At 46.1% G+C, this 140,183-nt stretch overlaps 9 protein-coding genes across 14 annotated transcripts in view; 6 read left to right on the top strand and 3 right to left on the bottom strand.

Annotated features, from left to right (window-relative positions):
- The first annotated feature begins 953 nt into the window (after window positions 1–953).
- lman2 (lectin, mannose-binding 2) lies at window positions 954–6,312 on the top strand. 2 transcript variants are annotated; one of them, XM_037461915.2, is made up of 8 exons: window positions 954–1,187; window positions 1,815–1,933; window positions 2,096–2,213; window positions 3,034–3,113; window positions 3,614–3,775; window positions 3,951–4,065; window positions 4,208–4,327; window positions 4,547–6,312. In XM_037461915.2, exons 1-8 carry the CDS (start codon window positions 1,052–1,054, stop codon window positions 4,705–4,707), a joined length of 1,011 nt encoding a protein of 336 aa, XP_037317812.1. In that variant the 5' UTR covers window positions 954–1,051; the 3' UTR covers window positions 4,708–6,312. The 2 variants fall into 2 exon arrangements, with proteins under 2 accessions (XP_037317812.1, XP_037317811.1); XM_037461914.2 differs by lacking the exon at window positions 3,034–3,113 and adding an exon at window positions 2,895–2,977 and having other exon boundaries at window positions 955–1,187; window positions 4,547–6,307.
- A 14,314-nt stretch (window positions 6,313–20,626) lies between these two features.
- fat2 (FAT atypical cadherin 2) lies at window positions 20,627–77,100 on the top strand. 2 transcript variants are annotated; one of them, XM_037459866.2, is made up of 29 exons: window positions 20,627–20,909; window positions 34,495–37,761; window positions 38,946–39,257; window positions 43,373–43,431; window positions 43,914–44,228; window positions 45,458–45,665; window positions 47,874–48,013; window positions 48,289–48,351; window positions 48,885–49,097; window positions 49,512–49,722; window positions 50,493–54,163; window positions 54,310–54,703; window positions 55,609–55,808; window positions 56,676–56,829; window positions 57,180–57,413; window positions 61,267–61,656; window positions 63,029–63,240; window positions 63,923–64,060; window positions 64,151–64,294; window positions 65,683–65,880; window positions 66,381–66,981; window positions 67,107–67,310; window positions 68,572–68,729; window positions 70,124–70,568; window positions 71,430–71,574; window positions 72,568–72,664; window positions 72,770–72,915; window positions 73,369–73,613; window positions 75,488–77,100. In XM_037459866.2, the coding sequence occupies exons 2-29, from the start codon at window positions 34,509–34,511 to the stop codon at window positions 76,021–76,023; spliced, it is 13,086 nt and encodes a 4,361-aa protein (XP_037315763.2). In that variant the 5' UTR covers window positions 20,627–20,909; window positions 34,495–34,508; the 3' UTR covers window positions 76,024–77,100. The 2 variants fall into 2 exon arrangements, with proteins under 2 accessions (XP_037315763.2, XP_037315761.2); XM_037459864.2 differs by having other exon boundaries at window positions 73,345–73,613.
- On the bottom strand, window positions 28,595–32,427 carry LOC119218387 (uncharacterized). Its single transcript, XM_062558672.1, has 4 exons — window positions 32,251–32,427; window positions 29,274–32,165; window positions 28,651–29,207; window positions 28,595–28,601 (listed from the first exon to the last, which is right to left on the bottom strand). The coding sequence occupies exons 2-4, from the start codon at window positions 31,920–31,922 to the stop codon at window positions 28,595–28,597; spliced, it is 3,213 nt and encodes a 1,070-aa protein (XP_062414656.1). The 5' UTR covers window positions 31,923–32,165; window positions 32,251–32,427.
- Window positions 77,101–80,748: 3,648 nt separating the features above from the next.
- On the top strand, window positions 80,749–90,844 carry mtnr1al (melatonin receptor type 1A like). The gene is made up of 2 exons (XM_037460528.2): window positions 80,749–81,057; window positions 87,998–90,844. Exons 1-2 carry the CDS (start codon window positions 80,769–80,771, stop codon window positions 88,765–88,767), a joined length of 1,059 nt encoding a protein of 352 aa, XP_037316425.2. The 5' UTR covers window positions 80,749–80,768; the 3' UTR covers window positions 88,768–90,844.
- Window positions 90,845–91,243: 399 nt separating this feature from the next.
- On the bottom strand, window positions 91,244–106,793 carry slc36a1 (solute carrier family 36 member 1). Of its 2 annotated transcripts, none has more exons than XM_037460525.2 (12): window positions 106,617–106,793; window positions 104,497–104,618; window positions 102,992–103,106; window positions 102,824–102,914; window positions 102,089–102,177; window positions 101,859–101,948; window positions 101,482–101,566; window positions 100,750–100,977; window positions 100,211–100,309; window positions 99,919–100,085; window positions 98,215–98,384; window positions 91,244–93,202 (listed from the first exon to the last, which is right to left on the bottom strand). In XM_037460525.2, exons 2-12 carry the CDS (start codon window positions 104,531–104,533, stop codon window positions 92,925–92,927), a joined length of 1,449 nt encoding a protein of 482 aa, XP_037316422.1. In that variant the 5' UTR covers window positions 104,534–104,618; window positions 106,617–106,793; the 3' UTR covers window positions 91,244–92,924. The 2 variants fall into 2 exon arrangements, with proteins under 2 accessions (XP_037316422.1, XP_037316423.1); XM_037460526.2 differs by having other exon boundaries at window positions 102,992–103,046.
- Window positions 106,794–107,309: 516 nt separating this feature from the next.
- atox1 (antioxidant 1 copper chaperone) lies at window positions 107,310–109,678 on the top strand. 2 transcript variants are annotated; one of them, XM_037460530.2, is made up of 4 exons: window positions 107,310–107,469; window positions 107,862–107,937; window positions 108,831–108,993; window positions 109,156–109,678. In XM_037460530.2, the coding sequence occupies exons 1-3, from the start codon at window positions 107,464–107,466 to the stop codon at window positions 108,953–108,955; spliced, it is 207 nt and encodes a 68-aa protein (XP_037316427.1). In that variant the 5' UTR covers window positions 107,310–107,463; the 3' UTR covers window positions 108,956–108,993; window positions 109,156–109,678. The 2 variants fall into 2 exon arrangements, with proteins under 2 accessions (XP_037316427.1, XP_037316426.1); XM_037460529.2 differs by having other exon boundaries at window positions 107,311–107,469; window positions 108,831–108,981.
- A 6,910-nt stretch (window positions 109,679–116,588) lies between these two features.
- On the top strand, window positions 116,589–127,271 carry sparc (secreted protein, acidic, cysteine-rich (osteonectin)). Of its 2 annotated transcripts, XM_037462205.2 has the most exons (11): window positions 116,589–116,700; window positions 121,387–121,452; window positions 121,764–121,817; window positions 122,104–122,206; window positions 123,281–123,402; window positions 123,482–123,602; window positions 125,039–125,172; window positions 125,672–125,820; window positions 126,238–126,386; window positions 126,654–126,720; window positions 127,190–127,271. In XM_037462205.2, exons 2-10 carry the CDS (start codon window positions 121,396–121,398, stop codon window positions 126,680–126,682), a joined length of 918 nt encoding a protein of 305 aa, XP_037318102.1. In that variant the 5' UTR covers window positions 116,589–116,700; window positions 121,387–121,395; the 3' UTR covers window positions 126,683–126,720; window positions 127,190–127,271. The 2 variants fall into 2 exon arrangements, with proteins under 2 accessions (XP_037318102.1, XP_037318101.1); XM_037462204.2 differs by having other exon boundaries at window positions 126,654–127,271.
- A 2,031-nt stretch (window positions 127,272–129,302) lies between these two features.
- Window positions 129,303–135,158, top strand: g3bp1 (GTPase activating protein (SH3 domain) binding protein 1). Its single transcript, XM_037462051.2, has 12 exons — window positions 129,303–129,499; window positions 131,703–131,819; window positions 131,913–131,994; window positions 132,090–132,263; window positions 132,354–132,444; window positions 132,599–132,692; window positions 132,812–133,049; window positions 133,145–133,249; window positions 133,387–133,504; window positions 133,590–133,715; window positions 133,802–133,911; window positions 134,024–135,158. The coding sequence occupies exons 2-12, from the start codon at window positions 131,725–131,727 to the stop codon at window positions 134,282–134,284; spliced, it is 1,494 nt and encodes a 497-aa protein (XP_037317948.2). The 5' UTR covers window positions 129,303–129,499; window positions 131,703–131,724; the 3' UTR covers window positions 134,285–135,158.
- Window positions 135,159–137,475: 2,317 nt separating this feature from the next.
- glra1 (glycine receptor, alpha 1) overlaps window positions 137,476–140,183 on the bottom strand; it is a 65,566-nt gene continuing 62,858 nt past the window's right edge. Inside the window, exon 11 of the mRNA XM_062558671.1 lies at window positions 137,476–137,489. Coding sequence (XP_062414655.1) covers window positions 137,476–137,489 — 14 coding nt within the window. The remainder of the gene's footprint in view (window positions 137,490–140,183) is intronic.

Raw genomic sequence — 140,183 nt, 5'->3', positions numbered from 1 at the left:
GACTACATGGACCTTTTTGAATTGTCTGTACAATGCAAGAAATAACACCCGACGTAGTTGATCGATGGTTTCTATGTGTTGTCATGTGTGGTTGTTGATTCCCTTTGATATCATCATGTGCTTCTTGCAGGTCTGCTGAGACTCTCAGCTGCTTTGATTTAAAACTTCACTTCTGTTTGCTGTTGCTTTTATAAAATCAGATTCGAGGAGGGAGTGGATGCTCTTTAGTGTTTATTTCATATACTGCACCGCAATCCCTATTCTTGTTAATTGTTTTAATGTTGGTTCTAATGTCATTGTTTTTAAAGCTGCTTATCTTTTGCCTGATGTTTTAATGGTTTTATGGGGAAAACCTTGAATTGCTTTGTTGTTGAAATCCAGGACCTCAATTTGAATAGTTTTATTAAGTTTTCTGTGAAATTAACACCTTTTTTAAATAAAAAGCTAAACAATATGTCAACTCCATCACAGCCTCCTTTAAGCGAAATCAGTTTGAAGACTAAAGTGTCTTAAGCATTACATAATTTTCCCCCAATATAACAAACTCTTTTGGTGTGTATGAGAAGTATTTATAGATTACTATACGTGTGGTTTAGTTTATTTTAGACTTCCCTTTTAAACCAGAGAAACTACAGAAACCTCTATATGCTTTTATTGCCTGACTTCTGCCGTCACCTAGTGGCAAACCATTGGACAACAATTGCCTCCTGATTGGCTCAATTTGCGATGTGCTTTTCTCTGATTGGCTGGTAGAATTATTGCCGCCTGCTAAGATCTTCCGTGCGGAAACACATGCAGCTTGAAGTTTCCAACATATTATTTCACTTATAATACAACATAAAACCTAACTTCTTTCACTGGTAAAAAATACTTATTTATTGGATAAATATTTAAGGAATACACAGGCGAACGATTTGATCCTCCACTTAAATAAAGTTCGGACTTTTGTTGTCTCTCTCCGGAAGATAATAGAGAAGGACCTGCTCGGTTTATGGAGTTTCGAGGAGGATATTTGTTTTGAGAGTTCCTCTCGGAGGCTGTTTGAATCAAAATGGGAAACTTTAGAGCATTTGGGAACACACAACTGGTCTTGCTGGTTTCCAGATTGTTCCTGGTGTCTTGTGACATAACGGACGGGAACACGGAGCATCTGAAGCGGGAGCACTCGTTGATGAAGCCGTACCAAGGTAACGCGGCTCAGCTAGCTTGTTAGCTAACGAAAGATTCAAAGACGCTACCGCGACGCCCCTCAGTTCTTTTATCATCTAATACACATTCACAGTCTGGGTTAGATATTAGAAATGTATTTAAAAGAGTTGCGTCAACTCCACACAGAATACACATAACAATCTAGTTGGTAGAAATTCCATTGAGCGGCATTAATAATAGCATTGAGCATTTTAGTTCTTTGGATGATGAAGCCTTTTGTGAAAGAAATATCTAAAATGATTTAGCATGATGGAAATTCACAAATGATTTGCACGTTAAACGTACTTTATACTTATATATACGTATATTTTCTTATAAGCAACGCGTAAGGTTTCTGTGCATATCCTGCTTGGTCACTGGGGGGAAACGGACAACGTTTGAAGGTTTCCCTTCCGAAAAGAAAGCGTATCCCCCACTGAAGCGACTCCGTTCTTGAACAAAAGCCAAATGAATCATTGTGTCGTTGTAAATGAGGCGCTGATGTGCACATAAACCTGTTGGGTGGCATATTGCTCAGTATCCGGGACAGTCACGGCGTCCATGTTTTACGAGGCGCCAGTAGACTGAAGACAGAAATGTGTCCGATTGTGTCTCGTCCCCCTCAGGTGTGGGCAACAGCCCGAGTAGTCAGTGGGACTTCTGGGGCAGCACGTTGGTGACGAGCTCGTACGTCCGACTCACTCCGGATGAGGGAAGCAAGCAGGGATCCATCTGGAACACTGTGGTGAGGAAAGACCCCGAGGAGATGGAATATATGCAAAACAGTACCTTTCCCCCCCCTCCCACATTTAGACAGTGGCCTGTAAAACTCGACGGTTGTGAGGAACAAAGTTCTTCTGTTCTCCTTCACCGTGTCGATATTTACTTCTGTTGTTGTGGTCTGCAGCCGTGTTACCTGAAGGACTGGGAGATGCATGTGCAGTTTAAAGTTCACGGGGCAGGAAAGAAGGGTCTCCATGGCGACGGCATTGCTCTCTGGTACACAAAGGACAAACTGCACCCAGGTAATGTTGTCTTTTCCCTTTCCAGCCTGGTGGGTCTTTCCCGTCGAGTTAAACTCATCCAGCTTGATCTCCGTTGGGCAAAGTTGTGATTTACCCAAAATGCAATGTTACCCTGTCACCTGCACCGCCTCACCTCATCAGTTCCATTTGACTTAAGATAAAGACTAATAAAGCAAATGAAAGTGTGTCAATAGAACAGAAAGCTGCTGTCCATGAGATCAATAAGAGAACAGCAAAAACATCTATTTGGAATCATTTTCTAACCATGTATTACATATTCAGCAAACGGACCCAGCAAACCACGGCACTCATTTAATAAATTATGTTGTTTTTATTCACAGCACTTTTAAAGTTTTCTTCACTTTAGTAAATCCTATAACATACAATAAACTTATTTTAGTTGCCTTTTCAAAGTATTTTTTTCCTCCGCTGGTTTCCTGCATGCACACAACATGCAGGAAACAAGCATGTCGCACATTGTTTTAAAACAAATAAAAAAATCAACCCAACTGCACTCCCATTGTCCTGCTTGGTCTGCCTTGGGTGTAGATGAGTGCTCTGCTCGAGCGTTTTTCTTTTATTCTTCCATTGCCACAATCGCGTCCAGATGTTTGTGTCCTCCCCCTCGGCGTCGCCGCCGAACGCCGCTCACATCTCGCCTCATCTCTGCCTCCATCCTAGGCCCTGTGTTTGGAAACCAAGATCAGTTTCATGGCCTGGCTTTGTTTTTGGATACCTTCCGCAATGACCTCCATGGGATGGATGTAAGTGGAGTGTGTGTGTGTGTGTGCTCGGGATTGACCGGCTTGTTTCTTTGCAGGGCCTGTGTTTTCCAACAATGCCCTCTTCCAGGGGCTGGCTGTGTTTATAGATACTTACTCTAACGACGATGCCACGGATGTGAGTGGTTTACTCATCAGCATGCGTGTGGTTTCTCTTCGCTTTGATTTGGCACGTTTTGTCGGAGCCCTTTAAGCATGTCGATATTGGCGAAGCCCCCACAAGCTTTTTCCGTATTTTGCCGTGTTTGAACTTAAGTTCCACAAGTTGTTGAGCATGAAAGCTTCCTGTTTAAACTGTCTTTAAAAGACAGAACGTGTTATGCTACTTCCACATTGCAGCTGAAAGTGTCTCTGGTGATTTCTTATCAGTCATGAGAGCCATGTGCTCAGATTAATACTCTACATGCAAACCGGTTCCTCGAGCAGAGGACTTTGTCAGATAAGAAACGGTAAGACTTAATATGTAACAAAAGGAAGAAATGCCTGCAGTGTGAAGGTAGTGTGTGTGTGTTCTCTTGTCTTTAGTTTTCTGTTTGAAGCATTATCTTTTATGCCTCATTTGTTTTGTGTGTGTGTGTGTGTGTGTGCGTTTGTTGGTTCCTTCCTCCCTGTGGCCAGCGCTCCTTCCCCTACATTTCGGCGATGGTGAACAACGGCTCGGTGAACTACGACCACGGCAAAGACGGCCGCTCCTCTGAGCTGGGGGGCTGCTCGGCGGAGATCAGGAACCGGGAGCACGACACGTACCTCGCCATTCGCTACTCCAGAGGACGACTCACCGTAAGTGGAGAGTGAGGAACCCCACGGGGCGTCTTCAGGCTCCATTAGCCAGAGAATGTTTGATGGAGAAGTAGGACACCAGTTAAACTAAATGTATTTTCTCCCAACACATCGTGTTTAAACACACAGTAGTTTATTATTATTGGATTATTCTGATCAGCTTAATGCCCTGCAGGTGATGATTGACGTGGAGGACAAGAACGAATGGAAGGAGTGCATCGACATTGGGGGGGTCCGTCTTCCTACTGGGTATTTCTTTGGGGCCTCAGCAGCTACGGGAGATCTGTCTGGTGAGGTTACCAAAGCAAAGAAACGTATTCCCCTTTTTCTGTGTTTCTTTGGCATGACGTTGGACCCTTTTAGTGCGAGTTGTACGGCACTAGCGGTTGTTTGGCTAAACACAATCTAATACAACAGATGTTGTTTTCCCAGATAACCATGACATCATCTCAATGAAGCTCTACCAGCTGATGGTAGAACACACTCCCGAGGAGGACAACCTGGACTGGACCAAGATCGAGCCCAGCGTCAGCCTCCTCAAGTCCCCTAAAGGTAGAACGTGCCCCCCCCCCCTCTCCCCCAGGACAGCATCCTTTTAGCATCCTAGATGTAGCACACTCCATGCTGGTGCTCCTGGGTGTGGAAAGTCCTGCACCCCCCCCTTTAAAAGCTGGAGATACTAAATGTCTGTTTTGAGCTCATCGGTTTGTGCCAATCTACCATGCAGCACTTCTCAGGGAACATTTCTTTTATTCGTCCCTTCCTCCACAGACAACATCGACGATCCCACCGGAAACTTCCGAGGCACGGCGCTCACCGGCTGGAAGGTCTTCCTGCTCCTGCTGTGCGCTCTGCTGGGAATCGTGGTGTGCGCCGTGGTGGGAGCCGTGGTCTTCCAGAAGAGACAGGAGAGGAACAAGAGGTTCTACTGAGGAGGGGCCGAGGCCAGAGGGGATAACCTTGTTGTTTGTGGAAGGACCTGCTTCCAGATGACGGCTCGTTCAATGTGAATTCTTTTTAAAGATTGTACAGATGTTTATATCCTTTTTGAAGCACTGCGTTGGGAGCGAGGTGAGGAGACCTGTCGGTAGGCAGCTGCAGAGAGCTGCCGACCGGCCCACATCTCAATCCTTCTCCGGGTTCTCGTTACCTTCAGATGTGCTGCCGTTTACACACTATAAACTACAACTGATGATAGATGACAGAGCGTTTTCCATCCCAAACAAGATACCAACGTTGTCGATGCTGACCTAGCTGCTGTTTCCACAGCAGCACCCGATTTCATGGAAACGGAGTACAGCGCTATTTGCTTATTTCTCTCTGTGTGTTTTCATCTAAAACCTCTAGTTAGCGCTTTTGAAACGACAGAATGAATAGAAATAAACTTGCTGCTCACGTTGATGTTCTAATGAGAACAGAATGCTCTGGTTATGTCGACTTTTAAATACTATTGAAGGTGTCTTCATCCGAAACCACCGTGCGTACCTGCAGCTAGTTTCAGATTGAACCGCCCCGTCCCTCGTTTCCTACACAGACCACTAGTTCTGCAACCGTTTAATCAGTCTGGCTTCTCAATTCAGGATGTAATCCAAAACATCCAAAGATATATATACACACACAGTGTGAAATAATTATCACAATTCCACTAATGCTTGTTTTGTAGAGATTTTGTTGAATCTGGGATAAGAAATTCTCATTCAATCAGCTGGAGGATTTTTTCTTTATGTATGCTGAACGATTGTATGATTTATCATTAATTTAGTCTTGATGTGCTTTTACAAAGTGAAACGTTCAGGGGGAAAGAGAAGGCGCTGTATCACAGATACCTTCCTATTGACTGGTTCCCTCAATGCATTGATCTGGATCAGGCCCTTCTAAAAGAAGATGCATCTTGAAACCTGAACAACCCCAAACATGTTACGCTTTTTGTTTTAATCCAGAATATGCCTTTGTTGTTGTCCTAAGTGTGTTTAGGTTATTAATGGAAATTCCAATATTTAACTGCTTTGTAGAAGCGGTGACTAATGAAGCGCTGTTGGTGCTGATGAAGCTTCAGGAAAGCCAACGAGTTATTGCTCAGAAACATTTACATTTGAGTTTCTTTCACTGACCGGTTGGTTCCGACTCTTTAATCACTCCGGAGGTGCGGCCAACTGTTTGGGCCGCAGTCACGTTTCCTGTGTCCTTCTTCCCTATTTGTTTGTTTCCTCCGCGATGGGACGTCAAGTATCTCGTCTCTGCAGAAATAAAGTGTTAAATTACAAGAAGAATCCCTTTGAATGTGAATTGTGGTGTTTATTTAACAGGGACAATGACACATGTTTTGTAAACCACCTGATCTCCTTAACTGCTTTGTGCTTTAACATTGTGAAATAGATTAATTGGTTTTTAACAGATTATGGAACTATTAACTTCAAATACAATTCAGTGAAGAAGCAGAAGCCGCTAAAGAATGAAATTCAGCATCGTGCATTGTTGTTATTTTGATTGTGCGCAGTGGTAGAAAGATATTTATGTGCATAACTTTTGTTTACTTTTAGTACAGTTTTCTCACAATATCCCATCACGTCTCTGTGTGAATGTGCAGCACGAGTCGAGGTTGCAGACGGTTTTTGGTCTTTTCCAACCACAAGATGGGGACAGATTCTAGATTTTCATTCTCAGGCAGACTGTGGTGCAACAAGTGTGTTTGTTCCTACTCAAAGCTTTGCTCACAATATCAGTCTAGAAATCAGTTCCTCGTTGGCAACATGTTCGAGCCAAAGTGATTTATTCATAAATTCCATTTGCCATTAATAACCAACATGGCTGGTAAAGGCAGACATTTTTTCCTTATTCATTATTAAAGGGAAGCTCAAGGTTGAGAATGAGTTATAGTTCAAAGCATATCTTTGTGCGTCAATGGTCTTAACTTAAGTTCACCCTCTACTTCTGCTCTCTCTCTCACTCACACACACACACACACACACACACACACACACACCCTCTCGGATGCTGCTATGGCGTGTGTGGAAGATGTCACAGCTGAGAAACGACAAGGTTTCAAATGATCTGCATTAAATCCCAGCCAGGGGGTGAGGTGTGTGTGTGTGTGTGTGTGTGTGTGTGTGTGTGTGTGTGTGTGTGTGTGTGTGTGTGTGTGTGTGTGTGTGTGTGTGTGTGTGTGTGTGTGTATAAATAGCCCAGGTGTTCATACCTCCACCTGGTAACTGATTGACTGGAGACCCGTCTGACGGGGCGAGCGGTGGCCTCAGGGTCGACGGCCTTCGTCTCGCGGATCCTCCCCACCTGGGACTGAAGGACGAGTCGCTGGAAGCCTGGATCGGAGGATTATTCTATTCATTAATTATCATTTTATATTTCAGATAGATAGTTCTGATCTTGACATCTTCACAGTGGAGATTTTGGAACGTAACGCGTAACTTTAAATCGGTTAACTTTTTCATCACCCTGGGCTTTCTGAAGTTGCGTTGGACATATTGTAGCAATTTATAAAGGAGTAACCAAAGAATGACAATGAGAAGAAACTTGTCACGGCAGACTTTAACAATTAACAAGCCTGTTATTTTCCGCCCATTCATTCTCTGACGACCGGGCCCTTAATTGACTCATTATTTATCACATGCTACATTTAGCTCGCTCTTCTTTTCCCGTTTGTCTTGTATTCTCGAGCTAAACGATATTAGAAGTTTCCTCTCCGTCGGGGAGAGGCACATTCAAATATCGAATTCATTTTGCGTCCTCGGTGCAGTGGGGGGGAAGCATCGCCGCTTTGTTAGCAACCGCTTTTCTGCCGTGTCGACTTGCAGAGCGGATTTCATTCAATCTAAAAAATTGCAATCTATAAAAAAAAAGCGGCAGGGCAGAAGTTGAAGGATTGCATGTTTCCTCCGTGAGTTCTGGAAACTCACCGTCTCTTTTCAGAACTCAGAAGGACAAAGTGACTACATTAGACAAGGAGTCCCACCCCCAAAGGTCAAGATTACGGCTTAAGCAGGACGGCCCAAAAGCACTCGGGAATCAACTTGTCGTGTTTGTGTCGGCCTCCAGGCTGCTGTCAGTCAGGGCGACGAGCGTCTCGGCAGACGCGATGTCCAGGTCGGGGCCGCAGCTTGTTCCGCGATTGGTCGACTTGGTTCACATTTCTCAGGAAAATTCCCTCCTGGCCTGTTGGGTTCAACCCAGAGGAGCGGGACGTCAGGAAGGGTCGTGGATGCCGAGTGTCTTGGCTGCAGGTAGCTCGAGACAGTTGTTCGTATTTGCAAAAGAAGAATAATGCAAAGTTGTGTTTTGTAGTTAAATGCATGACTGGATGGGTCATTACATTTTGTCCAATCACCAGCCAACTCGGAAGCTGCAGCTCCACTTTGCTGTTCCAATAAGTCTTCAGTTTCAGGACTTTACTTCAGGTAGAAATATCTTCTAGACGAATAAAATCCTGTTTATTTTGTCCCATCTTGCTGATGCTGCAGGGTTCCAGTTATTGGGCATGAATGGTGTTTGTGTACACATGAAATCACCACTTCACCGTACAGCGCCAGGCTTTCTACCCTTTGTGATGCAGGGCCACGTCTCTTACAGCGATGCTTCCTCCTTATGCACGTTATTAGTCATGTGGAAATGAGCAAACACTGCTGATGGTTAACATCCCTCGTTCACCCTTCCTGTTGCCTCTCCATACTCGTGCAGCACATCATCAGGACACTGTGTACTCGTACCAACTTGTTGCCCCATGTTTGCGTGTTGCAACCTCGCTCTCATGAAGTTGTCTGTTTTTTTTCGTCTTTCAGAGAGTTTCCTCAGGCGGCCTGTGGTTTGCTTTCATGGAGCCGTCAGTGAAACAAGCTGCTTTTTTGCAGGGCACATCGTTACTTTCTCCTCTAGAAGAAGTGGTTTTTAACTTAAGAAATATAATTTGTGGCTGCCAATCTTTACTACATATTCTTTAGTCCATAAAAAGGCAAGCACCAAATAATGCCTGTAAGTGTGTGTGTGTGTGTTGTGAATTTCAGATTCAATTGTTTCAGATTGTTTCATTCGAGGACGTCTGTGTCTGCTCCCGTTGTCTTTCTCTTCTCGGCTCGTTTCGTTGTTCATGAGTTCACAGAGACGATATTCTACGGCACACGGTGCACGATCCCTTTAGCACCTGTGGGTTCATCAGCAAGTCAAGAAGCTGGCTCCTTTATGGCAGGATTGGATTTTTAAAAAGGTATTACATCATAATATATAGTGTCTCACTAAAACGGTTCAGACCTCTGGATACAAGGACGTAACATCCTTAAGTACCAGCTTGGATACTTAAAGATTGAATTAATAAAGTGGGACTGATTCTCGGTTCATCCTTTGTCCTGTCCCTCGTTGACCCCGCGGTGACCTTAAATGTCTCTCAGCGTTTTCTTTAAAGTCTGAGCTGTGACCGCTGGCGTCCTCAAAGCGGGGTGAACGGCACGTTGAACAACTGGCAGGTGAATCCACCATCTCTCGCTTTCTTTCTTCACTTCTACAGTTTAATTGAATTTTTCAGTGCAAATGTGTTTGAGTAAAAAAAGGCTGTAGAATAAGCTTCCTCTGATCAAAAACAAGGTGACAAATAGATTCGTTAAACAGTGGTATGTTGTTTTAGGTCCTTAAAAGTAGGTAGTAGGTCAGTCAGTGAGGCAATATTCGTACAGACACACGATCCCCCCCCCCCCCCGCAGTATTAATCCTGGGATAGAGAAAAGAGGAGGTTGTTCCTCGGTCTCAGGTGAGTCTCACAGGTCTTTGTGTGTTGACGCTTGGCAGCTTCTCGTCACCCACCGACGGATTGGAAGGCAGGAAAAGTGGTCTGAAATCCTCCCGGTGTGCTTTTGCATGGAACACGCGGCGCACAAAGATCACATTGTGCTTCGGGATCGTCCCCGGGGTCAAAGTGTACGACCGGCTGAGCGCCAAGGAGGGCCTGACACAACAAAGAAGAAAAAACCCATTCAATCTTGTGCACGTGGCGTGATTTATGTTGGGGAGGGAAGTCACGTCGAGACTCGACTGATGTCAAGGGGTGAAGGTTGATGTGTGTTTATATGTCGGCCACGGGCCGAGGGGCACCACGGAGACGAGCTTTTTGTTTTCACGCTACATTCATTCATATTTGATGATGATCATGTTTCATCGCTCTTGTAGATCAGCGGAAACCAGCCTGGTCCCAACGCGAAGGCCTGTTCCCATGAAATGATCTGTTGAGACTATTATGAACCATCCAGATCTGAACCGTTTGAAACAATGTACACTTCCTTCAGATTCAGGACGAAACAGCGTCTCTTGTAGCTCAAATGTCTCAAACTTGTCTAACCAACATGTTGCTGTAGCCTTCAACTTCCATTCTCCCTCCTTTTATCAATTCTTTATTCAGCATCCTTCATGCTTCTCCTCCACCTTACTTACTCCTCCTTTTTCCTCTTCTTTCTCCTATTGTGTTTCTAATTGTCCTCTCCCTCTCTTGTCTCTCGCCTTCCCCCTTGACCACATCTCCTTCTCCCTCCTCTCATCCTTTCTTCACACACGCACACACTGCCCTGCATGATTGACTGTGGAGTCGAGCGTGGGATTGACAGATAACAGATGTCGACACAAGGTCTGCGTGGACAAACGGATCTGACCAATCACAAGGCCCGGTTTGTGGCAACACATGGACCTCCTCTTCCCGATCAGCCTTTGGAGGCTAGGCCTGATCTCGCCATGCTGTGCTCACACCCCGTCTGCAGGTCATTGAGGAGAAGCGGTCTGTGATCACCTACAGAGACCAGGGGGAGATCTCGGGATTAATGCGTCTGTTTAAATCACAGGCTCATGGTCTCCACGGTAACGTCAGCACATCTTAAGCCGAAGCTCAGTCCGAGCTTCATTAGAACATTTTAAAACGTACAAATCTTACAAATATTGACATGTGATTTACACTGTTGGCCTGTTTGGACACATGCTGACTGGTTGCCTGCCTTGTGTGGTGTGGAATTAAGAACAATAATTAGTACACTGAGTAGAGCAGCAGGTGCTGTATTGTTCACTAATGATAGCGCAGCGTGTAGTGTGACTTAAGCTCTGGCTTCACTGCAGGTGGATATTTCATTTCACTGAGGTGGAAGAAAGCATAACTCATGCATTCTGAGGTTTAAGTTCATCTTCAGCACAGAAACGCATCCCTCAGGTTGCCCAGTTTCCATCGGAAGGTCGGTGTAAACTTGACAAAAGCACGAGTTCCACGTTGAGGCGTCTTCCAGAGTTGTGGCCTCACAGGCTTTCTGCGGTCTGTGTGTTCTCCCTGTGTGTGTGTGTGTGTGTGTGCGTGTGTGCGTGGGGGGTCTCTCCGGGTACTCCCCCCTTCCCCCCACAGCCCAAACACATGCTCTGGGGATTAGGTTAGTCAGGGACTCCAAATTGCCCGTAGGTGTGTGGATGTGAGTGTGAACGGTCGTGTGTCAGCCCCTGTATGTGTCTGTGTGTGTGTGACTTCAAAGGGGGGGGGGGGGGGTGGATGTGCGTTCTTGCCGATAGAATAGAGGCAGTGGGTGAATGGGTTAGTGAGGGATAAAATGAAAGCGGGAGTAGAATGAGTGTTTTGAATACTGCTGACTGAAGCACACACTCGCACACACACAGTCAAACCTGTTTACGGAGGGCCTTCGTTTGGCGCCTTGCCTCCGTCAGCTGCCATTATACCGCATCCAAACCTCAGGTGAGGACGGACATTGAGTGTGCGAACCCTTTGTTGTTCATGCCAGAGTAGAGGAGTGTAACTCTGGAGTCTTTGAGTTTGAGACCGTGGGCCCAACACAGGACCCTGGGGCGCTCCGACCATCTGCAGGTAGTTACGTTCGGACGGGGAGGGGTTTAAGATGGCGCAGCTTCGGGATTATTCGGAGTCAGCATCTTCTTTGCCCGTCTTAGCAGGCGGGTGAGAGGAGGAATTTGTGGGATGGTTTATGCTTGCTGTTTTCCGAGTGGAAGATATTGTGGTTTTCCGGTAGGATTTACAGAAGCGTGAATGGGAAGAAGGGAAAATGGTGACCTCACAACCATAAAGATTTATAAAGATACAAATGCTAACAATAACAGTTGCATTTGAAATGATCTTTTAGGTGTGATCAGAGAGAGAGAGAGAAAGAGAGAGAGAGATATAGAGAGAGGGAGATTGTCAATGGGCCGTCCAAAAGAAATAGAAAAGGGCAGATTTGTGCCGCTACAGTCAGATAGAAACATGAGGAAATGGACTAAGAGGAGATCAAGGAAACAAGTGCTAAATCAGCTTCGAACAGACAGCTCCCATAACTTTAACAAGTCTGAACAAACCCGTTACACCTGAGGAGGCACAGTTGTAAAAATACTTACTCTCCGTATTGTCTCTGTCTCTGGGGATCAGAGTCAACTTGTCCGCATCCACCCAATTCACCGCAGCATCAACGAGGAACAATGAAACTCAGTTAGAAAAAAAAGGTCATTATTCATCTCTGGCAAAGGCTGTGTTTAAGGTTTGAAAGATGCAATCCCAAAGTTCAGCTTTCTCGTGTGAAATTACACCCTAAAATTCCAACAAGCGTTTGGTGTCCATCTAAGTTACAAGAGGTTCAAGCCGCTAGCTTTGTTACTTTGTGTAACTCCTGTGTATGTTTCCCTACTGGGGATTAATGGATCTTCCTAATTTAATTAGATTGCTAATATTTCCGCCCACATTGCCCTCTTTAGACTGTAGAGTCAGACCATGCGCTCTGTGTTTAGTGGAGTCTATATGTTGCCATGCAACTGTGGCCTCACCTTCAGGGATAATGGAATATTAAAACAGGAGGGTTTGAATTGTAGAGGCTTAGAGATGAAGTGGAGTTGACTGATGGCATCAAAGGGTTCTGTGGATGATCTGGAGATTCCCACAAAGAGACGCTGGTTTAACACCAACACACAATTTGGCAATAAAAGCCTGTAAATGAAAGAACAACATGATAAAGCTTTGAGGGTCTTTGCCTCCGACTCGACTCATCAATAGATGTGTTAATATATCACGTAATGATTGTGGAACGTTCTACTCGGGCTGTGGACCGATCTCGTCGGCCCTTCTGTTGTTTTGGGTTCAGCAAATCAGAGCTGAACCTTTTTAAATAATTAATCCTCTTGTTTTTTAGGGTGGGGATGAAGACAGACAAAAGACAGAGAATCTCACTCCAAACTGTGCATTTTTCCTATTTTATACACGTCTCCAACCCCCCTCCCAGTACCCCCACCTCTGCAGTCTGTTTTTCTACTTGTAGTGTCTACCAACGAGAAAGAAAGCGGGTAGTTGATGAAATACTAGAAGGAAAGTCTGTGGAGGGCAGAGAGTTCAGGGCCCTCGTGAAAGGCCACACTTGCGTTAAAGAGCCGGTTTGTGTCCTCCGACGCCGCCGCGGAAATTTGACCTGCTTTTATTTCATATTTAAGCTTCCATCTGACGGGGGAGTCAGAAGATATGAGCCAACATCCTGAACGCATACGACTAAGCGCCCAATAAAACTGTCAAGAGGTGTGTGTGTGTGTGTGTGTGTGTGTGTGTGTGTGTGTGTGTGTGTGTGTGTGTGAGAGACGGAAAGGAACGGCCGTGACGTGACGAAGGGCTCACGGAGGGAAAGTGATTTCCCAAAAAAAAACTGCAAAAAACAAACAAATCTGAGGGCAAATATTTCAGTTGAATGAATCTCACTGGAGTTTTGTGGCCATCCCTGATTTAAGTGTTGCTACATTTTCACGACTGTATAAAACTGCCCGTTTTGGGCCAGTTTGACACCATCGGGTCTCTTGAAAGGACTCAAAGTCAGGAAGCCGGAGATTTGAGCTCTCTGAGGATGTGCTGCAGCACCGAGTTGCTTTCACGCATTAATTGGGAAAAAATACAAATTTTTACACCAAAAAAGAACTAAAAGTATGTGTGAAAAACTCCTAAAATAAAGGATTAAAATGAGGCAGATGGTGCTGAGGCAGGAGGTCAAAGACCGCCCGTGTGTGTGTGTGTGTGTGTGTGTGTGTGTGTGTGTGTGTGTTTCTCCCCAGCAGGTCCCAGGAAGCAGAAGCAAATTCCCAGCAGAGATCTGCTGGTCAGACCCAGCGATGCTTCACCAATCTGCACAACACACACCGTCCCTCTGTCCACTCGTCCGTCTGTCTCAGTCTTTCCTGCCCCGTGTGACTGTCTGCACAATACTATCGGTATGTCTCAGGGGGCGTGAAATAAAAAACAAAACCATTCAACATAAAGCTTTGAAATTAATTGAATGAGCGGAAATTTGGAGAAAAAAAAGATTATGTTGTGCAAATTCAGCTATTTGAAATATTTTTTCTTAATGTATTTTCACGTTTCTTAATATTCTCGGTATCAGTTTGATAGCTACGGTCTTGTGAGCTCTTGCCTTCTGGTAAAGGGCGAGTTTATTTACATGTTAGAGCTGCAGAATATAACGATATACATTTATCATCCAAACACTGCAAAAAAGTTTATTTTTCTCCATCGTTTCAATCGAAATGCCCAAACTGCAACGGGACCAACGGCCCGCTCTGGGGTTGGCGGCGCTATCTGAGGCGAGCAGACAGGCTGAACAACGCGATGATGGCTGTCACACATGAAGGGGAAGGAGCGGCTAAATCGAGCGCATTGTTGTGTTCTAACTGTTCAAACCGTGCAGAGCAATTATCTTTATCAGCTCTGTGACAATAAAGCAAAAACCGTAGCGAGCAGACGATGAAATAAACACACGGCCTTTGTTTTATTGTTTCTGCGTTCAGCTCCTATCGCGAGGAGGGGAGGGGGGGGGGGGGGTGAGGAAATGCAGAAAGTTCTGCTATCTGGTGCCACAGTGGCCCGGTTGTTTTGGAGCCACAAAGCATCTGTTCATATCGCACGCAGCCAGAGCCTTAAAACATTGTAGCTGTGCTACAAAGTTTCACTCGAATAGAGTGGAACTTATCGCCGTGACAGACAGACACACACCGACGGATCACAGCGGGTTTCAGTCCGCGCTTTTCCTCCTGCCATCACCTCTGTGATCTTAAAACAAATTCTGATTTAATGCTTCTCCGTTAGCCACGGTCATCATCCAATATGCTCAGACTTTGACGCATGGGGTGTTTTCACGTGTGAGGATTGTTACGAATCCCTTTTCACTTTTGAGGAGACGCTCAAACCTTCCTGACGGGAAACTAATCCCGTTCCTTCTCAAAGCACGTCAGCCGTCAAAGAGCAGCCCGTAGACCCTGCGCAGGGCGATGTGTCCACTAGACACCAGTTGGCCATCTTCTTCGCCGAAGTCAGTGTCCGGGAGGCTGAGGCGCGGGTCGGCGCGCCGATAAGCGTCCCGCGAGGACACGACAACGCCTGAAAGAGAGTCTTTGTTTGACACTGGAACAGACGGCATGAGCCACGCCCCCCACCCCCCCACACACACACACACCCACAGGGCACCTCAGATTCTAACTTTCTGCGCGTGCAGGTGGAAGCAGCTGTCCTGCACAAACGCGTATCTCGGCCTGCGACCTTTCCTCTACTTTACAGTCCCAGCGCTCCTCTTCCTAGGAAACCAGCTCGCGATCTGTCCCAGCATGCCACGCTCTGTCCATTAACCCCCCTCCCACCCACCCACATGTTTTGTCCTGACTCATTCCCTCAGTTTCTCAACATTCAGGTTCACATCCAGATGAGATAGATTCCGTTTTCTCCTCATGGGAACCAATGGTTTTGTTGAGTTTTGGTCTTTTTGGAACCCTGTGAAGTCTCGGAGTGAAAAGTCAGTCTGAGGTTTCTTTATCATTCAAGCTGCTCGTCGTCCTTCGGTTCTTCTTACTCCGCTTGTTCCATCCTTTCCTAGTAGTGTGCAACCACTGAACGTTAGATAAGACACATTATCAGGCCCTTGATAACAGGCGATCTACAAACTTGCAATGTTCACTGAGGTTTAAATCAGTTTAAAAACTGAGCCAAAGGCACTTTTCACATTTCCCATGCCTTGCAGATAGCCTCCTCCACATGTTGGTGGAACCAGAACACGTCGGCCTGCTGCTGCCTGTGGGATCCTTATCAGTCGGCCGTGGCAGGCGCTAAGTGAAGTGGGGACGAGTGCTGTAAATCAAACCCTGACCCGATGGGGGTTATTTACCTCACAGCCCTCAGGGAGTCACACAAATGAAGAAACTGAGACACTGCTTGGGGAATTCACCCTGTCATTTGTGCTCCAACCTTAAGCGGCTTTCGCTCAACTATTCTCGCCTCAGATCAGTCGGTTGCACATCCGGTTTTGATCTTCTGATCAAAGTTTATTGGCACACAGCGTTTCAAATGTACTGAGCTCACGCATATCGTGACATGCTTTTGTTTGGAGGTATTTATGTTGGCGCCGGCCTGATCTGCCCGGCCTGCATTGGGGTGTGTGGAGTCATATATACATGCTCTGCACCCAGCTCTGCTTTAGCTCAGAAAGGAAAGTGGAACTATGGGTTTAAGGCTGCGTGATCCGTATTAGATCATTCTACGATTATTCAGCACTGTGCCAGTTTAAAGGCATGAAAAGGTCCAAATTATCGTAGACGTTTTATCCTTGTCCTGCATTTCTATTGCCTTTCCTCTTTTTTTGGTAGAGAAAAGTTCAGACTTTATATTCATGTCCTCTCCACGGAGCCCCAGATTCCTCGTCACTTTTGTGTGGAGATAGCAAAGAAGTGGATGTTGATGGACACCTTGACTTTTCAAGGGCCCTGCGGCCTCGGCCCCTTACTGCACCAGCAAACCCACTTGGCGTCGATCAGAGGGGGGGGGGATGTAGCTGGACAGGTGAACTCGAGCAGCCCGGAGGATGTCTGGGGCTCTTCACGTATCCAGTTGCATTCTTTGCAGATTGTCTTTCATTCCTGTCGATCTCCAGCGGTGTGCTTTACCGCTCTTCGGTCACCCTGACACGACATCATTTAACTAATAGCCACAGGTAGTTGTTAAGTTGTTAATTGCCTCATTTTGCTTAGCCGTAGGAGACAGACAAGGAGCACGAGTGAGTCCATCTCGGATGGACACGTCAGGACTTTTGGGCGACTCCTGACATCAAGCCGTGATCTTTCCTTTTTCACTGCGTTTTGAGATTATTCTTTTTTTTATTCCTGCTCCAAACAATCAGCAGAAATGACGTGCCCGTCATGCTGAATACCCTTTTTGATGACACAGAAGCTTGTGGTTGCAAGGAGCAGTTCAAGATTTTCATGTAAGACAAGAATTCTGCTCATTTAAGAATAGTTTCCGTCAATTTGAACTGACACAAACGTGCTGATCTCATCCACGCACACATCTTCTGAAAAAAGGTTTCACTGGTTTCTTTCATGGAAAATGGGGGATTTTTGGGGTTAGTAAGCATTTTTAAAGGATAATGTGGAATGGTAAAGTTAGAAAGAGTGACAGTGTCAGTCTTTATATTGCAAATCATTCAACAAAATAATCCTCATTTGTTTATGTCAGCAGCTGCTTGTATTTAGTAACCTTCCTCCCGTTTCATCTGGTTTACATCACTCAATAAAATCTAAAGGAAATCAACTCACTTTCTCAACAAACTCAAAACAAATCACGGTCTTTGGTTGACAAATATACGACACTTGTACCCACTCAAGTCTCTACATGTTTAAGATATCAAATGGTGGATAGCTTTCTTCAAGTAAACTGATATTAGAGTTTAAGTGGGACCAGAAGATTTTTCTAAAGCTTTGTTTAACCCTCAGTGTGTGTGTATTTGCAGTTTCTAAATGAAGGGCTTCAGTCAGTTGCTAGTTAATGAAGTTCAAATGCATATGTTTCCTATGAACCAGCAGGGTTAAAGAATTCCAGATGTCTGTTAAATGAATTAAATAACCCAGAAACAGTAGTAATGCCCATGTCAGATCTGACTATATTCAAATGTGTTGCGTCTTGTTTACATGAGTTTTCTTGGATGTGCGCTGTGTGGGTTCTCGGGATGATCCGGCTGTGGCTTTGCCTCTTTAATTGCAGTTGTATCCTGAGGCTTTCAAACCTCTCCTTTTAGTTTCCGCATAAACCTGCTTGTTAGAACAGGTTAAAACAGCTCAGTTAGTTATGACAATATTTATAAACAAAGACAATGAACATTTAAGTGTGTTGCATTCATGAACCAACATTTAAAAGGTAGAACTTCTTTATTATATTATTAAAAGGACGGGTAACTGAAGCCAAAGCATCACGTGTTAGAGCTGCATTCTATCTAGTGACCACCAGGGGCGGCTCCTCGTGTCCTATAGGAGTCTATGAGAAAATGGCTCTACTTTTCTCTTGATTTGTTCTCTCGGCGAACATTGTAAACATGAGCTTATGTTCTCAATCTCTAGTTTCAACTTGCTCCATGGTGTTCACGTAGTAAACGATGGTCCATTTAGAGTCAGACAGACCATAAAGCAGGGGATGCTTTAGGGCGGGGCTAACCGCTGATTGACGGCTCTGTAACTTCTGTTGCATAAAATCAAAGCCGAAATCGCAGAAGTCCAAACATCATGTGATGCAGGAACATCCACAATCAGACCGGCCTTCCTTTTTCGCCCGAGTGCACATATAATTATATTCTGCGTGGGTGGCCCCGGCTGGGTCCAGGATCCGCCATCTAACCTCGGACAGGTGGATGAGCGGTCACCTCTGCTGATGATGTCGTTCATAAAAAAAAAAACAACAGCAGAAGTGCGAGCATTCAGAAAGGACTCCCCGTCTCCTCCTCCCTGACGGACGTACCTCACGCAACACGAGGCTCACGTAAGATGGATTAGAGCTGCTCATCTCCTCCAGGCTCTGGCGCTCGATGCTCAGGTTCACCTGCTGCCGGTGGCTCGGTGCCCACCTTCTGTTGGTGTTTATTTCTACACCACCACCTCACCCCCCCCCACCCCCTCCCTTTCTCTCTCCCACTCCCCCTCATCCCCCCTCTCTTTTTATAGACCTCTTTTCCATCCTACAAAGCCCTTTTTTCTGTTTCCTTTCTGTCCCTCCTCCACTTCCTGTCTTCTGGGTTCACCTGGTCCTTCTTCTATACTACGCCCACCCACCTCCTCACATTCCTCAAAGTCTTTCTCTCCTTAATTTTTTTCTGCATTGTATTTTCCCGTTGATTTTAACCTCTCTTTTCTTACGCCGTCACCTCTCCTCTTCCTCCTCCACCTCCTCTCTCTCCCCACAGGTCCATGTGTTCTCTCTCTCTCTCTCCTCTGTATCATCACGTCTCTCTACTTTGGCCTGGAAACACTGGACCTCAGGGAAGCTTCTGCTCACCTTCTGTTGCAGCTTTGAAGGAACCACGCGACGCTCGATGCACGTAGAGAGATAAATGTCAAAGTGTATTTTAATACAGCACATTACAGCAACAAGGACATTCCGAGCGCTTTACATAAATCATCAGTGACCCCAAAGAGAAAGGGCTTAAGCAAACGCATATTAAAAAATCATATTTCATAAATTAAGAATGAAGAATGGAGTAGAAAATGAAAGGCTGCAGTGTAAGAAATAATTTAATACAGCTGAAAGTCAGGACTGCTTTTCCATTTTAAGCTGTGACTAAATGAAAAGAGTATTAATATAATTATTATTCCGTTCTTTTGTTCTTTGTTTCGGAGAGTGTGATGTCTCAGTCATCAGCTGACCTTCACATTACTTTACTCATTTGTTACTAATATGTTACCGGGAGCCGGGCCTCAGGCCTCAGGCGATAGATTTGATCCCTAAATCTTAGTAAGAGAGAGAAATTACCTAAAAGCACTTCTCACCACATTCGTGGCCCGGGGCCCTCGGGGTTAGAGAGCTGCATGTGTTGGATTTATTCTGGTTGTTTTCACAACATGGCGGCTATATACTTCTCTATATCAGGCGGAGATGGTTTGTTTCATGATGTCATGTCAACGCATGTGGCACAGCTATGTGACATTTTAAATGTGTTTAGAGGTAAGTTGTCATTTTCTGGTTCCAGCTGATCAAAGGCTTTGCTATTCTGAATGAGGTATTTTTCAAAAATAAACATGAAATTGACCACTTTACCGCTATATAATGATGTGAAAGCACATTTCAAACACAGTATGTGTTGCATAAACATTTGTCCACTGTTTGTTCTGCAATATGAAATCAGTTTTAGTCTCAATGTTTGTTTAGTTTTGATTGACAGGTGTAATATACAGTATGTGTGAATCATTTCCAGGTCGTTATGGACTTATATAATAGTGCATGCTTAATTTCATGTTTTCTTCCATATTTATTTTCTAAAAAATATTTTTTGTTGTTTTTAAATCAACTTTGGCTGCGGTTACCATGGAGACGTCGATGCATCTCTGAGTCTTAGTAAAGAAAAGACAACATATCACAAGGCATGTTCAACTCAACATGAATAAGTGTTTGTATCTTTGTGTGAAGTCATTGTGAATATATGTTTCATGGCTGTAGTGCTCCCCGGGCAAAATGTTGGTTAAAAACGTGGGTTAAAGGTGCAATGTAAATCCATTCTGGGGGGGTTTATGTGGTTTGCTTTGATCTTATACAATTACTTCTAAAAAAAATGTTGTTGCAGGATGGCGATGTACTAAATGTAATGTAACGTGTTGAAGAGATATGTACATTATCAACACACACACACACACACAGACAGATGAACACACCCTGGAAGCACAGCGCTGGCTGAGGCCCAAAGGCCTGAGCCTACAGGCAGGATGGGGGCAGGGTTGGGGGGGGGGGGGCACAGCCCACAATCTGGGCGAATTGAAGGTGTTTTTTGTGTGTGTGTGTGTGTGTGTGTGTGTGTGTGTGTGTGTGTGTGTGTGTGTGTGTGTGTGTGACAGAGAGGAGGGACAGTGAGAGAAGTGGGTGGAGATGGGATCCTGAGGGAGTGGTGAGGTGTCACAGCAGCACTCTGGTTCAGAGCCTTTTGACGGCGCTGAAGTTAGTGGCAGTTGAACAGAGCTGTTACGTCTGTGTGTGCGTGTGTGTGTGCGTTTCTCTCCACGACTTCTCCCTTTCTGCTCGCCAACTTTGCACCGGAGCACTATGGGAGTACAGCGGTTGTCGGCGTCCTTTCGGAGGACTTCTAAAGTTCCTGAAGTGTGAGGATATTACTGGAGGAGTGAGGTAAGTGATCCGAGAGGTCCACTTCACACTAAAACTACACTAACAACACCATGTAACATGAATATTGCCCGTCGCGCAGAAACCAAAGGTGTGTTTTCTTCAAGTGAAGTTTTCTAGCAACACATAGATCACAAAGCTTCTTGCATGGTAGTTCTGATCCTGGGATGTATTCTTACCTTGAGCTCCTGCTGTTTCCAAAAGAGGGGATCATTGAGGCAATTTAATGTATTTCACAGAGAGAGAGGAACGAGCGGTTATGGCTCTCTCTCTCTCTCTCTCTCTCTCTTTGCTCCCATTTCTGAAGGTTTTCAGGGTATTTGCTCAGCAGCAGCGGAGGCACATGTCAAAGCATGCGGCGCAGCTGCTTCGGTCAAAGCGACCCTCCCACAGGCATGAACGACGTCTCTGTTGCTCTCAAAGCGAGCCCAGGGTTTTCTTGCCTGACACGCAATTGACACTGAGAGATGTTGGCCCTGATCGATGACCTCGGAGGACTGACCCGCTCGTTCCTCCGCCTGACACCGGCTTTCCGTGATGGAAGACGGGGCCGTCTTGTGGCAACACGTGGTTGTTTTGTAAACGGGGTGAAAGGAAAACCACCACCTCATTCTCCCTAAACCCATCTGAGCTGGGAGCTGCCTGGGGGCATTGTGGGGTTTGATTTCGAGGCGTGAGGGTGGTTTGGAGCCCCTCTTATCAGAGAGTGTGGGCTTTTCTTTAGTCGGCTTTTTGTTCCCATCTTGTTAAAGTTCATGCGGAAATAGCACAGTTGAGCGTGTGGTTTTTTGAAAGAATGATCTACTGGCAAAAAGCGCAATGAGGACGGATAAAACGGCCCGGATGGATCTATGTCACTCTCGTGCCTCCTAAGCCGACTGGTTAAGTGGAAGTAATGAACTTAGCAGAGGAACCACTGGGACAGAGGGATGATATGAGGGATGAATTAAGTTTAAGGCAGCCTAATCTCAACACACACACACACACACACACTGATGCACCCTCTTTTTAAAGACCCACACACCTATCTACCCACTTCATCAACCGATTATCCCACTCAGTTGGGTTCAAACTATCAGGGTAAAACGTGCCGGGGCATTTCTGTCCCTCCCTGTAATTATAGTGTTTGCTCTGAGGCCTGAGTGACCCTTTGGGTGTGGTGTGTGTGTGGGGGGGGGGGTGGTAGGGGGCAGTTTAACTTGAAAAGAACACCCCACTTCCCTATTCACAAACCTCTCATTTCGTGACCCAGCCCAGAAGGAGAGGCCGTAGAGAATACAGCCGAAATGGGCTGGCGTGTGCGGACTCCATGGCGACGCCGCTTCCACAGGTTGACGCCGTGGTGGCGGGGGGCGGGGCTTATTGGAGAATCAGATGTCTGTCTATTTTTCTTGTGATTTTTATTAAAGTCAGTGTTAGATGATGCCATGATGGTAAGAGTTTCTGGAGGAGCTTCTTCACTGAGACAGAATCTTGTTGGTGTGTTTTTATAGTGTTGTTGCACTCACACACACACTTAGTTGTATTAAGCAAGAGCTTAAGTTCTAAGTAAACAAAGTGTAGAGTGAAGCAGTGTGATTTGACAGCGTAGCATCGGAGACCACAACATGATGCACTGTGTCAGCAGCTTATGCGTGGAACGAGGTGCTGTGTTAGGTTTTACAACCATACCAGTTATTTAAGTGGCTTGTTCAGACTAAGACAGACTTCCACCTCTTCCATCTTAAGTACCTCCGGCCCAAAAGCAGCTCAGGGCTGTTGGACCACCCCAATATAACCACTCAGCTCTGGTTGAAGGCCTCCGTGCTGCGGGGGGGGGATGGTGTTGAGAGAGGTCGGTTTGGAGGGCCCTCCAGCAACCCTTAAACCTCTCCAGTCTGGGGGGTTAGCATCATAACAACCCCCCCCCCCTACCCCCCCCTCCCCGACACTCCGCCCCCTCAGGTCATCCAGGCGGTCTGATCTGAAGCGGCGCTCCTGCTGAGGTGGTATCTGCCGATGGTTGTTTTGAGTATATGAATCTGATGCTTTCATGCTGAACCCAGCAAACGCAAACCCCTGATCGCATTATTCTCCCTTTGAAGTAATGTGTAATCATACTTTTATGAGTCTGACCCATTCCACTCAAACCTGCGAGTCTGACGCTAACGGCGGAATAACACCCCCGAATAATTACGCCGATGCGTGAATCAGGAGAGGAAAGCGGGCTGGACGCAGATGAGCAGAGGTCAAGGGTCAGAGTCATTAAGCACCAGATACCAGCCATGCAGGGGAAAGTAATAAAGTGAGAGCAGCGCGCCGGGGGGCAGGTTCCATAAAGCAGAATAAGTTGTTGAAGGGATCGTTGGGTTGAAGGAGGTCCTGTGACATGTGTTGGTGGGGGAGGGGGGAAGCGGGGGGGGGGGGGGGTTGGTGGTTGTGTCGGGCCAAAAATGAACGCGAGATTGTTTTTTTCTATTCCTGTTTGAATGTCCTTCCTTTCGTAACTGTTCCATAGAGAAGGGACTCCTGTGATTAGGATGAATTTTGTGCCAGTACAAACCCCATTTGATGAACACATCGGCAGGGATACGTTCTCCGGCACAAGCGCCTGAAATAGTAGGAAGGATTAGAAATCTTTGAGAATCTCGATCCAGAGGAGTTTCTCTTCTGAATGCTGGCGAGCCTCGACAATTGAGTCGGAAGCGGCTAAAATGAGCCAAACAGCTGCAGGTAGCTGCAGAGTGGGTGACAGCTATCAGGTAGAAAGAACACCTCCCACACAGACACGAGGCCGAGCAGTTGCTCAACAGGGCCCACTTTTGATACCTGTGTGATAGCGCCGGCAGTTCAAACCGTCATGAAACCAAGGCGCCATTGTTCGCCCACAGAGGAGGTTTCCCAGACTCCAACAGAACAGAAAGGAATCCCATCCTGAAAACCTTTAGCAGAACGTGATCTGCTGCAGCGGCTCGTCTGCCAATCCCCTGATTTATAGACTTTAACCAAGCGATGTGTCGAGGGTCACGCCAGATGTTTTACAGCTCGAATAACGCCCGGCCGTTTTACACAAAGCTGTGTAGGCGTCGTCTTTAACTGACGAATGTCTCGAATGGTTTGGTGTTAGATTGAAATGTCAAATGTAAAATGTAATGAACACTGGGAAAACCTCATTTGTCTGCTAGTTCACTTTTTGTTTCTGATTGTTGTTGCTCAACACCTTGTCAGCACCTTCCCCAGAACTCAGAGAACCTTTATCTCTAAACAATTAATTAAAAATAGATAAATAAACAAGGGCAAGAGCTGCACGACAGGACCTTTATTCTGAAAGGAGGAGCAAAACAAAGTCTGCCTTTTTTTCCGTTGCTTTATTTCCACGGCGATACAAGTGCAAGAGTTTAATGGAGTGACAGCGAGTGAAGCCCATCCATCCATCACGGCTCAACAGCACAGACCCATCACGGCAGGAGATTGTATTGAGGCAGACAAAGGATGTAAAGGGGGGATTTTTTTTTGGGGGGGGGGGGAGGTTACGGGGAGGGAATTGAACTCTGCAATTATGCAAATGATCGTCTGAAAGTAAGTCTGGTTGCAACACGCAACCAGACTTGTTTGGTGACATGAAAAGTCCTACAAGGACGATTGAAACACTCGCTATTTTTACACATCATGTATAGTGGTAGTTTCAGAATTATTTTTTCAGCATTCAGTTGAGAAACCAATTAGTTATAAACAATAAATCTATCATTAATAATGAAATGATACCATTCTGTTTTATATGCATAATATATATATATATATATATATATATATATATATATATATATATATATATATATATGATATAATGATATATCATTATCAGATTACAACTGTGTAAGAAAGTGTCATCGTTGCTCCACTGCAGTCTCTTATAAATCAATAATTCATATTTAATAGGCCGCTCATGACTAAACGGAGCGGGTCAGTGGGGGTGACCCGAGGTGGACGGACACCATAAAGACGCATGACCTTCAACGGTTAAATAAAGTCGTCTTTCTTTGTACGTTGGGCCGTCTGTGTTTTAAATGACTCCCTTTGAAACACCCACGTCCCAGAGCCTGCTCCTCGGATATTACATTTCCACTGAGTCCCAGCAGCTCGCCTTTTCTTCCTTTTCTTCTGGGGGTGTAATTACCTCACAAAAAAATCCCAGGAAGCAGGTAACTGGGATGAATGCAGTCGGAGAAGGAAGAGGAGGGGGAAATAATGCCGCAGAGTTTTCAGAAAGAAAAAAACTAAAGTTGGGAGACATCTTAAAAAGCAACTTAATTCCCTTTAGAAGACCGCTTTCTTAATGTTTTACCACCATTTTGTTGAACAGCTTCTGTACAAACACGCTGAGACGCTAACTACCCGCTGTGTGCCATCGGATCAAAACCGTTGATGTGTTCAGTGGTACCAGCGTAACAATGCTATGCTACGCTAGCTACTGAAGCTATTTTAATGACAGTGAGTGAAGACCTCACTTTGTCCTCATCAACCCTTACATTTATTAAAGACCTTTCTCAGTGATTAAAGTTAGTGACAGCGCGGGCTCCGTGGTCGCCAATGACAACAGCAGGAGGGGGCGGGGCTAAGCGATGGATCGGTTGTCTCCGTTGGAGTCCGCGATTAAAGCATTTGGACAGGTGAACTCACCTTGAGGGAAAGAGAAGTTTGTTGTCTCACTGATTAGCGACAGGGAGATGAACAGTGTTTACATTTGGTTGTCTATTTCTGGTAATGAAATATGTCTTTCTGAGCTGATCGGGTTTTTTGGACATGTTTCACGACACCAAACCTCTTCTTGTGACATCGGACGATGAGCTGTAGTTTGGTACATATGGAAAACCTTCCTTTGACCTCATGCTCCAGGTATAAATCCACCTTCGACAGGGAAGATAAGAGACTGTAAATCATCATGAATAATGGCAGCAAACGAATAGAAAAACAGTTTGAGGTGAATAGGGTGAAATATTTAACTGATATATGTCATCATGAAATGTACCTAAACTCCATTGATTGAGTCAGATAATGGATGGTTTTATACATAATATTTATTATTAATATTTAAAAATGATGAGTCTTAACCAGTTAAGCATGGATGGTGCTTAACATGGATCTTGGATGTCTTCAGTTTGTTGTGGGGGTAAAAAAAAGTTCAAAGCCACAAAAACCGTCTTTCTTATGCTGTTATACCCACAATAGACCGCTCATTAGCGTTGATAACATTCTTCTACTGACATCTCGCTCCGCTGCAAGCGATGAGCAGCACTGATTGTGTGGAGAAACAGAAGAAAAACAAACTTCCCCGTCTGGTGATAAGAGTCGTGTGAAAAAATTCCCAGGGTCAGTCAGCGCTGACGGACGGAGGTGGTGGAGGTGGTGATGGAGATCTGCAGATCCCTCTCGGGCTGTACAGGGACCCATGGGGGCAATGGGGAAATGTGATCTGGGAAGCCGAAGCTCGACATGTGGCTGCAGGTTGCTACCTGGAACACGCACGCACACACACACTGAGCAGGAGGCTTTTGTGGTGTGTGTATGTGTGTGTGTGTGTGTGTGTGTGTGTGTGTGTGTGTGTGACCGAGGTGTTGCGTAACCTGCTTCTGCAGCAATGGCCCGAGCTTCCTTCCCTGCAGGAGAGTCCTCAGACCCTCAGACCCCGACCGTTTCACAAACTCAGGCTCCTCTTTTTAACAGCAGTTTTACATGAGGGAATGTATTGTTGGTTTCATAATTAAAGTCAAACGAGGCGAGTGATTCTGATTTGTGGGATTCATTAGATGTCCGTCAGTGTTCGTCAGATACAAATAGAAGGAATCATATTTCTGCACTGGAGTATTCAATCAGAGCTCCTCTGGTTGGTTGCACCACATGAAGCAAATGTTTGTTTACTCATTTCTCCTTTTGAGTTTTGGAGTTCTTCCCCTTCCAAGGTCATTTATAGTTTTTTTTCAATCAGACCACAGTTTTCTAGATTTCAGCTGCAGAAAATGTTATATATATATCACATATTCATCAAGTCTTAGTTTTAAAGTTATATCAAATAAACTGCTGTACACGCTGGAGCTGAAGACGTTTTGTTTAAAATCTCTTCAACATTCTGGGTCAAACCCCAATCAGAGATGTTTGTTCTGTACATAGGGATAAGCATTCAGGATTGCTTTATTATATATTTTTCCAGCTCAAGATCAATTTGCGCTCAACCTAAATAAATATTCCTCTTATTATTTATTCATGCATTGACAGCTGTAATCTGTTTTGACATTTGGGTCGAATGATGAAAAAACCCAAGCATCTATTTTAATACAATACATTACAATTAAATGAGTAGGTGTTGTGGCAATCCACGGGTGTGGGCAAAAAGAATCTGCTGGGAGTCACGAGTGGTTGCACAAAAAAGGTTTGATTTATTTCTAAACGTCCAAACAAAAAGAAAAAAAAGCCAAAGTAAGTTCTTCCTCTTTGGAGGGTTTGGGTCCCTCGGTCCCGCTCGACGGTCCAGCACTTGGTCTCCTCACTGCAGGGAAAACAGAAGAAAAGTCCTTAGGGGTTAACGCATATGTGTTAGCGCAGGCCTCGGCCTGACGTCACCTCCTACTCACGTCTAGTTCTCCCTGGCTGTTGGAACGGTTGGTCCTTTATAGTGGGGCCCACCTTCATCAGCCTCATGAGCCGCAGCTGTGCCGCTCGTTGTCTCCCGGGGGGGGGCGGGGCGTATCCCCTTTTAGTCACCTGACCTTGGTGCTGATTGGTGCTCCTAGGGACCTGCACCCGTGGGTTGCCACAACTCCCCCACCCCAGCAGAAAGCCGGGACCCCGCCGTCCCGCCCACATACAAACGTCCCGCCGGGACAGTGCATCCGCGTTAGCATGTTCCTTCCCTGGTCGGTGCTCCACCGTGAATTTATAGTCCTGGAGGGTCAGGAACCAGCGGGTGACCCTGGCGTTGGAGTCCTTTGCCTGCGCCATCCATTTCAGGGGGGCATGGTCGGTCACCAGGGTGAAACTCCGCCCCAGGAGGTAGTAGCGAAGCTTGTCCAGTGCCCATTTTATGGCGAGCGCCTCCTTCTCCACAGTAGAGTAAGCGCGTTCGTTTGGCAGAAACTTTCGGCTGATATACATCACCGGGTGCTCCTCTCCGTCTCGTACCTGAGATAGTACTGCGCCCAGTCCCACTTCCGACGCATCTGTGTGGACTAGGAATGGGAGATAGAAGGCAGGCGTTACTAGCACCGGTTTGGTGCACAAAGCCTGTCGTAGGCACTCAAAGGCCCCGTTAGCTTCGGTGTTCCATTTGACCTTGTCCGGCCCCCGTTTTCTCGTCAGGTCATGCAAGGGGGCTGCCATAGTTGCGTAGCGGGGAATGAACCTCTGGTAATACCCCACCAAACCTAGGAATGATTTGACCTGGCGCTTGGTCTTGGGTCTTGGCCAGCTGAGAATGGCCTCTACCTTGGCATCCTGGGGTCGCACGTTGCCCCGTCCTATGCGGTAGCCCAGGTAAGAAGCTTCCTCTAGGCCCAGCCGGCACTTCTTTGGGTTTGCCGTGAGGCCTGCCCCGCGAAGGGCCCCCAGAACAGCTCTCAGTCGGCTCAGGTGAGTCTCCCAGTCGTCGCTGTGAATTACAATGTCATCGATATAGGCTGCGGCATACCCTTGGTGCGGCCGGAGAATCTTGTCCATTAACCGCTGGAATGTGGCGGGGGCTCCATGGACACCAAAGGGCAACACGGTGTACTGATATAGGCCTTCGGGTGTGGCGAAGGCCGTCTTCTCTCTGGCCCGAGTTGTCAGCGGCACCTGCCAGTAGCCTTTGGTGAGGTCCAAGGTGGAGATGAAACGGGCCGTTCCCAGCCGGTCTATCAGTTCATCCACCCTGGGCATAGGATAGGCATCGAACTGGGAGGCGTCATTGAGTCTACGAAAGTCATTGCAAAAACGGTAAGAGCCATCTGGCTTGGGCACCAGTACCACTGGGCTGGACCAGGCACTGTGGGACTCCTCAATGACCCCCAGCTGGAGCATTCTACTCACCTCCTGCCTGATGGCCTCTCTCCTCGCCTCGGGGACACGATACGGCTTCACCCGAACCGTTACTCCTGGCTCGGTCCTTATGTCATGGGTGGCCACGGCGGTCCTGCCCGGCAGGTCGGAGAAGACATCCAGGTGCTGCCACACTACCTCACGTATGTCTTGCAGCTGACTCGGGCTGAGATGGTCTCCCATGGGCACATTCGGTAACGGGATCCGAGCGGTAAGGGCCGGGGTGGGTTGCGCCGGCGGTCCTGGAAGACTCTGCCATTTTTTAAGAAGGTTAACATGGTAGAGTTGTAGGGGCCTGCGCCGGCCAGGCTGACGTACCTGATAGTTGGCTTCATTGACCCGTGTCACCACCTCATAGGGTCCCTGCCACTTAGCCAGGAACTTGCAGTCTGCGCTGGGGACCAACACAAGAACACGTTCTCCTGGTTGGAAGGCACGTACCTGGGCACCCCGATTGTACACTCTGGCTTGGGCCTGCTGTGCCTGTTGCAGGTGTTCCCTCACTACTGGCCAGACTTGGGCCATCCGGGTCCTCATTTGGTCCACATGCTCGATGATGGTGCGATGGGGTGAAGGCTGACTCTCCCAGGCTTCCTTAGCGATGTCTAAAAGTCCGCGGGGTCTTCTCCCGTACAGCAGCTCGAACGGGGAGAACCCTGTGGACGCCTGAGGCACTTCTCTTACCCCAAACAGAACGTAGGGTAGCAATTGGTCCCAGTTCTTCCCATCGGCCTCCATTACCTTCTTAAGCATCCGTTTTAGCGTCTGGTTGAACCGTTCTACCAGGCCGTCCGTTTGGGGGTGATAAACTGATGTTCGTAGTTGCTTCACCTGTAGCAGTCTTAACATTTCTTTTAAAACCCTTGACATGAAACAAGTGCCCTGGTCAGTGAGGATTTCCTTTGCTATTCCTACCCTACTGAACAATAAGAACAATTCTTTACCCACCGCTTTGGCGGTGGCAGCTCGCAGTGGTAGAGCTTCCGGGTATCTGGTTGCATAGTCTATGATCACTAGGATGTATCGATGACCCCTACTAGTTTTGGGCAGTGGACCTACAATGTCCATGGCAAGTCGCTCGAATGGTTCTTCGATAATTGGCAGGGGGATTAGCGGGTGCCTCACTGAGGGCCGGGGGGCCACTAGTTGGCACTCTGGGCAGCCGGCGCAATAATCCACGACTGCCCTTTTCATGCCGGGCCAGTAAAACCGGGTTTCTATCCTCTCCCGTGTCTTATCCATCCCTAGGTGAGCGCCCATAAGGTGGGAGTGGGCCAGATACAATACCTTACTGGTGTAGGGGCGAGGGACTACTAACTGTTCGACTGTCTGCCCTCCTTTCTGGCACATCCTATACAGCAATGAATTTTTTGTAACAAAGAAGGGGTAAGACAAGGCACTCACCGGGTCGATGGGCTGTCCGTCGTGGGCGAGCACCCGAGCCCAGGCGTGTTTCAGGGTGTCGTCTTCTTTCTGGGCTGTAGCAAACTGGCCCTCTCTGTTCCCCATCCCGTCCGCGACTAAGGGGAATTCTGAGAACTCCGTAAGGCTCCCGCCCTCCCCCCCTCTGGGGATTTGGGATCCCTCCGTAGCGGTGTCCGTATCGGGGGTTCGGCCCACCGCCCGGTTGGAGCCTCCTGGTGCAGTCGAAGGCGAGGGGGGAAGGGGTCTTGCCTCTTCCGGGGGGCCCTCGTCGGACGAACCGGACGGAGCGTGGGCCGCACAGGCAGCCCTGGGTCTCCCGCGTCGGATGGGTCTTGGCTGGGAGGCCCTATCGTGCCCTCCCCTCGGTCGCAGACCCCAAAATCTCTCAAAAATGGGGCAGTCGCGTCCAATGATCATGGGGACCGGGAGGTCGGGAACCAGCCCAGCCCGTATGGAAAAAGATCCCCGGGGGGTACACACCTGGATCCATCTCGTTGGATATGCCTTGAGGTCCCCATGGACGCAGGTCACCTCGATGCGTGGCCCCTCTTCTCCTTCCGCCCACTCAGGGCGGATCAGGGTAACCACACTACCCGAATCTATCAGGGCTGAGGTGTCCTGGTTCCCCACCCGAACCGGCACAGTTGCGGCGCCGGGTATCGGGGGGGTCCAACAGGTAGTCATGAGGCACCTCCCTGGGCGGTGCTGTTCCTCCGTGCTGGCGGAGGGCATGGGCACATCGCCCGCAGGGCACTGCCGGGCAATATGTCCTAACTGGCCGCACGAAAAACATCTCCACTCAGACCTGTCGGGTGTTGGGCGCGGAGCGGTTCTCGGAGCCGGGCGAAGAAGGGTTGCTGATGGCCGGATCGGAGCCCGTCCCTCAAGGCCTCGGGGAGCAGGGCATGTCCCCGCCGTCATCTGCTGGCTGACCCGATGGTTCTCCAGTAGGTTAATCAGCTCGTCCACCGACGCGGGGTGGTTCTGGGCTGCCCATCGCTTGGCGTCGAGAGGCAGGGCCCGGATGCAGCGGTCCATAACGACGCGGTCGATGGCAGCTGGACCCTCCCCGGTCACCAACCAGCTACGGGTAAGCCTCCCCAGGCGCACCACCTGGCTCCGCACGGGACCCTGGGGGTCGTACACCCAATCGTGGACCCGCTGGGCGCGGCCGGCTAAATTGTGCCCATAGTGGGCCAGGATGGCCCCCTTCAGCGTTGGGTAGTCTGTAGCCTCCCTGGTCCCGAGGTCTTGGTACGCCCTCTGGGCGTCCCCTGTCAGAAAAGGCGCCAGAATGTGTGCCCACCTGTCTTCCGGCCAGCCTTCACGTTCTGCCGTTCGTTCGAAGACCTCAAGGAAGGCCTCCACATCGTCTCCGGGGGTCTGCTTTGTGAGTAGAGCTGTTGGGGACGCGTGAGGGGCCCTTGGGGTTAAGTTCTCAGCCAGCCGGTCGAATGTCCCCTGAAGGGCTGCCATGCTCTGCACCTGCTGCGCCTGGGCTTGGAGAAGCCTGGCCATCGCGGCCTCCATTGCTTCTCCCATAGTCTCCTGCTTTCGGGGTTACGGCGGTGGAACTAAAGAATTGCCCGCATCCTCCACCATATGTGGCAATCCACGGGTGTGGGCAAAAAGAATCTGCTGGGAGTCACGAGTGGTTGCACAAAAAAGGTTTGATTTATTTCTAAACGTCCAAACAAAAAGAAAAAAAAGCCAAAGTAAGTTCTTCCTCTTTGGAGGGTTTGGGTCCCTCGGTCCCGCTCGACGGTCCAGCACTTGGTCTCCTCACTGCAGGGAAAACAGAAGAAAAGTCCTTAGGGGTTAACGCATATGTGTTAGCGCAGGCCTCGGCCTGACGTCACCTCCTACTCACGTCTAGTTCTCCCTGGCTGTTGGAACGGTTGGTCCTTTATAGTGGGGCCCACCTTCATCAGCCTCATGAGCCGCAGCTGTGCCGCTCGTTGTCTCCCGGGGGGGGGCGGGGCGTATCCCCTTTTAGTCACCTGACCTTGGTGCTGATTGGTGCTCCTAGGGACCTGCACCCGTGGGTTGCCACAGTGTCCAAACATGACCGGGACTGTATATAGTAAACAAAATTAAATATCTGTGAGCCTGACCAGAGTGATCTGACTATCACCAAGGGCCCTGCTGATTGGAGATAAAAACCCACATACCTGTCACCCTCCACTGGAACCCCGAGCGCCAGTCTACCTGGAGTCCACACACACACACACACACACACACACACACACACACACACACACACAGACACACACAGACACACACGCACGCACACGTGTCGGTACATCAAGCATTTTTTATTTACCCACATAAAACCCGAGAATATGTACGCTACTAGTATCCGTAGCTTCACAATATGGAGCCAATGATTCCAAGGGCACATCTATATATTATATATATCATGATATCTTTTTCACGGCTGAATTTGGGGAATGTTGCTGATGGTTCCGTGCAGATTGCTCCGCTCCTGTCAGAGTGGCTGTGAGGTCTTCTGCCCTGGGCTTCTCCCTGCTGTCAGACCTCGGCGTGGTGGAACGCAATCTGGCTTGGTGTTGTCCTGCGTCCCCCCCGGCTAACATCTTTTTCATCCATTTCTGTGTTTCTTCTGCACGTTTTCACAACAGAGCATAGAATCAACACGCAAAGCATGTGCACCCTGTAGCATGTTACAAATCCAACCCGGCTGCAGGATGAAATGCTGAGGGTTATGTGAGTTTCAGGAAATCTAGAATTATAACTTTTTTGAACAAAAATTAATTTTGTATATTATATCTATATATACGTTTTTATTATTGTAACTGCTTGTCTTTTTTGCCATATCAAATTTTTATTCCTAATTACGTATAAGTTTCAATGACAAATCTACTACTTTAAGTTAATTTTAGTCAAAGATTAAAGTTTGTTACGTGCGTTACTCACAGAGGTCCCGCCTACCTGAACATTTCTTTAATTCTTCAAAAAAGAGATGTGTTTCTCTTATAATTAAGTTGCTTTTTAAGATGTCTCCCCAGATTTGTGAATGGTGTTGACAACGGTGCCAAAACTCTTAATTCTTCCCTTAATTAATTCTTCTCTCATGTGTCCCACTTCCGTTCCTTTTGCTTTCAGTCTGAGTGTTGACAAACTGTACCTGCACACAAGTTAACAGTTAGTATGAATAACACGAATTACAATACAGATAAGATTAATATGCTCTCTGTTGTTTCTTCTCCAAAGGAAACTGAAAATGAGAATAAACCAGAGAAATATCTTTAAATAAAACTTTGCGAGTGCTTTTAAATAGCATATTTAGTACACAGTAAACCCCGAAATAGACTTTAATAATGCATCAGTCGCCACCCTTTCAGAACTTATTTTATGCATGTGTGGAAAAACCCTTAAAAACAAACTTTAAAGAAAGAACTTGCCATTTAATTAAATGCAGCATTCTGTTAATGTTTTACAAGCGATGCAAATGTTTTACATCATCTGACGCTTCCACTTTATTTCAGTCAGTAGTCTAAAGTAATCTGAGTCCTCCCTCGTAACGGAGACATTGAAATGCCACTAGTGTGGGATGTTGATCCTTTGTTGATTATAAAAGCAGCGGTTTGGTGGCTCAGACATACAGAATACATGCAGACGTTTACACTCGGATCAGCATGAACCTCGCACCGTCATCTGTACGACACTGAGTCATCAAACTCGCCAAATCCCCCCTCAGAGCCCAAGGATGACAAAGGCTAACAAGGAGTAATTATGACGAGTACTTTTTGCCAATATTTACCCACCAAAAGAATAATTATGGGGAAGGTTTTGAGCTACCACCTGCTTGTAAGGGCTCAGAGAAAACTCCTTCCCTTTTTTTGTGTTCAGGCAAGTTGAGACAGGAGCTGGATACCTCGCCACAGGCAGGCCTCCCCTTTGCTGCTGTCATTGTTCATTCATTTTGGAGCTTGGGGCAATGATGGGTTTCTGTAGAGAAAATAGAGAATTAAGTTTGTATAACATGTTTTTTCTACATATGCAGTGAACTATCTTAAGAGAGGTATTTTTAAGTCTTCACGTTATATTCACATGGAATTTAATTAACTCATTTTTTCTTCCCTTTCTCCAGGTCTGAGGATCTCCATGAAGGTATCAAAGATGGCGGCTTTGGGAACAGTTCTTGTCACTTTCGCATCAGTCCTCCTGCATGTGGCGAGATGTCAAGGGAGCACAGTGAAAGGAAAGGACATCTCGCCGCTGAGGTTCACGCATAATCTCTACAACGCCACCATCAATGAGAACTCCGCCCCGCGGACCTTCGTGGAGACCCCGGTAAAGATGGGTATCGAGGTGACGGATCTCTTCTCGGAAATCAAATACGACGTGGTCTCCGGTGACGACGACGGCCTTTTCCAAGCAGAGGCGGTGAAAGTTGGAGATTTCTGCTTCCTCAGGATCAAAACCCGCAGCAGTAACTCGGCGCAACTCAACAGGGAAGTCCGAGACACTTACACTCTAACCGTGGCGGCAGCTGAAAAAACTTTTGACTTCCAGGCAAAGACGAAGGTGTTTGTCCAAGTGCTTGATACCAACGACCTAAAGCCTCTTTTCTATCCTGCCTCGTACAACAAGGCCATAAAAGAGGACACTCCAGTTAAGTCAAGTGTCGTCACAGTGAGCGCCACAGATGCCGACATTGGGAGCAACGCTCAGTTTTATTACTTGTTCACCAGCAGAGCTCACCCTTTTGTCGTTGACCCTTTCACCGGCACAATCGTCCTGGTCAAGAAGCTCAACCACACCCGCACAGAGAAGTACGACCTCACGGTTTTAGCTGAGGACCGGACGAAGAAGATATCCGGTATTCAAAAATTCGGTAATGTTGCCAAAGTTACAATAAATGTTAAAAAGACGGCCACGGGGTCTCCCGTTATCAAACCTCTGCTCAGACCGAGGGTATCTACAGATGGCAGAATAACTATCGATGTCCACGTGGAGGCAGGAGTTAAGCCTGTGGAATCCCTAAATATTGTCGGAGGTGATCCACACAAGTGTTTTGAAATAATCCCTTTCGGTGTGCAGGGCAGTGAATTCCAAGTCATCTCTACAAAGAGGATTATGTGGTCTCAGACTCCTTTTGGGTTGAATCTGTCTCTTCAGGCTAAAGACAGGAGCTCTCCGAGTTTACTCTCGGCAATTAAGCAAATCCACGTTCCAGCCTATAATTACAGCCCTTTGGCGTTTTTAGAGGACACCTACATTGTCACCCTGAGTGAGTTTTCACCCCTGAAAACACATGTTGTTAAGCTTTCGGCCACCTCTGTACCTTACAATGTCACCTTCAGCATCAAAAATAACCTGGACAGCACTAAATTCAAAATAGATCCCAAAACTGGAATTATCACAACAACAGGGAAATTTGACTTTGAGAAAAAAGATCAATACGAGTTTGATGTAGTGGCCAATTATGGTGATGCTGAGACCCACGTAGTGATTGAGATAACAGATGAAAACGACAACAGCCCACAATTCGCACAAACCTCCTATCAGGCCACGCTGGACGAAAACTCCCCCGTTGGCAGCAGTGTTTTGAAAGTCTCGGCCACTGACGGAGACAAAGGAAAAAATGGCTTTGTGACCTTTGCTATTGCAAACGCGGGGCCTATACCTTTTGTAATAGACCCATTCACAGGTGTCATCTCTACCTCGGAGCACTTGGACTACGAGCTGATGAAGCGGAAATACCACCTGAGAGTTTGGGCCTCAGACAGCGGCAGCCCCTTCAGTCAGGTCAGCGAATGCCCTGTGACGATTACCCTGAACAACCTCAACGATAACCTCCCTCTCTTTGAGAGGGTGGGCTGCAACACCACCGTACCTCAAGATTTACCCGTGGGACACACAATCGCTGAGCTGTCAGCCATCGACCTGGATGAGCTGCAGCAGTTGACGTATACCTTTGAGTCGGGGAATGAGCTCCAGGTGTTTGCCATTGACTCTGTGTCGGGAGCCGTCACCCTTAAGCAGCCGATTCCCCTGCAACAGGGATCTTTCAATTTGAGAGTCGTAGCCACTGACGGACAATATTTCTCAGATGCTTCGCTTGTTAGAGTAACCGTCACTAACAGAGGCGATGATGCAACGCTCCGCTGCCATGAAACTGGCATATTCAAACAGCTGACCAATAAACTGATTGAGTCAATTAAACCCATTTTATCCAGTCAGGAGGAAGACACGTTCTCCGATGTTCACATCATCAACCGGCATTCTCCCAGGTTTGACAACAACATTGCGAGTTCAATCGACCTTGTTGAGGACCATCCGCTGAATTCCACCATAATTCAGTTTAAGGCAACAGACGCGGACACCGGTTTCAACGGTAAGCTGGTGTACGCCATATCAGGTGGGAATGAGGACGGATGTTTCTCTATTGACATTTTCTCCGGTGACCTTCAGTTGGTTTGCCCATTAGATAGAGAGAATAAAGAGTTCTACATCCTGAACATCACTGTTTACGATTTGGGAACGCCGCAGACGTCCGTATGGAAGTTTGTTGCCGTGAACGTCGTGGATGTCAACGACAATCCTCCCGCCTTTGATCAGCCCAGGTATGTGATACGTGTTCCAGAAAACACAGAGGTGGACTCCATCATTTTTACGGCTTCGGCGATAGATCCCGACGCTGATACGAGCGGAGGAGTTCGGTACTCCCTGCTGACGTCTACCGACATGTTCAGAATCGACGAAGTTACCGGTGAGGTGATTGTGACGAGCGCTTTGGATCGAGAATCCTCACCCAGGCACGACCTCAAGATAGAAGCCAGAGACCAAGCCAAACCCGGACCTCAGTTGTTTTCCATGGTCGACCTTGTGGTGGTTTTGCAAGACATTAACGACAACTCACCCAAGTTTGTACCCAAAGTTTACAAAGTAAAGGTTCCAGAGGACTTACCTGTGGGCACCCTCCTCGTGTGGGTCGAGAGTGTTGATTTGGATCTTGGAAGTGGAGGACTAGTTACATACAACCTCAAGAATACAGAAGGCGGAATCTTTCACATCGACTCCTCCTCAGGTGCCCTCATCCTGGAGAGGGAGCTGGACTTTGAGAGGCGGCCAGTTTACAACCTGACGGTTCGCGCCGTCGACCACGGCCTCCCTCGCTCTCTCTCCTCCTCCTGCTTTGTAGAGATTCAGGTCCTGGATGTCAATGAGAACCTCCACAGACCCGTGTTCTCAGAGTTTGTGTATCAAGCGGTAGTGATGGAGGATGCAGCAGTGGGGACATCAGTGGTCACGCTTACAGCGTCAGACAAGGACATGGGCAGAGATGGAGTGGTCAGGTACCACATCAATGAAGGCTCAGGTCTTGGAGTGTTCGCCGTTGATGAGGAAACAGGTAAAAACACTGGTTTTACTTGTTTATAGTCGATGGTTGTGTGATCGGAATTACGGCAAATGGGGAAATTATTATTTGACTCAATACACACACAGGTTAAAAGAAAGAATATCAAGTTTGAGCGGCGAAAAGCACTGAAAAAGAATGTAAAATCATTTTGCAGCGGAAACTCTGCTGGTTAACTGGCGTAGTTTGAGTCATATGTGGTGTCCTAGTTTGCTTTGTGAGCCACAAAGCTAATAAATATGGAAATATAACAATTAGCTTGGTTGATTTGTTGCTGCTTAGTTGTTGTATTTTAAAAGTCTAAAAACAGCCTAAATTTGGCCTTTTGCAAGCAGAGATTTCCAGACTTCTCTTGTACAAGAGACATAAAGCTGTAATTAAAGAGCTCAACATTACATCAAGTTTACATTTTTTGATTTTACAGATTTCTCATCCATGTCATAATGTTTAAGAGTTTAGCTCATGGAAACAGCAAGTACTCAGATAAATTAATATAGGTAACACAGACATTTCCATGACAACGGGTCAACATCTATCGATAAAGATTATGTGCTTTGACCGAAAGCACAAGAAGCTGCTGCTAATAGACTTTTTGGTGAGGTTATTTAAACTCCAGTTGTTTCCAAGGTCAAGAATTTTGCACTTTTCCCCTCTGAGTCTGCATTTATACACCACGGAGACATGACCACACAGCACCAATGTGTCAAACATGGCATTTCTTTTGGGATGCTAAAGGCATTTTATCTGGTTTACAATCAGTGGCCTATCAACATCTCCCAAGTTCAAACTGCTTCTGAAAAAAAACGTTTGCCCAGAAGTCGACTTCCTTCGTGCTTAGACCCACGGTACACAACGACTACCCTTTAGCATTCCACTAAACAACAACTGATGGAAGTTATTTGCAAAAATGTTTGCTTTTGGCAACACTGAATTGTAATGCTGTTGAGTCTTTGCGCCTTAATCCAGAAAGAGAAAAATGCAAATGGTCACAATAAGCTAGAAGAACGTTACTGTGGTTGCCATTTCCACAGTTATTAAATGAAAAATGGATTTAAGAAAGATAAGTGATCGATCCCTGAGGCACAGCAGCTTGAAACAAGTAAATACTGGTGTGCTCTTCCAGAGTGTAATTGAGTTATCAGAGCAGTTAACCCTTGTCCCTCCGACCCGTGTCTCAGGTGTGATTCGTACAACAATGGCGTTGGACCGCGAGGCGGCACCTCACTACTGGCTCTCTGTGTACGTCACCGATCTGGGGGCGCAGCCTCTGATCTCCTGGACTCACGTCTTCCTGGAGGTCCTGGACGTTAACGATAACGCTCCGGAGCTTTCCCAGCCGGTGTACTTCGCGTCCGTGAAGGAGAACTTGGACGCTGCCGTGTCCATCCTCCAGGTGTTGGCCACAGACGTGGACACGTCCTCTGAAGGGAAGCTGTCCTTCCTGATGGCGGAATCACATCGGACGTTTTTTGACGTGGATCCACAAACAGGTGATTAAAAGTGAATGAGCAGTTCTACACTAAAAACACACATTTATAATGCATAACAGAAAACAGTAATCATTTTTACTGGTTTCAAGTGGTAATATTAGAAGATTGCTGACAGGTGATACACCACGCCTTTATTCAAAACACATTCTTTATTCTCTAAATTACTTTACTTTATGCTTTCTTTGTAAAGTGCATCACAACTCAGTTATAAACATTGTGAGCTTCAGCCACTTTGTAGACATTCTGCACGGCCATTAAACATGTAATTGAAGCTTTTCTGTGCAGGCTGATGTATATTGTTACACTGGGATGTAGGATGCAATTAGATCAGTCGCGAACGTGCCCTCCTGCCTTTTAATACACAGTTTGGACAGAAATATAGGCGACTGGCTGCATTGTGATTGATTTACACTTTACACGCTCCGTGTAAATATGACACATCTTGAGGACGTCTGTTCTCTCTCTCGCTAATTGTTTCCACATACACGCGCACGCCGGCGTGTCCCCACGGCAGATCTACAGACTGATTTAGGTGATTTGCCGCAGCTGTAAAACCTCCCAATTGGTTATTTAGCGAGGGAAAGGGGGGGGGGGGGTGTCGCTCATATGTCTAAATCGACTGTTGCAAGTCTGAGCAGAGAATGCCAAGAAGAACCATGCAACTTCATAATGATAAACCCCTTCAGAAGTCACTCACAGACTCACTCATCTGTGGCCTCAAAGGACTTATGGAGCAGGAAACTAAAATAGCAGAAGTATCTGCGTGTTCATCTCTGACAGTTGCAACTGAGTCATCTGCTCCGGACTTTGGCATTCAGGGAAATTGGCGTGGCATTAGCGCCAACGTACAAGCAGCTACAAGCCCTGTCTTCTTTATGTAATCTCTAGGTAGCTCTGGTTATTCGTCCACACCCCTAAGGCCAATATACCCAGGGATTACTGACACTGGGCGAGCTCTGCTTGACGGAGCGGCGTCACACAAAGGCCGGGAGGACAGGAGGTGTTGAAACAGCCACATTAGAACAGCCCTTTCTTTTTTCTTGTAAAGGCAGCTGTATTTGGTGTTCATGGAGTTGTGCATAAAAGCACATGAAGAATGTGTTTGGTTGAAAAGGTGGATTGTGTCATTGCGTGTGTGAGCTTTTGACACTCAAGATATCTTTGATGTCGAGTCTGTAGAATAGGGTATTTCGAATGTTGCAAAAATTGTCATGGAGAAAGGTAAGAATGAATGAAAATGCAATCTTCGGTCAGATCACAGCAGTATTTCTATTAACAAGCAAGCTATGGCCTGCATGTTCACAACCCACTATTTCTAATGCACAGGGGACTGGTGTTGAAACGTCTCGTGCCTCGACAGGATGAATTGACTCATGGCCGTGGACAGGTCTCTGACTCAGCTCGTGCCCTTCTGAACGTGCAGATACTTACATGCTGCAGCCTCGTGTTTCTGATTATGCTTTGAAGAAGTTTATTTAGTTTCAGCAGGGTAGGTTGTGTGCTGGGCAACATAAAAAACACTAATTAAATCCACAGCAATCTGCCTTAAGTGAGCGCGGTTGCGTCAAACAAGTTGCTGAATGAATTTGACCACAGGCTGGTGCGGGGAACAAAAAAGCGCCCAATTACCAAAATATGCTGTGAGCAGGTTATGTCTTCACTGCAGGGCACATTGTGAGCAAGGCCAGTGCAGACAGGAATCTGTCTAATTCATTATTTTACAAAAGCCAATTCCTGCAAAGAATATCATGTTATCCAAAAACTACTGAAGACTATTTCGATTGCCTCTAAAAGGCTTTGAGCTTACAATGCTAACGGCGCTATGTGTGCAAACTGTTTAGCCGAGGCAGAACCGAAGGACGGGTGCTACGCTTTCGTGAGCTAACCAGTGGGGCGCGCTCACGTGCATGAGCATGACATGCACTAAAAGCAAGTGTTGACGGACTGGCTTTGTCAACGGACTCAAAAAACGCTGAACGGCGTCCCCAACAAATATGCTATTTCCTTTTTTGTTTGATTAAAAACCACAGAACTTTATATTTATAAAACCCAAAACAAGAGTCCCTTGACTATCTCTGGCCTCTTTGCTACACTTCGTAGGTTCATAAGTTTGGGATAACTAACAATATTCTCACTTCTTCGTCTCGGTAGATTTGATTCAAAGGGTTCGTTCCCGCAATTAGTGATGAATCGGCCACTCTTTAGTTTGCTCTTCATCGTTATTATAAAAGTGACTTTGGACTGCTGCCTCTCGGTTTTTGACACATTCGACTGACACACTTCCTGGTTGGAGTGCTTCATTGTTTTAAGAGAAAATATGGAGATGCGAGGCAGCAGGTGTAGAGAAAAGCCAACGGAACGTGAAATTCGAGGGGAGAAAGAAAGGGAAACCAACGAACATGGCGGAGCTCGGTGTTTATGTTCACGTGGTCCCGGAGCGACTTTCCCGCTGATTCCCACGTTGGCACTGATGACAAAAGCACGCTTTCCAATGTTCTCCACCTGTCCCGACCATGTGCTCCCTGCAGGGCTCGTTTGCTCCGTCGTGAAATAAGAGGCCCAGAGGACCCTCAGCAGGGGGCGGGGGGGGGGGGGGTTCCCCTGCCCCCTTCCCCCCTCCACACACCCACCTCCTCCTGTCTGCCTCCTTCACTCTGTCCTAACGGATGTCTGTTTATGGGGCACGTTTAAAAAACATGAGAAGTTTTACAAAATAAAAACACAGACATCAAGTGAATTGACATGAATCTATCCTACAAGGAGACTAAAATCGCCTGAGTAAAGGAAAGGTGGAGGAGAGTAACCCTGTTGACACAATGTGCATTCTTAGAAATTAGATGAGATGATGTTAAAAGGCTGATTGGGAAATTAATTGAACAAAGTGAAGTCTATTTAACAAGTTAAACAAATAAAACCCTTCCTCTGCTCATTTGTCAAAGACAAAACTTTTGAATTTCTTTCCATTCAACAATTACTCAAACTAACCGACTAACGTTAAAATGTGAATCTGAGTGAAAATGCCTTGTGGCATACATGCTGCATAACCACACGCTTTATTCCTCAGATGTCTGCAAGTCACAAACACGGACTCACCAAACTTGTTTCATAGCTTTCAACTAAAATCACAGGTTGAGCCAGAAATAATCAAATGAAATCCAGATTGTGTTGATAGCAGTGAGAGCGGGCTCTCCGATTGCCTGCCCATTTTGCCAGGTAAGGGATTCAATGCAGTGATTCTCAAAGACGAGGTCTGTGAAGTCATCTTATTATTATGGCCTGAGCCGGGTGAAAGTCGAGCGAAACCCTATTGTGTTTCTAAGAATTATTATTACATTATATATTTATTTTTATTCCATTTTAAATATCATGATACAACATACATATAGTTTAGTTTATCAAATGATAATAATTGTTCATGGTTCTTTTAGAATGAATATATAAAATAAATAACTTTGACCAATACTGTTAAAAGTAAAAACTGACTGTCATAAAAAAAAGTTCTTGTCATTTATGCTGAAAAATAATTGAGATTCTAACGAATGCAAATAATGCTGGTAATTTGACATTGATTTTGTCAAGTACTTCTTTACAATTCCAGTTTGTTCTGTATTAATCTGTTATGTGTTTTCGTTAAGTTTTTTTTTTAATAACGTTTAAAATCTTTAATTGGATAGTAGACTCCAACAAAATGTAAACAAACTTAAAATGTGCTTTTACTGTCACAGATATATGTCCTAGTAAACATTCAAATTTGTTTTATCTCTTTTATTGAATGTCTTCCTTGGTGAAAAATACAATTTCTGATGCGATTCTGATGTGCAACAATGGTCCAAAGAGAGTGAAACAAATAGATGCACACATAATATAACTTTCAGTTAGAAATACACACAGACACACAATTTAACTAAAACAACAACAGCAGAAACAACATCCATAAAAAAAACATGTGTTCGCTGTGTGAGACGCACACCTACAACAACAACACACTCCCACTCCTCCTGTTTGTTTAGCTGTAATTAGAACTCTCCCTTCCCAGGGACTCGTACACATACCAATGATATTGATTCTAGTCTGTGTGTGTGTGTGTGTGCGTGTGTGTGTGTGTGTGTGTGCAGGTGTTATCAGCACTCTCTCTGCGTTGGATCGGGAGGATAAGTCGGAGCACAGCATCGAGGTGAGTCTCTCGTTTCAGACACACTCTCTTCCTTTCGGAGGGGTTGATGCTGGAGACGAAAACAAACCCAGCTGTTGTGCAGTCAATAACTGCGTTGAAGTGTAATACGTTGATACCACTGATTTGAAACACACACACACACACGCTTAAATGAGGACAGTTTGTGCTGAATGTCTGGATTTAGCCAGGATTTAGACGGAAGGAGTCTCTTTAAAGGAACTTTTCTTGCGGCTACAAGAAAAGTTTGGTGCAAAACTTTCTGAAATTGATGCTCTTACATTCCATGTCCGCGCATAAATGTTTACACCTTTCAGAATTTACAAAAACTAGACTTTTTCTAAAAGCATAAATTATACTATGAAAATAAAGCCACTCCAAATATCAAATAATATTACCGGTAAATTCTTGACCACGGAAACCAAACCGAACAAAATGTTAATTCAAATGCTACTTATGACGTTATCAATCCTCTCGGTTCTCAGGTGATCGTGTCCGATAACGGATCACCGTGCCTCCGCTCCAGCGCCACCGTTGTGATCCGAGTCCTCGACGTCAACGACAACCAACCCAAGTTCACCGACAAGCTCTTTCACGTCAAGCTGCCCGGGCTCCACCGGGGGAGGGGCGGCCAGCGGGAGGTGTGCAGGATGGTTGCCCGCGACGACGACGAGGGCCCCAACGCCGCCGTGACCTACGAGCTGCAGGACGACAAGGACGAGGCCTTCCACATCGACCCGGTGACCGGCGAGGTGACGGCGCTCAGAGACTTCTGGCCCGGCAACTACAGCATCCTGACGGTGAGTGCACAGGGAACTGCTGATTCAACAGTTGTGATGGTTTGTGGCGAGGAGGTAACCTGTGACCTCTGAAAGCAGGCGAGGGGCCCGTCCTCGTCATCACCGGTGCATTGTGGGAGCGCGGGAGGTTAATCAGCAGCTGGACGGCGCTCTATCAGAGTCTGCTGTTGAGCAGCTCGACGGGGACCCTGGAGGAGGCTGCTATAATGGTTAAACATTCTAACAAAGAGCTAAACCAACAAGTTGTCACTCTTCCCCTTTTATTTAAGCCTCTCTTCCTTCTCGGTCTGAAGCACATCATTAGTTCCTAGTGGAGCTAGTTACAACTTTGAAGATGTAAAGGGCTCATTTTCTAAAAACAACTGGTCATTGTAAATTTCATCAAGCAGGAGGACAAAACTAAATTGATACACTTTTCTTCTCCATCTTGTGGTAAATGTAATAATTAGGGCTGTCAACATAAATGCGATTAATGTGGCCGAGATTAATGCGAAAAAATGTTTTAATCTAGTTAACGTACGTTTGTTTACTTCCGGGTGAAAACCGGAAGTTGATCGTGGAAACAAAACGACCGCTAGCTAACTGCGGTCAGTTCGGAGAAGGCAAGACGTTAGCTCAAGATGGAAAAGGCTTTTTGCATTGGAAGTAAAACACACAGCGGCGCGACATACAACGGAGAACTGTGCAGAGGAATTCCTCCACGTGTCAAACAGAAGAGTGGTGAGTGGCAACACGGACCACTTAAAGCACCTCTATGCTAAGCTAGCTGCTAGGCTAAGCTAGCTGGAAGAGTTGCTGGTTCAACAAGCCTCCAAGATGATCCAATGTGTCTTTAAAACAACATTAACAATAAACAACCGTGTCTAAAATACAGGTTCTGTTAAGTGATTACTTAACTTACTTAAGATTTAGTCTTTAGAAGAAAAACAAACATTTATTAAAAACAACATAACGAAAATTTATTAATTACCATTAATCAGGATTAATACATTTCAAAAAGTACGATTATTCAGTTATTTAAAAAAATCAATTTACAGCCCTAATCGTGTGTAGTAACATCTAAAAACCAGCTTATGCAGAGCAGACTTTAAACTGACTATTCATATATCAATGGCCCTCATCAAGAGTAAACTCTTAGGACATTGAGGTGAAGATGTGTCTGTGGTGTCCGCTCACATGTTCTTATTTCATATTTTCACTCTTTTAAATGTCCTTTTCTTGACTTCCAGATTAAAGCCACTGACCAGGGCAGCCCGCCGCGCTCATCAAAGGCCCGACTGGATATCGAGTGGATCGCCCCCCCGCCGCCCTCTGCCGAGCCCATCACGTTCGACGAGCCCCCCTTCACATTCGCCGTCATGGAAACGGAGCCTGTCACTCACATGGTGGGCATCATCATGACGGAGACGCACCGGCAGAGGTGGTTTGATATCATAGGTGAGGTGGGGCGAGTGAACACACACACACACACAGGAGCTTGATTAAGTTAATAAATGATATCTGACATTCACCATATTGCAAAACAGGTTCCTTATTAATATCTGTTTAGAGGTTACATTGATCTAAATGTGACCTTTTATGAGAAAAAGTCAGCATTCGTTAAAAGAAAAGCTCCATCAAGAGTTACATTTACACAGAAGGATTAAGCTTTCACAGGATTTGTTATAGACCTGGTTCAGTCATCAAACATTTATCTTTTGCTTGTTGATGCCGTTCTAATTATTTTACATTGATCAATAAAACATCCACAGAAGCTCATGAGCTGAATAGAGTGCAAAAAGGAGGAGGGGATGGAAAAAAAGGTCTTGTGTCAGCCCGTTTCTCCTCTCATCACCTGCCAGATCCCCAAAGGAGGGACGAGCTGGCCATTCCTCCTCCTTCTCTTCCTCCTCCTTCTCTTCCTCCTCCTCCTCCTCCTCCTATCAGACCCGGACCCCTCTGAGGAGGACCGTCACATCAAGGTCTTTATGAAAAGGCGTGACAATATTTTGGGCTGAAATTAAAATCATCCCCCCGGGACTCCGGACACGCTGGTGCATCGTTGCCTTTAGAGCAACGAGTCACCAGCAGAGAAAGAACAGAGTTCCTCCTGTTCACTTCGCTGTGCCAAGTTTCATCAATGGAAAGAAGTCTAATGCATTTACTATATATTGATTTGTCATACTGATTAATCTATGGCGACAAGAGCCAACGTACTTTAATAAAAGGGCTGAGAGGCCAAGTCATTTTCAGAGAAAAGCATCTGCCACCAATGTGATAACTATTCACAGCAAAGAAATCCTGCAAAAAAATGCATATAATTTAATCAGTTGAGTGAACAAGTTCAGATCCACAGTTGCTGCTTTTTCCATACATTTATATCATACTTTTTGTTTTTGGCTGGATATTTGCTGCCCCTTCGGCTTTGCTGGACTGATCCGCGTGCTGAAGCAGGTCCCAGCTTGGTGCGATGTGGTTCGGGTGGAGCATCGCCACCTGCAGGTCTGACGCAGGAAGGCGGGGGGGGGGGGGGGGGGTGACGGGAGAAGTAGACACAATGAGGAGGAAAATCCGTGGCTCTCATAAAGCGGTCGGATTGCTGTTCAGAGAAATATTTAACTTGTTTAACTGCTCTGCACGGCCAGAGTGAAGAGAGAGAAAGAGAATCTATTGATTCCCGACCGTCACCCTCTGTCTCAACCACACAGCACGACCGTTCCAACTTGCCCCAAAGCCGTTAAACCTAAAAGGCTAATTAAGGGGCGGCGCAGCTAGAAGAGAAAAGTGCAAAGCGTTTGAGTGTTTATTCTCCCCGAAAAAGCCAGGAAACGTGTGAAAGAAATTATATCGACTCCACGTTGACCTTCAGTTACCCGCGTAAGGTTCAATGTGACGCCTCATAAGAGTGATAACTGGGGGGGGCCTACCTGCTTTTCTTGTTGCTCCTGACCAGATGAACACCCACAAGATGAATGGATTGATAGACTGTGTCGTGGAGGATACTTTGTTTTTATCTTCCAGTGTCGTGAGTAAAACCTATTTTTGGCGTGGCGTGACCGGGAGATGAGGGTCTTCACAGTACACCTTCCATCTTGTGTTGAGATGATGGATGGCGCCGATTATTGTTGCGTCCGATTCAATCTTCTTTTTTTTCCACAAAGGCCTTGGTGGCCAAATGCACATTTTCAGCTTGTTCATTATGCCGGAACGGACGGATAATTGGGTCGTCCAAAATTTGGTTTATATTTGAGTGCCGAGTAAGGAAAGGTAAAGAATGGGAGAAATGTTTCTGTGCTTCACATAAATGCATAATTTAGATTAAAATAGATGTCACACCAACATGTAGAAAATGTGTGTCCTCCGCTCGTTGCACGTCTTCATAAACACCATCTGGTTACCGGGCAACCTGCTGAGGGAAGGGATGAAGTCATGAGGGCGCAGGAAGCAAGGAGGTAGGAGGAGAGGAAAAAAGAGATGGAGAGGCAAAGAGGACACAAACGGTGAGACGGGCTTGTCAGCGGCATCATCTTCAGCTGATTCCATCAGCCTGGAGGACGATGCCGAGCTGTATTGTTCCCGCCAAAAGTGACGCGGCATCCATAAGGTCCGATGTGACAGCCGGACTCCGAGGACGGAATAAACCGTCTCTCTCGCTCTCTCCCTCAGGTGGCGATGAAGAAAAGGACTTTGACATCCAGAGGAACACGGGGACCATCTCCATCGCCCGCCGGCTCGACGCCGCTCGGCGCTCCAACTACAACGTGACGGTGCGGGTCACCGATGGCAACCACAGCGCCACCACACAGGTGAGGAATGTAAAAACATGCCTCGCGTTTGTAAAAAGTAGAAAAGGTAAGCTCCAAGGAAGGAAAGGAGAAAGTGAAGAATGGTCTGATTTTCCCTTTTTTTTGTAGGAGTAAAAAATTTAATTGTAGAAAATAAACAGAATTCAAAGAAATCAAACTAATTTGAATATGAGTCTTTTTGTAGTTTTTCGCATCTTTAGAAAAGTAAACAACGGATTTTGTCCTCGCTTTAATGTTTAATTGAATTGAACCTGTGTTCCACCTCCAAACGGCAGGCCTACATCCGAGTGCTGGACATGAACGAGCATCGCCCCGTCTTCCTGAAGCCGCTCTACCAGGTGAGAGCCCATCCGGTTGGTTTCCATTTGATGATCAGAGCTGGCAGGAGACGTACCCTGCCCTGGAGGACATTCTTTACCGATTATTCTGGGCGTGTCACAGATGCAACCAGGTGCAGAAAGCAGCCCACTGTAATCACAAGAATAAAAGTCCTGAAGGGATGGTTTATCACATTATGCATTAAGTAGGTATTATGTAGTATGCCGGCAGAGCTTCACTAATTTTGACGTGGTAATAACACTGAAGCTTTTCGAAGTTTAAAGGATTATCATCAACTTCTGCGGGAATGCTTTACTGTATTTATGAGGCGGTCCAACTTGCTGGTACAAGGCTGCCCTTCTTTTCATAATCACAGTCATCAACACCTCTCAAATTGTTGCTTTGACAGAACGTTTTAAAATCTTTTCTGCTGCTCTGCCTGAAAACTGGTGCTATAAAACTCAAGGTATTCTGTTTCCAAGCCAATTTTTATTCTTTCCCTTTCAACTCTAACAACACCCCCCTTCCCGCGTGCCTCCCTGTGCGCTTAAAGGTGAGGGTTCCCGAGGACACGTCCCCGTGGAAGGACATCCTGCAGATCAGCGCGCAGGACGCTGACATCAACAGCAAGCTGGTGTTCTCCATCCACAGCGGCCTCCACCCACTCAGCACCAAGCTCTTCCACCTGGACCCCAAGAGCGGAGTACTGGTCCTGACGGAAGAGCTCGACTATGAGACGATCTCCGTTCACACGCTCATTGTCATGGTAACGACTCAGCTATCTCAGTGGAATCTCGTGAGGGTGTCTGTGATGTGTTCTCAAGTCATATGACATTGTTCCAACTAGGGACACTTGATGAAGGAAGTTGCAGCTTAAAGTTCTCTGCATGTTTGTTTTGCTCTTTGAGAACAGCAGATAAAACCACGAATCTGAAGAGCAAACATTTTATTAATGCTTAAGAATTCACATTTCTAGTTAAAATCCATGCCTGGTAAATGTCTCTGAACAATGCGTTTAAATGTGTTTCAATTTTTATTTTTTTTATATATATGTTGCATTTGAATTTTACGTCTCGGTAAGCCATCCTGGGTCATATATTAAAAACATTTTCTTAAAGATGTTTCCGCAGCAGCCTCAGAAGTCTCTCACCATCGTAACATCTTCTTTGCTCCTCTTCAGGTGCGTGACCAGGAGATCCCGGTGAAGAGGAACTTTGTGAAGGTGTTGGTTCACGTTGAGGACTGTAACGACCACTCGCCGGCCTTCCTCAGCCCCCGCTACGAGGCCAGCATCTCCACCTCGGCCCCGATAGGCTCTGAGGTGGTCCGGGTCAAGGCCCTCGACAAGGACATGGGCAGCAACGCCGACATCAGCTACTCCCTCAACTCCGGTGAGCTTTTAAAGATAGAAAAAGGACAAATATTCAAGGGTTTAAGGTCACAGCGACGATGAAAACCGAAAACACAAGACACACCTGTTTAGACTCTACCTTGACTAAAGCACTAACAAACCGTAGCACTAACAAATCGTAGCACTGAAATTGTACTTATAATGGTACATTTCTATAACATGTTTTGAAACTGCTTATTTGATGAAAATTGTACTTTCTTGTTACTTGTTCTTCTGAGTTTGTATCTCTATGTGGAAATGCACTTATTGTAAGTCGCTTTGGATAAAAGTCAGCTAAATGACATGTAATGTAATGATGCCTTCGCTTTAACTGATTCCGGTGCAGTTTCGCTAGTCGATATAAAATGGGTACTTTGGAAGAGGAAAGTATTCTCCTCACTCCAGCAGAACCGAAAAAACTTTTTTGAAAGCTAAGCTGAGAGAATTCATCACAAACCAGTATCTGATTTTTTTATTGCATTGATATATAATCAGTTTATTCTGCTGTATCTTTTTGAGAAAACCACATTTTAGGAAGGAATAAATGCGTGACCTGTAAAATATTTTGAAAAATGGACACACTTGTTAATGCAAGGTGATGAAATAAAGGTAAAGTAGAGTCCTCATATAAGGTCAAAAGAAAGAAGCAGCAACGTTTCACATTTCACATAAAACATGGCGCACAAGGATAGAAATAATTGAAGATTGATCAGCATTTGTTTCTGAGTAGCTCATTTCTCTAACGCAAATTTCCCCTTTTTCTCCCTGCAGGGAACATCGACCACGTCTTCTCCATTGACCCGCAGCTGGGCTCCATCCACGTGGTCAAACCTTTGGACCTTCAGCCTCAGAACCGGTTCCACTTGACGGTGAAGGCCACGGATCAGGGCTTCCCTCAGCGCAGTGACCTCTGCACCGTCCACGTCCTCCTCCGCGTCTCTGACCACACCCCTCCCGTCTTCTCCTCCGATGAATACCTCGCAGAGATCAGTGAACTGAGCACCCGTGGGACGCCGGTGGTCACCGTCTCAGCCGCCAGCCCCGCCGCCGCCGTGCATTATGGGATAGAGGGTGGCAACCTCAATGGAACGTTCCACATCAACCCGCTCACTGGGGTGATTTCGACCCGGGAGCCCCTCGATTTTGAGAACTGTGCCTCCTACAAGCTCAAAGTCGCCGCCTCCACCACGGCCGGGGCCTCGTCCAGGGCCGTCGTGTACATCTACGTGATCGACGAGAATGACAACGCTCCGGCGTTTCAGCGCCAGGTGTACCTGGGGCAGGTCAGCGAGTCGGCTCACGTGAACAGCATGGTGATGGGGGAGAGAAACACCCCTCTGGTCATCCAGGCCTCGGACGCAGACAAAGATTCTAACTCCGTGCTGGCGTACCAGATCCTCGAGCCGGATGCCCTCAACGTCTTCCGGGTAGACTCAAGCATGGGCACCATCTCTTTAATCTCCCCCGTTGACTTCGAAGGCAAGGCCGAGTACCGCTTCACCGTGCAGGTAAAGGACTCCGGGGAGCCGCCGCTGTACGCGGCTGAGCCCGCCACGGTCACTGTTCGCGTCCTGGACCTGAATGACTGCCCGCCACAGTTTGACGCCCCCGCGTACGAGCCATCCATCATCTTCCCGGCCGTCAGAGACACGGAGGTGGTGCGCGTCGCCGCCCGCGACCCAGACTCGGCGGTTGCGTACAGCATCGCCGAGGGGAATCTGAACGACGCCTTCTCAATTCATCCCGACACCGGAGTCATCACCGTGAGCAATGTGTTAGAATTCCGGCCTTTTTACGAGCTGGTAGTCAAAGCGTCCGACGGGCTCTACAAAGACTCGGCTACCGTCAAAGTGAATGTGACGAACCTCACGGCGAGCGATCTTGGATTTGAGCAGACAGTATATTCAGCGAATGTTTCTGAAAACCTAAAGACAGTCAGAACTTTGGCAGTAATCAAGGCTAAGGGTTGTTTTTTAAATGAGCCTCTTACATATTCTATAATGAACCCGGTGGGGAAGTTCGTAATCTGCCCGACATCCGGGGTTCTTGAAACAACAGGTATCCCCTTTGACCGAGAGGAACGGGTGGTTTATGACGTCCTGGTGAAGGTAGAAGACACAAGGACACCGCCTAGGACGGCAATCACCCAGGTCAAGGTCTTCATCGATGACGTCAATGACAACGCTCCACAGTTTCTGAACTTGCCTTTTTCAATGATGATTTCCGAGAGCTCTGAACCAGGGGACGTCTTATATCAAGCAACTGCCATCGACGGAGATCTGGGAGAAAACGGGGCCATCGTGTACTCACTGGAGGAGGACTACGACCTCTTCAGGATAGATCCCGACATCGGCGACGTGTCCTTCAACAGGCCTCTGGACTTTGAAGCTCTTAGCAAGTACGTGCTGACGGTCGTCGCCACAGACGACGGCGAGCCCGGCCACAGCGCAGCGGCACAGCTCAGCGTTCAAGTGAGGAACCAAACCAACCCGGTTTTCCAGACCGTTCTGTACCCGCTGAAAGTCCCTGAAAGCGTCCCCCCGTTCACCACCATCTTACACGTGCAGGCCAGGAACCCGGAGCGCTATCGGCTCATCTACAACCTCGAAGAGGAAAACGCTTCTTTGCACTTTCACATTGATTTCAACACCGGTGCGTTGACTGTCACGGACCCGCTCGACTACGAGAGCCAAACCACGCACGCGCTGACTGTTCGCGCTACCGACTCTGTGACCGGAGCTTTCTCGGAGGCCTCCGTCGAAGTGGAAGTGGAGGACGTGAACGACAACGCGCCAGTTTTCTCTAAGCTAACGTACACTGTGACCGTTGAGGAGGGTCTTCCAATCGACACATCCGTGATACAACTCTTTGCCTCCGATCGGGACTCTGGCAGAAATAAAGATCTAACCTTCCAAATTGTGAAAGCCGAGGCTAACGAGACAGACTTCTTTGCGATAGACCCGGTCAGCGGCTTGATTGTCACAAAACAAGTGCTGGACCATGAAAACACCAAACACTTTCATTTTAAAGTTAAAGCCACTGACAATGGAAGCGTTCCTCTCAGTAGCGAAGCCCAAGTCTTCATAAATGTCACCGACGTCAACGACAACCCACCAGACTTTGTGAGCTCCCAGTACGACGTCTCTCTGGACGAATTGGCAAAGTGTGGCCACGTAGTCATCAAGATCCAAGCCTCGGATCCGGACTCCGTGGACCTGGAACACCTCAAGTATAAAATCCTCTCAGGGAACGAAGGCCGCTACTTCAACATCAACGAGTCTTCGGGGATCCTCTCCTTTTCCAATGTCTGCAAGAGGAATCTGGATCCTTACTACAACCTGACTGTGGCCGTGTCGGACGGAGTGTTTCGGCAAACGGCCCTGGTGAATATTGACATGATAAACAGCAACAGGCACAGTCCGCACTTCAAGCAGAGCGTCTACGAAGCCGAGCTGGCTGAAAACGCAGAGTCGGGGACTCGGGTGATCCGGCTAGCCGCCATTGACCCCGACGACGGGCCTTACGGCAGTGTCGACTACACCATCATAAACAAACTCGCGGATGAGACATTTTCCATCGACCTTGATGGGCAGATCGTTACAACGCAACCGTTGGACCGAGAGAACCCGGCCCAGAGGGTCATAGCCATCAAGGTCATGGCTAAAGATGGCGGCGGGAGGGTGGCCTTTTGCACAGTGAAGATTATTCTCACGGACGAGAACGACAACGCTCCTCAGTTCAAATCGTTGCAGTACCAGGTCTCCATTCAGTCGACCGTAAATATTGGCTCCCCGGTGATCCAAATCCTGGCTTATGATGCGGACGATGGGAAAAACGCCGACGTCACCTACACAGTGGATGAAGCCGACGAGGTGGCAGAGGACGTCATTGAGATCCACCCTTTCACCGGGGTCGTGAGTGTCAAAGAGAGCCTCGTCGGCATGGAGAATAAGATCTTCAACTTCCAGGTCAAAGCTCGCGACGGCGGCCTTCCTTTCTACAACTCCACGGTGCCCATCCAACTCCGAGTGCTTCCCCCTGAGGTCCCTCTGCCGAAGTTCTCGGAGCCCCTCTACTCCTTCTCTGCCGCGGAGGACATCCCCATTGGGACAGAAGTGGGCTCGGTGAGGGCGGACTCTGACATGCCCCTCATTTACAGCCTGGTGAACGGGAACACAGTGGAAAGCAACAAAGACCGAGTGTTCGGTTTGGACAAAGAGAGTGGAACTCTGCTCTTGCAGAATCCCATCGACCACGAAAAGACGAAATGGTATCAGATCGACGTGATCGCCCAAGGGAGCCACAACGGGACCGACGTTGCGTCGTTGGTGTCGGTCAGCATTGAGGTCCAAGATGTGAACGACAACCCGCCGATGTTTGAGGCGAACCCATACAGGGCCTACCTGGCTGAGAACATGCCGGCCGGAACCACTGTCATTCAGGTGGGAACGTTTTACCTTAGTATTGCTGGAACCAGGTGAAAAATCCAATCAGCTAACTCAGGGACACCAAACTAGCAATGAGGATTCATGGGTTTTAACCCCAAAATGGTCATTTGATAAAGAGAACTGCTCGCTTTGACCCACAGGTGACCGCCAACGACCCGGACACGGACACCAACGGCCGCGTGACCTACAGCCTGGAGCCTCTGCCCGCGGCGGCCGCGGACGCCACCGCCGTCTTCTCCATCGACGGAGACAGCGGCTGGATCACCGCCGTGCAGCAGACAGACTGCGAGGCCGCCAGGTTCTACCGGTTCAACGTGGTCGCCACAGACCACGGCGGGGACGTGGCGCTCTCCTCCAGCGTCCAGGTGGAGGTGACGGTGACCGACGAGAACGACAACCCGCCCGAGTTCTCTGACGACGTGTACCGCGGCTCCGTGGTGGAGAACAGCAGCCCCGGCCAGGTGATCGTCTCCATGACGACCACGGACGCCGACGTGTCGCTGGAGAACCGCCTGGTGACGTGTTACATCACAGGTGCGTACGTCCGAAGGGGCATTAGTGTGTGTGTGTGTGTGTGTGAGAGTTTGAGTTTGAGTGTTCATCTTTTATTTGTTCGCCCACAACTGAGTCATGAAAGTAAATTATACAGCCACAGATTAATCACAAAGAGGAGAAGGTTGGACAGCCGACATGACGGGATTACCAACCGAAACCCTGCAGCTAAAACAAAAAGTGCAAATCCCTTTCATGTTTCGTCAGACTAAAGCCGGATCATTCTTAAGCAGCCCGCTGTCATAACAGAAGAGCATGTGCTTTGGGTTTATACATAAATTGTAGGGGGTTTTCTAGCTTTGACAATAAACAAAAAAGCGATAATAATGAAGGGATTATTCAAACAGAGGAGAAATATGTGTTTTCAATGAGCTTGGGATCTTAAGAAAATGTGACTCCACAGATCATTTCCTCGCTTTGCTGCAGGTTGTTCATGTAGTTTGTACGTGCAGACCTTCACACAGCTTTAAAGAACTCAAACAGTTTCCTTCCGGGGGGGTTGAAGCTCCGTCAGCCTACACAGGTGGTTCCCTAACTGCTGCAGCACACCAACTGATGACAGATTTCATCTCAAAGGATAGAAGCTTGTAAGAAAACAATTAAATAAAATGTATGCGGATCAGTCCGACCAATAATGAAATTCACCAAGAACACAGAAATTCTTCATTGGGAAAAACATGTCATCTGAACCCGATATCAAAGTTTCTGTTTGAATGAAACAGGAAACCTGTAAATTCAACATATTGATATTTATCAGAGCAACAGAGAGACACAACAATGAGTGCAAAAGCAACACAAATCACCCATGACCTCTGAATCCTGCTCACATGACATCGGTCCCCACAAAGAGCAACGAGTAACGCTGGGCTCTCCATCTGGTCCTGCAGACGGAGACCCGCTGGGCCAGTTCGCCATCATCCAGGAGGACGAGGGCAAGTGGGGTTTGATCTCCAAAGAAGCCCTGGACCGAGAGACCAGAGTCCGATACGCGCTCAAGGTCACGGCCACCGACGGGAGGTCGGAGGCTCGGGCGGTCGTGGAGGTCCACGTCCTCGACCTCAACGACAACAGCCCGCAGTGTGACCAGGTGAGGGGACGATACGCCTGCTGAGTGGCAAAAAGGTTTACCTTCCTGCAGTAAGTTGATACTGGATATAGTAATGAGGAGAGGATTCCTCCCCAGCTATAAACCCCTCATGTGCTCTCGTATATTGTGTGGCGCACCATCCATAACAGAACTGGGCGCAGTGCACTCGATTCTGCAGCGTCGGCACTCAGACCCTCTTCATTCATATTTAAAAAAAAATTCAATATCAGTTCTGAGAGGAGCCTCCACGCTCCGAGTGAGAAATGTGGCCTGTTGTGATTTTGGGAAGCGTAAACAGAGGTTTTCTTTTAAGCCCCAAGCTATGAGCTGTTGTTGTTAGTAGAGTATTCATCAGAAAGCTATCCTTCGATTTCTTACAGCAAGCGTCATACACTTTAACACCACAACAATTTAGTTGTTTAAATTTCTATTTAACCGCTCTACACCATTTTAAGACCTGATGAGCTTTTATTTTAGTCTAATCACTTCATGTTTGAGATCATATTTGTTGATCTAATCTTTACGACATTAAACCTAGATAATTTTGTTGTCGTTGGTAATTTGTGGACAATTATGGGAATCGTAAAATTATGGTGAACTGCAGAAATCGCAGTTCATTTTCCAAGTAGCTCTCCCCGCCTGCAGCTTTGCATTTTGGGGGTTAAAAGTCATGTTTCAGAGGGTCTTTACATTTTTAGGAATATACTGCATTGCATCTTTTATTGTGGTTGATTTTTCTATTCTATTTGATTTCAATCAATAGAACCTGTTTCTTAAGGTCTACTCTTGGTTACCTGCCCAACTTCAGCAGAAAAGTGCAGTGTGCTAGCGGAGGGTTTGATTGTTTTTATCACCCTCCCTTCCCAGCTGGTGTACACAGAGGCGGTGATGGAGAACTCGCCCTCCGGCATGTTCGTGCTGAAGGTGTCGGCCTCGGACCCGGACCTGGGAGCCAACGGTCAGATCTCCTTCACCCTCCACGGCCACAACGCAGACGTGTTCCACCTGGACCAGCGCACAGGTACGGGCTCACATGACACGAGTGCTTCCCTCTTTAAGTGTTGGAGCTGGTAATACCATCAGCACTGTGCAAAGAACATTTCCTTTGTCATCTCTTGGGTGGGGGTGATGAGGGATTTCTGTCATCACGTCTTTCTCTTTCACTTTTTTTCTCTTCTTTTTCATTGCCAGGAATCTTTTCCAAGATAGGAAAACATTGCACTGCACTGCTTATTCTCCATATAAACATTTAAAGAATAATGTGAAAATATACATTATGCAGTAGATATAAAGACAGCAATAATAACCAGAATTGGGTGGTATTTGAACATCTTCGAGCTTAAAAAAACCCTGTATTTATTGACTCCCCAGGTCACCTGTTCACTCTCGCCGTGTTGGACCGGGAGAGGGACGTGGAGTACAACCTGGTTGCCAAGGCGACGGATGGCGGCGGCCGGTCTTGTCAGGCCGACATCCGGCTGACCATTCAGGACATGAACGACAACCCGCCCCGCTTCTCCTCCAGCCACTACGAGGTCACCGTGTTCGACAACACCACCGTGAGGACCCCTGTCGTCGTGGTGTACGCTAAGGACCCGGACACCGGTGGGTTCTGTGAACGAGTTTTAAGAGGCCGCAGATGGCATTGTAACGTTTTCTGTCAGGTTAGAACACGCAGACTCAACCCCTTTCTTAAGTCCCAGTACCAGGGACTCCTAACTCTCCTAAAGCCAAACACAAAAGGCGCGCCTTTATGTGTGTGCGGTGTATTAATTCTGAACATAATAAAAGCCTTTCCCAGCAGGCTCTGCTTTCGTAATCACCCGATGCCTCTCCACTGTGTCACCCAGCTGTGCTACCAATTATCTGCTGCTCAGACTTTAACCCCTTAATGATTGCACGCATTAACCGCTCGCTCTAATTTTTAATTCCGTAGCTTCTGTTTGGTGATTTGTCAAAACTGCTTTGGTTTAGTACCAAATACCATTTGCACGACCATTGCCAATCAGTTTGTGTGGAGAACTAATCAGCAAATGATAGCATGCCAACTCGATAGGCCAAGTGGATGAACATGTTTTATGTGCTGTCACTGCCAAGTACCTGCAAAAACAAACATGTTAGCTTCTTGACTCAAATGGAGCGAGTCTCCATCCGACTGTCCCTTAAACCGGCTCGTCAGAGGTATTCACCGCCGACTCGTGAGATTTACGTGACAAGGCTCAAAGGTCAAGGTGCGTACCACGCGGGCGCAGCAATCTGTTTATTGACCAGTAGGAGATTTTGGGTGCACAAAAGCCCAGTCGGAGTGTGGACTCCAGCCACGCTAGAGGATGCCGCGATGTCATCGGGGGGTTTATTGTTCAAGGAAGTGCGCCGTCGGGGGAGTGAGGGGGGAAGCATGCTCCTTTTGAGCGGTAGAATATGAGACTCCCCATTTCTCCTGGTTTAGTTCTGTAACTGCTAAACAGCACAAGTCACTTTTTTTACTCCCCGGTTTTGTTCATTTGTTCCTTTCTGTTTCTACTTTGTCATTTTCTCTTGTTTTCTACCTTACTGCACTACCTGATAAGTACTACCATATCAGTCCTTCAATTTGTGTTTCAGCACACAATTTTTTTTTCACTTCAATTTTTTTTAGATCTGAACAAATCTGAACCTGTCTCTCTGGGCCGGAAGTTTGCTGATGCAGTTTGATACAAATTTCCACTGCACTGTTGGAATGTTTTATTCATGGGCCGGCTTTGATCGTTCGTTGGGTTTCTCTTGATGTAAACAGCCAAGTCTGATAAAAGTTAACTGAAACCGACAGTTTTCCCTCATCTGAAAACAACCGCAGTTCTGAAAACACACACACACACACACACGTGCACGCACACCGGAATAGTCACAGTTCACACAAGAAAATCAATTCTGATGGACACATAAACCCACTCATACAAATGGTGTGCATGCACAAAGACTAAGATGGACACATTCAGACAGGTAGACGCACACACACACACACACACACACACACACACACACACACACACACTCGGAGCAGGTAGGGAAACGGGAGTCGACCGAACAGGTCAGCCACTCCTTCAGATGTGCTCCAGCTTGTCCTCTTTCTCCACTCAGTTTCGCACAGACAGCAATGAGTAATGAGCTTTTCTTTTTCATTTGCTTAAGTAATTATATAGAAAAACATGTTCTTTACCTGCAGGTTTCCCAAAGGGCAGAGATGCGCTGTAAATAGAAAGATTCGTCAGTAATATGCGCCTAATTGTCCTTCCCGCGTTCATTCAGAATGAAACTGGTGTTGCAGCAGTTACATTGTAACTTTTTCGCAACATTTCACACTTGGGAAACAGGAGCAAAGAGAGACTATACCAATGACATGACAACAGCCACTGGTTCTTTGGAAAGCAGGATTTGAAATGTTGCCCTTTAACCACAGCGCCATCTTTGGGAGGATTCATTTGCAAAACTCTTCAAAAACAAAACTTCTCCTCAGACAACTTTCCAAATCACCGTTTTGTTGAAGCTCCGTTTGAGATGAAATGTTGACCTGCAATTCCAGCATTCCCATCATTACCTTTAAACATCCTTTGAAACATTCACAGCCTGGGATCACTTTAATAAGCAGATTATATTTAAGAAGTTACAGCCACTTTCTGCCATTGACATATTCCCTTTCATGTCCTTATTCTGAATTATAATAATATTCCTTCTCAGCTGTTTGAAGGTGAAAAATAAGCAATATTCCAGTTTACACACAGCAATGCGTACGCCGATGTAAACGCCTCCCACTCACCAGCACAACCTCTTTAATCCTTCGACCACCTTCTGGAAAAGGTCGCCCCTGAGATATTTGCAAAAACCTGCCGTGCACACGCTGAGCGAGTGTGCTGTTCACATGCACGGAGCATGCTCCTACGAGATGAACATCATGGGCATGTCCCACAGGCCTGAGGGAGCAGTCATATTACTATTTGAATAATAGGATTGAAAAGGTCAATTACAGCATTTCACCACCCTGGAAAATCTCAGAGTTCTGCTGCCTCCCTTTTTCACAACTCCAGGTTTAAAACAATTCAGTCTATTCTAGAATTTATTACCATTTCACGGTGTGCTCGGTGCACACCGTAACAATAGAGGAGGTACACATCATCAACACAATACAAATGTATATCAACATAGATTCTTTTTTAAATGCCAGCACTAACACGTGGAAAAACAAAACAAAAATGTTGGGTATGGAAATAAACTTTAGCTGGCACAGATAAGTTCATTGAGAATACTTTTTGAATCTTTTTGTGATGCTTCCTTCGCTGCCTCATTCCGGCTCCTGCTTCTCATCGGCGGGGCAGTCTGCACACCGCACTGATGAATCAAAACGTCGCCGGTCGGGTGTCTATGTCGGGGGATAAATATGGAAGGTGACTTTCATCAGATGGGAGTATTTTTTCCCCCGCCGTCCATCCCTGTGGAAACGGGTGACGTTGCCTTTGAGGGCGCTCTGGGTATTCGTGTTCTCTAGCAGATGATTTATGTGTGGATCGGTTGCCCTCGTTGGCCTTTTGCTCTCCTGCCACGAGAAAATCAAGAAACATTCAAATGCAGTTTGCCAAAAATAGCGGGATGTCCTTCTGGATCTGGCTGCTGGATGTAGTGTCATGATCTAACGAACACTTTCACGCTCCCAAAGGAGGCAAAAAATCATTGTGATTGTATTCGTTGTGTGAGTTTTGACATTTTATGAGGGGAGAACATCAAAAGAATCGTTTCTTTAAGATGTATCTTAATATCAGTGACATCGCTGACGTTTTATGCAAAGCCCTGTGAGCTGGACTCCCTTGTGGTGGTGGACTTGCCGCTCTAGTAGCGTGCATAGAAATCCCTGCGGATACGTTGATGATTTGCCACCTTGACCCTTTGATGTTTCGATGGTTTAACATCTCAACAGTTTCACTCTTTAATCATGGTTAAAAGTCAAATGATGTGCTTTGACATTGTGTCCTCCCCTTTAATCATGAACTCACTGCATAACAATAGTTCATTCCTGGACTGGTTTGTTTCCCCTCTCGATGAAAAGAATCCTCAGGTGTCTTGTAGCAGCAGGTCTGTGAAGGCCGATACACAACAAACATGTCACATGACTGAAACCAATTAAATGACTTATCCACCCGAGCAGTTTGATGCGCTTTTCTCTCCTGACCCTGTTTTATGTTCCTGGCTTTTGATTTTTTTTTCACTTGTAAAATTCCATATGGAAAATGCTGGAAGTAAAGTAGTGAAATATGTCTTTAGTGCAACTTAATTCTAAAGCAGCAGCATACAATTTTTATAAGTGGCTTATTTGGGGTTGACATTTTCAAAGACCAATGTAGAATAAAATGTCATTGATGAAATATTTTTAAAATGTTGTGCTGTCTGAGGAAAATAAATAATTGGGTTTTATCCTCTCCTCCTCCAGGTATAAACTCCGAGGTGAAGTACTCCCTCCTGGCAGGTGACGGCGGCTACTTCTCCCTGGAGGAATTTTCCGGGATCCTGCGGCTGGAGCGACCCTTGACCCCCGAAGCCCCGGCCTCTTTCGAGCTGAAGGTGAAAGCCACCGACCGCGGGCTGCCTCGTCACCTCTACTCGGTCGCGGTCGTGACGGTGGACGTGGTCTCCCTGGACGACTACCAGCCCATCTTCCTGAACTCGGAGTACACCGCTCGGCTCCCAGAATCCCTGGCGGTGGGGTCGGAGGTACTGAGCGTCTCCGCCCTAACGAGGGATGGCGGCGGGCCGGATGCCATCTTTTACCGGATCGCGTCCGGCAACGAGTTGGGCTGCTTCCATCTGAACAGACAGACAGGTTGGGGATGTTTTTTATACTTTTGTATTGATCGTACGGAAGGCTGTCGCTTGGATGCCTGGAGTCTGGCGGTTAGGCGGGCACCATCTTGGATTGGGCAGAAGTTAACGTTAACATATTTCCGCTTTAGAGATCTAAAAAGTGGAGACCTGTCAATCAGCCTGTAGCCCTAAAGCGACCTCTGCTTTAGGGCGTGTTTAACTCTAAACAGGACCATCATTTATTGAAAGAACATCATGCTGTATTTAAGAAGGATTTAAACTACAGATTAAGACCATAAACTTTTTTTTCAATGTCACCTGAGGGAATAAATCAAGTGCTCCTTTTTTCTTCTGCATCAATGAAGTGTGGCTCCGCAGACTGGCTGGCAGCCGGAGAAAACACCCACCCACACACTCACACACACACTCACACACTAACACACTCACACAGTGCCGGATGACAGAGACACTGGGAGATAAGTGGGGGCGAGCTGGTGAGTGAGAGATGACAAGTTGAGAATCGATGCGTGTCTCGGACTGGAGTTAGTCAGTGCGGTTTTAGTACGTTTTTCTTTTGAAAAGAACAAAAAAGTGTCAAAAATGACGTAAAAGTAGCCAGTAAATTAGTTTTATAAAACTATTTAATAAACTCTCCGGCAGCAGTCAGAGATCCTCTCTTTTAGAAACAACCCTTTTAATTGTGTATTTTCTTTGCCTTTCTTCATTCACATCCACTAGAGGCTGTAACGAGGCTCCGGGGAGGAGAGAGCAGGAGGTGGAAAGTGTTTTATGGGTCAGAAGAACCGAGGACCTCAAGCCATCTGAACTCAATAACTAATAAAAAAAATAATAGTTCCAAATGACACATTGGATCCCCGTAAAGACCCTCGATGCCTCTTTCATTGCCGCAATAAATGAAGGTCAAACTTCACATGTGATAATGCACAAAGAGATTTATCATCAAACTCACAGCTTCACCCATCTGACAGGAGTCGGGGTTCACCACGTAGGAGGGCGTTAACATTCGAAGCGCCTTGCCGCTACCATTGGAGCATCCTAAGGGGGACATTGTGTCTGCAGACTCCTCCGGTCACATAGAGGTCTATGAGAAAATAACGTCTCTCTGATTTATTCCCTCAGTAAACATGGGTTTATGGTCTCAATCTCTAGTCTTCTTCAAGCACAATGTTCATTTAGTAAATCGTGATCCACTCCATAAATCAGGTGATGTCGTACGTATGTATTGTGACATACATTTTTGTTTTTTGAACTGTATGAAAGTTTAGTTTCAGTATTTTTCATGGTGATGAATTTTGGGGGTTTTGGGCCCCCGTCGGTTAATAAACACTAAACAATAAACACGCCTCCTTCTCCTCCTCTTCCCGTCGCAGGCCTGCTGACCCTGGCGGCGCCGCTGGACTTCGAGGTTTCCCGCGAGTACTACCTGTCCGTGGAGGGGAGTCGCGGCAAGTCGTCCCTCGGCGATGTCGCCACCGTCATCGTCCACGTGACGGACCTGAACGACAACGTGCCGGTGTTCGGACGCGGCGACTACAGAGCCGAGGTACCGGAGGACCTGACGCCGGGCGGCCTGGTGCTGAAGGTAACGGCGATGCAGGGTGACACGGGACGTATGTTCAAGCTGTTGTTAACGTGCTGGAGGCGCAGTTTCCATATAAATATTTATTTACACACACACACACACAGAAACAGTATCGGTAGGATGGTGTTTGCACGTGCAGTAATTTACATACTTTTACCAAGAGTACAAACTGTTGTAAAAGCTTGTCGACGGGGTTTGTAAGGTTACACTGATTGATTGAATGAAGAATTCCTTAACGCACACACGGTCCTGTGACAACACGTCGGCCGCCGTCTGTCAGCGCGCAGCAGAGATAACGCAGCGGAGCCACAGCTCAGCGGCCGGCTTCATCTGTAGTCGTGCGGCTCCGCGTTTGACATTTCTCCCCTCGGGGGCCAGTGCTTTCATCTTCCCCTGTTTTCACCGTTCAGCTGTAGGAACATTTGACATGTTTGAAAGGCTAAAGTCATGAAGATGAAAAAGAGAAAGCTGAGAACATGGTTTTATGGTTAAATATGAGTCATCCAAGTCTAACAAATGAATCTGTCGTCTTGTCACATTATCTCCATGGGGAGGGCATCCAAGAGGGCACTTTGTCATGTTTTCTTGCACACACGACGATGCAGATACCCTCTGAGTCCACTTTACCGTTGTGCCTGTTGGGGGCGGTCCGGGTAAACGCCTCCCTCTCTCCGCCTCCCAGGTGACAGCCAGCGATCTGGACGGTCCCGTCAACAACCTGCTGCGTTACTCCATAGTGAGCGGAGATCCCCTGCAGCAGTTCTCCATTGACCCACGCAGCGGAGAGATCACCGTCCGCACCGCGCTGGACAGAGAGCAGGTCGGCCCGCATCTGCGTTTTCGGTGATTCTAAATGCACGACACAAAAAAGGGGGGGGGCGCCAATCGATTACCTCCGTCTCTTCCGCAGGTGCCTCACTACTCTCTGACGGTGCAGGCGGCGGACGAAGGGGCCCCTCCTCTGTCCTCGGCTGTCCTCATCGCCATCTCGGTCGCCGACGTCAACGACAACTCGCCCGTCTTCTCCCGGGTCAACCACAGCCTGCTGCTGCAGGTAGGACACCTGCCGTCCCTCGTCAGCGTATCCCTCCGCGTCACCAGGCTCATGCGAGCCGCCTGCAGAGAGGCACCACCCGGTGTCCAGAGGGCAGGGAGATCGCCCGTCACGATTGGTCGAAAAACTCTCTGGTTTTCGTGAGCGTGTCTGTGAAAGCATGACCTTTGATGGTCGTTAAAACGAGGGTTTGGTTAAGGTCAAGGTTTCTTTCAATAGGCTCTACTGTATTTCAACATTTAGAGAGAGCTTCTATCAAAGCATCAGATGTTTCAAAACCTCTGAATGCTGTGGACTGACGTAACATCCTCTTGACTTCTCTTAATCGCTCCGTCATACCGGGTTAGAGGCCCCTCGTGTATTTATGTTTATGTTTTCTGCTGCGTTACATAAATTACATAAACATTGAAAAGTTGAATAGAAACGGGACTGTTGCTGCTGCAGGGTCACGTTTTCGTGTCACGCTTTCCTCTGAGTCGATTAGTTCCGACCGCGGCATCACGAGCTGAATCAAAGGGATGAGCTCCGCGTGGCTCCTTTATCGGCCCGTATGGTCACAGGTGTTTCTGTCCCTGGGACCTCTGGTGTCACAGTGATACTGTGGAGAAGGTAAAGGGAGCAGGCTGCAGGCCGACACGTGATCCACCTGGAAGGTGAATCAAACCCTTTTTAACATTCCTCTCGCTCTGCTTTCCTGATTGAAATTTAAAAGACCACATCTGAAAGTGATCTTTTAGCCCATTGCCTTTAAACTGCTGCCCAAAGCAGGCTGTACGTTTTTTAGATTGATTACTTGTTTTCCTTCCATTAATGTCAGCGCGCGTATGAAACTCTGCACACGGAGCCTTTTGCATGGCTTGGGATAGGTAATCCATCATGGAGAACTTCATTATGTGCTGCTGCTAAGGAGCTGCTGTAGAATATTTCATTGATACGCTACGTTGTTGTAGAACATAACAAAAAGATGGATGGAAAGGTGGAAACGGTTATGGAGAGTTTGTTGTGTTTGAGCACAGATTACAGAGCTAAAGTATTTAGAAGATTTTAACTTTCAACACTCGAACCAATAACAAACTGACCGGATCAAACAAAACAACGGACGCGCCTGAATTATGATGACATCACAGCTCAAGGCTGCAGCCTTTTCACTCCAAGCCGAAGCATCATCGAATAAATCCGAAATAATTAGTTTGAAAATGATAAATGCTGACAAAACTTCAATGAGGTGGAAAGAATTGGGGCAACAAAATGTGGTCCAGATCATACGGATCACTTAACAGCAAGTTGTTAATCAGGTGCTCGTCTCTAAAATGTATTTTAAAGTAGTTCCCGTGGTTCTCCTTTGTAGTTGAACTAACCCCCCGTCCCTCTTTCCTGGTGTCCTGCAGGAGGGCGAGCCGGTCGGCAGCGGCGTCCTCCAGCTCGTGGTGACGGACAGGGACGCGCCCAAGAACGGCCCGCCCTTCTCCATCCACATCGTCAGCGGCAACGAGGACCGCCGTTTCCACGTGGACCAGGGGGGCCTGCTGTCGCTGTCCGCGCCGCTCAGGAGGAAGGTCAAGCCCCACCACCAGCTGAAGATACAGGTGGGGGCTCTTTGTGCACCGAAGCAAAGATGATGAAACTATTTTTTCTTCACATCCGGCTGCGGTTGAGCTGACTGCAGGCTGCAGATCAATGCCTCGTCTTTACCCCCTGGATCTATAGCAAGGTGTCCCGAAAACTAAGCTCATTATAGAGAAAGTTTGTTTTAAAAAATGTGCTGGAAAATGAAAATTTATACGAGGCTACTGCTTTTAAAGATTTACAACTCAATTTTCTAGTACAGCTGAATGGGCATAACAGTGGACTGCTATTGGATGGATTTTCTTTTGGCTGGTTGAAATGTTTTGGGATTTAAAACTGCTTAATTACAATATTTTGTTTTAAATTTATACTTTTTTTAGGCGCTCAAAATCCAAAAGATCCAGACGCAGCATTTAGAGTTTTGTCTTAATAACAAAGCAACAGAATAACTAAACTCTAGAGAGCTTCACAATTAAACTCGTAATCTTTGTGTCTCACGCCAACTGCTTTCGCCCCCCAGGTGACGGACAGCGGCCACCCCCCCCTCTCCTCCATCTGCGTGGTCAACATCAACGTGACGGAGCAGAGCAAGTACCCCCCCTCCGTCGTGCCCCTGGAGGTCTTCGTCACCACCGCCGGCGGGCCGTTCGCCGGCCGGCTCGTGGGCCGCCTCCACGCCTCCGACCAGGACCCGCAGGACATCCTCGCCTACCGGCTGGTGCCGGAGCACCCGGCCGGCGGCCCCTTCTCCGTCGACCTCGCCGACGGCAAAATCTGGGCGGACGAGAACCTGCGGGAGGGCTCCTACTCGCTGAACGTCAGCGTGACGGACGGCAAGTTCAGCGTCTGGACCGGGGTCAGAGTTCACGTGTGGGCGGCGGAGCAGCGGGCGCTGGACTCCGGCCTCACGCTGCGGCTGGGCGGCTTGTCGCCGGAGGAGTTTCTGGGCGACCACTGGAGGGGCCTCCAGCGCAGCCTGGGGGAGGCGATGGGTTTGCCCCGGCAGGAGCTCCACCTGGCCAGCCTGCAGCAGGCACCCGACGCCCGGGTCCTGGAGGCCCTGCTGGTCTGGAGGCCTCAGAGGGGAGGAGCCAAGGCTCTGCCGACCAGCAGGCTCGCAGGTGAGCGATCAGTTAGTGACACGCGCTACGTGATGACTGTTTAAGATGTTAAGACCAGCTTCGCAATGTTGAGCGTTGGTTCCCGTGAGATGAATGTGCAGTTCATCCTCCCCCCTTTGATGCAGGTCATATCATACCGGACATCGAGGACTCTCTGGGCCTCAGCGTCCTCGGGGTGAGCCACAACGGATGCTTGGGCGCCGGCTGCCCGCCGCGAGGCTGCAGGAACGCCGTCCGGCTGAAGGCGGAGCGACCGAGCCACTTCACCACCGCCAGAGCCGGTTACATCACCCCAGGCCACGCCTGGGAGAGCGCCTGCCCCTGCAACGGTACGCCTGGCGAGGTGGGGTGGGAGGGAGCGCGTGCAAGTTCTGATGCAGAGGAGCAAGTTATTTTATTAGAACGCATAGAGTAAAATAAATTATTATGAAAATCAATAAAAAACAATATTGTTGTTACTATTAAGATTTATTTTGTTCTGGTCTCATGCTGCCAGGCCCACATTGAGATGTCAGCTGATGGGAGTAAACGCTTCTCTAGAGTCTCCCCTGTGACCTTTCCGACCCTATAGACGCGTCTTCTGTCAGATTAAAATCCCACTTTTCAGCGATCAAAGAGCCTTCTTCTCAGGACCTGTTCAAACACAGTAAATCTCCCGCCGGCCCTCAGATAGTCATTCCTGTGAGGATTAGCGTTGTGAGGACACGGTACGAGCCGGCGAGGGGCCGGTCCCCCCCGGAGATTCTCCGCTGCCGTCTTTTGAGCCCACCCCTAAAAATGAGATTAAGTCATCAACTTTTCACATTTAATTATGAATTACAACAGATTTTTTTCTCTGCAACAACAATATGTGAATTCCCAAAGATGAGAACACTGTGCTGGCTTCTTTCTAACTGGTGCACACAAACAAGTAGAGGATTCTTATTTCATTTTATCAGTAAACACTGTGGACCAAACCTTCTCAAATAATTACTGGATTGAATACATACTAAATGTTTTCCAACAAAGGCAAAGTTGTTGTTTATTAGAAGCACCCTTTGGGAACATCCTGATATTTTACAAAGGTCAGACCTTCCATTTTGTGTCCATCTGATCTGTTTCAAGACAAAAGCAGCTTTTCATCAAATGTTGAAAAACGTTGTTGCACTGAGAAGCTTCTGACATGTGACATCCCACCGAGTCTTCAGAACGAAAACCAGTTGGTATTTAAAAACATTTATTGAAACGCATCATCGCTCAAAGACGTTTTGTCCTTTATCTGAATCACCTTCACAAAAATTAACAGAATTATTTTCCAAATATGTCATAATGTGGTTTTCTTTCTTTGAAGCTTTTTAAACGCACCGTCGGAGGTTAAATCAAAAGCAGTCGAACATTTGCAGTTTGTCTCCTTCATAATCACCCAGAATGCGACGTGTGATACCAACGACCCCGCTGGCGTATTCAAGCGAAGCTGTGGAGCATCTATTTGTTAGTTTATGCACCAGATACAAAAGAGATAAGAAGAAGAATGCAACTCACCAGTGTTTAGGTCTAAGTTAAGGTCAACCAATGCCAATCTAATGCCTGTGTTGCTTCTGTCTGCTGCAGAGTCGGCGCTGAGGTTCGATGGTAAGTCCTACCTGAGGTTCCTCCACCAGATGGACGAAGACCGCCACGACTTCAGGCTGGCGCTGCAGTTCAAGACGCTGCAGGACCACGGCCTCCTCGTGTCCGCCAGCGGCGCCCGCGACTGGGGGAGCTTACAGGTATTGGACCGCCCGGGGCCTCTGATATCCACGGCAGTTCTTCCCACCTTTCAGTGCCGTTAACCAGCTTCTTATTTCCATGGCATTGATGGATTGATTGGAGTTGGGTCCCGGCAGCATTCATTGGAAACTTTCTCAAAGACAAAGTAGTGAATAAAACCAGGGAAACGCAGCAAGCGAACAACACCCAAAGGGAGGCGTTTTTAAATATCAGTTTTATTCGCCCTCGAGCAGGTATGTAGTGTGTGATTTGCTCGTCGAGTTTTGCTTCTGCGCGCAGATCTCGTTCCAATTTTCCGAAGCCGACGCTAATTCACTGTGGCGGCGAGGCCAGCAGGTGTATTCTTTCGAGAGACGTGAATAAATTAGGACTTGGGATGCAGCCGGAGGCTTCTCCTCCCGGGCGCCTCATCATCCGCGGGCACAATCCATCATTTTGATAACTTCGGAAATTTCCCTCCTGGGGTTTCGTTTGCACGGCTCGCACGTCCCACGGTGGATCTCACTGTGAGTGGAAAGGTGAGGTCATCGGCGTAAGGCGAAGTGGTCGAGTCTCTCGCCTGCCTCTCTCTGATCACCCGGTGGAAGCTTCCAGAGGAGCAAGACGCCTCGAGGCGGCCTCTGGCGAAGCGAAGCTCATCGGCTCCATCGAGAGCCTCGTCTTTTGAAAAGAATTAACGTTCCGGGCCCAAACAGAGACGGCTACAAACCGGGCCGGACAGCTAAAAGAAAGTCAAGGGACCGAATGTCTCTTCAAATGCAACAATAGCCGCAAACACAAGGTCAAACAGCAAGCAGCGGTGGAGCTCTCAGTGAAGCTTTGCATCCCGATTGCTGCAGAGCTTCGGTCCCTGCAGGGCGCCCAGAGGACGCCGCGGTGCGTCAAACCAATGCCGTCTCTCTTCAAACGCCCACCGAAGGTCAACACAGATGAAAAGACAAAGCCTTCGGGTTTGTTTCTCTTCCCCCCCCCCCCCCCCCCCCCCGTGATGAGCCACATCTTTGGATCGGACCAAAGAAAAGTTTAAGAAAGAGAATTCATCTGCAGAACAAAAGCTCATCGTTTTCACACGTGAATTAAAGAAGCAGATCAATAATGCAATGATGGTGTTGCTGCTCAACAGACCTTCAGGGTTAAAGGCTTCCTGCTCACGGCCATCGGCTCCAGCAGGTTGTTTCCTTTGAGCAGCTGTATTTCAAGACTTCTGAAATCAAAGCGCGGTTTAACCAACAACGAATAACCTTCCGCGTCCGAGCGTCTCCCCGACCTCCAGAACCGCCTGAACTGCTGCAATCACACAGACAAGGCTTCACAACGCTGACGGTTCCACTCGTTCTTCCGGCACATTGAAAGCGCCGCGTCGTCACTGACCCCTTTGCGCTTCCCTCCCCAGCTGACCGACGGCGAGCTGCTCTTCAGGTTCAGCTGCGGAGGCGCCCCCCCCGGCTCCCTGCGGATCCGCTCCGACGGGGTGTCGGACGGCCGGTGGCACGGCGCCCTGCTGGAGGTCAACTCCAGCGCCCTGCGGCTGACGCTGGACGGCCGGAGCCCCTCCTCCGCGCCGCTGGCCGAGCCGTGCCGGATGCTGAGCCGCCACGGCGCCCTGCTCTTCGCCTCCCCGCCGCCGGGGGCCTCGGACCCGCGGCGGAACTTCACCGGCTGCCTGGACGGCCTGGAGCTCGACGGGGCGCCGATCCGAGCGGACGCCGGGGCGGCGGAGTGGGACGGGCCGGGGGGCCGGCGGGTGTTCGGGGTCTACCGGTGCTGCGGCGGGGCGGGGGCCTGCGAGGGCGACCCCTGTGAGAACGACGGGGTCTGCGAGGACGACGCCAGCGGAGGTGAGTCCACTGGAGGAGTCGCCTCAGCGTCAGTCAGTGATGAACTCGCTGCCCTTCTCATGCGCCTTCAATTAAGAGTTAACATAAAATAAGGGCTTCTTTGAGAGGATTGGGGCCCGCTGTTGGAATCCTTACGTCAAAAGTGTCGTCTTCAGGTTATCACCGAATTCATCAGCTCTTATAAAAATAAAATCGTGTTCAGAGAGTCTTTTATTTAGAATAGCTGTAACCTACCAGGAAGCCGGGGGGGGGGAACTCTGGTTAAACAAAACAAGCCCCAGCGCCGCATCACAAACCCTCTGTCCTGCTCCTTTATGGTGGACAGAAGGTCACAGCTGGGTGTTTCTCAAAAAATCCTAGGTCAAAGAAATGGGATCAAACCACAGAGTCTTTGGGGTTTTTTTTCACTGCAGAATACAAAGCCCCCCCTTCAAAGCCTTAAATTTTAATAGTGGGCTGAGAAAATAAAACCAATATTTGTTATCAAAACAGAGGGAGACTGGTTCTTCTTTCTTCTTCTTCTTTAGTATTATTATCTGATACTGGTTAAAGGCTGTCTCATACTGGTTTAATGCTCTCTCATACTGGTTTAATGCTGTCTCACATCCCTGTGGGGGTAAATCAGCTCTTTTCACATCGGATGATTTGTGTTTAAACGTAAATACAAAATGTCCGATTAAGTAAAACATTATACTGACTGTTGATACTAGTTTGAAGCTGCTGCACGTTGTCCGTTGTTCTCCCCACGCAGAGGAAAGCCGTGTCCTCCCCTTTGAAGATCCGGTTGACCTTTGCTGTGACGTCTCGCTGCTTGAGGGGAGGACTCCTCTAAGACGTGTGTGTTTTTTATTCTCTCTGCAGAGCCGCGCTGCAGGTGCGCGGGACTCTTCCACGGATCCCGCTGCGAGCTGACCGACAACCCGTGTGCCTCCAAGCCGTGTGACCACGGCCGGGCGTGCGTCCCCAAACCTCAGGGATACATGTGCAGCTGCCTGCCGGACACACGGTAAACACACGCACAGGTCGAATTTATTCCCGGGGCTACCTTGTGATTGACGGATCACTAATGAGACGCCGGCAGTCTTTCAGTCTTTTTACGGTTTGTTTATTTACTTTGTGGAAGTTAATCAACGATTTTGCTCGCCTCAAAACGTCTCGTTCACAGTTCAGTGGGGACAAGACGGTCGAGAGTCTGAATGCAGAATTCTTAAAACCAGCGGCTGACGTCACTTAAAATTTTAAATGTAGTTTTCGTCTCTAAATTGTGAATGAAATGAAGTCACAACACAAGATGAATTTAGGTGAAGAGCTGTAACTCTCCCAGGTCACGTACACACACAGAAATATTATCACAATGCCAACATGGCGTGCTGAGTAGAAACCACAAAAGGCGTGCATGGTTTTTAAACAGCATGCATTCATGATTGGATGCCCTTCGGCGTAATCACTTGGGGAGGAAAAGTACTGATTCATCAAAGCCGCCCCCCGTCCATGTTTTTTTTTTTAGCTTTTAAATGCATCTTACTGTCTTCGTTGATGAAAAGTGTCATGTGTATTTACGTGTTACTGTCTCCATATCAAATTTGCACGTCGCCATCGAGAAGTCACCTGTCGGTTTGACGGCCGACGTCATGAAGCTTAGAGTTTAGGTACACGCAGTGATCATATTTTGAGTGACATAGAGACATGTCAATCACAGTAACCCCCGCCTCAAAGCCACCCTTTAGACTCGAATGAACATCATGCTGTAATGAAGAATACCTCAAACAAAGACCATAAACTCATGTTTACTGAGGGAATGAATGAAGAGAGAAGCAGTCATTCTCTGGGTCCAGAGGTGTCGCCCCCTGGTGGTCACTAAACAGAATGCATCTTTACACTATGCCAACACGATGCTACATTAGCATACCGACGTCATCCTTCGTCCATACAAGTGCACGCGCGGACATGTCACAAGCACCCGTCCTCTGAATCGCTCAGTGAAACTTTCCTCCTGCAGGTGCCACAACCAGACCCAGTGTTGGCCCAATTCGTGTCCTGCACGCTATGGTTGTAAAGTCACCGACGACGGCATCTACTGCGACCCGCTGCCTCAGGTCAGTCCCTTCACTATCGGCGTGCGTGTGTGTGTGTGTGTGTATGTGTGTGTGTGTGTGTTCTCGATGATCCTCAATCCATCAACGGCCCTGCGCCTCCATCAGGTGTCTCGGAACACCAGCTACTACGTGGAGATGGTGGGGATCGGTGCCAGCGTGCTCGGGTTGCTCTTCTTGGTCGGCGCCTTCGTCTGCATCAGGAAGCGTTACGTCCAGCAGAAGAAGAAGGAACCCGTCCAGGTCTCCAACGGGTAAGAACACGCGTTTGAGTGCCAGGTTTATTACCTTTTATAGTTAACTTTACTGCCAATATTACTTTTTATTATTGTTATTGTAACTTCTTATACACTTTATATTCCTACTCTTGTTTTCACAATTAATGTTATTTATTTACACTTTATGTTTATTACCCGTTGTTTGTATGTTTATATTTGGACTATTATTGAATTATTTATTACTCTGCTGTTATTTTATTGATCTTAATAGCATTATCCATAATCTCCAAGTTTAAAAGAAATACCTCTGTAGTCAGCTGTCTTTTCATAAAATGATGTCACAAAGCCTTAAAGTGGAAATCCAAAAGTCAAATTTGAATCCATCAAAAAACAGAAACGTCATGAATGAGATTGAAAGCTGCTTTTCTTCCAGCAAAATGAATATTTGACTCATTAAACCCTCAGCTACTTCCAACCCAATCTGACCAGGAGCCTCAAACCCGAGCCCCCCATGGAGATGAGCTCGCTGGTGGGTCCCACCAACGACCTCGACCACTCCCCCTTCAGGTCGCTCCGCCCCTGCAGCCAGATCGTGTCCTCGGGGGGCGAGGTCTACGCCCCGAAGACGCAGGGGCCGGTGGTGTGCAGCGTCGCCCCGAACCTCCCCGCCAGGCCGCCGTCCAGCTCCGACAACGACTCCTTCAGGAAGAGCCGCTGGGACATGGACTACGAAGGTAGGCGGGGTCTCTAAGGGAAGAGAGTCCTCCTCAGAGCCTTCAATGTCGCAGTGTGACCAGAGCCGTCAATCACACTGCTGCTGGTGTAATATCTCCAGATATTTAGTTCTGGGGGACGGTGGGTCGATGAGACCGGTGTCCACATTTATCTGTCCTCGGCGTCCCAGCTGTGACTCATTTTTGAGTCTGCACCACCGAATGAATATCGTCCATGTGCAACCTTTTCGGTAATAGACTGAGACTGTTCAGTGCGAAGCCACGCCGTGACGTCACAACGTCAGGGGTGCATCATGGGAGGTGCACGGGACTCCATTAGACACCGTCACGAAATAATTTTTGTGATTTTGGCAGGTTTTTGTCCTGCACTTTCTCGCTCTCTTTTTTCATATACAGGTGCAAAAGCTCATTACTTTTTAGTAATTCAACTTAAAAGGTGAAACTAATGTGTATATATATATATATATATATATATATATATATAATAGCCATAATCATCAAAATTATATCAAATAAAGGCTTGAAATATCTCACTTTGCATGTAATGAGTCTAAAGTAATGAGCTTTGCACGATATTCTAATTTTTCGAGTTTCATCTGTATAATTGATATCATTCTATATTCTGTGATACCTTCCATCTTTCTCTCTCTCTCTCTTTGTGTTTCTGACCCCTCTTGAAGTTAACTTCTCTCGCCTCCTTTTACTTAATCCGTCTGAAGCAAAAACCGCTTAAAGAAATATAGATTTCACTGTCACACAATGTTTGTATTCAAACATTCAGCCTCTCATCTGGTATTTCCACCATGCACTTCTTTTAAAAAAATCTTCACCCGCTGCTTCTCTTTTCAGATATTAAATCCAAAAGCTTCCAGGGCCTTAAAGTTCTAGGGGAAAAGGGTCGAGTTGTAGTCTAAAAGTATTGCATGGATATTTCTCTTTGTGTCACGGCACAGAGTTTTTTTTCAGTAAATGTTACACTTTAAAGCGACTTGAGTCTCCCGGGTGGAAGATGGATGTTATTCACCCGAACCCTTGATGAAGCCTCAATGATCGGCGGTTGATTCATGGACAAACGTCACGGATTGAAGCTTCAAAGGAAGGAATAATTGCCCTTGTTCAACCCCTTTTGGATTTCTTCATTATTTGCAGCAGCAAACGTTCATATTTCGTGAAATGGAATTTCTAGAACTCATCAGTCCTTTTTTAAAAGGCTGCTTGAATACTACATGTAGAGAGAGATACTATGTAGAGTCTCTGCAGAACCAAACAGAACCCAAGTGAACCCGTACTTATTGATTATTGGTACCGTGGTGAATGCTGGCACTTGTTATGATTTTCATTTTCCCTTTAAGGCCCCGTAAGGTCGACCCCCCCTTTCATCACTCCAAAGGCAAAAGCCTTTCAAAGAGCCGGGATTATTTATCTCCTCACGAGCCCTTAAGGAACTTTCTTCGAAAAAGGATATTAAAGTAAAAAAACTGAAGTTACCTTGAAGGAGAGGTCGGTTTGTAAAAAAGATCGTTTAAAGCTGCCACTCCTTTCAGTCTGCCCACAAGTCTGTTATCTCCCTCCGTCATGGAAAAAAGAATAGAAAATATTCATTCGAACAAAAAAAAAAGAAGTAAACAAATAGGTTAAAAAAAAATCTAAGAGAATTCTAAAAATTTTAAAATCTAAATATGTCACGTCAAGAAATAGGGTAGAAAATAAAGTAAATGTTGGCCTGTCAAACTTCGCAATTAAAGAATTTCAAAATGTGACTGTAATTTGATTTTTTGATTTTTTTTGACAGCCTTAGGTCAAAAAAAGGTCTAAATGTCAGCTAGTGTCCCTTCTCTCCTCATGTCCTTTCTCCTCGTGTCCTCTCTCCTCAGTCTACCCGGCGGACCCGGACTACTACGGCCGGCCTCTGGGGCAGGACTTCCCCCGGTTCGACATCGGGGAGGACGCCTCCGCCACCTCCACCTTGGACTCGCGCCGGAGCTCCCGCTTCGGCGGCTTCCCGTTCCCGCTGGACCGCTGCGACCGCCGCGCCCCCCTGCCGCCCTGCTACAGCAACCAGGACCTGGAGGTCTTCCTGGGCCCCGACGGGCTCCCGCTGCCCAGCTCCCAGTGCCCCAACGAGTACACCGCCATCAGCTACTACCCCACGCAGCACGCCCGCAGCCTGGACAACGTGTCGGCGGGCTACAAGAGGCTCAGCATGCGCCTGAGCGTGGCCATGCCGTCGTACGCCGAGCACGAAGCCCCGCCCCCGCCGCTGCCGCTGGGCCCCCCGGCCCCTCCAGCCCCCTCGGCCCACACCGCCGAGCCTCAGACCAGGAGGGTGGCGAGGCCCAACCAGCGCAGCTACGACGGCTCCAGCCTGGTGGGGAGCGACTACGGGAGCTGCGAGGAGGTGATGTTTTAGGAACGCGGTCTCTTTAACCCCAGGAGCAATGTGCGGCCTTTTCTGGGATCATTCCCTGCAAACTTTTAACGGTGCCGGGTACAGCCCCCCCGCCCCGCCGCGAGGCAGCTCCGTGTAGCAGCAGCACGCCGCTGCTGCCCCCCGACCGTATGTGTGTGCGATGTGGGAGGCATTAATGCGCTTACTGTTGCTGTGACATGGCAGCACAACGAGGAGGGCTGGATCCTCGCTCAGGAGGCTCGTCAGTGCTGAAGTACGTTTGAACTTTGAGTGTTACTGGTCTGTGTTATTTTGATTTAATCCAACGTGGAGCAGTAGAAAAGTGTTCATTAAAAATGATGTAAATATGCAGTGCCTCAGATGAAAGTTTTGTGGTTTTGGTGAAGAGTTTGTTGAGCATTATTCAACGTATTGGAAGTACTGAATAAGTAGTCAATGTGCAGCCTAAAAGCAACAATTAAACATTTTGTCATTGTGTCTTTTATGAAAAAAGTAAAGTATCATTAAGTGATCATTTTAAGGTGTTTTCTGCACTCCACCATCATATTATTTTCTGCCATCAGAAATGAGTGAAATGCAACCACACTATAAATATTATTACATTTTAAGCCACTGCTGCTTTCTACCCGTCTTCCTGAGCTTCGGCACGATTTTTAGAAAAGCTCAACTGAAAGGATCTAAAGGACAGTAAGAGACTCACCTTCTGCGTTCTAGAAAGATGACGTTTTACAAACTGCGGCTGAAATCAGACATTTAAAAACTAGCGAAATCAACATTTACGCTTCAGAAGTTGTGCATGAAATATAAATTAATATTAATGGGTCCTAATGTAAAACTGACGGTTTTTCATCATAATTTCATCTTATTTATTTTGTTTTAGTTTCAGCTGAAGAACTAACATTTCGTTTGTTTCACCTCCCCTTCGTTTCATTCTGTAATCGTTGTGTTTTGTGCTGTGATGGAGATTTATTGATAATGTACAGGTGTTGTGTTGTACGTACGATCTTTATCCACGTGTCGTTTGTGCAGAACACAGCTTGAATGTAAGTTGCATTTGCGTTTCATCATAAAGTTTATTTTTTTATAAATGTGCCCCCCACCCATCCCATGTTTTGCCCAGTTGTTTCTCTGTGAGAGATTTTATTGAGATGCCGTCTTTCTGTTCCCTTTTTTTCCAATATTGTAAAGAGAATATAAATAAAGGAATTATCTTCTTGCTGCTTCCCATCGCTCGGCACTTTCATTGCTGTCTGGAAATAAAATAAAGAGAAAGGAAAAGCACATTCCGGACGGGATTAGTCATCAAAGGACATCGAGGGTGGTTCGGATTTGCTCGGTCACGTCAGTGATTAAACATAGTTTGTTTATTTTCGAGTACTTTAAAGTTGTAAAAGCTTACATTAAAAGCACACTTTAAATGTACGTCCCATTTAGAGTAGGAACGCACAAACACATTTGTGCATCAAAAGTCGAATTGTTCAAAGGAACAAGGGAGAGTTTATAGTGAATGAAAAGAAAAAAATTGTTCAAAATATTCTTAAAAAGGAAAGTTATACCATTTCATCGAAAGCCATTTAATGTAAATTATGGATCGCTGTTATTTCTGTTGCCTTGAGGCCTGAAATGAATCATCACACTGATTATTAATGGCTGTTTTTTTTTTTTAACTTATTTGGTGGTGCAGCTAAAGTACTTTCTTCAAATCCATCAAACTTATTTAATTTTAACTGCGCCTGCTCTTAATTTACTGCATACTACTTTTAAAAAAGAACCCTTAACACTACTAAAGGTATCCGCTTCGGTCTTTGAACCGGCAAAAAGCTACAAGCTGTCGGTGCAACGTTTCCAGTAAGGAAATGTTATCAAAAATGTGGGAAAAAACAGTAGGATTCATGCAATAAACATGCACTGTTGTAGTGGAAGGGGAAGTCTGAGGAGATACAAACAGCTCCAGATGAAAGAAACACAGGAAGCAGAGCTAAAGATTAAAAAAACAAGACGAAGAATGATTCAGAATATGGGAGACTATCTCTGAACCCCAGCTGTGGAGCTGCCTGACCTCTCAGTCAGCTGTCAATCACTCTCCTCCTCCCTGTCATTCACACACACACACCTGGTGTCACACTAAAAAAGTGTTGTCATCTCAGGTGTATTACATGTTTTTCCTGTGAGGCCCTTAGTCATGACACAAAAAACAAGCAAAATCCTAGATAGTCTTATCGGAGGCTACCTGATATTTAACCAGCTTGATGAGTTATTAGGACATTTCAGAGGACATTTCAGAGGACACATTGGCTTCTGGTTCAAATGTTACCAAACACGCAGCAGAAGAATGAAGCGTTGGTTCTGTGTCATTTGCTGCTCCTCCCTGTGAATAAATCAGAGGTGTTACTTCTTAATCCCCCCCAAAACGGAATAAACTCAGAGGTAAATCTTGACAGGTTGAAATGAGGATTAGAAAGGAACAATTTGTAATGGTACAAGCCCTCCTTCTCGGACAATATTTCATATTTCAGGAGATGACATCAAGCATCCGCTTGCCTTTTAAAACTGTTACAAACATATTTAACACTATTATTTTGACCTTTAAAATCGCCAATGAAAATTAAAAATCCAATATTACCATCAGAAAGTCTTGGGCATGGATATGTAATATTTCCCTCAATAGCCTGAAACACATATTATGATAGAGGAGATGACTAAAACCACTTATAATATAGTATCCTTTCGGGAAATCTCTTGCACTAATGCACCATTTTCACCTTTACTTTGCAGCCCCAAGCATTATGAGCATAAAATTCTCACCACTGGGGACCAAACTTTCATTTATTCATTACATCATGTAATTTATTTTTAATATGCAACAGAATGCAAAAGTCCTTCCCTTACAAACACGGCACACCCCGCCCAGACAAAAGATTATTTTTCAACCATGTCTCCTGTGTGCATTTTAACTCTTAACTTTAACTTTTTTTTGACGAAGACCGTTCGTAAAGATGAAATCTTGGTGTTTCAGCGAGTAAAGAACCATAAAGAAATGTCTTTAAAAGCTGTTCCTGTGACTCTTCATTATATATTAAATCACAAATGGACACACAGACACACAACACCACCAACAGGTGTGTGTCTGTGTGTGTCCATTTCGCCGTACATCACTTATATGATGAAAGGTTAACGTGTGTGTGAATAATATTTGAAAAGACATCAAACAGTTTCAATTCTTACAGCACCCCGGGTGCCGTCCTCATTATTCACTTTATTATCATTATCCGCGTGTCTGTGTGTGTGTGTGTGTGTACAGGAGGGGAGTTCACCTTGATCTCAGTGATCCAATTTTTAAGCAGAAGTAATGACCAGTTATTTAAGTAAAGTCTAATATTTAGACATGTTTTTTTTATATGGAAGATCTATCAACTTTTTGACTTTTTAATCTTGAGTTCACATCAGTAGAAAGCCATGCGCCGGGAGGACTTTCTGAAAGTTGGGTTCATCTCAGCTGAGAGAAAAGTTATCTGCTCAAACCAATTTCTTTCCTTTTTTTAAAAAAGGGAAACGTTTGAAATACTCTGATATGAAAGAGAATTTTTAAAATCCGACCCGACTCTCCGGGCTTCATTTAGTTGGGATGCTGATCAACACTCGTCCATTAAGGGTTTCAGGTGAGCCTCTGCTCGTCTTACACTGAACCCGGGAGCACAGGCCTCGGGTTCCGCGTGCGCACGTGACCGGAATCTACGGAGACGGGTTCGTTATGCACGAAGCACGTGGGATGGAACGTGTTAACAAAAACAACCATAGGACGCATGACTGTATGTACACAGGTTTCTTCTCCGATATCCTTCATAATTATTTAAAATCAACAAACACATCTGAAGTAAAAGGCTTAGTTAAACAGCACATATTTGCATATATCCTGTGTGTGTGTGAATAAATTAAATTATAGTTCATCTCGTACGACAGCGACTGACCTTAACAAAACGTCAAAGGTGAGATTATAAGGACTCAAAGAGTGAGGCAGAGAGACAGAGAGAGACAGAGAGACAGAGAGAGAGAGAGAGAGAGAGAGAGAGAGAGAGAGAGAGAGAGAGAGAGAGAGATGAACGTCATTGACTCGTGAGGGTCTAAATGGGAGAGCGCACACCGTCATCTGAAGTTAAGCGCGCGGGTGGAGTAACGAGACCTCAGAGTGGGAAAAAAAACTCGTGCTCACTGTAAGAGGATGGATTTTTTTTTTCTTCAATGAATGTTCAGAGGATTCTTAGATTCTCATCCGTTCGGGTTGCATTACAGACAGTGGCTACTACCGCAGAAATGCTCACACACTCTTGCTGCGGTGCCATTACGCGCGGCGGTGCGCACGGCTGCCCGGTGCGCGCAACGCTGGACGTGGCCGCGGGAAGCGAACCCAAAACGAAAGCTTTTTGAAAACAACCCGCAATCGACGAAGAAGCCAGGACCTGCGTAACGTTTACCTACTGGGACTCGTTGTGGGGGACTTAGTGGCGACGCTTTTGGTCCGCAGTCGCGGACACACCGAGGGAGTTTTCCAAGTTTCTCACTGAATCAAAGTAAGCTGAAACATCCGACCGCGCGGTCTGTGCCGAACCACAGCATCACTTACAGCCCGTTCCAATGGCCCAGCATGTACCTTGGCGTCATGATATAGGCTGAGCAGCCCCCCCCGTGCCACTTATAAAGCTCTGATTGACCTACCCTACCCCCCCCCCCCCCCCCATCCGTGCGCAATGCTGAGCGGACCGACACTCCGCGACCCGATGGGACTCATCGACGCGAGGCACCTTCCGCAGCTGATGTCCCTGGAGGACCGAGAGCCCACCCTGGTGGGAGGGACCCTGGGGCCGCACAACGCCACGCCGCCCGGGGAGGAGGGGGCTCCGGGTCACCAGCACCAGTCCTTCCCCTGGGTGGCTACCCTGCTGGCCGGCGTCCTGATCACGACCATCGTGGTGGATGTTCTCGGGAACCTACTGGTCATCGTGTCCGTGTTCCGGAACAAGAAACTCAGAAAAGCAGGTTTGTCAGCAAATATATATATGATAACTATAACTTATATTAACTAACGATGATATCAGTATTATCGATAATTATCAGCCAAATTTGAGTTTGCTTTGATAGAATTAATTCCAATAGTTTACTCTTGAAAAAAATAGAAAAAAATATTACAATATATAATAACACATTTTTTCAAAAAGATATATCTAAATTACCCTATAAATAAGAAATTTTAAAAACTGATTAGTATTAAAGCTCTATATGCATGATATATAGCAGCAGTGCATCATAAGTGTCAACTGCTGTTTAATGCATCAACAAGATGAATCAGTTTGGAGAAGTAAGAGAGAACTCCGTTCCCTGTAACCTTGGCACATGTTGGCACCTGATGTTCTGCTGAAGGACGCTGAAGGGACGTCTGGTTGCTGCAGACGATCGGGAGCCGAACGCCGGGCGACGTGTTGTTCTAGTCCTCAAAAAACAAAAACGCAGCGTTGGCAGAATATTTTTCACTGCCTCGTGTCAGAAAACAACGCAGTTGTGCGTCTTTGGAGAGGCAGATACGGGACCTTTGACCTGTAGGCACAAGGACTTGAGGAAACCAAACGAAGTGAGGTCGTAGTTGGTAACACATTGTGAACAATGTGTAAATCTCATCTGAAATGGACTTCAAGCCTTCAGGAGCACCTCTGTGCAGAAATAATGAGATTACTTGAGACCTCTCAAACATGCAGACAAAGAGAAATGAATCAATCCGGGACTCCTAATTGTTATCTTCTACTCTGCTGGAGTAGTAAAGATCCCATTAAAGGAAATTACAGAGGATGGGCACCTTCTGTGTACTAATTCAAACAAAGCATAAATATTGATGCTAAGAATCCTGAATAGCTATTTATAAAGCAGACAGTAAGAACAGATTCACCGCAGCATCCCAACTTCAAAATAATAATGTTGATGGATTCGATGTGAATATTGAAAGCAGCTTTGGACTGAGGGGTTCGCACGGAAAATGGTGAATGGTCTTGTAGAACGCTTTTCTAGTCTTATGACTACTCAACGCGTTTTAACATCATTCACACCCATTTATACACTGATGACAGGAACTACCATACACAGTGGCACCTGCCCATCAGTATCTAACGTTCACACACTGCAGTCACAGCTAGAGGAGTAATGCTGGGGTTGAGCGTCTTGCCCAAGGACACATCGACATGCAGGTTGGTCTCGGATCGAACCGCCAACCTTGGGTTTGGGGTTCTGGAGCTTTTGGACAATCAGACAAGCACCTCTGATGGCGTATGCCGACGCCTTGAGAGCGACAGGAGTGAAGAAACGCATCTGATGAAGAACCACGAAAAGGTCAAGTCGTCCTTGATTCCAGGAGACTTTTCATTGTATCAAAACGAACGCTTCACGTCGTGGTGTTTGAGAGAAGATCGAACACCTCGTGGGAAGAGATGTACTAAGGGAAGAACATCAGATGCCCTAACCATAAGAATAGGAAGAGAGAATCCTTAATCATTGTCTAGAATACGTGACATGGAAACAATGGCCTTTTTTTTCATTTGCCCCTTTTTATCTGCAGCCTCCCATCGTCCCTTCACGCTCCGGGTTCTCCCCCTTTGTCACCGTGATGAAGTAGCATCGCTCGTGAATCAATACGATATCTATATATAGTGATTTTCCCTTCAGCTGGACAAAGCTGCCCTACACAGGCATCCGTGGAATTAATTCACCACCTCATCCCGCCGCCTCCCCATTCGTCTCATCTTTCTCCCTGTCCTCCCGATATTTCTTCATTCCCTCTCATCTCCATCCAACCCCCGAGTCTCGCTCCTCAACCCATCCCGCCTTCCTCGTCCTTTCTGTATGACTCATCCCTCATTTCCTCTCACTCGCCTCTCCAAGTGATCACTCCTCCCTCCTCCCTCCATTTGTCTCCTTCCCTTTCTTCTTCCACCCGCTGAACTCGAATATCTTTCGCTGCCCCCCCTCCCCCTCCTCGTCTGTTAATGGCCCCCACCCAGTCAGAGACACTTCCCTGATCATCAGTGAAGTTCTGTCACAGTTTATTCTCTCACCACATGTCCACAAATAAAACACCTTCATTCGAATACCTCCATGCAAAAACTCACTTCTGAGAGGACTGTTCTGTGGGAATGAAATGTATTGTTTACATCTGTGGAGGCGGTTACCATGGTAACAATGGTCTGGCAGCATGGGGTTCTACATCGCCGGCTCGAAGCAGATTGTAACGATTTGTTGAAAAAAAAAAATAAAGAAGTGCCTCCGCTGGAAATCAATTTGCCGATACATGAACAAGTCGGGCAGTCTTCATTGATCAGCAGCCCGCAGGACGGTCCCATCGTGGCCCAGCGACCCACCAGGACCCTGCAATAAGAACGCTGGAACGGACTCTCTGTAGAATGGCTTCAAGCCAAGAGTTTACACTTTGAGTGTTGAAGGCTCACACAAAAACCTCCCGAAAAAAACAAACCGATCCTTTAACAGTCTTCTTGATGGAGTCTTTTTGACCCATCCATTGTGTAACTTTGGTAGCGATACGTTGCAGACAGTTTGCAGTGAAGCGTCAGACAATTCAAAACTCACCAAGAACTCCATCTGACCCTGTGGATTCTCTTCTGTCCGCTTCTGTCATTGAACACAGAAAGAACAATGGGAGATCCAAGCCAGGCTTAAAGCGTTCGCCTTGAGTCCTCTTATTTATGAATCATTTTTTTATTCTTGAACCTCTAACATCAATGATTGCTTGCTCGCAGCCCAAGTTTTCTTTTTTTCACGCATGGTCATGTTTCATCTGAGGTTGCGGTGACCTTACCTTTGGCACAGGGGATACGAATATTTCACCAACAACAGTGGACGCACAGCAGGTAAACAGGAGAAGAGACTTTCGTTTTGTCCCCTGTGGACTGAAGCGTCTTATCTCTTAGCAAACTCCTCATTCTACTGCGACAGGGTGTGACTCTCGGCCCCCCTTCAGTCCTGGTTCCGTTAAGTGTGGTTTGAGGTCCAAGACAAATCGGGACATATTAAGTCATTTCAACTGCGGCAGGAAACCATCGGCACGATACAAACCTGAAGCGGACCCATTCTCATGAAAGATGGTGGCTCCTGGGGGTCGAGTACCTTGCATTGAAAATCAGTTAATCCGCTCTTAAATAACAGGACTATGAGTTGATGGACTTTGGTCATGTTTTAAGCAGAGGGTGGTGGGTGGTGTTGCTCTCTGCTTCAATAAAGGCTCAGCAGATGACGGTTCTCTGGGTGTTTCTCTTAATCCCGAACTAACCGGTCTGACAGCAGGAAACCTATGTTTCACATCTTAACATACCAGGGATCTCAGCCAGATTCATGGCCCTCCAGAACCCCTTTAACCCCCTCCCAGGTATTTCATTGTTGAACCATCTATCAGGACCTATCAGGAGGCAATAAAACAGGCTGAAAATGCTGGTGTCAGCATTCATATTTTTAAGGGAATATGAGGAGATGTTGTTGAAATGTGGTTCCTTCACATCGCTCAACATCGACATCCTCAGGTTTCCACTCCGTCAGAGCAAGGTCGCAGGGGATAGAGATATTTATGGAGACTCACCTCTGTTTTTTTTTTTTTTCAGAACACCAATACCACTTTAAAAAAATGCTGTATCGACTCCAACAAAAGCTTTTCCTACAGTTCTAAAGTAGGAGCGACCAATCACACAATGATTGTTAAATACATAATCAGCGGGCTTCAGAAAAAGGTTAAATTCCACAGCGTCCACAGAAACTCCAGACTGTATATATAATCTATATTTTCATAGATTTTAGCTCCTGGTGGTGTAAATATTCACACCTATTGTTGTGTGAATACTGACTATTCTGCCAAAAATATACCGTAACTGCTTTAACGCTAAGAGTTTAGTCCTGCTTTAAAACCACTGTTTCCTGGTAACAGCAATTAATAGGTCTATATAAAATTTAAAAAATTATAATTAAATGTGAAAATACAAATTTGACTAAATTAAAAATATTTTAATAATTTGCAAAATTCCATAAAAATCATATTGCACTAAATCAAATTAAGTATAAGATAAGCATTAAAGCTGGATCCCTCCCCGCCGGAGTCTGAGCTGAAACGAGGTTCTGGTGAAGCTGCACAGGTTCATTGGGTTTCACCAGAATCCGACTGAAGGTGACAGGCGGCAGGAGACTCGACAACACTGGCTGCCTTGTGAAGGCATGTGTTCGGCTGCTGGTATGACATCAAGTGACCCCCCCCATCACAGCCCCTCACACGACCTCATTCTGCAGCAGCACACCTGCCCGGGGGGCTCTGGCGCTCTGGTGAGCCGCCACAGCGCTGTGATTTATGTTGATCTAATTCCCTCCCACTGCACTTTATCATCGTTGGGTTTGTCATCGTCGCCGGGAAGATGCGACAACCCTGCGTCACCTTCAAGTCAAACCCTCTCCGCTCCTTTTTCTGGGAATATATCTGTTACATAGATTCCATTAACGCAACTTCTTGAACCCACAGGCAGCTCAACACATGTCAAGCATTTCATTTTAACACTTAGACTATGTTGTGGTTGAACCCAAATAAACTGCAAAGACCAATCGGCCTTCCTTGCATCCTCCTCATCCTCGTCGTCATAGTGACGGCCACTATCACTGATGGACTAGCTTCCGTCGCTAACCACTGCCAGCTGCAGCACAGATGTTCCTCGTTCTGTCTCGCCGACCTCATGAATGCGAGGTCTCAGGAGCACTTTCTTCAAATCATGCATGAACTTCCACCTGCTCTCCTGGAGGCTGTGATTATAATTTTCTGTCCCAAGCTCACAAAAACGTTCTAAAGTTTGATTCCGTTTCGTTCTATATCGTTTTGGACAGACACTGACAAACTGACACGCCACTAGCTGTTGGCGGCAAACATCTGTGAGGAGCTGATTCTGCTGAAGGGTTTTGTTTGGGGGGGGTTTCCCTTATTTGTAGGTCATCAATGACTGTACAGATTGTAAAGCCCTATTAGATGCATGCCATTTGTGTAATCAGGTTATATAAATAGGATTAACACACGTACACAAACATTGATATTTAGCAGATAAAGATTCAAAATTCACTATGAGTTTAAAGTCGATGTGTTCACATCTAATTGCCCCAAAGTAACCCCTCAGAAAAATCATTACAGACAAAACAGACTATAGGAAGTATTGAAAACCATAATGTTTGTAGGTTTGTGGGAATTTGAACTCCTGCCCTACGCCCTGAATGTGACCCTCTAAATACTCCCAAACGTCTTTTGTATCTCCGGTATCACACAGAAACGTCAGATAAATCAAAGTGAGTGTTTTTTTTCCCTCAACAAACTGCGTCTCAGCATCGAGCCGTCGGTGTCTACAAGCAGTGTCTGGAACACACACACACACACACACACACACACACACCAACACACACCACTGAGAGGAACAAAGGAATACCACTAGTAGAGACTATTACTCACGGAATAAAGTCTCTGTGGTTACGAGAAGCTCAGTGTGTGTGTGTGTGTGTGTGTGTGTGTGTGTGTGTGTGTGTGTGAGAGAGAAAGACATGCTGTTACAATCACAATAACTCAATTACAATTACAATAACTGACTAAACCAGAGCTCACATCGCTGAGTTTCAACTGCATCGCTGATCCCTCCAGTGAGTCATTTGATTTCACACCAACTCGCTGCATAAATTCACAAAAAAAAAACTTTAAAACTTAAACTTCTGGAACATAACCGGTTGTGTTTGATGGGTCATTTAGGCGCTTCGACTCTAAAAGGACGACTCCCGATTCTGTCGAATGAAGTGTGAAATATAAACAATGTGGCAGAACCAGGACATTGTAGTCTCTGGGACTCCACACTGGATGTGAAGCCGTATTCTTTCTCTACAATCAATTCACAGGAAGTGACCATATTTGGAATGCAGAGGCCTAAATCAGGCTCTCGAGCTTGATTCCCCCACGTGGGAGACCTTCACAGCACACCAGCTGGGTCTGAAGTGCGTTACGGTCATAAACTCCGACCCTCCTGCACTGTGAGCGGATTACGAACCAGTGTTTACTCCCCTCCTGGAATACAACAGCGGTCCATCATCATCAACTCCATTCTGTGCATGAGAGGACTGAACTGGAAATGTAAAAGGAGCAGATTGGGAAATTTGAATTCATTAGCCGGTAATGATGGTGGGCCAGTGATGAGGTTTGGAGAGCAACGGTCTGGATGCTGAATTTAAGTGGATTGGGATTGTTACTAAGTTTGGCTTTTTGCTATTTTTATTTTCTTTCATTATGTTCAATATTTCCAATCTCTTTTCTATTCAGCTAAAAGATTTTTTTGTCAGAACTCAGAAGAAAAAAAATACCAGAAAAAACCCTCTGTTCTACTCCTGACAATCATTTAGACTTCCAATCATTGTTTAATCCATTTCAAATAAGTAAAAGGGCACCAGTCTTAAATGTCACACCTTAAAACTCTGGTTATGTCTGATCAAGAGAACAGAAAGGCAGCAAATCTTCCAATATGTGAAGCCGGAACTAAAGAACATTTCCATTTGTGCCGTAAATACTTTAAATAACCATCCCGCAAAATGCATCAAGTGTAACAGTCAGAATGCGAGTAAAGTGAACACCAACCTGCAGAAGGACAAAGACTCACCTGTGCACCTGACCGAAGGCCCCACATTCACACATTCATGTCCTAACTTTAAACCATCGGTTAACCAGACAAATAATAATACAGCGCCTCCACGTCTGTCTATTCAAATGGAACCTTTGGGGCGGGTTTCACGTTGTGACTAGAAGTCCTACTTGCTCACCTGATTCGGACAAACAACCATCGGGACCAAACCTGCCTTCCAGTTTCTTCCTGTTTGTTTTCCGCGTGGCGATGACGAGACCCCCCCCCCCCCCTCCCCTCTGTGTGTGCAGGAAACGCCTTCGTGGTGAGCCTGGCTGTCGCCGACCTGGTGGTCGCCGTCTACCCTTACCCGCTGGTGCTGTCCGCCATCTTCCACGACGGCTGGATCGCCGGCTACCTCCACTGTCAGATCAGCGGCTTCCTGATGGGCCTCAGCGTCATCGGCTCCATCTTCAACATCGCGGCCATCGCCATCAACCGCTACTGCTACATCTGCCACAGCCTCAGGTACGACGCGCTCTTCTCCAACGGCCGCACCGCCTGCTACGTGGTGCTGGTCTGGGCGCTCACCGCCCTCGCCATCGCGCCCAACTGGTTCGTGGAGTCGCTGCAGTACGACCCGCGGGTGTACTCCTGCACCTTCGCCCAGTCGGTCAGCCAGGCGTACACCATCGCGGTGGTGGTGGTGCACTTCGTCCTGCCCATCGCCATCGTCAGCTACTGCTACCTGCGCATCTGGATCCTGGTCATCCGGGTGAGGAGGCGGGTCAAGCCCGACTCGCGGCCCAAGATCGGCCCCCACGACGTCCGCAATTTCCTCACCATGTTCGTGGTGTTCGTGCTCTTCGCCGTCTGCTGGGCGCCGCTGAACCTCATCGGCCTGGCGGTGGCGCTGGACCCCGGGCTGAGCCGGGCGATACCGGAGTGGCTTTTCACGGCCAGCTACTTCATGGCGTACTTCAACAGCTGCCTCAACGCCGTGGTCTACGGCGTCCTGAACCACAACTTCCGGAAGGAGTACAAGAGGATCGTCGTGATCGTCTTCGGGTTCCGCTGCTGAAAGCCGGGCCAGAAGGGGTCCGGGCCCTCGTTGTTGAGCTTCGTGCCGTTAGAGATAAAATGTTCTTGAGTAGCTGGAGGTGAAGAGGAGGACGACAGGTGGAGGAGAGAGACACACAAGTGAAATGAACGATACCATCCAGTTATCGGTGAGGCCTTCAGGGAACTCGACAGACTTTGCAGAGGGAGTAACTCAGTAATGCAGCTTGTCAAACCTCCTTTTGGTTATAAAGACATTACTTACTGTTCACATTTTTAAAAAAGTGTGTCATACTGTCATTTGTTGTTGGGTTTTACAAACATTCTTATTTTCTTCCCTTTCATTTATTTTAATGCATTAAGTGATCTTTGAACAACTTTTGGGAACTTTTTTAAAAGGATTGGGAAGGACCAATGCTGATGCTGCTCTGAACAAAGGTGCTTTTTCTCCCCCAAAAAAGAACTTATTGAATAGAATAACAAATCTGTGCTTTTTGGAAATAATAATTATGTACTTTTGAATCAAGGAATGATCAAAAAGGTTAAAAGGTGACCCACTAAAACCTAATAGAGGCAGAGAATCTCCTTGGCTTTAGTCCCTGTGTTGATCACTTAAAAAGCCCAACTCTCACTGGGACAAAGACAACGATGAAAAGACCCAAGGACACAATTCATGCTTCAATTCAGCTGCAAAAAGGACATGTGAGACTTGGAGATATTTAAACATTATCTCAAAGGAATATATGCTTTATGGCACCCGTTGAGTCAAGCTGAGAACAAAAACAACGCCCTCACGTTGTTTGGGGTAAATGGGGGGGGCTTTTGTTGCAGCACATGGCTTACTAATCGTGCCATAGTCTCATGTCCAACGTGTTGACACAAACGTTTTATTAAGCAATGCTAAAAACATGCACCAGTTTGCACACCGCAGAAATGAAACAAAGGGACAAACCTCGAGGTTGCAGGATGTTCATGGATGTGACCCTGGTCCCACTACCTTTTCGTTCCTGGGGTGCACGGCCTCGCAGCCATCGAGACTCTACGGACGGTTCTTGATGTGGACGAGGAGTCGGAAGTTCAGGACTCGACGGTTGGTACCAACACGTGGGGCGGACACCTCCGGTCGGTGGTGTCTAGTCTTTCATCCTGCGGGAACTTTCACACCTCGTCAGCCGCTTTTATCTGGGACAAAAACACCTCTGAAGACTTTTTTCCTCGCACCTGGAGGTGTCCGTGTTTTCAGACACTTGTAAACCCGAAAACAGAAAACACGACATCGCTGCCGTTCAGAAGCAATACCCTTTCATTTCAACCTTTGCAAAAAGCACTTAATTACACATTAAAAACACCCTCAAATAGTGAATAGATTCACTTCACACTGAACATTTGATTATCCAAACTCAAGAATGACGCAACGTTATGACGTCCTGGAGAGTATTTCGACCGCGTCACTGTGGCTCGCTGCTGTAGAGCGGCGGCCGAAGGTTTCTGGCGAGAAAGCGGGTGTCTCCACTGTGCATCACGCTGGCTGCTCTGGGACCAGTTGGACCGCAGAGGCGTCGGAGTGGGAATGTGTGTAAAATGTCGCCGCTCCCAAAACGTAAAAAAAAAAAAAAAAAAAAAACGAAAATGGCTCTTTTGTTTGTCATTACGTAGACGGCCTTCACTGGATCATTTGGAGGCCAAATGGATTCAAGCAGGACACTAAAAGTAGAGCACAGCACAGCACGAGAGCTTTTCTTTGACGGAGCCAGGTCAGTTGTCTCCGTGCTTCCTGTCTTCGTGCTAAGCTAACCATCTAAAGGTCACGTGTTCGCTATACAGAACTGGGCATTCATCATCGATCTAAACAGAGCGCTTCCACAATCTATATATTCAATAAATTGAGTCGTCGGTGACAAGCCAACATGGAATTTTGTACAAATCCTTAAATTAAAGCAATAGTTTGGGATTAGCACAAAGACTGGAAGGGGAGGGATACAGCTCAGATATGTTAAAAATAAATCTTTAGTTTCAACTGCATAAATGACAAGATTTACATATTGAAATAAAGTTATTGAAATATATTGAAACAAGGGATATAGATGTCTCTAAACTTGAAATGCTTGAAATAATTAATGTTTTTTCTTTTAAGCACTAAAAAAAAATAATCATATATGTATATAACAAAACTTGCATGGGAAACCAACAGTGGATGAGAATGTACCGGTTCCTTTCATACGGTGTTTTTTTGGCACATCGCCTTGAAGAATGTTTCCTGACCGTTTGAAACGTTGATGAGACACAAAGAAACAAACCATTGCCCCAAAATATGTGTTAATAAAACGGTTCACTGTGTCGCTTCTTTGTTCACTGTGAAGGCAAAACACACTTTAGCGCACTCATTGTTCTATACAGATATTTTCAGCTCGTTGAATGTAGCCCCGCCTTAAAGGATCTTTAAGACATGAAAATGATTTCAGCAACTTTTTTTAAAAGACCGGAAAGCACACCGGAAAGATACTTTAGTTATTTATTAATGAGGGAATAAAGAGATGAAAGAGTTACATTTACATACGAATGGTCAGTTACAATTTATTAAATAGAAATGTCAAACATTTGGGGAGTGCAGCTTTTTAAAACTGGGGCTCTGTAATTGTGCATTCGCTCAAAAAAATAAATCAAATTATAAACTATATGAATTAACTTTTTTGCCGTAACATTATGGCCGCAAAGTGCATTTTGTCTTTGTCGTGACGCTGCACCTCATTATAAAGGTGTCCCGCGACAGAACATGGGAAAATGGAAATGTAAAATGAGGATGATCATTTTGTAAGTGGACATCTCCATGCGCAACAAATGGCTACACTAGACTAGATATATACACATAAGGCTCATCGCTTTGAGTCACATAAACACTGAAAACACAACAGTGCAGAAGCTTTAGAACCATCTTTAGGGATGAACAAAGCAGATTTATGAATCAACACCAAAAAGGTCTGTAATTAACACCCGTGTCTTAGACTCATTTTATAAGCAGAGCCATGTGGGACATTCTCAAAAATGCTTAATGTGCAAGAAAGAAAAAAACACCAACTATTAATGCCGTTAATACAACAAAACGTCATATATTGTAGATGGAGAAAAGTTTTTTTTTTAAAGTTTGATATGACCAATTCATTGTTTTGTTGACAAAATGATTTTCTTCTGGGATTTGAGTATTTTTTTAAATCTGACTTTTCGAAAGTCTTGACTGCAAAAAAATATGTAGACCGTAAAAAACAAGAAAAAGACATTAAATCTGATGTACAGTAAATACATAAAAAGTCAAAGTTCAACGTCTCTTTTCCCTTTGAGGTTAGTCTGAATGAATTTGGGGAGTTATTACACTGCACAGACAGTCCTTTAAGGAGATAAATTAAGCTTTTATGTACATACGGACATCGGGAATCGTCTCCAGCAGCTCGCCATCACAGCAGATCAGGATGAAAACACTACGGAAGCCCTGAAAGAGCCCCCCCCCACCCCCCCTCTGGTCCAAACGGTACAAAGAGCATCCAGGTTCTCTAACGAGGGCGGATCCACGTAAAAAGGATTCAGAGCTAAAATACGAGACTCGCTAATATGCGATGTACGGACCGTGTGTTTAAAGTGCGTGGATTATAACATGGACACTTTAAGTTCCATTTAGGACCAGACATATTTTCTGTGGACAAAATGAGCAACAAACCCAACCACCAGACTCTCTCATTTGGCCCAAAGTTACTCGATTAAAGTCCAGGTTGTGCATCTCAAAGTAGTTCATTGTTTCACTGGATAAGGCATGAATCAAAGAAAAAAAGAAATACAAAAAAACAAGGTGTTCGATGGTCAAAGTCTAAAAGCGCTTATTGAGAAGCAGTTTGTGAAACCAGTCCACCAAAAGATCAGCATCAACCACGTGATTCCATTACGCAAAGTAGTTTGGTTTCTAAATGAAAACTAACCCCCTAAAACCACCGTTGAATCCTCTGAAGGAATAATCTTTATCACAATACGTTTCATGACACCAAACATCTAGGACGTGACGGAATGAGAGGAACTCGTAAGCAGAGGCGCGATGAGGCCTTCAAAATGGCCGCCACATCCTTTGGCAGCAGAGACAAAAGGAGAATGTCAAATAATACATTTCGTTTCCTCTTCGGCCCGCGCTCGCCGCCTTCACTGCACGCTGAAGGCGGCGAGCGCGTCCACGTGCTTCAGCGCGTTGCGCTCCACGATCTGCTCCACGGCGATGTACGTCCCCGCCAGGAACCCGACCAGCCCGATCAGGCTGACCGCCACGTTCTTGGCGGTCACCAGCGGCGACAGCGCGCCCTCCGTGTGGAAGGTCAGCAGCTCGAGGATGGGGGGGAAGATCAGCGCCAGGAAGCTGCTGCTCACCGAGCCCACCAGCGAGATGACGAGGTCCAGCTCCGGGATGAGGACGGCGAGGGCGCCTGCGGGAGGACGAGCAGATGGACAGTCGATGGGTGGAAAAAAGAAAAAGGGGACGAGCCGAATGAACGATACCAACAACAAGCTCCGATGAAACCGTGACGAAAAGTTGGAGGTTGTACAAGAAACTAAAACAGTCCCGAAGGAACCTTTAAACTTCTCTTCAACGTCATCAGGACCGATCGATTCTTTACTCCAATGTAAAACTGACCTCCAAACAAGAGAACAAAGCAGGGGGACAGTTTGCTGCGAGAGAAAGATCTACAGCGGAAACAAGACAGAAAAGACAAGAACTGCATCGCGGGAATTAAAAGGAGGCGGAGTAAAAGAGACAGAGGAGGTCAGAGGGATGACGACACAAAGGAGACACGACGGAGCAGATTGGTTGTTGGTTTTTAACGCGTCAGCGGCCACGGTCACCAGGGACCTGAGTCATCTTCAGCAGCGGCCGCCGAGACGGGAATTAACGGTGACAGGGCGTTGCATCGGCGCACGGACACACAAACACACACACACACACAGTCTCCGGAGTGAGAGGGCGAGGACACGTCGGCTTGTTTCTTGTCCCATTAACGGTGGGTGATAAAAGGCTCTTTGGGCCGCGATCAAATTGATTGATTGCTTGCTTGCTGCTGCGTCCTCGCAAGAGTTTGTCACAGTGGCTTCCGAGGCGGAAGCCTTTAATCTGACCACATGATGACACGTTAGAGTGAAAAACCCTCTATTGACAGTATCTCATGGACGCAGGAAGAGAACCAGATGCAAAAAATATATACTTCAAGGAATTAAGATAAAATCTATTAAAAAAATATTCTTGAAGATCTGTTAACAGACACTTCGATAATTTCCTTAAGCCCCGCCTCCCGTCTCACTCACATGAACAGAGGAAGGAAAAGACATGTCTACAAGAACAACAACAAAAAAAGTCTCCCAGGTGCCCATGGCAACACATGACGGACTCCATCACAAGAAGGGATGTGTCTCTGTGAACTTCTGAGTAATTTGCGGCTTAAGAACAGACACTTGACAGATTAGATGTGTGATGAAGGGGTGCTGGTTTTCAGAGCAGAAGTTGTAACGAGATAGACGTGATGGAAGAGGAGAATATCCTCAGACTCTCCTCACACTGCGCTCCTTTAGAGCGAGACTCCGTTCTCCCATCCAATGCTTGAGCCACGTCGAGGCTCTTTGCACAGGTGATTATTTCTACACACACGCACACCTCGTCCGCCTCAGTACACAACAACCGGCTCACTGCTCAGGGAAGAGGAAACTACTCAGAGCGGATTTATTGATCCAATGGTTGTTTACAAAGGCTCATGTTTATTCTAGCGGCACATTGGTTGTGTTCTGAGCTTTGGTTGCCAACCGGTGAAATGTAATAACTTTAATGATCCACCGACTTCTCATTTCTGATCATCAGGTCAGAAACCCCTTTGGTTTACGACCAAATGCCTGGGGAAAACAAAAAACACTAAATTTATTCAAATTTGAGATTAATGACTCCTTTCGAGTCTATAAAAGAAAAAAAAACAACGGTACATTCCTGTGTATTTTTAATTTCCATGCATGGCCCAGCCCCTTCAGGACCAATACAGTCCCACTGCAATGGCTCCATTTTGCGTTGACGTGGCACGGAGGAGCGAGGGATCGACCCAAAGTGAGATGGTCCACCCGGCTTACCATCAACCTTTGCATTGCGGTAGCACGTTAATCGTAGCACCGCCCTAAAACCTGACTCACTGGCAAGGATGTAGATGATTCACTATTTAATTTTTTAAAATAAAATGGACAATTATACTGGACAATCTTAGCTGTGGAACTCTTATCGTGTGCTTTCATGTGCCCTCATTTTCAGAGCCACTCTGTTTTTACCTTGAGCAGGAAAAGGCTAAACTTTCTTGCTTTGCAATTATAAAACTTGAGGTTGGCCGTCCTCATTTCGCCTTGATCCGAAAATTCAATTGATTACTTTCAGGCCGTGGGATACTTTGAAGCCGCAGACAAAAACCTTTGGCCGAGTGGAAACAGGCGGAGCGCTGATCAGTTAATTCGACATTCTGCTGGAGGGAATGTAATCATTTGGACCCATGATTATTCATGCCACCTTCATTTGAGCAGCAAAGCAGGTGCAGCACCACGAGGCATACATGGGGGTTTTATATTGGTTCACCATGAACTTAAATCGTAACACTTTATATTGCAGTCGTTTTATGGTAGTTTGTCTTCAGGAGGAACAACAGCACACGGCTTTCTGCAGCAAAAATGACAACTGTAGAAAATGATCGCTGCAAAGTTGTGACGCTTTGAGGGAGATTTGTTTCATGAATGAATCCATGACAAATCTCTTCCGAAAAAAAAAAAAAAAAAAATGGAAATGTTTAAATGATGAAGACATTCGACCTTACAGGCACACAAGTGAGCCTTTTAAAATTGGTGCTTTGAAAGTGGAAATAACCAAACGCGTCTGAGCAAGGGAAGAACATTAGAACAGTCCCCTGTCACTCAGCAGCTGACCTATAGGGGTCAACCTAGAACTCGTCAAAAAGAAGGACGTCACACATCAAAGAGCATTATTGCCTCACACTGTAAAGGGCAGAAAGTCGTCAAATCACAAACGCTGATAAGACAAAACCTTTTAAGAAACGAGGTTTATTGTACGACGGCAAAATGTCACGCAGGGACCTTTTCTTCAGCGACACGCTATTTAAATAATTTTTCACTGGGAGATCCCCACCATCAATATCAACTGATGGAAGTGCCAGCAAAGCGCATACATTGTCACTGTGCTTGTAAAAATCTAACTGATTAAAGCAAATTAACAATGAGCGCCTCTGGGAAAAACAAAATAACAAAGACCTGAGCACTGTGGGTAAAGAGGACCTCAGAAGACACTTCCATCTCGTCCCCAAACGAGCAGAGGGACACTCGTTTAGATCTAAGTGCTCTTGGCATTCGAGGGGTCTGATTGCAGGTGTAAGAAAAGCTTCTATGATAACAGTACTGTTCCTAAGGGTCTGCTGGAAGAACACAGCTTTCTGTCCTACTTTAAGTGAAAACAGACACTTTGGATACAAGTCGTTGTCATCAGTGATAAATTGAGGACGCCGTGCACTTTAGCGCACCAGATCATGCCCCCATTTGCATCAATGCACGCGCATTAGCAGTATTCCAAGATTGTATGAAAGCAAACCAATGTGCATATATGTAACAGAAGAAGGTTTGCAGCTATTGAGGGGGGGGGGGGCAAATGGCAAACGATACAGGCTCAGTAAGAAGTAAAGGTGAACACATCATGCTTTCTGAAAGGGTAAAAACATGACAGCCCTACGGCTACATGCAGCATGCACGTCACCTTTGTGCCATCAGGTACAGGAATAACATTTATTTTTAAAAAGGAAGAGGAGGAGGCTCACGTCCTCTTTTGTTCCCGTCAACAGATTAACAACAGGCTGCTCAGATGGAGGAGACTCTTTCAGAGCCGGGATGAAACCCGGCTTTGTCCCAGCAGGAACGCGTGGATACAAGTGGTGGATTCATGGCTCCATTAAAGACAAAATGAGTAGAAAGGACATTGTGTAACCTTTGAGTCGTCAAAGCCAGAAGTGTTCGAGCGGCACATCTATCTGCTTTAGAAAGAAAACCCCGTGTTAGCTGAAGAGCCAGATATTTCCCTGAGGAGGCGCTACATGGGAGTTGTAAGCGTACCCACGGGGGAGGGGAGGGCTGCATGCAGTTACATCACCTTTATCAAAGAAAGTCATGTCTAGCTTGTGGGGTGGACAGCTCAATAAAAACAGAATTTTATATCTTTAGCCTTTGAAGCTTTTAAAAAAAATGTAACTTCAAGTGTTGAGCCTTGTAGCAGCTGCATCAAAATAACAAACATCTGTATCGGCCTGTATGAATCATCCACAATCGCAGATAGGTATGGCGCCAAGTGTGATCGTGGCGTCTCTAAAAGTTGCATATGAGCCTATTTTTGTTTTTTTTAGTTTTATGAAGGTTTCCCCCCCCCCCCCCCCCATCAGCTTGTTATGTTGGTCTGCACCCTGGTGGCCAGAGTAAACCAGGCTGACATAGCTCAACAAGGCTCCCCACCTTCCTGCTACTGTAAGTTGATGTACATCTACCAGACGTTAAAAATGCACATTTCAGGTATACCATCGAATCAAACGCCAATCCTGGAACTCTGCCTGGGACCGATCCTCGTCAAACCCTGTGACATAATGGCATCGCTGCACAGACGGAAGAGGAAAAGGCAAAGCTACAGCCGCCACTCACAGGCCCTTTGAGCCAAAACAACAGTAACGGGAAAAGTAAGCACCGCCCCCTCTGAGGCACCCCCCCCCCCTACTAAACTAGAATGGAGGGCTCACTTCAGAAGAAATCTCTGTGCACTGAAACATCCTGACCTTCAAAAGCAGGGGCACGAGTCAAAGCTCACCTCTGCAGAGAAAGAGGGGGGCTGCTGGCTCTCAGCAAAGTGAAAAACTCCGGGGAAATGTGAGACACGAGGGGACTGATCACAGTTCGGCCACTTGAGCGCACAACAGCATAGACGAGACACTCAAGCCAACGCTGCACTCTCATCTTTTCACATTCAATCATTGACGCAGCAGATTCTACACAGAGGTGATTAGTTTGTTGGATGTCCCGTTTTGGACACCCCAACCAGGTCCAAAAATAAAAACAACGGTTGTCTTTTGTAGAGCTAAACAACCGTAGACGTGTAAACACTCTGGTTATTAGTGTCAGAGTTTAGGTGTGAAATACTGTTCGATGCAAGATCCCTTTGCAACAGTTAGAAGAAGCTTAAAGAGAGTGATGAAGCGGCTCCGTCACCCGCTCAGGAGTACAGGTACAGTAAATTACAATATCTGGACCGAGCAGAACAGCGACTCAGTATACGTCTGTTAGACACGTCAGTCAGCGTCCTGCCCCACCCTGAAGTACCCTCTGCTGCATGGTCCATTTAATCCAAATGGATCAAACTTTAGGCCGCGTTACTCACACGTGAAGACGACCATGAAGGAGCGCAGCAGCAGGTTGACGGGCGTCTTCCACCTCTGCGACACGCGCTCCATCACAGGCGGGATGAGGATCTCTGCGGGGACGTAGAACTGCAGGGCGAAGGTGATGAAGATACCGAAGCAGTAGAGCAGCTTCACAGTCTGGTACGTCCTGGGAAGAGACAAGGGGGGGATTTTTTTTGTTTTTTAAAGTTGTCTTAAAAACTTATTTTTTTGTTTCCCCAGCTGTTCCGTTTTAATCTCTGAAACACTAAAACTAACTTTATTGATCCATCAATAAAGTTGAGGTTAGTGACGGGACAATATTAATTTTTAGTAGTTTCAGTAAACCAACAAGTGGGTAAAATAATGGATTAAAACAATGAATCTGACTGGCATTTAACAAGAAACAAGATAATTAAATTTGTGCCCAAAAAACAGCGCCTCAACGTAAACAAATTCAAATTAATCAATAGATTTGGTTTGAAAAAAACAACTGAAAGTAGAACATTAAATAAATTATTTGATGTCAATATTTTGAACTTGGAAAATCAGAGCAGGGTAAACAATAATTTAAACATATGTTGCAGCTAAGAAAACCTTTTATAAAAACACTTTATTTTTCTGTCCTTGTAAAAGGTAAAGAGAAAAATTACAAACATAAAGCTGATGTGCGGGTAATTATAGAATGAGGTTTCAACCTCATTGAAAAGTCAATTAATCCCGAAAAGTAACGACATTGCTCCAGTCACGGGAGGCATCGCCGTGACAACGGTAACAAGTAATGAGCGAAAGGAGAAGAGCGGTCTGTGAAGCAGACACATAGGACCTTCATGGCTTTAGACGGGACGTCAGTAGATGAATTCAGGAAGGACACCACTATTATCAGAGTGATTCAATAGCCATTGTGTCATTAGAATACAATTTAGTCTCAATGTAGACAACACCTGGTGTTCATGACATGCGATACAGCTGCTGTTCTGAACAGCTGGGACCGGCGAGCTCTCTGGAGGTCATTGGGGTTTTTCTTCTATTTACGGAGGCAGGAAAGCTGAGGTTAGCGTTGCCATGGACGACCGGCGAAACATATACAGAGAACATTCACCTTTACCGATTCACATGGCTTCTGTTAAGAGGAGACCTCAGGTGGACACGCACACTCATGCGGCTGCCAACACCAGTATCTTTTGATGAGGGATTAGCGTATTAAATATATGCTCATTTTCATTCTTACATCAGCCATTAAATAAATCTCATGTTCTTCTCAATTAATGTACAAGTCCTTTGAGCAAATTGACAAAGTCAATTTGTTGGAAATGGTTCATTTAAGAATAATTCCGGCTGCTTTTTTGGCACCGACTTTGTTCCTGACTGTAACCGTGGAGAGAAATACGAACTCTGGCTGAGCGTCATTTTATTTAATATATTTTATACAAGTGCTTCAGTTATCACAGATTCTCTGGAGACGCTCATAGTTTCACTCTGCGAATCTTTGGAAATATGTGAAAAATTATAATTCTTGAGCACAGAGATTCCTTAGCAGAACAGAAAAGGTGTATTTCACCGTTCCCTCATACTTACCTATACACCGATAAGAAACTAGATACAAAAATCTATTTTTTGCCCAGCTTTAACATAAGTGCATTTAATAAAAAATTACATTTGCGCCTCTTTCTCCAACGTGAGATCTGCTGCCATTGTCTTACCAGCAGTTGGGCAGGTTGAGCGTGATACTCCCTCCAATGTGCTCCCCGAAGCACATGTACCCGATGGTGCCGAGGCTGATGTAGAGGAAGGTGACGATACCCATTCCCGAATACAGAACGGGGATGAACCTCTGAGGCCTCTGCATCTTGTTCTCCAGGGGAAGAACCTGCAGAGACCAGGTGGACAAACTCGGACTGTCAGCAGAGTTCATTGAAGCAGATGCTCATTGAAGCACTGCTCAAACATGTGAAACATGTTTGAGCAGTGCTTCATCATCAGTCAGTCACGTACCACTCCGATCCCTTCAAAGGCAAAGATGGCCGTCCCAAAGAAGAGGGGGTAGTCCTTGGCTCGGCCCACTTTGGGGAGGTCGATGGGGTACTTGATGTTCTGCGGTGGAAGAGAGAAGAGCTTTAACTTTCATTCTGCATCATCTTATTTGAGCATCTGATTGTATTTGCAGTCACAAGGACACCACATGTTTTTTTTCAGCTAGTAATACAATTAATGTTAATATGGTCTTGTATAAGTGGCTGTGAAATCTACAAGCTTCAGCAATTCAGCAGATCTGTCTCCTGTTGTTATTTTGAAAGTGCAGGACAAAGAACCCAGATCAGGAAAAGTATCCCAAGCAGAAGATAATCAACATTTTCTGAGACTGATTTTTTTCCCTGCTGTGTTAATGACTAGGATAAGTTTTGCCAGAATTTTTTTTAAGGAATATTTTATACCTGTAAGAAAAAGGATATACAACAAATACATGGGTGTCTTCTGACTGCTGTAGACACGTTGTTGGTTTACTTAAATAACAAAGAGAGCGAGATGCTCACCGTGAGCGAGTAGAAGTAGATGAGAATCAGGCTGGCCGTCATCATCAGGTTGGCCACCAGAGAGAGGGGGGCCAGGTACCGGAGGTCGGGGGTGAAAACCAGCAGGATGATGGGGGGCAGGAAGCAGAGCATGTAGAGGCGCGAGTCGAAGCTCGGCACCAGGAGCTGAGTCTGGTTGGTGTAGTTCATCTGGCAGCTGAAGGTGGTGGTGTTGGCGGCTTCCACCACCTGGTGAAGGTTCGAATAATGGAGGAGAGCACATGTATTAATGAGACAAGGAGGAAACCGAGTCGGCACGCCTACAATCCAGCCGATGAGGGGGGAGTGCAGGGGTTGACAGTGATCTAGTGAGCGACTAGTTATGTAGGAGGTAAGAAGTATTCCTGGACTGACACCACCACCAAGTGGCCAGACACGGGACAACATTAAGTCAAATCTGGATAACAGTTACTTGAGGTCTGATTTTTTTCTGAATCTGATGCAAATACAAAGCAAATGATTGAAATGTTCACATTAAAGACCAGTTCCCCCTCCCATTCCTCATCAATAGGATCAGTATTGGCAGGCATGGTGGTACATGAGCAACACTTCATGCTGCGGCATGTCCGTGCCCTCCACAGTTCCTGTGACCCATTTATTTGCATCTTGTGTGGTACGAGTACATGGACATGGGTGAGAGGCGAGATAAAAACAATGTATTCGGATATTGAAGTGTGCGAGTGTGTTCTGGACCTGCTTGATATTGTCACTGAGGAAGACAAAGTAGACACAGCAGAAGCCCAGCTGCGTGATGATTAGAAACAAGTTCACTATATGTCTGAAAGAGACAGAAAACAGAAAATATTGAGCCACGTTCAATTTGACAGGAAATGCTCTCATTTGAACGAACTATTAGTTTCAACAAGTCACAGTCAGTCCAGAAACAAGCAAGACATCCTGAGATAAACGTGCAGCTATAAAACAGCACATTACAGATTTTCATAATGAAAAATTCTGGCCACATGTTTTTTTTTATGTAATGGGAGAGCCTCTGAAACACCAATTATCCCATGAGACTTAACTGATACATTAATGCCTGATTAAGATCATTTACTAAAACATGGTCTTACTTTCCCCACTGAGAGTGTCTCCTCAGCCACGACACGTTCTCCATCCCGTACTCCATCGCCTCGCCGTAACTTAGAGACGGACGGTCCATCCTGCGAGGGAAACAATTCCACAGTATTCACATCTTTATTCGCTCACAATGCAACACCCCCATCCAAATATCTCTCCACCTGCTGGAGCTCAGCTCTTATGACAGAAATCCAGTAAAACCAAGAGTGGCGTTTCTACTCACTTGGCACTGAGGTGGTGGGAACATTTCACCAGCAGCCTCATACAGTGGACCGCTATGACGCCCATGCACAGCAGGCTGATGGGTCCGAGCTGGGGAGAGACAAAAGGCCTGATATTAACACCGGGGTTTAAAACGCGAGGATAAAACCATGGAAGTGAAACCGTAAGGGGGATCTAGGAAAATTTGCTGTAAACAGAACATCCTTCGTGTAGTGGGGTTTGCTCCCGGATGCATGAAGTAAATTACAAAAACAGTGCACATGAGCTTTAAGGTTAGACAGCTACCATAATATCCAGCCAGACATGGCCAATTAAGTGCAATATTTAGAAATTGACTAAAACTGAAAGGTTGTTACTCATGTTACAACATCGTACTCTCATTGCTGTGGAACCGGTGGGAGCAGTAGAAATGCTTTGCATTACAAGTTCATACATTTAGACTGTTGCAAAAGGACATAATTGTGTTACAAGTCATGTGAAAACAAGTGGCTGTGAACTCTGTTACTGTCTAAATCGTCCGTATCTCTCCCCGTCACAGCTCTGGTTTTCAGCCGTGGATATAGCTGCTCATCAGAAGGATAAAAACACCTTGATTCCCTCGAGCATTCTGGCCACAGTATTTCCATGTGGTGCCTCATGCAAATGACTTGCCGCCGAGGCCGTAAGCGATATGAACAGGAAGCAGTGCTTCCATATTGCCAGACACGCTTCCTGATTAAAAGCCCTGCGTACTTACCACCAGGCCGGCGTTCTTCACCGCCAGCGGCAGCCCCAGTAGCCCCGTGCCGATGTTTCCCTTCAACAGGTGGATGAGAGTCTGACAGAAACTGGAAGAACAAGTTGGGTCTGCATCAGAGACAGGTCATCACAGCTGTAGTTACATGAGGGACTTCATAATACTCACGAGGTTCCCTCCCGTCCTCCGATCCTCTCATAGGTACGTTGGGGTCTGGTGGGTCCTGGAGGAGAAGGACAAAGCGCATCCATTTCTGATGGAATTGGGTCGGAAAACAAAGAACCTGCCGCGAAGGAGAGAGGGCAAAAAGGAGAACAGTGAGGCGCTTGGGTGGCGTGGGTCTAATAGTATGTGGAGGCCTCATGAAGCTAAGCTCCCTCAAAAACTACATCTGTTGAAAGCCTTTTATCCACACAGACTAAAAAGTGACCCGATGCACCAAAAGGCATTTTCATCAACCTATCAAAATATTTAAACAATGTTGTAAAAAAAAAAAAAAAAGAATAAATAAATAAGTTTAATTTTCATATTGAACGCAGTGCTGCTTGTCACATCTGTGAAATGACTGGTTTAGTTTTTCATGTTCATATGCTATCAAGACATTGTACACTGAGGTCCGAACCTGTGGACGCCGACAAATTAACAAGAAATCAACAAGGTAATCAATAAAAGAACAGGAGTGATATTGGTTATGGCAATAATATCAATTAATCAAATAATTTGTATGTAAAGTTTGAGGTTAATTTTTCATTTATTGATCAGAAGAAATATGTGGAACATTATCACTAAATGAGTGTCATCATTCATGTTACTGTTACAGCCTTCTTTACTTTTGCTAACCTGCCTATAAAGACATACCGTTAACATCAAAGATGGCATAAGATTTATTACTGGAACAACATACTTCTAAAAAGGTACACATTTTTGTTGAGAGGAAAGTGTGTTTTGAGTGTGCTGGTGTGCAAACAAAGAACTTTAATTTAGTTAGAATAGAGTCAGTGGCTCTTCACTTTGATATTTGCAGAGTGACTTTTAAAGTCACGATGACAATACAACAGAAAACCAGTTGATCAATAAACCTTCAAAGCCTCAAGCCACCCAGGCCAACGATGACTGCTTTTCTTCGCAGAGCAGTTTACTTCAGGGTCTCGTGACAATGCCATTTTACAAGCGGGGAGGGACTGTTCACAGCATATTTATTGAAGGATGGCTGCAGGAAGAAGTTCTCCTTGAGAAGTGAAACTGAGGGCTGTCTTTAAAGACACAGTACTGCAAAACCTCAGTCCACTTAGTTTAAAAAATGGAAAAAAAAGGAGCTGGTCTTTTTTTGAAAAACTTCAGGTTCTATTTACAGAAATGTATTGGGTCACACAAGAAATTATTTACAAAGGATTTTGTCCAACAGTTTGAGCATAGGTGGATTGGGAGTAAACTTAATAGCACACTGAACATTTCACTTACTGCTTTGACCTGCTAAGACCTCCTAACCAACAACACACAAGCTGAGCCAAAAGAAACAAAAGCCCCTGTGATGAGTCAGTGTTTACATGTCAGTGTGGATTACAAGTAATCCCACTGCGTCGTCGTACCTACTTCACAATACACTCCTCCCTCCCGCAAAGTACAGCCCTGCTGGTGACACATGAAGAGATCCACAACAAACACTAAACTACCTTCACCCCGGGTGTCCACGTCGCTGGTGGCCATCATGTTGGGTCGGGTGGCACTGCGGGCGTCGTCTCTCCCAGCCGCGCGGATCCTAATGCCGAGAGATCAGGGCGTCCAGCATGGACCGCTGCACGTCGCAAAGCAGAGAGAGCAGTTCAATGCATGACTCTGCAGCGGTAAATTGATCCGTTCTCGGTGGAAGAGAAAGAAGCTCCAGAGAAGGAATAACGCTCTTTAAAACAACATTATTGACTGTTTTAAGCGAGGATGAAAGACTTGTTCGCTTTATGGATTGCGTTCTGTTGGCATAACATTTCCCTCGCGGCTTTGGGGCGACAAAGAGACTCGTTGGATGGTCTTTTTGATCATCGCACTTGACACTGGGGCACTTAGCTAGTGCATTACATAAGTACAGGAGAAAACATGTTCATGACCTTCTGAGGGAATCTGCACAAGGATCATACAGGGAAAGCGTCACGGTCCACCTGCCGAGTCAGTGCAACGAGATCAGAGTTCACCCTTCATGTCTAGCGAGCACACTTCCTCAAATGTTTTTGTCAGAATATCTGCTTGATATAAAATTAGCTGAGAACTTATGAAAATGGATTGTATTTCTTAATATAACTTGCTATAAAAATAGAAGTTTTAAAAGGCTTTGTATAATTGACTTTGTTTATCCAGCAGCCACCTTACATTAGCACAGTTTTACGGTCTGTTTAAGCCAAAACAGAGACAGTTTGAAAAGACAAAGCCTCCCGTGTGTGTGAGCATTCATTTCTCCTGTCAGTTCCTCTTGTGGTTCAGTGAGCATGCAGAGAAAAAAAATGATGTGCGACTCCCACCGCGACCACAATGTTACTGTGAGCTTGATGAGCAGAGTAAATAATGAGTGACACGTCAACTTTCATGATGTGCTGCGAGATAAGCGGAACAAGTTACGCTCCTCTGACATGAAAGTAGCATGATGTGCAATTGCGAGCATCAAGCCCAAAGGATGCTATGAATCTTTCTACAGCTGAAAATAAAGTGCATTTATTATAAGTTCTTCACAGGAAAATTGAAAAAAGAACCAATTGAATAAAGATGTGGCACTGGTTTTATAGATCGAAGTTAAAGGTTCCCACTTCTTTTAAGCTCTCAGATGAGGTTTCACAGAGGGGAAGTGAAAATGAAAGATCTACAAAATTCAGGAATCACTTATAAGCTTCACAAGAAGGCCAAGTCATGACCTACTGATAAAAATACTGTTATGGAGGTGATTTTACTTTGCATTAGTTATATTCTGCCTCATTTTCACTATAGTACCATTGATTTGTTTAAAACAAACAAACAATTCCTATTCACATCTGCAGTAAACGGGGCAAAGCCTCTACCACCATGGTGTGCACAGGTGTGCTGCATAGCTTGATTGGGATGTGATTAGTTCCATATGTATGCTCTGATGAAGATCCTTTGGACCAAAGGCCAAACAATAAAGTGTCCTTTGCATCATTTTCGGCGTGCAGGTATTTATTCTACCAGTTTGAGCTTGATACATGCTGCAGATAAGAAGTTAGCAGTGGTAATCTGGCATTTAACCATTTCTTAAAAGACATGACTCAGGAGCTTCAATGATGGATGAAATAAGTGTTCTGTGTTGAAAACAGACATTTCAGATCAAGAAATTAAAGGAAAAAGTTCTTTCCGTTGTTTGCTGAGGAAGATTGAACCGCGTTTGCACATGGTGCGGTCGAACTAAACAGGGGCGTCTTCATATGCTCAGCAAGGTTTCTTAAATGTCAATTCACGACAGCACCAAAACACCCACAGCCCCTAACAGACAGCTTTTAAACAGACCAGCGCACAAACGGTTACTCTGATATTTACCTCAGCGGGACGACAAACGCAGCAAACAGGCTTTTTTTAACAGGCTTAAACACATTTAGTAGCATTAGATTAAAACGTTACGTTAACCTAAACGACCCTGGTAGAGAGCGGTTATTAGCATGGAAGCGTAGCGGCATGTTAGCATCTTGCCTAAGATCTTTACCATCTGACAGCTACCGAGGTTAGCCTCGGTTAGATAGCGCTAGCGCTACGTTTAGGCAAACACCGCCCGAGTTCGCGCTCGTCACGAAGAACCTACCTCGGGGGGCAGGAGGACCTTGTGCTAACGTCGTCGCAGAACCTCTTAGTTTTCGTTGGCCGTCATGGCGGTTAGTTACGCAGCGGCGACCCTGCTCTGATTGAACGTTTCACCGGACTCGGTTTGGGACTCTTCTGTGTGTCCGCGAGCCAAAGGCGTTGTCACGTGACCCCACCGACAACGTGGCGTCACGATCTGTGCTCGATGCGTCGTTGTCATAGATACGTTTTAAAACGTGTAAAAGCCTCACTTTCGGTTTCTGACACTTAACTTACATTCATAGAATTATTTATGTTATTTAACAGGAGTCTTGATTAGCGTGCATATTAAAATCAATGTTTTGTGTTTGTGTGCCAGGCTACATTTGACAAAGTCTTAAGCTTTTGTATTTATTTTACTCTTTCTTCATATGCAAATTACTCCAGTTACCTGGAAAACATAAAACTAAAAAACAGAGGGTGTTGAAATGTAAATAGGAAAAGTCAAGTCAGCCAAGTTGATTCGCAAAGGTCTACAGCCAAAGTAAAAGCACTGGGGAAACTGGTTTACTTGAACAGTGAAACAGAACAACTTAACTAACTATGAAATTAAATTGCCTCGACACATAGACGTCATATAATTGTGCAGTAATAATTCAAAATCGTACGAAGTTCCAACATACAATACACTATTTGTTCTATTTTTTCCAAACCGGATATCCGGTTACTACATTGAGCAACGCTAGCTTCATGCCAGCTAAGTTTTAGTGGACATTTGTGGAGGTTTTCCGGGGCGACGGTTGCTTGTCAGTCAGAGGCAAAAGTCCACAGCTCGTTCGACAATCGGTTTGAGCCACATCACTATAAACATGACCGTGAGTAACGACCGCTATTTGCACTTTACTTTAGCTTTAGTGTCAGGTTAACTGCGCACTTCTTTCTGCATTGCTAAATATCCGTCAAGCTAGCTGGCCATTGAACAGCACTCAGTTAGCTTATAAGTTAACAGTTGCTTCCATCGATCACACGGTTATCGATCATTTTCGTCGATCTGACTGGGAACAGCGTGACTGGTGACGTTAAGCAATGCTGCTAACGACGTCACAGATGTCCGATCTCACATAATGCCATATTAAGGAATTGTGTATCCATCACAAGCCCCCCAAAACTGTAACGGATTAAGATAACGTCATATTGCGTAGACCGTGTAGCGTTACGTAACGTTGATGTTATAAATAGTTATTAAAAAGGTTCCCGTCTCTAACAGAAGCACGAGTTCGAGGTGGCGATGACGTGTGAGGGATGCTCCGGAGCAGTTACCAGGATTCTCACCAAACTGCCAGGTGAGTCTGCCAAGTGTCCTCTAAGTCATCATGTTAGTGTTAATCAATATGTGGCTTTAAGTACAATTGCATATAAAGGCCATGCATTCATCACACTGTGGTGTGTGCTTCCCTCATGCCCCAAACTACTTAACATCAGCCTTTCGCAACTATCCTAAAAAAATACCTCCTTTGCATATTTTTATACATTTTACTTCTCATTGTGAAACAATGTTTCTTAAAGCCAAAAGCACTTCAGAGTTTACCAGCCACCCAGAGTGAGACAGTCAGGTTTTGCTCATTCTGCTACCACCAAGTACAAATGATATTCACGTTAGGATTACACGTTGGACTTTAACACTTGATTACCGGTTAGTTGTGTAACTCTTGATGCAGCTCTTGCTGGAATGCTAACAGATAGACATGTAAAATAATTTATCATTTTTACAGCCTTCCCACCAGCCAAACAGCCGACACCAGTGTGTATCATTTGCCTCCCTTAATGTTAAATGAATCAGGCTCAAGCATAAAGAAGAAAAGCCTCAATCTCTGTGCTCTTCTCCTGCAGAGAATCCAGTGAAAGAAAGAGTGCACTTTGAAAGCTTTTAAGTCCGCTTGCATCACAGCCAACTCGTGGCTTCTTTGTCTCTGAAAGCTCACACGGCTGACGTGTCACCTGATGCAGTGGCACTTTTACTTGGCTCCGTTTTGAAATGTCGTGCCGGTCTCTGATCCGCTTCCCTCGCCAGACGGCGTTGCAATGCAACAATTTTGATCTTGTCTGTTGGCGGACTGAAGAGCAATATATATATACAAAACCATTTTAAGAACAAAACCCACATTAGAATGAAGGCCTGTCATGGTGAATATTACTGCTTCCCGCAGTGAAAGAAAGGGCCTCTTTGTTCTCTCAGACGTGAAGTTTGAGATCGACCTTCCCAAGAAGCTGGTGTGGATCGAGTCCGACAGAGACGTGGAGTCTCTCACCGACACGCTGAAGAAGTGCGGGAAGGAGGTCAAGTACAACGGCACCAAGTAAAGGAACGTGTGCTTCACGTGGAGCAGGTGACGTGATGGGTGACGGAGTGTTAAAGTCTTATTACTCCTTTTAAGAAACAGTTTTGTCAGAATCTAATGGCTCTAAAATTGTAAAACAATTATTTTCAGTTTATGCATACATTTTACAGAGCGGGTCAGCTGACGTGCTCCATCTGTGTGTGTGCTTGTGGTTTTCTGTAGGAAGTCAATTCTGCTGGCGCAAACATCCAAGTTCTTTGCCTAATAAAGCAGCGTCTTATGGATCCCAAGTGGCCCCCACCTCAATCTCATACCTACATCATACCCCTCTTGGGGGCAGACCTCCTGTTGTGATGTCACCTGCGTTTCATCTTTATTTGCAGCTCTGAACTCTGCCGCTCTCCCGTGTGACGTACTTCTCCTACAGTTACGGTGTTTGTTCGTCACGTTCATGTTGCGCATCGCAGACACGGAACTCTGGTTTGTGTAATTAAAAAAAACATCACGACCTGCGACTGCATTTTTAAAAGCTCTGTTGCCATTCTTTAGCCACCAGTTTGAGTAAAAGCTAACAAGCGTTATTAAAGTAAACATTCCGAGGTCTGAAGAAGGGGGTGGAGGACTCGGCCGCTCCATCTTAGCTGCGTCACACGCCACACTACACAAGTTTATCAACTCTGTTACGGGGATTAAATAAATCTTCATGTTGTGTTCATGGGGAATAAAATCACTTCAGCCTGACAAAGTCTACTGTTTGATTGGCATCACCGACAGCTTTACTCAGAGTGTTTTATGGGGAAAAGAGGGAGCTGAGTTGAGTTTATTTTTCTGTGCTCTGGAAGATCTGCATGGTAACAAATAAGAAACATGTTTCATAGATCTTTTCTAAAAAAAAGTCAGCAGGAGATGAAAATATGTTGTCTTTAGTAAGATAATGTCTTGTGTAATACCCTATCTTATTAAAAAATGGTTCACCTTGACTTAATGCCATTGAACCACTACTAATTAAAATAATTATCGCCTCAAAGAATATTATTTAGTTCCACTACTTTTTTCTTCGTGATGAAGAATTTGATTTAAACATGTGAGGGCTTTTTCTCCCTTTAAACACGTTTCTGTGCTGATCCGTGCACTTAAACCATTTTATTTTCCTTTAGTTTTTCTTTTATTCAACCAAGTAAAGGTTTAAATGAGGTTAAAATGTAAATGATCTCAATTTAAAAACAGGCAGGGTTCAACCAGTGGAACTGATAAATAAAACATTTCACTCTTAATGAAAACCAAGAGGAAAAACTGTTTATCGGTGTGTCCACACATTATGAAACACTTTTCAGTTAATAAAAATTTTCGGTTAATTGTCGGTTAAATGTCTTTAAGCTCTACTACAAAAAACCACTAGGATGTGAACCCCAGGGGGCGCTGTGTGCTCAGGATTGTCCACACTTTCAAGGCTGCTTTTGCATGTGAGGGATGGAAGGGGGAGTTGGGGAAGAAGCAGAGGAGGAAGGAGCAGCAGACGTAGAAGAAGGTCCTCTCAGAGCAGCAGCAGCAGCTCGGTGGACCTTGAAGGCGATTAGATCTCCTGCAGAGGAGGACAGGACAGCGGTACTTCAGTACAGTTTGTGGATGAGCAGCTAAAACATGCAGAACCTCCCTTGTGGCCCCTCGTCATCGAGTGGAGACGTAAATAAAACGAGTGGTTTGTAGATGGAAACTCTGGCTGGCTTCATTTTGACTCTTCATGACAGCGGAGGGCAAAGAGTCCCGGTGCCGCCCCCCTCGCTCTGAACAAAGACTCGTTGTGCACCACACACACTCCACAGAAAACAGCATTGTCAGTACAGTCGCTGGATTCCTTATGTTAGACACGCTCACGCACACACCCTCTGTCTCTCCACTGTGAGAAAAAAAAACGTTTAGTACATTTGTATTGCCTTTACTGACATTCACTGAGTATTTGGGATGTATGTGACCCAGTTACCGTGTATATATGTATGTTTGTACACACGAGTTGTGCATGTTGTATTTTACTTAGTGTCCTTTTCAGAGTAGTGACAAAAGGGTGAAATAGGTCTATGAATGAATAAAGAGCTCTGGCCGCATTCACCTTCCAACAGCAGATTGTAGCCCCCGAATCTAGGAATCACATGTTCACCAGTCACCAATAACGTTCCGATATGGACGTCGTGATTGGACGATCCGCTGTGCCGGACGTTTCGGCCTGCCGGGGGTCTTGCTTTAGCATTTTCACGTACGTACGCCCACTCTGACCTCAGCTGACCAGTACCTTGCTAATATGTGAGTCTGTGTTTATGTGCGGGTCCTTTGGGTGGTGAGGGGTGGGGCGGGGCTGTGGTCGAGGGCTGTCAGATCCAGTCCCGCATGCCAAAACAAACACAGCCATCACCGGGAGGTCGCGGCCCGTCGGGGGAAATGTGCAGTTTGACTGACGAGTGCAAACAGCCCCTTTGAGTCTGCGGCGGGTATTTCCTCCCCACTTGGAGGGACTTCGTCCTCCTGCTCTGGGTGGACGTGAGTCTAAAAAAACGCTGTTTACTATCTCACCGCTTCTGCTTTAACACACAGAAATGTAAACGCAAACCCCCCCCAAATCAACACCGTCAACCTGTTTTCGATTGGCACCTTGTTGGTGGCTTCATTTACCGTTGAATTATGACATTTTATTGTCTTATCACGTTTTAATGGAGGTAATGATATTAAAAGTGGGTCAAATACAGCCGGTGACCGCCGACACACAATCAGACACATTCATTGTGCGTCAGACTTACTTTTTATTAAAGATGAGATGAATAAAAGAATAAACAATTCATTCATGTTAACTTGGATTTATGGATTTAACATCGGAGTAAAGAGCTTGAAAACCCTCGATAACTACCGGCATTTGAAGAAGCGGTGTGTAGGATGAAGAGACACTTACCCTCACGTGTTGTGAGTGTTGATTAGACAATGACGCACTCGGGGTGAGGCCTCCAGTTCGGGGGTTTGGCCGTCGCCATCTTGGATTCCGACTGTCGCCATCTTGCCCTTTTCGCAGTAGGTAACGGGATGTACCACGTGGAATTTGAAAGGGATGATGTTGGGACAGCTGGACAGATCAATCACAATACGCCCTGCACAAAAGCTGTATCGATAAAGACTTGTGATTAAAAACCATAGACTAAATTAAAATGTTATCAATGTTTATATATATCCGTCCCGACATGTTCAGAGAGACCCAGCAGAACCCAGCAGGCGGCGCTGTGTAGGTCGACCCGGCTCAGCGGCTCTGTTTTGCAGCTTCCAAGTTCTGGATGGGATGAGTCCCGGTGAGATGATTGTCTGGAACTCTTTTTTTCATCGATAAAGATCTCCTCTTCGTTGCTTTGAAGAGACGCACGTGATGTACACAAAACACGCGACAGAATGGAGACGCTTTGAGCCTGAAGAGGATACAAAAAGACAATCGCAGACTTTGCGGCCCCACAGAACATCATGATTAAACACGCACACACACACACACACACACAAATCCAAAACACTGGCACTGTGTGTGGATTTATCTGAATAAAGAGTTGTGAGAAGGTTGTTTGCAGATTAGGATGCAGGAGGCAAGGAGACACCCTAACAAGGTTGCAAAATGAGTCTTGAATGAACTCTGCGTCAGCAGCTCTGAGGACACTAAACGCTGCGAGGGTTGGTGTGTGTTCTTTGTGCGCGCAGCACTCCGATGTTATGACACTTCACGTCTGGCGCTACTGCTGACTGAGATTTAAAAACCCAGATTGCTATTTGGTGGGGTTTTTTTGGTTGCTGAGCATGCATTGAAGCGTGTGTGAACCTGAAAGGAACACAAGAGGCGGCAGGAAAAGACTCTACTTTAATCTGGTGGAATATGGAAGAGCAGAACTCACCTTCAGAGAAATATACTTTCTTACCACATGCCTAGACATGTGTAACAAACAATGCTGAAATAAAGGGTTTGATTTATGTGCCGCCTGCAGTCCCAACCTGTGTGTGTATGTGTGTGTGTGTGTGCGTGCGTCCTAGCTGAAGTGCACACGTCACCAAACTGTCTGCAGCTGCTGATTTGACTCCTGTTTTCTGGCCCAAATTTTTTTTTTAACTTCAATCGGTCTCCCATCGGTCTCCCATCTTTCATACTTTCCATCGTTCTTCCAGCTCTTCATTGGACCAAATCAACATTTACCCTGAATGAAACATCCAAACTGAATGTAAAATGATGCTTTTTTGAATTGTGGAATAACATTTTACTTAAATTCCCCACCACAATTCATCACTCCCCCCAAAATACCAATTTACCTTAACCAGCTATTTACTAACATTCATTCAACAGGTTTTGTCAAATGATTGGTTTCTATTAATTGAATGCAGGCAAATAGTTTAAAAAAAAACATGTTGTTTCAGATACTTCATGTTGGTCATGTGGCCAATGACATGTGGCTCTTAAAAAATACTTTATTTTGACTTTCAAGAGGAATTCAATCAATAACTAACTAAAAGTTTCATCCTTGGGGGCGCTGTTAAGTTTCCTGTTTCTAATTGCATCCCTACTCTGTCTAAAGGACCAGCGAGAGGAGAAGAACGTTCACACAAGCAGAAAAAAGTCACTTCTTGGAAGAATTGGACATCCTCCTTTCCAACTTCCCTGAAACTGGCCCTCCGCTCATCCTCTTGGGCGACTGGGCAAGACACGTCATCGGTCCTCTTACCTCGACTACATCTTCACCAGAAACCGCTGTACCGCTAACCTCACATATCTCCACTCCACGTCTCGGACCACTTCTTCATCTCTTACGACCGCTCTTCTAAAACTACTGACCCCACCCCATCAACTAACTCTGTTCGTCTGGCCTCCTCTGTTCTATCAGCTCTCCCCTCTTTCTCACTCTTACGTCCCAACGCTGCGGCAGAGACTCTCCTCTCCTCTCTCGACTCTCTCTGTCCTCTTACGCCACGACAGGCCGGCAGATCCCCTCCGGCTGTGTGGCTGTCTGAACCAGTGCGTGCTGTGAGAGCCACTGAGAGCCTGGGAAAGGAAGTGGAGTGAGCAGAACCAACCTGATGTCCTGCTTGCGCTCCAAATCTCTTCTCTCCTCTTTTTCTGCTTCTATCTCTGCTGCCAAACGCTCTTTCTAGATAGTACCTATCTAGAATTGAGTCCTCATTTTCGAACCCCCCAAAATCTTCTCTATCTCTTCTACTACTACTGGAGTTCCTCAAGGCTCCGTCCTGGGTCCCCTCCTCTTCTCTCTCCATACCGCACACATGTCAATCTGTAGGCCGCACCTGTGTGGACACCTGTGTAGACTTTGCCGTACCGTCAGCGCAGCCCCCTCCGCTCCCCCCCCGGCCGTACTGTTAGCCGGTCAGATTGTTGTAAATCGGCGTTCTTGATGAAATTGTACTTTCTTGTTCTCCTGAGTTTGTACCCCTATGGTTGAAATGCACTTAAGTCACTTTGGATAAAAGCATCAGCTAAATGATGTGTAATGTAATAGTTTATAACGTTTAAACATGGTATTTATGTGTAATACCACATGGAAGTATGAAAATGTGCTATATGACCATCGTCATCACCACTCAGTGGATACAGTTATCTCATCAGAACCCAATAGCAACCTAGTTTAGTTCTCCACACCCGTACAGGTCGGTATTTGTCTTCTTCTTTCTTTTTAAGTGTATGATGTGGCACAAAGTCATTTAATAACCGTTAATTACGTTGCAAGTGAGAGGACGTTTTGATATTCTGGTCTTTCACGTCTCAACAAATAACTGCAGATGGATAATGCAGCTGCAAAATCAAGAAAAAACATAGTTGCAGCATGTCACTTCTGTGAGACACGTTGAGTCAAAAAACGGAGAGAGAGAGACGACTGACACGTATACAGGGAGGGGGAGAGAGAGAGAGAAAAGAGGGGTGAGGAGAAACAGTCAGAAGAGGGTGTGAGAGGAGAGAGAGGGGGAATTGAAGAACGGAGGCAGTAAAACAGTGAGGAAAGAGAGGGTGAATGTGGGAGGAAAAGGAGGAGGAGAGTCTCACGGTATAACGTCCCTCCCCCCCTCTCCCTCCTCCTCCTCCTCCTCCTCCTCTTCATCGACGTCTTGACTGTGGCTTCCAGGCAGAATGGAAAATGCCACGTTGCATCGCAGCTACCCCCACCTCTCCCTCCCATCCAGCTGTTTCTCACATCAGCCCTGTGGGAGCAGACAGGAGCAATCGCGCGGCCCTCGGACGAAGAAGAGCGAGCCTCCGGGAGCAGCTTTCGCAGCTCGGCTGCTTCTGCCTGCCGGAGGCACGGCAGGTGTTTTGGATCACGGGACCAGTGGGTCTCCAGAGGGTCTCCAGAGGACTGAAGGTTTTCAGCTGCAGTCGGACGTGTCACGGTACCAATGAAAGACTCCGTGCATCATGTCCGGGGAATTTAAATTCCACTTTAGAGAAAGCTTCCGCTGCACAGGCAAAACCCAGCAGGGTATTTGTTGTTGAAGCAAACGCAAAGCTGGGAACTTGTTTAATCCTGATCCTCTACATGACCTCCATTGGAAAACAAGACCCTCAGGAGGAAGATTTCCAGGAGTTGTAACACTTGTGTGGGACTCTGCCACCAAAATTAGATGTTTTCTAAAGGGAAAAGTCTAAAGTCAACTCACATTAACATATTTTGTGTTTATGTCATGAAACCAACAGTGCAACTTTATTATTCCTTTCAACCTTGACAAAAGCAGCACTTCTGTTCTATCCTTTCAAAACAAAAGCCCTACATTTCTACTTAGACTCTATCACTGCTTATCAGAGGGCCCCCAAATTCACTGAACATAACAGAAAAAGCTTTAAAGATGTTGTAAAAAACTTAAGAAGCTTTAGATTTGTACAACATGCTTCCGTATTGGGTTATTCACATTGCTGTGGATCTGAGACTGCTGTCCGGCCCCCGAGCCTCATCTTTGACCTCTCACCTCTTTAATTGAGAGGGTAAAATGTGGAGGTGTCAAACTAGTACGATTATATATTTACACTCAGGATTTATGCTCACAGTTTTGTTTCCAATTTAGGAAGTTGTGTGACATCCTTCAGGCATAAACAAATATAAAAGTCTGAGAAACCCGATGCTAAAAGTTTGACTTTCCTGCTGGCAGTGAGTCGGTGTTGATTTATTCAGTATTTAACCAAGACCACAAACCTTTCCCTAACATCAATAAAATAGTTTGGCTGCTGAGAAGAAACCATAAATACCTAATTCATGTTTGTCTTGGCACAAGTATGGTCAGGAGAAAACATAAATAAGTTTAGTAGATGTGCTTAATATTGATAAACAATATGAACATAATGAACCCGATTGAAAGTACTTCTACTAAGTTACTTGTCAAGGCTTGGTTACTTAAAAGATGATTTTTCCTTCCTGTTTACAATGTTTTCAAATGAAGTAATTAGTGAAATAAAGGATTGCTTTCACGGCGTTTATGGTTATTGTCCTTTTAGCTCATGGATAAAAAGAGGCCACGAACACGTGTAAAGGAGAGAGGAGGGAGGTTTCCATCTGGAGAGAAGAGCCGGGCCCACGCTGCAGAGGGGGAGATGGGGCAATGGGAGGTACGAGACAAGAGGGGTGGGGCCTGTGCGTCCAAACTGGGACGTCCCACTGGAAACGTCTCCCGTGTGCGCTGCTGTGGCCGTTAGAACGTCCCAGGGTCCCGCTCACAGCTGACTTCTCTCCTCCTTTGTCCCTGCTCGGCAAAGATACAAAGGTAAGAGCTCTCACTCCGACTTTTATCGTTTGTCACGTGACTCAAGTTGGGATCACTTCAGCAACCAAGTGGACAACTTTAGGCTTCAGTGATTTTGTGATTAACCCGCTGAGTAAAATAGATTAGATTGGCCTCAAAATGAATTCACATGTGTCTGAAGGATATAATGAAATATAATCTGCTTTGTATGCAAGTTTGACCAAAAGTGAACAAAGCAGAAAAGATGTTTATCTCTCAAAAATGAACAGTTGATTTGATGCTCGGAACCCAATCCAGTTTTGGTAAAAAATACAAAGCTCTACAGATTTGCACCAATTAAAGTTTGAAAAGTTGAAAAAGAGTTGGGGGACGGAATCAGTTTAACGAGCAGCTGCCTCAAAGCGCACGGAACAATCTCCTCTGTCATTAGAGCGCTGCTCCCTGCAGGTAAACAAGCTGTGATTATGAGAGTTCCTTTGCTCTGCAGGTAATTGTGTGCCACATCGGCAAAGGGAAGGGAGGGGGGGGGGGCAGGGAGTTAGCCTGTGGGAGGGGGTAGATGCAGACACAGGCTGATTTGCAGCTGGGGTTTTCTGCTTTGTCTCAGCGGCTGCTGTCAAAGGACAAATTTTTCTTGAAGCTCACACGTTAGGAGCAGAATCCTCTCTGCTCTTCTTTCGGCTTCTTCGGGGGCCGATGGCTGTTAGAATAGAGGAGCTGGTCAGAAGTGAAGAAGGAAGGGGAGGGGGGGGGGGTATGAGATTACAACAAAGCTCTCATGATAGAGCAATGGGAGCCTCTCTCCGGCAAACCTCTCTCCTTTCCCTCCCTTCATCCCTCTGTGACTCCCCCAGCTCCCTCCCTCCCTTGCTCCCTCCCTCCCTCCCTCTCCGTCTGTGAGATTACTCCCATGAAAAGGAATGCGGGTTGCCGTGGTCACCAGCTGAGGGAGAGTTAGCTCGGATGCCTCTCAGGGTCGGGCGTCACTCGGGGCCTCAGCCACGCATAGGTTTTCCAGAAAAAATTAGTCTGGGGGCTTTTTCGTGCTCTGGCATTCAGTTTGAATAAAACCTTCTCCGTGTTCCTCTGGCCCATCCGATTCCATTTGGGATGAACTGGAATCGGGCCAGAGCAGATGACCTGACGTCAGTTCGTCAGGAAACGCGTTCAGAAGCGCTCACCCTAGACACGAGTCTGCACACGTGAACGAACAAGACGACTTGTGGCACCACAAGTAGCTCAGGAACCCAATATATTCATATCAAAAGCAAACATGCTGCATCTGCTTGTCACGTGACGTTCCTACTCGAGTGTCTTGGTAGTATTCTGGCAAACAAGTATCTCAAGTGACGTTTTTTGGGTCTCTGCTCTGGAAGCGCGTCGCACACCTCTCTCCATCCGACGTTCTCACCTGTCCAGGAGGGCCGAAGGACAAAGAGTCGGCATGAGTGCCAGCGAGGGGCAGACAGAGCGTCTCTGGCTGCTTAATTGTTGAGGTGGCAGCTGTGGAGGGAAGTGGGAGGAGGACGAAGGGGAGGGGGGGGGAGGTGTCTGAGCCGAGGATGCTGGGAAATGGCAGGGCCAGTGTGGAAATCTCTGGAAAAACTCTAATCCCCCGACCGGAAGCGAAGATCGTCTGTAGCCGACGTGGAAGAAAGAGGTGGTGGAGAAGAAAATAAAAACTGGAGACGTGACACAAGTGAAAAAATGCAGCAGGTAGAGACAGGAGGATGAGGGGAGAGAGAGAGAGAGAGAGAGAGAGAGAGGCCGGAAAAATGGTTTCTCAGAAGTTGTTCGGAAAGTCTTTTGTTTGCCCGTCCAGCCGTTACATCACGACTCCACCGAGACGTCACTTCCTGTTATTCATTATTTAAGTGCAACACATGTACATTTATGTAGGAAACAGAAACGTGCAACGAAAGCACTTTTCAACAATAGTGACAAGAAAGACGTCAAATAGCCCCTCAAAGCGGCTAAAAGCTGTTCAGTGACAAATAAAGAACAAGAGGGTCCGTACTGAGGGGGGAACAGGGTCAAAGGTCAAGTAACTCCGGTTGCATATATATCTTTGCTGCTCTTTGAGACATTCAAAAAGTCAGGTGTCTTGGTTCTCTTTGAATAAAAGCCATTTATTGCCATTATTTTCAATTATTGCTGTAAATAATCTCCGTGTTAGAAAAAAGGTTTTATTATCCCCACATGCTAAGTTAAGACTATTTTTAAAGAGAGTCACAAAAAAAGCTTCTAAACTGACCGGAAAGGTTTTAACAGACATTAACGTTAAAATCTCTTCTGCTTTTCTGAGCCACAGACTTTATTTCGGAAATCGAGCCGAATGCAAAAGTTACGATTGACGTTTGTGTTTTTTTACTCACCAAAATATAATATAGATATTTTTAAATGATTTGGCTAAATTCAATCCCCATTTACTTAAAAATCCGCCCTTTTTCCAGCCTCATCCCTGGAACGTATTTCATTAACTTTGAGGATCATCCACAATAAAGAAAGACAGGAAATCACGGTTCCTCCTCACAGCCCTTTGCTGCATGTTTGCATGTCTGCGTTTACTCGGCTGTTACATCACCGAGGAGCCGAAGAAAGAATTCCTCCAAATTCTGCCCCCCTTTAAAGGTCACAGAGAGGGAGGGAGGCAGATAGCAGGTTGTTTTTTCTTCCGCAGCCAGTTTACAGCTTACCTAACTAAACCCAAATAAAATACGTTGCAGAAGAAAAAAGGAGCTCCTTCATGAGCCTGAAGTTTCCCCTTCTCACTCGGCCCTGTTTGATTACGGCTTTCCAAATAAAATAATTTTGTTTTCGTCCGGCCGAGCGGGGTCCGAACGGGAAGATACTAAAACAAGAAGGTGTCGAACACTTTTTCATTGAGCTTCTCTCACGCTCCTCAGAAGTCCTCTGCCCCAAACTTTCCATCAGCAAGAACATCTCTTTTTTTCTTTCCTCTTTTAATACCTCTCTATTTTTAAGAAGGCCAGGTCCTTGTGCGCGGGTTGTTTGGCGACGGCACCGTCCTCTGCCAGGACTGACCTGTTATTTTCCACGCCCGAGCCTGCTTAATGACTTCTCATCCCCGGACCTTTCCAGAACACTGGCCGCCGTTGTGAAGGTCCCGCTTGCTTAAAGCAAGGAGTGACTTGTACTTGGACGGAGCGAGGCGATGCCACGGTCGTCACGTCTTCGCATCAAAACAGCTCTGCACTTGTGGGATCTCTAGATTATTAACAGAGTAACAAAAAACAAACCAGTCTCTGAAGGCTTTTCCTCAGATGTTCTCTCGACCGGACTTGCCTTTTGAAGGAACCGTATCTCTTTGTTTTGAAAGATTGGTTTCAAATGAGACGGTTCCTTTTGTGATTTTGTGGGACACAGGGTCGATACAACGAGCCCAAACCTGCTCCCATAAGAGAATGCTGCAGCTGTAGACGGAAGGATCACACACCCGTCACGTCTATAGATGCACTTTTACTATTTTAAAGTTGACAACAGAAGGAAAAAAAGCGCCCTCGGGGCTTTTCTTTCCTGCGTCTCTCTGTCTGTCCAAACACGCTGTGCCCTATTCAAACGCTTTGCGTCAACAGGCCCGTCCCACGATTTAAAGGACGTGCAACCGGCAAAACAAAGCGTCCTCCAACCTCAAAATGTCTTATCCAAACTGCAGGAATTCCAAGTATTCCCAGCTCAGTTTGTAGATCTTATAATCCCAGCTGATCGTGCAGCCAGGCTCACTGTAGTGTTATTGAGGGAAAACTCAAGAGGAACGAGGGGCTTTCGATATGAAAACCTTTACCTACTGACCGTTTTTGTCCTCTGACGTCAGAACGGAGAGGGCCTCTGGGATGTCTGGGGGAAATTGGCTTTATGGAGGTGCAAAGGGAGATGAGTCATAGAGGGAGGAAGACGGAGCAATGCCACGCTCCATTATGGAACAAAGGAGCCCTGATGTGGTCCTTGAGACTGGGCTTGATGAAGTGAAGCAGGGAAGAGGAAGAGTCCCCAAGAAAAGAAAGGATGGATCAGAGTATAAAAAAAGTACTATTTAATGTGTGCGTATACTTTGACAAGGTTGTGGCTATGGTGTGAAAATGAAAGTAGCATAACCTTTATTTTGTTTCCTGTGAAAACGTCCATTATGTCATGTGACATTTTTCATTGCCATTGGTTTAACTAAACCAAAGATGGTGCCAATGGATCGTAATTAAGTAAAACCTGGTTTTGTTTTCCCAACCATTCGAAACGTTTGTGTTCTTTTGGGAATGTGAGGGCCGTTAACGGGGAGCTGGTAAATGCTTCTTCCTCTTGCTGCGGTTTTGCCATCGACGCATTTTCAGAGGACCAAACAATGTTCTGGAAAAGACTTTTCACACAGGCCGCAGGGAATGTTCAACTGGACCAGCAGCAGACGGAGGGACAGTGGGGGTCTTGTTCGGGGAAACCGGAGAGCGTCCATTGGTCCGTAAAAGGGTTGGGTCAGACTTCTGTCTGCTTTATTAAGCATCCAGGTGTTCCTCAGGGAACCCTCCGAGGACCCTATTGAATGCTTAAATAACACATTTGTTGTCGTTTTAAGGTATGAATACTAATGTATCCGGTAAAGTAACCAATACTTGTATGTAATACTTGTATGAAAGTGACGATGGGATTTAAATAATAGGAAACCGGGTTCACTCGTGGGTCTGTTTGTGTCCACAGACTTTGAAGATGAGGGTGTGGATCGTCTTCCTCCTGTGCCTGGCTGGCCACGCCATGGCTGCTCCTGTAAGTGAGACCCTCTGCGTGTCTGTATGTTTGTGCGTGTGTGTCGTCTGCTTTTGGCATCATGTGCATGTTCCTGTCTTTGTTGGCTTAACTCAACGTCTCCTCCTTAACTCCTTTCCTCTGCGATTATTAGGTCATGTGTGAGTGTGTTGTGCCTATGTGCAGTTCCTGTGTGTGTCTACTTGTATGTGTGATTCAAAGTGTGTTTGTGCGGTTGGGCTCTGTCTGTTTCTGACTTCCCAAAGGTGTGTGTTGATGTGCAGAAATGAATGTTTAATATGTGTGTGTGTGTGTGTGTGTGTGTGTTGCAGACTGAGGACGAGCCCATCGTGGAAGAGCTGGTCACCGAAGAGCCAGTTGTTGAGGTCAGTCCAGATGTTCATCCTGCTTACTTTCAACTAATTTCCATGATCCGGTCGAACAAATGTCCCGATGTCGGTGTGTTCCACCGGGGTTTAATCTGTGTTAAACATTTTCCCAACAAACAGAGAGGGACGAAAACAATTTTTATTTTTTACTTGAAGTGGAAATAGACCTGCAGACGAGTTCGCTTCGCTCTCGTCACTCTGCGTTTCTCAACGTGAGATTCCTCAGCGACCCGTGAGGCTTAAGCGGCTTGCGGCCTGACCTTTGACCTGTGATGTTCCCCAGGATCTCGAGGTGGGGGTCAACCCGGTACAGGTTGAGATCGGAGAGTTCGACGAGGCCATTGACATCGCAGAAGAAGAAGAGGAAGAGGAGGTCACTACCGAGAGTAAGTCAACAAAACGACGGGTCTTATCCCACAACGTCACATTAATTTAATTCATTCATTTTTCACAAACCACATGTAATATGTTTTAAAATACTCGTTGAAGCAGACAAATTCTTATAATGACGGTACGTCAAATTTATTAGTATTAGCTCTGCTCAAGCACCATCATTTTAGTAATTTTTGTTTATTCATTTTATGAGCCAATAATGGAAGTTGTTGTCAAAAATGGTATAAAGGTGTAAACACAAGTTGTGTTAATAATGTGTTTAATTAAAAGTTGTCAAGGAGTAAAACTTGAATAGAAAGTCGTGTTTTCTTACACGTCATCATAAATGTGGCCGCTGTTACACGGCCAGTCCAACATCCAACATCCCATAATAACACGCTGGGCGGTAATGACAGGTTGCAGCGACGGAGCCCCGGGCGCGGCAGGAAGAAAGTCTGTACAAAATGTCCAAATGTTTGGTTGTGTGTTGGAGGCTTCGCCCTCGACTTCACAGAAAGCAAAGCTACGAAAGAAACGGAATAAACGTTTTCAGATTGAAGCATCAGTTCACTCACTTTTTCTAATGAAATAACAGAAATGTAGTCCCTTCTGAATAATTCTTGAATACGTTGGTTCAGTTCATTCAAATGTTTTCTCTCCACAGTCCTTTAAAACTGAAAGAATTCAACATTGAAAATGAGAGTTGGACAATATCTAAATATCTAAAAATGGTTCTCAGTAAAGGTTCATTCACCATTAATGTCTCTAAACTTCCTTATAGAAACCATTATTCTTGTTAAATGTCATATTTTGTTGCTCAAACCCTCTCTTTTTAAGAGGTGTAGCTTTGAGGTTTGTGAGGCCAACAATTTTTTCATGTCATAACGTGATGAATAAAGATTTTGTACTTTTTTTGGTCTTTTTCAGAATTGAAATTTGCCAAACTAACAGCTCAATAAACCTGCTCAGTAATCCTCCCACGTATGAATGATTTAATTTGAAGGATTTCCTCCGGCTTTAAACGCAGCGCAGTAATTTCCCGACAGAGAGCTTCTTCGTCTCTAAGTTTGTGTCATCTTTGTCTTCAGATCCCTGCCTGAACCACCAGTGCAAGAAGGGCAAAGTGTGCGAGGTGGATGAGAGCAACACCCCTATGTGTGTGTGCCAGGACCCCTCCACCTGCCCCACTCCCGAGGGGGAGTTTGAGCATGTGAGTTTGAAAATAATCACCCGTGTTTGAACGGTACGAATCCAAAAGGCTTTGACGATGGGGAAATGTGACTCCTCAGGTTTGCGGCAGCGACAACAAGACCTTTGACACCGCCTGCCACTTCTTCGCCACCAAGTGCGCGCTGGAGGGAACCAAGAAGGGCCACAAGCTGCACCTGGACTACATCGGGTCCTGCAAATGTGAGCTCCCACTTGTGCCACGTGTTGAAGCTGCATTCTCTCTAGTGACCACCAAGGGGGCGACTCCTCTTCTATGAGAAAATGACTGTACTTTATTTCATTTCCTCAGGAAACATTGTAAACATGAGTTTAAAGTCTCAATTTCTAATTTTAAATCTTCTTCAAAACAGCATAATGTTCATTTAGTAAATTACCATGAAGCGAAGGGATGCTTTGGGGCGGGTCCTACTGTTATTGAATTATGACGAAAGTTGTCCATGTACCAAGCTCCGCCCTCTTCTCCACCTCCTGGTTGCAAAAAAAACAAGATGGTGCCGAAAACCCCTTCAAAGCAAATCTTCACAAACCAACGGGTGACGTCACGTTGACCACGCCTACTTCTCACATACAGTCCTAAACTAAACTAGATTCAGGATTGATTTAGACCATTATGAGTCATTTAGTAAAGTAGTATTTAGCCTCCACTCTGGACACACCCCTCTGACAGATGTTAACAGGGGGAAAATACCTCTCTAACTCCAATGAGGCAGAGAAATGTGCATAAACAAGTTTGGGTTTGTCATTGGATCATGAGAGGCAACAAAGAAAATAAATTAAACAACATATATGATAAAAAATAACAAAAAGATAGACTTGTCTATGTGGTATTTATTACATTTTAACAATACGAGCCACACATATTTAAATAAATGCATCATCCAAAAGTTTTCAAATACTTTTAGGGATTGAAAAAAAGATTTGAAGGTCGATATTTGAGGATGTTTTGTGAAGAGTATTTCAGAAATTAAGGAAACTCAAAGGAAAGCCTCACATTCACCCCTTGACGTCCAAAAACCTCTTAACTCCCTTAGGTTGATTTTGAGGTCACGTGGCCGCTGTCCCCTTTTGTCCGTTTGTTCCCTTTTGAGGCATCAGGTGTGCTTGGTTCCGTCCCACCTGCCTGTAATCTGAGGAGCTTCAGCTCAGGGCTCTCTGTGCTCTCGGGTTGCTGTGATTGATGTGCGGCTCACATTCAGAGTCATGTCTGGGCCCGCAAGCTGCATTTCTTCCACTGTTTACGCTGCACACACACACACGCGCACACACAGACACACACACGCTTAGCTTGAGGAAATTACTATGGGCTGAAAGGCTCAAATGGAGATCAAGGTGTTATTCAGTTCAAAAGAACAAAGATGTATTGCATGTATGAATCAATATATTGAGGATTAAATAATAAGATGCAGGTCTTTTTTCTTGCATTTGGCTTTCTTAAATGCACTTAAACGGTTTGAGATGTAATTTTGTATTTATAAAATGGACATAAAAAGTCCTTACCGCAGGACGGGATTTACTGCTGGCATGCTTAAGGACCAATTAAAACCCACAGAGCAGGGACATCTGGGAGAACGTCTGTGGGTTTTACGAATCAAGCTGACAGTGGTTCCTCCCTGCAGACATCGAGCCCTGCATGGACATCGAGCTGAGCGAGTTCCCCCTGCGCATGAGGGACTGGCTGAAGAACGTCCTGGTGACTCTGTACGAGCGCGACGAGGACAACAACCTGCTCAACGAGAAGCAGAAGCTCAGGGTGAGTCCAGAAAATCATTGTGGAGTGTGATTGGAACAACACACGGGACTTTTCTACTTTAATGTGATTTTTGAACAAAAGGACGAAAAGCAAGCAGAATATACAGTACAGTGCAATAAAGAAAAAATAGTCATCTCATAAGAGAAATAAGTCCAATAATGTCCAATATTGAGAGAGGATACCAAAGAGCTGTTATGGATCCTCTGATGGTGCAGAGTAATAGTTCATTTAACTTTTGTGAATCATTAGAAACATTAAAAAACATATGGCCTCTAATGCAGCTTTTAAAAAGGCAATAGTTAAAATTGTAACTAGTTAACTACTACAAAGCAGCAAAAGCTTCATCTTTTTAAAGCTGCATTCTCTCTAGTGACCACCAGGGGGAGACGCCTCTGGTCCTATGAGAAAGTGACTCTACTTCTCCCTTGATCCGATCCCTCAGTAACATTGTAAACATGAGATTATCGTCTCAATCTCTGATTTAAACTCTTCAATTCAGGTGAAGAAGATCTTCGAGAACGAGAAGCGGCTGCAGGCCGGCGCACACTCCCTGGACCTGCTGGCCCACGACTTTGAGAAGAACTACAACATGTACATCTTCCCCGTGCACTGGCAGTTCGGCCAGCTGGACCAGCACCCCGTCGACGGGTACGTACTGCACAATAAGCCAATAACACAAGATTAAAGCCATTAGTGGTTCTTTGTGGAAAAACCTTAGATTTGCTGGTTGACCAAGAGGGCCATCTTTAAAAAGCTCCCTTCGTCATAGCGAGACTCATTCGAGCCTCCACAGCCTCAGATTGGGGAAAAATAAGAGTGAGCAGATGATCTCACACCACGGCCTCGCCGCTCGATCCGACGCGCTTCGAGATGCTCGATGTGAAAGAAGCCGATGTGGCTGCCACCCAGAATGCATTGCTCCTTGAGTTCGTTCTAACAAAGGCGACGTCAAGGAGCTTTCAAAATGGTACTTGGGAGTATTCCCAGCCTGGTGAAAGAAGAAACACAAAAGTGTGTGCGACTCTATTGTAAGGTCTTCCTTTGTGCTCGCTGTGCTGTCTGCAGGTACCTGACCCACACGGAGCTCTCCCCCCTGCGCGCCCCCCTCATTCCCATGGAGCACTGCACCACCCGCTTCTTCGAGCAGTGCGACGCCGACAACGACAAGTACATCGCCCTGGAGGAGTGGGCCCGCTGCTTCGGCATCAAGGAGCGTGAGTACTGACTCGAAATAATCAACCTGTTTTTTTTAGTCCCATTTTGTTTTGCAGAATCAGGGGGAAGGGGGGGGGATGTAACTTTTTTATATATATATATATATATATATATAGTTAAGTTCAGCTCCGGGTTCTTTTTGATCTGCATTATTCTGTTCATGTGGTAAAATAATGTCTGGACGTGACATCTTCTACACAATGATATGAAAATGACGTATCCATAATATATAACGGTGCTGACGGGTGACGTTTGTGTGTTTGCAGAGGACGTGGACAACGACCTCATCGTCTAAGCGGACAGCGGACTGGTGGTCGGCGCTGACGGGACGAGGTGCTGATCCCTAAGTTAAAAACAAAAATCACAGTTACGGTGCTAATTGCAAATTCTTTTTTATTTCTTTTTTTAAAATCATTTCTTGCCTATACCACTAAAAAAGAAGAAAAAGAAGAAAAAAAGCTACAAAGGAGAAATGTGCACAGCCTGTACTAACCATCGTTGAATTCTCAGTAAAGAAAACTAAAGACCTCTGATGTAAACGTGTTGTTGACAATAGTTTACTGACAATAGTTGATTAAGTGTTTGTTCAGGACTTCAATTGAAAATCAATTGAAGATCAATTTGAGACGAAATGTAACGAGGAAAATAAAGTTTCTAAATAAATGCTCCCTCTGCTTGCTTTCTACAAACGACCCGTTAGTTTCTGCACTCTTTGTCTCTCGGTGTCATTGTGTTTTCTTTTGTGGTTATTGGATCTTTGGACTGCTGCTTTAAGAGTTGTTAATTTTTATTTTCCATACAGATTTCCGTGTCCCAGACGAGGACACGCGTGTACTGACATTTGAACCAATAAAGAGGATATATTGTTTGGAATCTTTCCACAAGGGGAGAAGTCTCGCAGGCTGAGTTTTTTTCCTCCTCCGAATCCACATTTCTCCCTCTGAGACGAGCAAATTCTTCCCAAGAATAAAAGACTGTGAAGGGATCTACGCAGGCTTTCACGCCTCTCTCCTCGGAGCTCCAGTCCAATGTTTGGTTTAGTTTTGTTCAGGCGGTATGGGACCTGAAGCCTCACAAGATTCTCATTAAATATAATTAGTGAGCGCAGCGCTGTGGCTTGACCTTGGTTTTTTTGTGTTTCTTTACAATAATGAACAGTGCAATCAGGCAGTGAGTGGAAGCATGTTTGTAAGAACAAAGGGCCCTTTAAAAAAACAAAAACACAAGAAAAACTAGTCTTTAACGTGCTGAAATAAGCCGTTATAATGGTGCTCGTCCATCTCGATGTGCTTCCACTGATTCTGCAACACAGTGAGGTTAAACCTGAGGTACACACATGTATTTATACACATAAATATTGCACTTTGTGGCTTCAATTCAGTCACGTAAAAACAAAAAATAGGTTTAAATGGTAAAAATGGGTTTTTCTTCCTGACCATCCTTGGGCCATGAGACAAAAAGAGACAAACGCCAAGAGCATTTTGCACCTAAACTGCACTTTACAACATAACACAGCTGTGTGCGTGTGTGCGTTTGCGTGTGTGTTGAAGTCACCGGCCCCTAGCTGTGCACCGAGCCTCTCGCGGTCCCCCGGGAGACTGAGCACCCTGCTACCATCCCCACCCGGTCATCCAGACCCCGGTGTCAAGAATGTGAAACAGCAGGCGGGGGGCGGCCCTCCCCTCTCTGTGGCTCCGGAGCTGTAACAGGATACTCTTCTTCTATTGCATGTCTTTGCTAAGTTAAACCATCTATTATCTGCACATTTAGGCTCAAGCCAGCAGGAGGACTTTGTTTGAGCTTGTTGCACATGTTCTAGTGGACGTTCCACACAACATGCATTCACCGTGTAGAACAATCTCAACTTTAAAGTAACATCTCAGATTGTCTTGATAAAACACAATTCCTGAGACTACGGCCTTTTCAAAAATATGTTTAAAATCCTCTAACTGCTTTACCATGCTAGGAGTAACATCTATTTGAGCATCTCTGAACCCCAATGCAGTGTGTTTATTCCCAATGCTCATGACAGAATCAGTCATGAGGACTTAACATAAATACTGTATTTTAAACAAAACACAGTAAAAAACTGACATTGCTGCAATCACCACAGAGCGAAACCTGAGTCCTCTTCATAGAGTCCAAGCCCTGATTTCTTTTAGCTAGGTTTTTTCACAGGTGCATTCTGAGGGATCTATAAGTGAGTGTGGTTTCAATATATTATGATTGAGACTTCTAAAATCATTACAATGAAAATCAAATGGCCCAGGATTCTAGAACAAATAAGGTCATATTCATCTGAACCACATGGTCTACGGTCATTTCAATTTAATCAAAGTATCACCTGCAATGACGTGAGAGTTTAAGGATAGTTTTGGCGTAATGGCGAAACCCGAACGACGCCTCATTCTGTTAAATAAAACAGCCAGAAAAGAACAAGCCACTATTAAAACTGCGGATAATGTTGATGCAAACAAGTCTAAACGCAACCGTGCTGGGGCTTATGTAATGCAGGACTAATCAGCGAGTTGGGGGCAGGTGAGCAGGTGGGGGGGGGGGGGGAGGGAGAGATTGCGGGAAATGGGGACCTGCATTGACAGGGAGAGATCGCGTGTGACACAGAAAACACCAGGTAGCTGGATGCATGTTATGGGGAAACTATGACCAAGCAGAGCAGTAGATGCGGAGTTTGCGTCGTAATTTGATGAGTCATCTGCTGTAATAAAAGTCGGTTGAAATGCCGAATAAAGCTTTGTCGCCACTCTGCGTAGAAGAGACTCCATTGCACCGCGCTGGCTGCAAAGCGCCACTGACAACCGGCACGCACCGGCCAATTAAACAATCGCACTCCTGTATTTTACTGGTAAGCGATTGGCCATATAAATAAACCCCTATCTGGCCCAGCGACAAAGCAATTGGCTGACGAGTCACTTTGCTTCCATCGGATTGGTCGGACCAAGAGGCGGGGTATCACGTTCGGTTGCGGAGCTGAAACCGGTAACCGAGCACTCCAGCACGTTGTGAAGCCCTAGCGTTTCAGGCTGCCGCCGACGTGATCTAAAGAAATCAATTGTTTCTAGATCGAAGATTTTTTTTGATTGTTGACCTACGGGTAAGTTTTTTTTTTGTTGACAAACCGTCGTTAGTTTTCAGTTTTTAAAAATGCTCAAATTTTCCTCTATCTTAATATTCCGAATAACTGGGTCGCTTTTCGCGGCCGCGTCTACATCCTGGTGAGGACATGGTGGCTGCTAGCACTCTTGTAGCATTAGCATGGCGATCGTGTGTAATTAAATACCATGCGTGACTGTGACTGATTTGGAAAGCACAAACGATGGATGTTGTAATTGTATTCCTGCTCATCTGTCGGAATATTAACACCGTCAGCGCCTTTGGCGTTTTTACTTTGTAGGTCCAGAATATACCCACCGCCCATGTGTTAGCTTACTATGAGTCAGTCGTGACTCCGCTTCGTGTCTCTACTAAGTTAAATAGTCTATGGATGCTGCTTTAAATCCACAACCTAAGTCTCGCGGGTTTGACCGCCCGTTTGATCCAGATAACTCACCCTCGCAGGACCGTGAAAGCATTGCCGGGGTACTGGCCGGTACACCGGCCAGAACACGTGTTGGTGGGGGGGGCTTCTACAGGAACCAGGCTACACAACGTTAGCCTGTTTCTTCCCTACTTATTGCCGAGCATGAGTTACCTGCTGCGCTCTCTGGAACGTTAACGTTATACCCGGAAACTGCCCACCGTCTTGTGGAGCCGCCGGCAACCGGGAGGAGGGCGAGAGACGCGCGCCTACAGGCCGGTTAGTGCCCCGGGACCGCGGGCACGGCGTGGCCTTTGTCTGCCTGCCATGCCTTGCTTTTTTTTGTCCTCCACCAGCTGCTGTGATATCGCTGCTGCGGTGCAGACATGTCCTTATATGCACTTCGTTTAAACGTGGATCCATTCTTGCTTCTAACCCCCCCCCCCCCCCCCTCCCTCCCTCCCTAAGCGCACTGTTAGCCGTTAGCATTAGCACTGCGGACCGAGCACACCGTCCACTGCTCGTAATTGGCTCAGGCCGGTGGATCAGTTGGGATGTGGTGTTTGGCCGGAAAACAGATGGACAATTAAAGCTGGCACTGGTACCAGTTGGTGTACTGGTTTTAGCCTCCTCGACTCTATATTGTTTAAATGGTGTATAGAGAAATGTTCTAATATATAAACCCTGTATTGTATTAAACCACATTAAGCTACTAGTGAACTGGAGGCCCCAAACGTCCAGCCCTAAATGATCAATTACATCTATTTGACCAGGACACTTTGTATCGTTGCCATAGACCTGCTTGGATATTGTTTTGTTACTTTGGGTTGTTGATGACACCGCTTTGATTTCCTGCTGTAAGATCAACCAGACAGATACTAAGTGCAGATACCTGTATAGGTGCTTGTTTCATCCAGTCGCATCGGCACACTGAACTGAAGAATGTGAAGGTGTGTTGAAGCACGCTTCAGCCTTCCCCCATGACGTGTCATCACAGCGGTGCATCCCAATCTGAGACATGGATCAGTTTGAAGAGTGTAAACACACACACGGGGGGGTCAGTGAAGAACAAAATGTCCTCCTTACAGATGTGACTTCTGGGACACGTAGGTCAGGACAGTGTGCCTAATTTCACTCGATGATTGAACTGAGACTACGTAGTGGTCGGTTATACTCTTATTTATTTGATTTATTGTCGTTCTATTTCAGATGCAAAGAAACAATTGTTTCTAATCACTCGCAACATCTTTAGAAACTGAGTGGCACTGCATTTTCACCGATTTCCCCCCTTGGAGTTGAAGAAATAAAAAACATTCTTTCATAACTTTGAAGGTCAAATGGTTACAGTGTGTTGGGAGTGATTTAGGTTCAATGACTATGCAATGTGAGGATTTCTGAATACGTTCTGTATCCACTCTGAAAACAACCGGTTGGCGGGATGTATCCTGGTTTCGGTGTATCCAGATGTCAGCTTTTGTGAATCGAAACGGTCATGTGACTCGGCGCACTGATGTGCATTTCTGTCATTGGCTGCTGTGTGACGTCTGTAAACAAGGACACCTCTCTCAAAAGGCCAACCATTGTTTTTCTAGTTTCCTAAAATGGTTGCGAATGGCAACACTGATGGTGGAGCCCTGTGTATTGGGACAGTAGTCTTACGGTTGTTTTATCCACTGATAGTTCTGCAATATGGGAGTTCAAAGTATTGTTAATAATCTTTTGGTCTAATATTATAGAACTCTGCTAAATGGCAATTCAAAATTCCTTCCTTCTTCCCTAGAGATTTCCAGCTGACCAAAGAAATGGTGATGGAGAAGCCAAGTGCCCAGCTGGTCGGGCGAGAGTTTGTCCGACAGTACTACACACTGCTGAACCAGGCCCCCGACTACCTGCACAGGTACGACCCGGACACCCAGCGTGATGTTACTAATCCTCAAACTGTCCTCCAAGGAGCTAACGCGTCCTTTTCTTTCCTCCTCCGTCCACTCAGGTTCTATGGAAAGAACTCGTCCTACGTGCACGGCGGCCTGGACAACAACGGCAAACCCGTGGAGGCTGTGTACGGACAATCTGTGAGTCATTAGCCTAAAGATGCTAGCAGTGTATCACTTGAGGCCCGCAGTGCGGACTGCTGACCCCTGGCTCTGTTTACTCCCTGGCTCTGCAGGAGATCCACAAGCGAGTGATGGCTCTGAGTTTCCGGGAATGTCACACCAAGATCCGGCACGTGGACGCCCACGCCACACTGAACGAGGGCGTGGTGGTGCAGGTGATGGGCGAGCTGTCCAACAACATGCAGCCCATGAGGAAGTTCATGCAGACCTTCGTGCTGGCACCGGAGGTATGGGCAAAATATCTGTCGGGCCTTCACACCACATTGTCAGATGTTTGTGGTTTCTTGCAGCTAAAGTTTTAGATGTTATTTCTTCAGGGAACCGTCGCAAACAAATTCTACGTCCACAACGACGTGTTCCGCTACCAGGACGAGGTGTTCAGCGACTCTGATTCTGAGCCCCCGGAAGGTGAGACAGTCTCCTGGCTTTACTCTTTCATCCTCTTGTCGTCGTCCCCCCCCCCCATTTCTTTGCACGGCTCATTTAGATCCTCTGCTTGATGTCTGGAACGTACGAGGAGATGGTTCGCCTGAACATTTTAGCATGTTGTTTTCCCCCCCAGAGTCTGAGGACGAGGTGGAGGAGATCGAGGAGAGGGTCCCCTCCCCCGACATCGCTCATGAAGAGTCTGCCTCCTTCTACGCCCCCACAGCCTGGTACGCTATCTATATCTCCTCAATAGAAACACCACGACTAGAAGTGGAGAGTTCCTTGAATTTTTATTAAGACGCAGTCACAGGCAGCAGGATGTCGTGTAACCATCTCATTTCTCTAGTTCAGAGCCGGCAATCCCTGGGGACGAGGAGGAAGATGAGGAGGAGGAGGAAGAAGAGGCTGCGGCGAGTCCAGAACCCGAGCCGGCGAAGGAGCCCGCTGTCGTGGAGCTGAAGGTGGAGACGCAGGCGGAGACAAACGCCTCAGACGACCAGAAGGAGAAAAACGCCGGCACCACGCCCGCCGCCGAGCCTGCCGCCCCCGCAGAGCCCGCCCCCGCCGCCCCAGAGGAAAACCGGGTAGGTCCCAACGACTCCCCCGCTGGGACACGCTTTTTGTTCTTGTAGCGTTGTCTACCGGCACTGAGTGTGTGTGTGTGTGTGTCTCCTCACAGCCGTTCTCCTGGGCCTCCGTCACCAGTAAGAACCTCCCTCCCAGCGGGGCGGTCCCAGTCTCAGGAATCCCCCCACACGTCGTCAAAGCCCCGCCTACCGCACCGGTAGGTTTACTGGAGATAATAATAATAATGATGATGATGATGATGATTTGGGAGTAGGGGGGGGGGGGAAGCAGAGAGGAAGGCAGCAGGACACGGGCTCGAATCGCAGTGTTGTCAAAGCGCGTTGCCTCTTTCAGCCCAGAGCCGAAGTGAAGGCAGAGTCGCAGACGGCGACGCAGAGACCCCAGAGGGACCAGAGGCCGAGGGAGCAGAGGCCCGGGGGTCCCCCGCCGGTCCACAGAGGCCCCCGACCAGGTACACGCCGGCTCACTGACGTCACTGGCATGACATCACTGCCAGATGTGTGGCGTCCGAGCTTAATTGTTTTGTTTTCATTCAGTCCGGGAAGGCGAGCCGGGCGAGCAGGAGGTTCGCCGGGTGGTCCGGTACCCCGACGCCCAGCAGCTCTTCGTGGGGAACGTCCCTCACGACGTGGACAAGACGGAGCTCAAGGAGTTCTTTGAGCGTGAGTCTACACTTTGGAGAACCTTGTGCTCTTAAGCACCAAACATCGTTAAACCATGGCGCTGAACGTGTGTGTGTGTTGCTCAGAGTACGGCACCGTCCTGGAGCTCAGGATCAACAGTGGGGGGAAGCTGCCCAACTTTGGCTTCGTGGTGTTTGATGACTCTGAACCGGTGCAGAAGATCCTCAGCAACCGGGTGAGGATGGATGCAGCTCTCTGTTCACTTCTGAGTCACCGTTGGTTTAAAACTTTCTGAAGCTGTAACTTGTTCTAACATATCTTGTTTTTATTGAATTTTTCCCCCTCAGCCCATTAAGTTCCGAGGCGACGTGCGGCTCAACGTGGAGGAGAAGAAGACCCGTTCGGCCCGGGAGGGCGACAGGCGGGACATCCGGCCCCGCGGCCCGGGAGGCCCCGGTGGCCCGCGCGATCGGATCGGAGGCAGTGGTGGTGGTGGAGGAGGACCCCGAGGACCCCCCACCCGCGGAGGCATGGCACAGAAGCCCAGCTTCGGCTCTGGGCGGGGTGCCGGGCCCAGTGAGGGCCGCTACCCGGCCCAGCGCCAGTGAGACCCCCCCCCACGCCTAGTTAGGTTAACGATCTGGATTCAACTGACGGTTTTTGGTCATTTATTTTTTGGATTATTGCAGCAGGAACCAATTAGACAAACGTGTAATACCAGAGCAACGAGTAGGAGTTAATTTCAAGTCAGTTTGGGTCTCGCACACACGCTCTCCTGCTTTCTGGCCCCTCCTCGGTCTCCCCAAACGTGAGCGCACAAGTATTTTGGCGGGGTTTCTGTTGGTGTGAAGCAGGTTCGGTCGAGTGCAGTCTCTGCATGTCTCATGGAGACTCCTCCTCTTCCTCCTCTGCTGCTTTGTTTCCCTTTGAGGAATCCACGATGTCACTCCTTACATTTTAATGTTTTATTTGTTTGGTTTTTAACCCTCCACCAGCACATCTATTATCTGGACTCTGTCATTTCTTTTTTTTTTCTTCATGCTGAACTTGAATTTATCAAACAAAAGTCAACGCACGCAAACACATGAAACAAGAAAGAAAAAAGGGTAAATACTACTTGAATTGGGGATTAAAACACCCAGAGGTTAGGTATTTTTTTTTCGCGTTCTCTCCCTGTTTCTTAAAGGAACGTGTACTTTACTGCTCGGGCAATCCTGTGTATTGCTGCCACCGTTGTGTCTAGCGATGGATCGGTCTTATCTTTTTATTCTATCAGGTCAAGAGCTGAACTGTAGTTTTTATTTGAGTAATGTTGGCTTGTAACGTGCAGATTCACAGGGCGCGTCTGAACGGAGCATGTCTCAAATCATGTACATCCAATCCTAGTCGGGCTTCTACCAATGCACTTCATTCGTCATCATGTCAAAAACGAGTTCACCTGCCGATGAGAGAACTAAATTAAAAGTGATTTACTGTTTTAAACCTGGTCTGCTTCATGTTTTTAGTGTGAGCGAGCAACGATGTCTTGGTCTTTGTCTCAATGGGAACAAAGTCAGAACACAGAACAGAAATTAGCATTTATTCCAGTATAAGATGCAGCATTTCTTTATACATTTTTAAATGGTACGTTTTGGTACTTTTCCAACATCTTTTAAAAACTCATTCGCTTGTTCTTCACATTTCACTTATTCTTTGAAATTAAAACGAAATATGCTTTTTAATCATAAAACTGATACTGATTACATGAAAAAAATGTACTTAGGGACATTATGCAACAGTATTCTCACAGTGATGTAACAAAACCCAGCGTATTCTAAATGGTATTCAGCTCATTCACATGTTGCACCTGAGCATAAATCCACCGGCTGTCTTTGACCAGACGAGTCTGAGCCCGATGACCTCATGAACCACTGACTTCTCCAAGAACACGCGGATCACGTGCCATTCGGATGCTTGACCAGCACGTTGTAAATCTAACTCCTCTCAGTGCTGCGTTATAGACGCCATGACGGTGGAAGCTTACAGGTATTGGAGCGTCCACGGCCGTTCGGCCCACGCTTCAGTGGTGTTGACCAGCTTCTTATTTCCACCGGGATCGATTGGAGTACAGTTGAGGTTTTCTTAAAAGGAACCAAATCATTCAAACGCTTTTTAGTGCAGCAGCGTTAGTTTCGCGTAGAACGTCACGTTGCCATAGCAACCCCTGCTGGCACAGGTCCACATGTGGTTGGTCCACAACTTTTCAGATGCTGCTTGGACCTCCAGGTGTTCTTCAGCAAATCTCACAGCGGATCCAGCGGCCGACCTTTGACCTCTGCGTTGGCAAATCCAGAGAAAGGAGCCATTCCTCCGCAGAGGATCGATGCAGAAGAGACACAGCGGCGTCCATGTATCACGTGATTCCTGCTCAGGAGCACAGGCACGTTCCTGTTAACCCTGTATTCTCTTTGTTGACCAGCAGAGGGCGAAGTCTTCTGGAAGAAAATGACTGATGATGATGCTTCTCTTTTCATTTATTCCCTCAGTACACATGGGTTCACAGTCTCAACCTCCAGTTCCAAGTCTTCAATACACCATGTTGTTCATTTTGTGAATGATGGTCCACAATCGGACGATCCAGAGTCGCCTCCTTCTGCTGGTCATTGGGGAGAATGCATGTTTAAAGGCTGGGTTACACTTCAGGGTCTCTAGCTAAGTTATTTCCTGTATATACGCAACATCATGCAGGGGCCTCCAACGACTTCCCCCCGACCTCCGGATGAACCGAGGAGGAGCAGGAAGAGGAGGAGGAGGAGGAGGAGGAAGGCTTGAGGTGGAATGATGATTATGCTCATTTTCAAAAGAAACAGAGCAGCTAAACCAGCAGGAGAGCACATCGAACGGGCCCGACGGACTCATCGATGCTGCCGGGTCGGGGCCCATCGCGGGGCCGCCTGTGTCGACATATGGCTGCCCCCCCCACACACTGTGTCGTCTGGCCTGTTGGCTGCCCCCCCCTGCTGTGAACAGACATGTTATTAGTATTTGTGGCTGCCAGCATGTTCTGGTCCAGCTGGCAGCTAGAACCCGAACGCGCGTACTTTACACGACACACAGAGTACTTCACACGACACACAGCCTCATTCGGTTAAGCGCGGGACCCTCAGGGACTCACCTGACGTCACCTGGTAAACGGTTTCATCTCGTGAGTCAAAAACCTGGATGACGTTCAAATCCAAGAGTAAAAAAATGTCATTTTACCACGTTGTCACGGTAACATGATTTGTTACGTGCCTTAAAGTAACACGTTTTTAAATGTTAATAATCATCTGCTGCGCTTAATCTCTAAATGTAAACCAGCTCATCAGATCTCAAAACATTACTTTTTTAAATGAATTCCTGTCTGGTTATGACCACAAAGCCTGTTGTATTAAACAGTCTAAAATCCAGGGGAAACAAAGTCAGTGTGCAGGAGACGGAGAGACCTCAGTGCAGCGATGTTTAAATTGTGCTTTACGTTTTCTTTTGTCAAACTGCATTGGTGACTCATTTTTTAAAATTGTATTAATAGATGAATACATTTGACCTGATATCACGTGTTTTCTTTCTCCATCTTCAATCCTCGATGTGATAAATGTGAAAACTTTATTAGTCTGAACACTCTTTTTTTTTTTTTTTAAACCTCTGTGCTTTTCACGTTGCAATGTCTTGTGGGTAATTCACACGGCCTGCATCCAATGCTGATATACGCAAATGGTTCGTGGGGGGCTCAAATGTCTGCCTGAGGGGCCGTGGCGGTGACACGCGTGTCATCCTACCATTAACCTCTGCGGTCTGCAGAATGTCACACGGACAAAGACACGCTAGTCCCACAAGGAGGGGGATGCTGGGGAATGTTTTTTCGGGGTTTTAAACGCTGAACTTCTGCACCGAGCGGAGGCAGAATGAATGCTGTTAACGACGTTTGAATTATGAGATGAAAGTCTGATGCACAGATATAGATGTTCCTCTCGTCACGGACAAGTCAGGCAATGAAGACAGCCGGGATATATTTGCAATTTTTAATACTTTTTGTTGAGTGATTACACAGATCCTTGAGTCGAGTGACAGAGAGCAGAAGATCCAACTCCAACAACCATGACAATGTTCAAAAACAGGTAAAGAGATTTTTGTTCAGAAAACCTTTAATCGTTAATAGAATTAGTAGTATGACATATTTTAATAAATATTTAGATATATACAGATACAGCAGAAACGGTACATTCTTTTTTTTTCTCTTCAAATTACTTCACTTTTTTTTGTACAAGCCAAAATATCTGCCATTGTATTGATATTCATGCAAAATATTGTTTCTCAGATTAATGAAAAATAAAAAGGATTTGCTGAACTTTTCTTTTTTTTCTTTTTTTTGTTTCATCTTGCTTTCAGATTATAAGCATCGCAATGAGCTTTGTAAATTTTTTGCAAATGAAACGGGGTGCACTTTGTGCCAATTCACAATAGAAGCAAGTAAAGCAAAATTAAGGCCATTCCAACTTGTGCAAAATAAATTAATAAATAAATATAACGGCAATAATAATAATTTCCTTTAGTTCACAGCAGTTCAGAAGTCACTGTATTTTTCCTTCTCCCTCAGGGCATCGGATTGTACAATACATACAATAAAATACAAGAGAATCAAACAACCCCCCCCCCCCCCCCAAAAAATAGAGTCATTAATCATTGACAAATCAAACCATGCTACTTTAAAATCCAGTTCAGAACCTAAGGATTTATAAACACCTCCTTTCTTTGTTCTCACCATGATATATATATATTATATATGTCTCTCTCTCACTCTCTCTCTCCCTCTCTCTCTATGAACCGCTCCCTCCCTCGACCCATACAGTATGACAATGTTTAATACAATGGTGTGAGGGCAATGACGAAGCTCTAACATGACTATGATACACACACAACACCCACGCCTGAGGAAAAAGGGCACCGTAAAAATGGTGGCTCGATGAATGCACGATGTGCTCGTAGGTCCGCCTTTCTTTTTATAATCGTTTTTTTTAAATTGCATATTCGCCCCCCCCCCCCCCATATGGCACAAGAAGTTACGTGAGCGAGAGCTCTGCTGCTGGACGGAAGGGATTCGGTGAACGGGGTTCAGGCCGTGATCAGATCGCTGGATTACATCTGCTACTTAAATGTCAACGTAATCTATATCTGTACCTTGTTCAGCGGCCATTGATTTTGACATTTACATTGACATTTACAGGTTTTTTTCCTCTTATATGTGTTGTTGTTTACGCAGCCCGTAATGTCTGACATTTCTTATTTTCTTTTAATCTATTTACTTGCACGTAAAAAACCCAGACTAAATCACCTTTTAGGAGTAAGTTGCCTTGCAGGTTCATGTAGTTCATGAATACTGATGGAAGAACACGTTTAGTGCTACATGTGAGAAGTAAAATGTTCTTGCTTTCTAACAAGTAAAGCAGCATGAATGAATAAAGACCGAGCTGATGCTGCTTCCCAGACCTCTCAAAGGCCAGAATTCTAACAGTTCCATGAAAAAAAATTCCAACTTGGGTGCAGCCTCCAAATTTTTGGGGGCTTTTTTTTAAACATCTGTTGCACTTTTTCTTACTGGTTGTCTGCATTAGCCGCATTAGCCGCATTAGCAGCATTAGCCGCATTAGCAGCATTAGCAGCATTAGCCGCATTAGCAGCATTAGCAGGACTAGCAGCATTAGCTGCATTAGCAGTATGTTTGCTTGCTAAGTAAGACGCCAATGCTGTAAAACACAATGCTGTTGAATACACACATGTCCCCTCCAGGCTTCCGTAGTTTCGACCTAGTTTACGTCGGATGGTTTGCATCCTAAATACTGAATCCAGACAAATCTGCTCGGACCAAATCGTTAAAAATTACTACAAGATAGAGCGTCCTTGGTGATCGTGGCCTTCAGAGCTTTTCCATCTGTGCATCTGGGAATGATTTACTGAATCAAATGCAGATTTATTGCAATTATCTATGGCACTTCCACTTTAAAGTTAAAACATGATGAAATGAGAACAGAAGGAGGTACCTGCATGGCATAGCCCTTCGGTTAGTAACTGAACTCATGAGAATAAGTCTTCCTCTATTTCTTCTCTTTTAAACAAAAACTAATCTGTCCCTCCAGATCCAAAAAGGCTCAATGGGAAAGTTTTACATGTAAAAAAGTGTTTTACAGGTAAACATCTTGGAAGTAGTAGTAATAGGGATGAATTATCCAATAGAAGTAACCTTCTTTCTTTAAAAAATGTAGAGGGAAAATGTTTCATATCAAAATATGCCTTTATGTATATATAATAATAATAATAATAATTGTATTTATATAGCTGAAGTTAATCTACCCAATACTGCATCTGGCAATCATAATAAAATAGACAAACTGAATATATCACATCCTGCAACACATCTGAAACACTTGCCCCACAACAGCAGCAAAAGGCGACAATATGAACACAAAAAAGATGAATATCAAAACAAAAACA

The sequence above is a fragment of the Pungitius pungitius genome, chromosome 2, assembly GCF_949316345.1.
Source record: "Pungitius pungitius chromosome 2, fPunPun2.1, whole genome shotgun sequence".
Lineage (NCBI taxonomy): Eukaryota > Metazoa > Chordata > Actinopteri > Perciformes > Gasterosteidae > Pungitius > Pungitius pungitius.
This window is presented reverse-complemented; position numbering and strand designations above follow the sequence as displayed.

What these genes read in the sequence shown, in the direction of transcription:
- lman2 (XM_037461914.2), top strand. Translation starts at nt 1,052, where the DNA reads ATGGGAAACTTTAGAGCATTTGGGAACACACAACTGGTCTTGCTGGTT. An exon ending in ACTCCAGAGGACGACTCACC is followed by an intron (nt 3,776 to 3,950) that starts GTAAGTGGAGAG and finishes AATGCCCTGCAG; the next exon opens with GTGATGATTGACGTGGAGGA. An exon ending in CCTCCTCAAGTCCCCTAAAG is followed by an intron (nt 4,328 to 4,546) that starts GTAGAACGTGCC and finishes CTTCCTCCACAG; the next exon opens with ACAACATCGACGATCCCACC.
- LOC119218387 (XM_062558672.1), bottom strand. Translation starts at nt 31,922, where the DNA reads ATGGGAGAAGCAATGGAGGCCGCGATGGCCAGGCTTCTCCAAGCCCAG. An exon ending in TCAATGAAGCCAACTATCAG is followed by an intron (nt 29,208 to 29,273) that starts GTACGTCAGCCT and finishes AAAAAATGGCAG; the next exon opens with AGTCTTCCAGGACCGCCGGC.
- fat2 (XM_037459864.2), top strand. Translation starts at nt 34,509, where the DNA reads ATGAAGGTATCAAAGATGGCGGCTTTGGGAACAGTTCTTGTCACTTTC. An exon ending in GGTGACGTGTTACATCACAG is followed by an intron (nt 54,704 to 55,608) that starts GTGCGTACGTCC and finishes CTGGTCCTGCAG; the next exon opens with ACGGAGACCCGCTGGGCCAG. An exon ending in CCGCGCTGGACAGAGAGCAG is followed by an intron (nt 64,061 to 64,150) that starts GTCGGCCCGCAT and finishes TCTCTTCCGCAG; the next exon opens with GTGCCTCACTACTCTCTGAC.
- mtnr1al (XM_037460528.2), top strand. Translation starts at nt 80,769, where the DNA reads ATGCTGAGCGGACCGACACTCCGCGACCCGATGGGACTCATCGACGCG. An exon ending in CAAGAAACTCAGAAAAGCAG is followed by an intron (nt 81,058 to 87,997) that starts GTTTGTCAGCAA and finishes CTGTGTGTGCAG; the next exon opens with GAAACGCCTTCGTGGTGAGC.
- slc36a1 (XM_037460525.2), bottom strand. Translation starts at nt 104,533, where the DNA reads ATGATGGCCACCAGCGACGTGGACACCCGGGGTGAAG. An exon ending in CGTGGACACCCGGGGTGAAG is followed by an intron (nt 103,107 to 104,496) that starts GTAGTTTAGTGT and finishes CCTTCGCGGCAG; the next exon opens with GTTCTTTGTTTTCCGACCCA. An exon ending in CTCAACCTGCCCAACTGCTG is followed by an intron (nt 98,385 to 99,918) that starts GTAAGACAATGG and finishes GTCTCTTCCCAG; the next exon opens with GACGTACCAGACTGTGAAGC.
- atox1 (XM_037460530.2), top strand. An exon ending in GATTCTCACCAAACTGCCAG is followed by an intron (nt 107,938 to 108,830) that starts GTGAGTCTGCCA and finishes TTGTTCTCTCAG; the next exon opens with ACGTGAAGTTTGAGATCGAC.
- sparc (XM_037462205.2), top strand. Translation starts at nt 121,396, where the DNA reads ATGAGGGTGTGGATCGTCTTCCTCCTGTGCCTGGCTGGCCACGCCATG. An exon ending in CCGAGGGGGAGTTTGAGCAT is followed by an intron (nt 123,403 to 123,481) that starts GTGAGTTTGAAA and finishes GTGACTCCTCAG; the next exon opens with GTTTGCGGCAGCGACAACAA. An exon ending in CTGCTTCGGCATCAAGGAGC is followed by an intron (nt 126,387 to 126,653) that starts GTGAGTACTGAC and finishes GTGTGTTTGCAG; the next exon opens with AGGACGTGGACAACGACCTC.
- g3bp1 (XM_037462051.2), top strand. Translation starts at nt 131,725, where the DNA reads ATGGTGATGGAGAAGCCAAGTGCCCAGCTGGTCGGGCGAGAGTTTGTC. An exon ending in CCACAGAGGCCCCCGACCAG is followed by an intron (nt 133,505 to 133,589) that starts GTACACGCCGGC and finishes GTTTTCATTCAG; the next exon opens with TCCGGGAAGGCGAGCCGGGC. An exon ending in AGAAGATCCTCAGCAACCGG is followed by an intron (nt 133,912 to 134,023) that starts GTGAGGATGGAT and finishes TTTCCCCCTCAG; the next exon opens with CCCATTAAGTTCCGAGGCGA.